Genomic DNA, 144,179 nt, shown 5'->3' with positions numbered 1-144,179 from the left:
TGAAAGATGTTTCCATAGGTTGCCTGCCTCAATAAATGGCAACCTTCCAAATGAAATAAGAATTCAAAATGCCATTTCTAGTGCTGTTTTGAGATCAGTTGATTACTCAAAACTATTTAATGAACAAACTTCTCATATGTTTGACTCAGCTAAAACTGATAACCATTTATTTGCACTGATTAAACTTATTTCAGAAAACTATGCAAAAATACATCTTTATCACCTGGGTAAAAAGCAAACTGCCAAATTAACTGGAAAAAAGCTTAGAAAGCAATTAACAAAACTTATCCTATTCAAAAACCAATCAAAAATATTTATATGATATGATATGATATATATATGATATATATATATATATATATATATATATATATATATATATATATATATATATATATATATATATATATATATAATAACTCTAGAAGGAACCTCTGAGTTGTGTGTAATCACAGTGCTCAGCTAATAGTTCATGCAGCATTTATAATTTTTTAGTGCCTATCTGATGAACTAATGCCTAAAAAACATTTTATCTTAAAAATAAAATCAGCTGCCTACCATGCTGTTGTGTTATTAACCTTCTAGCACACAGCATTGGGTAGTTAAGAACTAAAAGGTACATAAATTATATAACAAATGCTAACTATTTGAAACTTGAGATTTCTGCACAAGCAAACAAATACTTTTTCTTTACTTTTATTAAACAAACTAAATTTAAGCAAATTAAAATTAAAATTTGTACTTAGTTTTACTGAGAATTTTTATTTTATCATATTCTAAAAAACGAAAAACAGAAAGTTAATATAGAGCAACTTATTGTAAGAATATGTTTTGTTAAATAAAAAAATATTTATATTTGAAATTTATGTAAATATGTAATATTCCGTTATTTTTATGAAAAAAATCTTATGTTAAACAAAAAAACTAGATTTTTATTAGAAAATTATATATTTATCAATATTTGAACTCAAGATATAAAACTTGATTATCATCAGTTTCTTAATTTTCATATCATCATTCCTTAATTCCGCCGCCATCTTGGGAGGCCAAAACTGGCTTTAAAAAATTTTCCGTATACGCTATCCAGTTATATTTTGAGATCAGTGCTCATGACTCACAGCATAGTCACAAGAATATATAGTCTGGAAACAAACAAAAGCGCTTTGTTTATGTTACTGTTCAAGAAATTACTAGTTCTCATTCTTCCGAAAGTGCACAGTACCGCAAATAAACAAAGAACTGCATAGCTTAAGTCCTTAAATTTTCAATATTCCCCTAATTTTTGTAAAGTTTTTAGATTTTCAATTTTCCCTAAATGATGCAGATGAGTTGTGGCATAGGCTAAAGAGTTTTTTGAAAAGTTTAAGGGTGGCCCTAAGAAATATTACTTAGCATTTTTTGGACTCGTGTTGGATAATCTGCCTAAAACCTGCCTAATTATTTTGAAGAAATCACTTTTTCCAATACTCTATTGCAGGACGTAGTAAATGATATTTTGAACTACCATACCGAGAAAAACACATTCAATGGTGAGAAATGCGAAAAATCGACCATGATTATAAAGGATACAGAAATGAAGTTAGCAATATTTAGCTGCTTATATCATTCACTAACTGTTCAAAAAGTTATACTATTCAAAAAACTTATTCTTTTTATAGTATTCAATGATATTCTTTACTTCTAGCTTGTAAAGTAGAACTTGACACTATACAATACTCCTGACAGAGATGGTTTATGGAGAGTGAATTCTAAAATTATTGATATACTTGTACAATGTGAACTATTATTTAGAAAAAAAAATTTAAGATTTATCAGTGTTTTCTGTAAATGATTTTGCAAAAGAAATTCTTACAGATATAACAGTTACATTTAATTTTAACAATCTTTGTATATCAACTAATACTTCTGTTACAAACAAAATCAAAACAAAAGTGCTTGAGCAGATTATCAGTTTGTTTGTAGGAGTTCAAACATTTGCAAAAAATAATTGTGAAAAACACAAATTTGCAAGGTAAGACTCCAAAAAAAGATCACTTCAAACTGAAATAAAGAAATTTAGCTGCAGCAATAAACTTGTGTAAACTAAAATGTTTTAAAACTGCTATTAATCTAAAAAAAAAAAGTATTTTTCATTTGTTATAAAAAACTACTTATAATAAATTTCTAAGAGCATTAAATTTGAAAAAAATGTAAATTTGCTAACAAGTCAAAGATAAAGAATAAAAAAGTTACATCTATTTAATTATAGTAAAATATCTTTTATATTATCACTATATATTATCTGCAAAACAAGTTAACATCAGGAAGGGTATACGATTGTAATAAATGGCTCCAACTTTCATGTCATATTTACTTATTTAAATATGACATTAAGCTTCAATAATGTCATATTTAAACTAGAAAATAACATTATGAAAAACTGTCCATAACACATACACACATATAGTGCATATAATTATATATATATATATATATATATATATATATATATATATATATATATATATATATATATATATATATATATATATATACATATATATATATATATATATATATATATGTATATTATAAAATATATACACATTAGATAACACAAATGTATATATACAAAAAAGCTTTTTCAATATTTTTTTTTTGCTTGGCATACATATATGCCAAGCAAAAAAAAAATATTGAAAAAGCTTTTTTAAAAATAAGAAAAGATAAGAAAAGATAATTTGTAATATTTGATAACTACTGATAAATACTTGATAAATAAAATACTTTAAGTAAAAGTAAATGATATTTAATAACTTATCAGTATATATCTTTTAAAAATAAAACTTATATAAATATTATTTTGCATGGCATACCTTTTTCTTTTATATTGTTTAATACTAAATAACTAGTTATACATACATACATACATACATACATACATACATACATACATACATACATACATACATACATACATACATACATACATACATACATACATACATACATACATACATACATACATACATACATACATACATACAAAGCGTTTTGAAAAAAATGGCGAGTATTAGGGTTTTTAGTGGGATTTTTTACAACTTTGACTTTTTTAAAAAGTGAAAAAAAGTGAAGTTGTAGCTGAAACCAATTGTTTTTTACTCTAGCTGACGCAACTTCGCCAAGTGGGTGGATACGACTGGAAAGTTGCACTAAAAACATCATGAAACGTTTTCTGAGTCATGAGGAAATGGCTAGTTTGAACATGCAGGATCTTGGTAAAGGAATAAGAAGAAAAACTAAATTTGCTGGTACGATAATCTACCGCTTTATATACAGCGCTGTACTCCATAAACTTCCGAAAATAAGCAAATGAGTTTTAGAAGAAAACTCAGAACATTTTTTTAGTTCAGCATTCTTTGCTCTAGCACGCAAAGAATGCTGAACTAAAAAAATAAAATATTGAAGTAAATATTTTAGTTTTAATTAGTTTCTAATTGTATTGTACCTTCTAATATATGTGTATTACATGTTTTTGAAATATTTACTTTTCATCTTTACAATATAAAGTACTCATCTGAGATTTATTTTACATAGTACTAATTTAGTCAAAATGTTTTAATATTTTTGTAACCTTTTTACAACAAACTAACTGTCTTGAAAATTACTGGTTTGTGTCTCGAAGACATCTGATACGTAGTAGTCTCACAAATGATTAGTTTGAGATGCCTCAAATACATCTGAATTCAGACGTTTAAAAGGTGTCAACTTAGTAGCGTTTTATAATTACTAACTTGATGTGTCTCGAAGACATCTAGTATGCAGATGTCTCACAGATGATTGATGTCTAAAAGGTGTTGACATTGAGATGTCTTTTAGATGGCATTAAGACAACAGTCTGAGACGTTGCTGAGATGTTTAATAGACGTCTTGGTGCTCACTGGGGCAGTAGGCAGTCAGATCATGCAACTTTTGGTTTTTGAGGTTTGAAATTTAAAAAGATTTGTTTGAGCATGAGCTTTTGAACTTTGGCTTTTAAGTTATGACAAAGTACCTCTGTAGTGCTATTGTCGTGTGAAAAATGTGTGAAAAACATTTAACATGAAATTTTATATTTGACTTTTTTCAAAATGTTGCTTATTGAATTGGGGCTTGTTCGGGCAACTGATTTTTTTTTCTGCTTTCATATATACCTATCAATTGGAAAATGTTAAAACTACCATGGAGTCTGGTAAAATTTCTTAGTGCCTTATGATCTTAGAAATGACAAATCAAAATGCAGTGCCAGAAATATTGTTTATAGTTACCAAATGTCTTAAACATATGCTTACAAATTTAATTTTGAGCTGTTTTTACTCGTAACAACTTTAAAAGAGTGACACTAAAGTAAACATTTTGTGCGCGAGTTTCGCAATAAAAAATAAATACAATAACGTTAAAAAAAAAAAGTGCAAAAATTGATGAATTCTTAAATTTAACCAAGAAAGCAATTATTTTCAGTTTTCTGGTGGTATTAGTTACATTATAACTCAATTTATTAGTTTTGTAGGAATTGTTTTTTTGTTGTTTTTTTTGGGGGAGGGGGGGGGGGGGTTGCTAGTTTTTTTGGATTTTAACTCACTGTGAGTCATGAGGCATTATCAATTCTGAATACTTGACCGGGTATTACTTTAATCCGGAAAAAGGTCCAGTTCTCGGAACATTAAGTTTGATATTGATGACGAGAATACTTTAAACATGATTACTGAACAAGAAATAAAACAAAAGTTGTGCGACAATATTCTGCAAAGAAATCTACACCTAGATATCAGAACCAAAGATATCATAATGCATAAATCAATTTTATTAATCGAAGAAATCTTTTAATTAAGTTAGTAATTTATCATCGAAACATTTCAATTTAAGTTTTTTTCAGCTCAGGTGAGTCCATTAGGGTAGGGAGAAAAATGTTTATTTTTTATTTTTTAACACTGCTTTTAAAATTTCATAGCGACTTTGTCACATTAAAGGCTTAACTCAAATAAAGTAACATAATAACTGTAATTAATATTACATATTCCATACTAATTCTTCATAAAAAGTCATGTTTTTTTGTCTAGTATTCCGTTTAGTTTCCTCAGTTAGTGCAATGGCACTTGATTTATATCTAAAATAAAATTGCTTATTCTACTAAGTGATTGTAAAAGCAAGTCTCATTTGGTTATTGATAAAAACTGATCATCTAAAATATTTGTTGAGGCGGTAGAGGAGTGCTTATATGTACAAAGTTATCATAGATGTGTAGTATTTAACTGAAAAGTTATTTTTTTTTGGTTGAGAAAATGTTCTGACTTAAAGTCAGCCAGTCATCAAATAAAGTATAACATCCTGCTTAAGTTGATTTCAAATTATATGAGATTGTGAACTGAATTTTTGAACAGTGGTTTATAACTGTATATATGCCTGTTAAACCAACATGAATTTTTAATGCATGGGAGCAGAACTCTATTTTCTTGCACCCATAAATTAAAATCTATATTTTGATTATTGTGAAACTTTGTATATTCTGTGGCACAACTTAATAGAGAAATATCTAAGAAATAAGTTACACATCAGGTTCAATTATCACTCTGTTATAATATTGTAATGTATAAAAATAACAGAAGAAAAAAACATTTAAAAAGCATATTTTATATATTCTATATTTAAAATTTGGTGTTTTTTGCTGACATTTTTGTGTATCAAGTAAATTGTTTATGAATTAAAATTAGGGGTTTATATACAAGCTATATTTTCTAAAAAATTAAAAAAAAAAAACTATGGAGTTTTTGTTTGGAAAAAAGAAAACTCCAGAACAAATGTTGAGGCAGCATCAACGTTCTCTACAAAAAGCTATAAGGTATTTAAATTTTTGCAATTTTGTCTTAATTTATTTTGTTTTTCTTATATATAAGCTTATAACTCTTTCTCTAAGTTTTTTTATTTAGTTGGATTTTATGAAAAAAAGACTTTATGATTTATGAGTTCTAAATTAGGGACTTAGATAGAGAGCGGTTAAAAATGGAGACTCAAGAAAAAAAGGTTATTGCTGATATTAAGAAGATGGCAAAAGAAGGTCAAATGGTTAGCTTGTTAAAGTTATAATTTTACTGTTATCTATATTACTATTATTTTCTGATTGGTATTATATTTCTTTTACTAAAATACAATAGAAAGTAAATTTTTGTTTACAAACAAATAAAACTAATTTTATCTGATCTTCTAACAACAAAACTACAAGGAACTTAATAATTGCTTTGATCTTTTGTACCTATTGTACCTATTTCTAGATAAACTTGAGTTATCAAATTTTAAAAAACTCTTAGTTAAATTTAAAATAATTTATGAAGAAGTTGATAGCTTTGTAATATTCTCAAAATTCAAAACTCAAAAACTTTGGTTGAAATTGTTTTAAAAAATCAAAAACAACAGTCTCTTGAATAAATGGTTTAAAGTAAAATTCTGTTCTATTGAATTGAACAAAGTGTTTTTGATGGCTCTAAAGAATACAAAAACATAGAAATGGTTTATATTTGTAAATGGGTTTGTTTACATTGGAGTTATGTAAGGCTATGAAGTTGGCTAACATCAATTAAAATGAATTATCAACTTAATATAATTTTTTAAAAAAGAGCTTTATTCTTTTTTTATTTGACTTACATTTGGTTATGTGTAATCACTTAATTTGAATATTTCTTTTGGTTCCAGAGTTAAATCTCAAATCATCAATCAAATATTGTCCAATATTAGGATTATATTTTAACATTATACTTAGATTTTACTTTGTTTTAGGCTCTATAGTATTAAATATAGTGAACTTTGAATCTTATAAAAAGAAAAAGAAGATTATTAATTGAGGAATTTGTGTTATATAAACTCCTTTTTTTAGTTGGTATACATTTCATTTTTAAAATATTTTAAGGATGCTGTTAAAATTATGGCGAAGGATCTTGTTAGAACACGGCGATATGTGAAAAAGTTTATTCTCATGAAAGCCAATCTTCAAGCTGTTTCCTTAAAGATACAGGTACATAGATATCTTTTAATTTTTAAGCTTTACTTCTTTGTGTATAAATATGTAGTATGTCTATATGCGTGAATGTGACCTTATACAAACCCAATCAGAGGGAGAATGTTGATACATCAATACTAATAGAAGCCTAAATATGATAATATGATTTTAAGGCCATTTGAAAGTTGCAATGGGTTTCTGTTAATCATAGTTCATTTGCTTGTGGTAACTAATTAAATAGGGAACTCTAATGTTATTTATGAATCAGCACTTATTTTGTTATGATAACTGAATTTGCAAATATAAAGGAGTATAAAGAAACTTTATCTGAGAAACTTTATCTGAGAAACTTTATCTGAGAAACTTTATCTGAGAAACTTTATCTGAGAACCTTCACCCCAAAATTGAAAAAGTTGTCGAATGTTTTTGTGTGTACTATTGATATTTAGCTAGTTTTTTTTTAGAAATAGCTAATGTATAAATATGGTTTTAAACTTACTGGTATAGTTATGTATACACATCAAAAACACCAATAAAATCTGCATGATAAAGTTGATTAAGTTAATATGTTATAAAATAAACCAAACTCACTCTGGAGAGTTAGTGTTTAAGCTTAATTCAGCTTTTGTTTCTACGTTCAGCAAATCCAATCTTAATCACTCTATTTTAAATGTTTTTTTTAATTTTTGTTTTTAACAGTTTTTATTTTTAAGAGAGTAATTAGGTTAGTAAAGTAAAAGCTTCAGTGTGGATATCATTCAGAATTAAATATGAGGCAAGTTCATACTTTCCTTGAAACTTATTTTAATGATTTTTTTTTTTAAAGTCCAAAATTCATTGACTATAGAAAATATTTTCAGTGATTTTCAGTAAACAATTTTTTTCCTCACCTAAATGGTTGCTAACATGACATTCTAGGGATGATGAAAGTAGTTGTTGTTCTAAAGAATTGAATAGATAATGATTAGATTAATAAGCTTATTGAAGCATAAAGATGTACTTTGTAGCCATCCTGGCTTGTTAAATGAGAATTGAGATGAAGGTATGATGAACAAGGCGGCACTTTTTTTTTTTAATTTTACTTTTATTTCAAAAACCACCACTAAATTTAAAACTATTCAATCTCACCTCAATTTCAAAATGAGATTGAACGACTTTAAGTGGTAATTTTGAAAAAATTCCTAATTTTTTTTTACTTTTGGCTAATGTTAAACAATTCTTATTTGTTATAAGAAATAAAATGAAAATTTCTTACACATAATTGTAGAAAACTAATTGAATATTGGATTTCCAGATGAGGATGGGAAAAGTCAAAACAAAGAACATCAATCCTTTATATCATGTTAATACCAATGCCAGAAGAAAATTGTATCTACTTAAATTGCCTATTTCTGAATTGCCACCTTCTCAGCTACCTACCAATTGTAGAGTTTTAAGATATTAACAGTATCTTATCAGTTCCATATCAAATAGATTTAAAATCATAAATAAAAACTTTGTATTTGCAACAGGCAAAAATTTTGATATTTTATGCAAATTCAATAGCATATATCAGCAAAAAAATGAAAATTTTTTCTCCAAACAAATGGTAAACAGTTGGAAACTCTATGGATTCAAATGTTATTTGATTTCTGAATCAAAAATACTTGAAAAGTTTGTAAAACTTCACAAAAAATCACAGCTTATGGTATAACAAAAACTAAATTAGAAGATAGACAGCAGAGATAAGAGAATATTTGAGAGTTTTAAGTAAAGTCATAACTTTCTTTACCAATATGGAGATTATCATCTGGAAGTCCAATCTAGTTGCAAATGGGGGAAGATTGTGTATATAATCAGGTATTTATTTGCTTTTCAAACTGTTTATGTCCTAATTAAAAGTCCTTATCAAGTAACTTCTTTATAGTTTATATTTTATGTAGATCCTAAAGACTTGAGTTTAATATAGAATGAAGATAATTCCAATGGAACCCAAATATCTAAAATGAATAAAGAAAAACAAGCACATGCAACTGCTTTTCTTGATCATAAAGTTATTACCAGAGATGGGCCTTAAGTGGCCAAACAAGGTTCATTACTTGTGTAATGAACTCCTTAGAAATAGAAATGAAAGATTTGAAATTAAATAGAGACTGCAAGGCAGAAATATAATGAGACTGTAGAAAGATGCTAAAATAAGAGAAAAAAAATAGAGATGAACTAAGAGGTAAAAAATGTGTTCTCCATTTTTATGGTAAAGTAGTTAGCTATATTGAAGAAGAACTGAAACAGAAAATAACACTTGACAGAATTTCTGTTTCTGAATTTAGGCATAAAGAGGATCCTCTTCTAGGAGTAACACTAGAAAAGTACCTGATCAGGTTTTGTTACTTTGACATCATATATAGAAATTGCACATTACCCATGTCTATAAGGCAATAACTGGAATTAACCCTTTCACCACTGTCAGCTCCTAAAGGAGCTAGGAGTGGTGAAAAGGTTAATTCCAGTTATATATATATAACTGAAAATTTTTATGACCTATATATAATATAGGTCATAAAAAAATTTTCAGAATATATATATAACTGAAAATTTTTATGACCTATATATAAAAATTTTCAGTTATATATGACCTATATATAACTGAAAATTTTTTAAAATCAGATTGAAGTAATCATTTTTGATATAATTTTAAAGAGTTAAGAATTTAGTTTGCTGCATAGTTAGTCTTTTACATCAAAAGTGTGTGAATCAATATCATGTCTAAAAATATGTCTTTAATATATATATGTTTCAATAAAATCTGCTGACCAGCGGTTAAAGGGTTAAAAGAAAAGGTTCAACTGATAAATGAGTTTACTGTCCAGGTTGTGCGATGCCCATTAAAGGTGGTTTACTTTTTGTTTTTTGAGGAGTTATTGTGCCACTTTACTTGTGTGTTTGGGTTCATTGTTATGTTGAAAAAAAAAATTGTGATCTAAATCCATTTCTTTAGTGAATTGATGCAATATTTGGCAAATAAATCAATGAACTTGTTCTGTAAATTATAACTTTGATATTCACCAGCCTTCCCACACCATTATTGCTTATAATAATGTGGAAAGGCTGGTGAATATTAAAGTTGTAATTTACAGCAACCCCAAATCATAAGTGAACTGTCACCACAACCCGCAACTGGCTGCATAGGTGTAAATGTAACTTTTGTGATTTTAAATGGTGATTAGTCTTTTAATAAATTGCTTGAGGTAGTTCTAAAATCTTGTAACATTTTATAAAACTTCAATTAAATATTTTAACAAAACTTTCATAGAGAAATATTACAACTTGAGTGAAAAGTTAAAAAAAAAAAAATTTAGGTACAATTATACTTATGCCACCTGATAATGTTGTAAAATTGTTGCCTGATGAGGGTTAAGATTTCTCTCTAGGGGTGCATTACAAAGGCTACTCAAAACTTTGTCTTTTTTTTTATATCTGAAATCTATTCCCAATATGCCACAACACAGAGTTTCAAAATGCCTCTTGTTAATATGGATTTTCACAAATTCTAAACATTTTTTTTGTTTGTATCACTAAAAAGTGGTTAGCTTTTCAGGAGATAGCTTTTAAAACCACTTAAATTAAGTTGCACAGTTTGATTTTTTTGATTGATTGGAAACATTTAGATTAAGATCTTCAATGATTTGCCTTGTGGCAAATTTATAACTTTTGTTTGCTTACCATGCAATCAACATGTCAGTTGAAGTCTTAAGGAGGAGACCAAACCTTTTCTGATTTTAAACAGAACTAGTTGTTCCCTGTTTTATACACATCTTCACCAATTTTTAATAGTTTATATTTTTTTGCGCATTCTTTATAGGTTAGACCTTACTCATTTTAGCGCATTCTTTATAGGATAGACGTTTCTTTTTTTTTTTTTTATTACAAATGACCCAAAATCTGATAATGTCTGACAAATAATTTTAATTTTAAATCATTCTTTTTATTTTTATTTTTTCTAAAGTATGTTAATACAAACATAGTTAAAAATGCTTAGTCATGTTAATTGACTATTATTATATTGAATCAATAAATTTCAATGATTTTTGTTGGTTTTTACATAGTTGGATGTAACTGTGTCTGTAAGTTTCCATTCTTTTCCAAAAGTGTTGAATGAATAAAATTAAAATTTTTTTGATGAAATACTGTTATTTAAGTGTAAAAATCATCCCAAAAAATGTCTTGTAGGAAAAAAAGTGTAAAAAAAGCTTTGTTACAATATGTGAGGGATGCCTTGTTTTTGATTGTGAGTCATAATGCTACCTAATATTGCCTGTATTGCATTTCTTGAGGCATCTTTTCAAAATAATTTAATATTTCTTACAAAATAAGAAAAAAAAACTTTCAGTAACAGCTTCATGGCTTCTAACTACTCACCTTGCAGTATTTTCATCAGTTGGTGTACCAAAGCTTCCACTTCTGGGAACAATCAGTTTAAGTGCATCTTTGATCTTTCCTGAATTTGTTTTTTTATTACTTGAAATAATTCTTTCTTCTTATCTACATTTGTATAAAAACTCTACGATTATTACATCCTGGTTTTCTTCTTTGTCTTATATGCAATGACAGCCGATTAGTTTTTTCTCTTGCAACAATTTCAAAGTTATTCATGTTTTTGGGATCTTATCCACAAAAACTGCAGACTTAATGAATTTGGCCTTGCTGTAGGATGAAGGGTTGTTTGAAGCTCAGGAAGTTAATCCATTACTTTCTAAAGAAATGGATTAACTACCTGAGCTCCCCTGAAAAATAGTTTGGCAATCAGTCCTACTCATTCTACAGTTTAACATCAGAACTCTGGTTTCTCTTGATGAGTAGGTTTTTGTGCATGAAATGCTATAGGCTCCACCAACATTACTTTCAGTCAAACATTTCAGAATCTTGGGTTGTCCTTCTCTATTAAGGTTTAGAATAAGAGCATAAATTAGGCTCTTTTTTTTGGTAATTTTGCCTCTTCATGTTCAATTAAAACAAATTCTATCTGGAACCATTTCTCATAATGAATTATAAATCAGTCTTCTTGAAAAAATGGACTACTTATTGTAGTTTATTTTATCCTTAAGTCCTCTATGAATTTTTTATATTGAGAAATCAACATGGAAACTTCAGCTTTTGCCTCTTCGTTTTCTTCTTTAACAAGAAATCATATGTCTTTATTCTTTATATTGACTAAGCTTGTTAAATGGGTAATTACACAGTTAAATGATTAATTTGCACAAATACAAAGGAATGAAGCTAAATTCTTTACAAGCTTTTCTATACATATCAGTTGTTTAAAAATCTCAAGGTGTGCAAACCTATGCAAAAATTTTCCAGGGGTGTTTTAAATAACTTTTTTAAAAACTTATGAAAAAAGTTTTATCAGTCTTTTAAATTGTTACTTTTTGAAATAATTAGTTTTATGCTGTTTGTTAATCTTTTACATATCTATCTTTTACATTTTTTGCTTAAAATTCAGTAATTCTATGACAAGTGCAGTAGTCTGCATATCTAAAAATTTTCAGATTGATTTGTGTCCAAAAAATTGACATTTTCTCCCCTTTTTAATTTCAAAAAACCTTAAACAACATTTTAAAAAGTCTACAAACCTGAATTATGTTTTCCTAGAACTATTTGAAACCAATTTTTAAGATCAAACAAATTTTTGTCATTTTTTTTTTTACAACATGGTCCTTAACCACTGTGCAATAGGGTATAAATATTATTTGCATAAATCATAATCTGTTTCAAACTATCTGGACACTCTAGATAAGCATACAAGCTTTGGTTAACTAATCATTTAATGATTCCATGTAATGATTTCATGAAAAGTTGTACAATCAGAAATGTATTTATTAATTTTAGTGTATCCTCCTTGAATTTTCAGATAGACTTTCAACAAGTTCAACTGATCATTTGACCAGAACCAACATTATAAGCAAGGACTCAAAGGTTTTGGAAAACTCTATTGATACTTTTTTTTGTTGACAACTGCTGCAACCTTTTTCAATAAAATGTTATATTTCATTTTTTCATCATCTAGCAAAACAGTTTTAAAAGTATATTGGAATTAAACATGTACTTAATCAAATATATATACCAATGCTTCAAAATTTTGAATGTTTTACAAACTTATATTTTAAATCAATGTTAAATTTTAGAAACTCACTCAGCAACAATAACAAATTCTCTTAATTGATTTGCAGCCAAAAAAAGTATTTTCTTTACTAATAAGGTGAAACATCATTTTCAAAATTGATCAAAACAATTTTAATTTAACAATTTAGTTTTAATTATTTCTATGAATTGATGTTTCTCATATTCTGATCTCACCAGTCTATATAGAGTGATAGTCTTCAAAAGAATCTTACTGAATTTTTTTTTTCTATTTTTAAATTCTTTTTTATCATTTCTCATTTGCATTTTCCATATTTTCAATTTTACTGAATAAGAAATATGAAGAAAGTATTTAAAAAAACTAAGTATAAAAATCCCAAAAAGTTCAAATCCCAAATTCAAGTTAATCAACATTACCAGCCACAAATGTCATTCGTTAAATAGATCCACAAATGTCATTCATAAAATACATCCACAAATATATTTGAGATGTCTCAGTGATTGCGCTACAAGCTTGACAGTCAATTGTGGTTAAAGTTATTTTGTAGAACATCACAGTTAGTGCAAAAAATCTTTTTAATTGATTCAATTTTTCATGGTAGATACTTAATTTTTCCATTTAAACCTTTACTTCACAACATAACAATAAATTATTTCACACGTTTACCTTGATTGACTTGATTCCTAATGCATATTAAAAAGGTTCCTTAATTCAGTTAGTGCAGTTTTGGATTCTCTGGGTATCAGTCAACAATATCCACTTAAGAGAGTTCCGATAAAAAGTAGTTTATAGTAGTTATTTCCATCTTTTTTTTTATAATTGATATGCTGTCAAATTAATCTTATGTATGGATGTCATGGGACTTTCATGAAAAGTTAGTGGAATAACCAAGTTCATATTTTATGATAAGTACAAACTGCTGTGCATTCCAATTTGGAATTAGACTTGCTTGTATTTGTTTCTTCTTATAATCTGGAAAAAAACTCAGTTTTAAGCTTTAAGAACTTTTTTATTTGATAGTATGTATCTGTTATATTTTTTATTGCTTCTCATTGGCTCTTTTTAGAACCTATTATTTCTTACTGTATGTTGTATGTATATATATATATATATATATATATATATATATATATATATATATATATATATATATATATATATATATATATATATATATATATATATATATATTTATATATTTATATATATATCTGTGTGTGTTTGTGTATGTGTGTGTTTAATTAATTTGACTTTTCTTCTTTATATTCTTTTTTTTTAAGTGTAACTTTTTATTTGCTTTCAGACTTTGAGGTCAAATAATGCAATGGCACAAGCTATGAAAGGTTGTGCTAAGGTAAATATTTTAATATGAAATAAGAGTTTTTAATAATAGGTATTTCAAGGCTAATGATTGCCGCAAGGAATGAAACTTTAGGTACTATACATGGTTGAAGTTTCTTTGTTTTATATATACATATATCGCTCTATTTATACATAATATTGACCACTCTCATAAGAGCATGAGGATTTGTAATATATATATATATATATATATATATATATATATATATATATATGTATATATATATTTGGGCGGGTCATACTTTTTTTTTTTTGGGCTATAGCATAAAAAGTTGTTCTATTGGTCCAAAATCTAGGGACCATAAGTACTTGCAACTTGTAGTTGAAAATGAGTTAATAATGTGAAAACGCATATACTTTTATAAAGGCATATTCTTATTAGTGTTCACTACATTTAGTTTATATTACATCTGCTGGTATATGAAATGATATTAGATAAGTCTTAGTAGCCATAAATTAATCATACATAACCTTAACTCAACCAAAAGTAGTCCTAGCATATCGTAAATTTACCCTCATCAAACCCTGTATTACGGTAATATATGTGTTTAACATGTTCTGTTTCATATTTTAGATTGTTTATAAAAAGTGATTATTGATTTTTGCTACAACAGGGTTTATTTCAATCAGTTGTTTATAATCAATCTTTTCTAATTGTCATCTGATATTGTTTGGACAAGTTGGTTTCCATTGTATTGAGTATTAATAAATGGTGTCCGTCAGCACAAGACTTTGGAATAAACACTCAGTTCTGGGCCAGCCTGCAGTTATAAAAAAAAAATCAACTTCCTACATCTAGTGATGTTTACAGACTGTATGACTACTACTTAAAGCACAATAAATATGATTGTATGCAGAAGAGAGTGACAGCTGTAGCACATGAAGTTGAAAGTATCTACAACACTGCAAGTATCCCAGTAATTGATACAAAAAGTGTAGTCAATCGTATAAAAAAGTTGATTGATAAAGTTAAGGGTCTCGCTAAATATCCCAGTTCTAAGAAGACATCCATCATTACAAACTGTATTTGATATATGTACTTGTAATGTGTTGACAGCAGTATACAAGAGAATTCACGATGTATTTGTCCACTATTGCATAAAATACCTCTAACAGAATGGTCTTTCTAGTTGGACCAAAAAACTGAAAGGAAAATATATATAGGTGCTATAGATACAAAAGCTACAGGTATGTTGCAGAAGAAAGAAATGAGAGCAGTCAAACGTTTAAAATTTGATTGCAATCAGAAATTGAGACAAAAATAAATTATATCTACAATAATATGAGTAAAGATGCTGATGATGATGGTGGTGAGGACTTAGAACTTCAACTAAACATGGGTGATGAAGTTCTTGATCATGAAATTTCCAGTGGTGAATCTGATGATGGTGTTGCAGCACCCAGAAACATGAAACAATATCCGGAGTTGTACAAATCTTTGGACAGATGCAAGATTAGTAACAGAGATGCTTGTCTTGTAGTGAATGCAGTGCTAAAAGATATGAAGCTATTATCAGCAGAAACTGCAATAGATCCTGTAGAACTTAGACATCAGAGAGGTCTTTGGCGGCAGAAACAAGTTTCTAAGAATGCTGCTGAGATGCAAGAATTAATTTGTATAGGATTTGATGGGAAGAAAGACTTAACTTTTGTTGAGAAATCTGGTATACATAGAAGCATAAAGGAAGAATATTATGTTATTGTATCATTTCCAAACAATAACTACATTGATCATGTAATGCAAGAAACAGGTAAAGCAGCTGACGTTGCAAATGAGATATTATCGATAATTGCAAATACAAATTCAGCAAGTACGCTACAAGCAGTTGTTTGTGACAGTTCAGTAACAAGTACTGACAAAAGAAGTGATGTGATTCAAAAGAGAAAGGCATTGCAAGACCACTGCAATGGCTTGTTTGCCTGTTGCATGCTAATGAACTACCATTTCGGAAATACATTTCTGCTATTGATGGAGGATGTACAAGAGGTCCTAGTAGTTACAGTGGTGTAATTATGTGTGTGCTAGACTTTGATCCCAAAGGTTTACCAATTTCAAAGTTTAAAGCTATGTTAGAAAAAGTGGTTGAGATTAATGATGAGGTTAAGAACAATCTAAGTACAGATCAAAAGTATCTTCTTAGAGCATGCTTAGCAGTGCAGCAAGGTTATACAAATAGTGATGAAATTAGGTCTTTACAGAACGCAATGCCAGGAAATTTAAACCATGCTAGGTGGCTGACAAAAGTCAACAGAAATTTAAGATTGTCAAAAGAAGTCTGTTCCCCATCACTATACAAATTTGTACGCTTTATAGTAAATGTTTATGCTCCTTCATGGTTCAATATCAAGAGTCATCCTTCTTGCGCTGATGGTTCAAAGAACTTTTTTTACTTGCTGAAGCAGTGTCATGAGCTTGGAGCAGAAGATTGGAAAGTATTAGAGCCTGTGTTGCAGAACAACAACTACTTTGCCCACTCCAAAAACATTCTTCTTTCTGGTGTTTGTGACAATTATAATTCTGTGCGACATTTCTGTTGTGAAAAAATAATTAATTTGAGAAGTAATTCGTGTAGTTCTTCTGTGTGTGTTTTTGATAAGTCATGTATCAAGCTAAACACCAATGCTTTGACTTACATTGATATGATTGACTGGACTACAGCTAACCTCACACCACCACCATTGCTAGCAGCTATTAAGAATGAAAAACTTTAACACTGTCAGTTTGATTTCATTTTTGGTATACTCTGTCACTCTGAGGGAGCTGAGCATGCTATCCAAGATCTCTACAGCAAGCTCAATCATTTTTGAATTGCGACATGGAATAATTTTATAGTGTACTGCATCAAGAACAGAACTACCTAGTGTTAGTTGTAAATCAGACTTTTTGTAAATTACGTTTCATTATATTGTTTCGTTGAACTAATAATATCTAGAACTTTACCATTTAAGTGAATTTTATGTTTCGACATTGATAACACCCCTTATTGTTGATAGGGCCAAAATTAAGGGAGTGCATCTTTTTTTTTGTTTTTTTATAGTAAGGAAAAAATGCTTATAACACCCCAAAAAAAATACTTCTTTGCGCTTGCCATGGATATGGCCTTTGTATCATATTAAGTGCTTGATGAATTTCTTATATTTTTATCTGTAAGCCTTTAAAGCGTAAATCTTTGCGGTAAAGTTGCAAGTACAAGACACCTATTGTTTTAAATGTTTTTGGCCTTTTTATAATAAGTAGCACCTAGAGCAACTTTTTAGACCATAGCTAGATTAGCAGCTCTAAAAAAAAAGGATGACCTGCCCTAATATATATATATATATATATATATATATATATATATATATATATATATATATATATATATATATATATATATATATATACTGCAGGCCAAAAGTTTCCGGACACTTGGATTTTGTTTAATTTTTTAATTAAAACTCCCATAATTATTTCAAAAAAGTTCAAATATCATATTTACTTTATAAAAGATACGTATAGTTACTATTTAAGAAAAAAAAAAAAGACAAAAAATGAAATAAAAAAAGTACTAACAACACTATTATTATTATACTGTTTTTTCGTCAAAAAGTAACCCACGAGTTTTTATCACTTTTTTTGCGATCCGTGGCATCCAATTTATTAACTTTTTATCCGTGGCATCCAATTTATTAACCAATTTATTATTTCGGGTGTAATTGATAACCAGGATTCTTCTAATATCTGCCACAGGTGTTCTTTGGATGTTGGGCCTTTTTGTCTGACCTTTCTGGACAATTTTTCCCACAGTAACTCTATTGGGTTCAAATCTGGTGGTTGGGCCGGTCAGGTCATGTTTTTGAGGACACCATTATCCTCTTGTTCCTTTATATAGTTCTTACATAATTTTGAGGTGTGTCTAGGGTCATTGTCCTACATAAAAACAAAACCACAACCAATAGTTCTTAAGCTAGAAGGTATAGCATTGTTTTCTAGAATTGTTTTATATTGTTCTTTTTTCATAATACCCTCATTTTTAGCTAGGTCACCTATACCAGCTGAAGAAAAACATCCCCATACCATAACAGACCCACCACCATGCTTGATTGTCGGCACTAAACACTCTGGGATCATTTTTTCTTTTGTTGTTCTTCTGATGTAAATTCTACATCTTTGCCCAAACAGTTCAAATTAGTACTTAGTTACCATAGTACTTTTCCCCAGTCTTCTTTTGTCCAATTTTGGTGGTCTATAGCCCATTGTAACCTTTTCTTTCATTCTTAATCATTTTAGTCGGATATCATTATATTATAAATATTTACTTCATATTTCAACAAATAAATAACTTTAAGAAGACCAAACTCTTAAGAGTAATGTAACGCTATATATATCAAGTAAAAATAAACAATTAAAAAAACAAACTTACATAAGCACCTAAAATTAGTAAGTTTAAGTGTTATAAATTAACATTATTGATTAATTTAATGATACAGGATAGATTTTAGCTTTTTATATAAAAATATCAAGTGTCCAGAAACTTTTGGCCTGCAGTGTATGTATATATATATATATATATATATATATATATATATATATATATATATATATGTATATATATATATATATATAGAGAGAGAGAGAGAGAGAGAGAGAGAGAGAGACAGACAGACAGACAGACAGACAGACAGACAGACAGACAGACAGACAGACAGACAGACAGACAGACAGACAGACAGACAGACAGACAGACAGAGAGAGAGAGAGAGAGAGAGAGAGAGAGAGAGAGAGAGAGAGAGAGAGAGAGAGAGAGAGAGAGAGAGAGAGAGAGAGAGAGAGAGAGAGAGAGAGAGAGAGAGAGAGAGAGAGAGAGAGAGAGAGAGAGAGAGAGAGAGAGAGAGAGAGACAGACAGAGAGACAGACAGAGAGAGACAGACAGAGAGAGATTAAAATGAGTAATGTTGCAAGTACTGTAGCTAAGGTATAACAACAGCTCCACCAAATTTCAAGAATGCTGTAATAAAGATGACTTGCGGATTTGTTTTTAAAGTCCTCAGTTATGGACTAGTTAAGTTGCTAAAATATTTTGAATTTCAATCTTCCAAAATTCAAATTCAAAACTAGTTATCTCATTTCAAAATATTTTGTTTAGAACGTATAATGCAACCAATAAAATATTTGTTGTGTTACAGCTGTCAATCAAGTTTAGCATATCTGGTGATTTTAAAATAAGTAAACAGATAAATATAAAATAGTAAACAAAAACTTCAACAAGAATTACAAATATTATCAATGATAAAAAATTGCTGAAAGTTATAGTTACACCTGTTACACAAAAAAAAAGTGAAAAGAAGTATGGTGGTGGTCCATGTGAATTACTTATGTTGGAGCCACGTACTTGAAGACAAGTTATTCAGTACTACTATCGTTTTCATGTGAAGTCAGCTGCAGATATAGATGTTACTGTGCAAATTAAAAATGATTTAAAATAAGTTTGGGGTGCATTTAATCCTAATCTAATTACTGACAAATCGATTGCTAGAAAAGTAAAGGATCTTATCTTCCTAGTGAAAAATATTAATATGATGCAATAAAGCAAATTGCTCAGAAGAACATGATGTATGTATTTGCTCTTAAAACACAAAGGTACCTCTTGAAGATAGATTTTATCTTCGAGATCTGAGGCAGAAAACTGGTTCAAAGGGAGCATATCAACTTTCTTCCGTTGATAGTTTAGCTTTCAAAAGAAACAAGAAAATTGATGAGTATTCATAAAACTTAGTTGCTTAACTACATGACATTAAACATATCTTGAGAATATCTTATCTTGATTGGCAAGTGAAAATTAGATAGTGCTAAAGCACAAGAAAAGATAAAAGGTAAAGATGTAGAAAAAAATTTTTTTTTTAATTTTCCTTGTTGTAGATAGCAAACTTGATCAGACTACTCAAATTTCTAGCATAATAAATTCACCTGAAGGGGAATAGCTCAAAAAATCTATTGAACCTGAACATCATCTAAAATTTTACTTAGGAAAATCTACTGAAACCTATTTGACTCATAGAACAACTCCTGTTATTGGCACAACTGGTTTAGTACTTGCAAAAGAAATATTCAGTGTTTTACAAGAATTTAACAGTGTTAAAAGTATTCAGGCAATTCTTCTTGATAATACAACTACCAATAGTGGTACAATAAGTGGTTTAGTGGTAAAACTTGAAGAGTTATTAAAAAGAAAACTGCACCTCATTGGATGTGTGCTACATTAACTTCATTTAAGAGCTCTTTTTAAAAAACTAGATAGTATAACAACTGGACCAGGAAGCTTTAGTGACCTTCTTGGCAAAAGATGTGCTGAAAATATTCAGGATACAGATCAAGTTTTGTTTGAACCTGTCACAACTCCAACAGTTAATGGGTATATTCCAGAAGAAGTATTGAAAGACCTTAGTAGTGATCAAAGACCTTTTTTGAGTATTGCAAAGAATAGGGTTTGATAAAGTTGCTGATAAATGGGCTGCTTATAAATTTGTCCACTCAACTGTGCAAGGTGGTAAACTCTAGCTAATCACATTCTCTGTTTGTATACAAGAGAAAATCAACCAAACCAGTCTTTAAAAAAAACTAGTCAACTTTATTATTCAGGTTTATGCTACAGCATAGTTTAAAACAAAGATATCATCTAAGCAGCACAACTCTCTGCGTTTTCTTGTTTCTGTTATTGTTCAACTTAATATTATCCCATTTAATAATTTCATATGTGTTGTGGAGTAGAACATTAAAAACAACAAATTGTGCCTAAGACCTGAAAACATTTTTTATGCCATGATTAAAGATGATGAGAACAAGAGCCAAAATCATGGTTTTCAATCAATACTGACTCTTAGACAAAGGTATCTTTTTGAATTATTTAATTGACTTAAGTAACTTTATTTAAGTAACTTAAATAAAGAAAATAATTTATAATTCCTTTAAATACAATCATAATGCAGTATTGATCACAGTTTTATATTTACAGAATAAACTTGATCAGTTTGCAAAATAAATTGAAAAAAATTTCTGAAATAAATTTTAATGTCGATCACTGGTATGAGTTGATTGACCTTACTGCTCCAGACATTGCGGAACCTCCTACTACGCAACATTTTACAATTCAAGAAATTCAATTCTTCATAGACAATTCTGTTAAGCCAGATATTCCTGACTTCCCATCTCACTCCATGAATGTAGAGCAAACTGTTAAACTAGTATCATAAGCATTCCTTTACATTTACAGGTTTGAGAATCGAAACAGCCTTAACTTGACAAAATTGCTTAGTAGAAAGATGTGTCAAGCATATATATCAAAAGGATATTACTCCCATTCATATAATGATATTTTTGAATAGGTTCAAAAAGTTACTAAATTAGATAAGCAATTTTTTATAAATTTAGAATCATAGATGATAAAAATAGCGTTTACAAAACTTTTTAACATATTCTAACCATTGAAAATTTTAATTTCTGCTTAAAGTGCTTTTTATATTTTTTTTACAATTACCATAATCTTTAAAATTAAATCCACAAACCATTTTTCAACCAAAATCATTGAAATTTTTTGAGGTATATATATATATATATATATATATATATATATATATATATATATATATATATATATATATATATATATATATACACAAAAATCCTATTTGAATATAACATAGTTTCTTTTATTGTAGATTTAGGTGTTAGTATGACTCCTGAAAAATTTCAGACTCACAGGTACACTGCTAAGCCCCTCACTTTGGACTTATGAAAACCCATATCGTCAGGTTAGAATTATTTTGTTTTATCTCCAATTTTAAACGTTGGGAGAAAATGAATTGTTGATTTTACTAAGTAATGATTACTTTTAAAATACATTTTATTTTTAAAATTTTTTTTCTAAGTAGTTTCTTTAGATATAAATTATTTGAAGAATAAGTTATTATTTCTTAAAAAAGTAATAGTAAAATTTTAAGTAATTTTTACTTATAGAAAAATTCAAAAACTTTCTTTCAACGTTTAAAATGGGAGATAGATCAAAATAATTCTAACCTGATAATATATCAAAAACTAATTTTCCTAAAAATGGTTTTTCATTTTTCATTCTTCAAGGATTTTTCTATTTGAGTTTGTTTGTGTGCTTGCTTTAATAATTGCCATCTGGAACAATACCAATAAGTTGAGCATCAGGAATGCCTGGACTGGTAATGATAACAGCCACTATCTCAATTTTTTTTTCTGCCTTGACCTGCAACTTTCTGTCATTACCTTTGAATAAAAAATGTAGAGTAAGATATTTATTTTTGGTAATATTCTGCCACTCTTTAATGATTTTTTGAGCATTTTCACTAACTTTTTACTTTTTCTGTCTATAAAAAACAGTTTGAGGGAAATTAGTTTTTGATGTATGGGTTTTTTATAAGTCCAAAGTGAAGGACTTAACAGTGTACCTATGAGTCTTTTAAAATTTTCCATGTGTCTTACTAACACCAAAATTCATGATTTAAGATACCATGGTATATTTAAAATAGTTTTCGGACTTCTTTCAGGCCCCTGATCATCACAGACTCTAATAATATTAAAAAAGTGACTTTTAAACCCAAAGTGCAAAGCTTGAGTCTGAAATTTTTCAGGAGTCATACTAACACCTAAATTCATAAGTGATCATATATTTTCGAGATCCACTGTATGTATATATAAACATATATACCTAATAGTTTTAAATGTTTGTTAATTGTTTACAATCATGGAATGAGGCTCACACGAAAAGTGTGTTGTAACTGGTCTAAAAAAATGTGTTACGGAATGAGGCAAGTTTTTTCAGACAATCCAACTGCTTGGAATCACTTGTAATTTTGTGTATCATTCTGTGAAGTTGTTCAAGGTGAAATAATTGACCAGCCAAAATCTGTTTGTCTGTGTGTTGTAAAAATGCTACAAGCCATCAGGGTGACAGCCCAGAATCAACTGAAAACTGCTGCAAAAGCAGAGTATCTTGTTTTTGGAGATGAATATCTCAAGACACACCAAGCACCTACTCATGGTAGCTTTGAAGCAACAACACAAGTGAAAATGTTATAATGCTGGTATTCTGACAATACCCACAGATAAATTCTGTTTATGGATGAGAAAATTTTCACCGTAGAGAAATTGTTGAGTGTATGCTCTATCATCACTAGATGCAGCAGAGTTGAGGGAAATTACCATTTGTCTTCTGTGATGGTTTGGTTGGGAGCTGCCTATGATTAAGTCACCAAGCTTCATTTTTGTAAAAAAGGAGTAAAAGCTTTAGAAAAAGTGTATCAATCCAATGTTTTAGAAAAGGTATTGAAGCTTCTCAACACAACATTATTTCCAAACATTCCATTGACTTTTCAACAATATTGTGCTTCGACCCATAAGGTGAAGTTGACTCAAGTGGCTTAAAAACAACATTTGGAGTTTATTTCCAAGGATTAGAGTCCAATTGGTAGCCCAGACCTGGATCCAATGGACTACATTTAGTGATCCATGCTAGAGGGTATGGTTTGCTCTGCTTATCTTTAAAGACTTTAATGTACACTCTTATTCAAGCAGCGGAAAATTTCCCTATGCATGAGTTAGGTGCTGGATAGATAACTGACTGGACTGACTTTGCTTGTAATCCTAACTAATTGCTATTCATACTAGTAACACAATAAATTTGAAAATATTCAGAACTTTTTGATGAGTTTAGTAACAATGTTGTTTGAAAAACCAAAAAATATTCTATACTAACTTCAATTTTTTTAAATTTTACTTAAAGTAAGTGTATGCAAAATAAACCACCTCATTTGGATATCTTCTTCATCCCAATCAAAAAGTTTGAAGGGCAGATTCTTTTTTGTTTCATAGATACCTTCCAAGTGATAAAAAGAAACCTTCTCCAGTAATATATAGATAGGGATTTCTAGCAATATCCAGTAATACTTAAGAACCTTAATTTTTACTTTTGCATTGTTTTGTGTTTTTCTAAATGATAAATTTCCCTATACTAGACAATGGCTTCCATGAATAAGAATATGAAGTTACCACAAATACAGAAAATTATGATGGAATTTGAAAAGCAGGTTTATATATTTGCATTTATTTGTGTTTACATTTATATAGTTGTATAGAAAGATTTTGTTGCAAAGAAAGAGTCAATTAAGAATTTTACTTTCAAAGACATCAAGGTTACTTTTTAATTTAGGTCTCTATGTTGTTTCACATTATATGGTAATTTTCTAATAAATAATAAAAAATTTATAATGTAAAGACTTTATAAAAGTGTATCTACCTTGTTTATAATTAGTCAGAGATTATGGACATGAAGGAGGAAATGATGAATGATGCTATTGATGATGCACTTGGAGATGAAGAAGATGATGAAGAAAGGTAATTATGTAAACAATATTTTTATCTACTACAATGAATTTAAGAATAGTACTTAAGAATAATACTTATTCTTATGATTTAAAGTTTAATTTCACAACTAGATAAGTACAATTAGAATAATCTCAGATGCATAAATTCTAGCATTAGAGTTCTACTCAGAAATTACAGTTCTGCTCAAAATATTCAAAAAAAGTTCTTTCTTAAAAAGTTTTGAAATTTGCCATTTTTCAATTTTTAAAAATATTATAGTGACGCTATTGTATCGCAAGTACTTGATGAGCTTGGACTTGGGCTCACCGATCAGGTTATTTACTTATTTTTTCGCTTCCTTACATTTTAACATCCTAAAATTGTATAATGAAATAATTACAGGGTGCAGCAGCAATTTGCGAATTTTTAAGGCTAGGTTTCATGATGTAAATAAAAATCTTCCAGGTTTCATGATGTAAATAAAAATCTTCATGTTCAATGAACGTCTTAGATTTGAATAAAATTGTGAATAAAAAATATTTTTATTAAATGTTTTAAATTGGAAGCCAGAACTGAAGTTTTTAAATTTGATTCACCCGGGCTTGCCTACAAATGAAGTGATTCGTATTTCTGGACTGTCTAAATCTACATTTTACAAAGTGAAAAAAAATGACAATGCCGAAAGAGCCCAAATGCCCTCTCCAGTGAACAAAAAAGTTGATAAAAAGTTTACTGAAAAGCTTAAAAAGCATGAAAAGAATTCTTCCATGTTGATCAGAATGATAACAAAACTGTTCAATGTTGATGAGAGGAGAGTCAGAAGAATTCTAAAAACACTTGGAAAGGTCAGTGTGGCCTACATGCCAACTTTTGAAGAAATGGCTAAAAACATTGAGAATAGAGTGATCTGAATCAGCTGAAAAACCATGCTTTGTCAAAAGTCAAAATTTTCTCAGATAAAAAACTTTTTAGTTTTGACTGTTATCAAAAGGCAAAGTGACAGATTCATAGTGTAGAAGGGTGGCAGAGCACCACCTGTGTGTCACATCAAGCACCCTCAGTCTGTTGTGGTGCTAGGAATCATCATTTCTAATCGAGAAAAATATCCACCAATCTACATCAAAGAGAAAGAAAAAAATGAAAATGGGTCTAGAAAAACCTAACAATATCTTCAGCACAATATGGCTATTTTCTGGCCCAAACAGGTTAGGCCACCATCCAGCGCTGACCTGAATCACTTTGATGACAGTGTGTGGACCATAGTTGAGAACAAGTAGGGATGGGAGTTAAGGTTAGTTTTAGTCTAACTAAAATTAGCTGACTAACTTTTTAGTCTAACTAAAATTAGTCGGCTAAGTATTTAGTCTAGCTAAAATTGGTAGACTAACTTTTTAGTTTAACTAAATTTAGTCAGCTAACATTTTATTCTAACTAAAATTACTCGACTAACTTTTTAGTCTAACTAAAATTACTTGACTAACTTTAGTCTAGCTAAAATTACTTGACTAAAACAAGATTTAGTGCTAAAAAAGACTGAACCTATACAATGAAATTATATGAACATAATATGAATCATGGCAAATGAATCAATATAAAGACGATCATCAAAATTTATTGTTTTTAAGAAATTTGAAATACGTACTATAATTTGTGGCATTATTTGTGTAATAAAAATGTTTTGTTAGTACTTAGTATTGCCCCAAATTTTCTTTTATTGAATTAAATAAAAATTGGTTTGTAAGCAAAACAACTCCCTCAAAAACAGCTGATATTTTATACCGAAAACATAATTAGTTATTAGCATTTTAATAATAATTTTGAAAAGAACACCATATAGAAATAATAAAAAACATTAATTGCCTAACTGTTACAAACTTATTGTTGTCACTGTAAATATCTGCGTTTTTATGAGTGTAGAACAAAATAAATTACATATTATTACTTTTCAAAAAATGATTGCAGGTATTACATAAAGGACATCCGGAAATGCTTCTGCACATAACACACCTTTCAAAAATATGGCACGATTTTTTTTTTATAAATTGATTTCACATGTGTTTTATTTATTATTCACTTTAATTAGAAATTGAAAAAATCCAGATCTGAACCGCTTTTCATTGAAAGTTACAACAAGTACTTAATAATAAGGGGGAACTAATTGGATAAGTTTTATTACTATTACAAATTTCCAAGTGTATATTTCGCAAACCTTTCTCCAAAAATCTGAAAAACTCTGAAAATCGAACCTTGAAATAGATGCCCTGCAGATAAAAATTGTACTTTACAGCAATTTGTAATTAAAAACATGGCGCTCAAACCACTTTACAACTAACGCATAAGAAGATTTTAAAAAAGTATTTTTTGGCTAACACTATTTTTCGCAAAATAAAAACTCAGTCGACTAAATTTAGTTAGACTAAAAAGTTAGTCGACTAATTTTAGTTATGCTAAAATATCAGTCGACTAATTTTAGTTTGACTAAAAAGTTAGTCGACTAATTTTAGTTACGGTTTTTTTAGTTAAGTTAGTTACAATTTTTAGTTTTGGTTACAATACTAAGAATAAGGCTTGCAAAAAGGCCCACTTAAGTGTCAAGTCACTAAGATCATCTATTTACCCGTGCTTGGAACTCAATGCCCATGGACTATATAATCAGCACTTGTTAAGTCCTTCCGTCCTAAGCTTGAAGCAGTGATCAAAAAAAGAGGGGACTTAACTGAATGTTAAATTAGGAAAAGCATTTATCTTTAACTTTTCTCTTATTAACATGCCATGAATATGATTTTTAGTGGTTTAAAAATTTATATTGAAAAATGTTCTAAAAAGTTCGCGAATCGCTGCCGCACCCTGCACATTAGCAACCTCAATGTTACAACGACAATACCCTTATTTTCGGTAGTTATCGGAACTTCCATCAGCTGGTGGGAAACTTCCAAACGGTCAGAAAACACAGCAGCAGCAGCCTGTTGCAGCAGATGAAGATGCTGATCTACAAGCTCGGTTAGTTGATTTATTTGCGTGTATTTAACCATCTTTGCTATGTATTAGTTATTTGTAGTCAGTGCTAACTTTAAAAAATTAGTTGCTTTCACTGTAGCATAACATTTACTTCGTTAGGGTTTCACATATTAAAGGTTTTAATTGTGTCCACTTGAAAATTACTAATTTTTTAAATTAAAAATTAAATATTTTTTAAGTTGTAATTCTATTAATTTCTCTTGTATTGTCTATAAAAATGACTTGATTTTATAAATTGACTTTTATAAATATAAACAAAGATGTTATAGTTTGCGGGATTTGAAAAATCAAATGAACATGCAAATAAACATGTTTGTTTTTATTTATTTACTCCCTTTTAAGGCTGGATAATCTTCGTCGAGAGTAATTGACACCAATAGCAAAACGAAGTTTGTAAAATACTGCTTCATACTTTGATCATATGCCATAATTTTGCGCGTTTTCAATTTTAAAATCTCTTTTTGAATGTTTCCGTTTTCTCTGTATAAATCGCGTTTAATGAAGTTGTGAATTTATTTTAGCTCTTTGTTTGCTTTTTGCATTGATCTCCATTTTCTTCATAGGTTGTAGCTTACTTTGTAACTTAAATATAAATATTCTTTAATGTATATAAAATAAAAAAAACTGTCAGTGATTGTTTTTAGTAAAATTTTAATCGGAAAGATTAAAGATAAAATTATTTTTTTAATAGTTTTTTGGTTTACTTTTCATCCCTTTGATCATTTTCATCCATTTTTATCATTGATTGTACCTTTATCTCCCTTTTGTCATTTTTCAATAACATTTTTTATCTTTATTGTTTTTAATCATTCAATCTAAAGTTTCAATCATTCAATCTAAAGTTTTAATCATTTAATCTAAAGTTTTAAATTCGTGGTTCTGGCGGTTGCTAAGCTAGGACCGCTTAAATTTTTGTTTACCACAGCAATTACCACCTTTAAATTCTCTACACAGTCCTGATTTAATTGAGCTGTGCAAAATAAAAGAAATCCTTATAAAGCAATTCGTTTGTGAGACATAATATTAGAAATACTGACATCTAAACCCCAATGGTTGGATGTACCTTTTTTACTGTGAGCACCACAAAAATGCCACCCCTCCAAACTCTCAAATCTTCAAGCTGTTATGTAAACTCATTATTTAGATTTAGAGTAGAACGTGCTGGTTTATCTGCTTTTGGTTTACGAAAATTCAGTATGCCAAACAAAAATCCATATTTTTGATAAAAAAAGGCTATAGACAAAATATTTTCAGACAATAAATTGACAGAAGCATATAGATTCAAAGCAGTAGCAACTTGACTACCAAATATTTGTGTTGCCAACTTTACTCGCAAGGCCAATTGTATTCCTGGATCTAAATGATAATCAGTCAATTTTGGAACAAGTCGTACAGCATTAACCTTGTCTAAATTATAGAATTCCAAATTATAGAGTTCCTGCAGATGCTTTCACGAGATTATCTTACCATCAGATAAAATGTCATACCGCATTAAATCATTTCTGACATTTTTTATTAGATTCGGTGGTTCAAATATAATATACACTTTTGCTCCTGTAGTTGGATGCGTAATTTGTTGTTTTAAAAAATGAAAATCCTAGAAATTTGAGAGCTCTAATATTACTTGAGCTTTGATTACAAACAAGACATCTTGCAGTTAAACCTGTTGTATGTAGATTAATCATAGAATTATGTACTATCCTAGCTAAATTGGTTGAACACATGGAATTATTACTATAAAAATAAGCAATTGGTTGTTTCCAATTTGTTGACAACCCGCGGACCATCAATACAAGAAATTGGTTCACTGGTTTGCCATTAGATTGAATTCCAATTACCTTGTCACCATTTTTGTCAAAATCAAGTTGTTGCTTTGAAGACGTTTCATCAAAAACACGGATACAGTTCCATTCCAATTTATTCATGGTGTCTACTCTCATTTTTTATAAAGCCATAACCTTATTGGAAAATCCAGGTTCCAGGTTCCTAAAAGATTTTTTAAGAACAATTAAAATCGTGCTTCTAGGTAATGAAAAAACTCTTCTAAGGATTTTGAAAGCTTGTGGACTGCAATACATAATCCTCAAAGCTAAAAGACTTTTTTAAGACTTTTTACTTTATCTTGAGGTTCTCTAAATTTTTTTTAAGCCGACAAATCTTTACTTGAGATAACAAATACTTATTTCTAAAAGAAGTTTTAGCAGCAACGACACATTACTTGTACGAATAGTTTTAACTTAATTGCTTCCAATAAATTCAACTTTATTGTTAACTTCTTTTTTTGGTAATTTACCTTGTAAATGGAGTCTGGTTCTTGGTTTTCTCTATAATTTTAAGAAAGATTGTTGATTAGGAAAATTAAAATTTGTTGGTACAGCAGTTACCAGTGCTCTTGTCATAAATACGAATAAAATTCTTTTCTACGTTGATAAAACCCATTTAACAGTGATAATACAAATCAATTGTAATTCTTAAGATATTTTTTCTTATTATTACTCAATATCATCTTTCACTTTGTTCTATTTGTTTAAGATTTCTTTTTTAATACTATTCCAAATAAAGATGTTTATCTTTATATACAATTACATATAATTTATGTTCAATTTTCTAAATTTTTAAGGAATCAAGACCATTTTACAAAAAGTATACACACCCATAGCAGCCGAGAGAAATTTCGGGCCCCAGGGAAGTTTTCTTAAGGGGCCCTTATTTTGATCAATTATATACCCAGGACCAAAAGAAGCGTGCTCTGGGCATTGAAAATTAAAAATAAAAGTTAATTAAAGCTTTTAAAAGTCAAAACTGATTAAATCTTTTGAAAATTACTTTAAAAAATTTGTTTGTACACACACGGGGCCGGGAATCTTCCCCGTCCACCCCACCCCCTCTCGGCGGCCATGTACACACCCCTCCTTCTATTGTAAGTAGCCTGGTGACAAATATTTGTTGCAGTCATAAGGCTTTATTCTTTTAGATTTCCTCTTTTCAACTCTTTGTATGTCCTTTAAGAAAAGCATATTACTCGTATTTAGAGAAAAAAGAATTGAAATTAATGATTTCATGTGAAATTCAAATCTATTATTTAAAATGTCTTCGGTATCTAATTTGGGCTCAACCTGCTTATCAGACTCTAAAAGAAAATGCTTTTTCAACAATCAAAAACCTATAACTATAAACCTAAAACTATAAATCATAAAACCGAACTTAAAAAAAACATTTATCAGATGCACCATTTGATAATAAATGTAGAATATATTCTTATTTTGTTCTCACTTGAATGACTCTATTTTAACTGTTTTTTTGTATGAATACAAACAGTATAAAAATAGTCACACTTCAAAACAAAGTGAATTTTTATCTTAGAACCGTTAAACTGTAGAACAGCAGTGGAATTTAAAGGAAGAGATAATAATTTTCATAATTATTATTTTATGTTACATAAGCAGTAGAGAAATGGAAGTTCTGGCTCATTTTCATTTTTTTCATATATTTTGGGTGTCCGGTTCTGGCTCATATATATTTTAACCATATTGTAACCATGAATTTTTTTTGCATGTCATTGCCGGTTCTGACTCATTTTCATATTTTGGCAATGATGGGGTGCTAACTTTTCAAAATGGCGGACACTTTTTGATACCTAGTTTTGACTTACCTTTTGTTTAGAAGAATTTCCAGTAATGGATCAAGTTAAATCTGTTTCTGCAATGTCCGTGAGCCAACGTGTGAATTCCGTCTTCCAAAATGATTCTTTTATCGTCGTCTGCGCTGAGTGAGACTTTGTTGATTTCTTTGGTGTAAATGTCGTGAAGATGGAAGCGGATGGTATTCATTTTCTGAGCTGTTCTTTTTTACTTTCCAGACAGTCTTTGTAATCTTTGTGTTTTATGCTATTTTGGACGACATTTCTCTTGACCCCTTTGCATCTTTTGTGTTCTTTTTCATGGAGCTTGTAAGAGTACAGTTTAGACCGTAGTCTGACAAATTCTTCAATTTGTTTTCCTGCGGTTTCGTCTTTGAACATTCCGATGACCTTTTTGTTAACGCCGGCCTTGAAACCGACGCTTTGAATGGCAGGGTGGTTTTTATCGAAATCGCTCGCGTCAACTTTGCTTTCGACGTCATTAGCAATGTCTTTGTAAAAATCTTCTGTTTTGATTTCGTAAATGAGGGGGTCGGTATCGGTCATGAGCAGCTTTGCATTATCAGAGTACTTTTTTTTGATGTAGTCGTAATGGAATTCAAACATCAAAGTTCTAGGTACTTGTGCAAAATTTTTAAACTATTCAAATATTTAATTATTATGCATCATTGTAAAGAGCTTTAAATCAGTATTACAATGGTGAAAATTTCATAAAAAACTAATGATTCTGCTAAAAGTTATGCCTATTTAAGTGACAAAAATTCATTATAAGGAATGCTTAAGAAAACTGCAACCTACTTAAAAAATTAGCGTTCGGCTTACGGTGGTTTTATAATAGAACTTCATTGTTTAATTTTTAGCGCATTACTTTGCCTCGGTTATATTTTTATTCAACTAAATAACACACACCTATCCAAAAATGGTCCCAATCTCAGTTTTGAGGACCAAAAAAACGACCGATGGGGCATTAATCTGCAAGGTCTCAGGTATCACCAGATGTAAAAATTAAAATCTAATCTCTATAGCCAAAGGAGAAAAACACATTTAAAGTTTTATAGCACTTTGCGCTACTGATCGCACTTGGAGCCCCGTTGTAAATCCATTTTGTTTTTTTTTCACTTTTGGGTATGGAGTTTTTTAAAAAAATCAAAAACTCTTTACATACATGTATTGGCTATAACCAGACAAAAAATCAGCTCTCTAACACTTGTGGTTTTTGTACAGGGTGCTAAAGTATAGGGTATGGCACTAAAAGCCTCTTTAAAAAGAGACAACGGATGCTTTACTTTTTTATTCTTACCTTATCATCGACTAAGGAAGTTTCAAAATTTAATTGAATGAAGCCTTGACATGTATCTTTTAGGCAAAAAAAATAGAAGCAAGATATCTTTTATCTGTGCAAAGATATAGCTCTTAAAGTAGGAATCTCGCCTTTGAAAAAACAGCTAAAATATGGCAGCTTTTTGTGGTTTTTATGCTTTTTAAAGATTCAAAGTTACATCAAATAACTAATTTAGTAACAATATCATGTGACTAAAGGATATGGGATTCTAGGGTTGTTAGACTTCACATTTTTGTGTACTTTGTCTGAAAAAAGAGTGCTTTTTTTGTCCTGGTTTGTATAAAATATGGGGTTGAAAACACATAGCTAGAGGCATTTTCTCTAATTGTTCTGAATTTAAAACACATAAAAACCTCTCTATATTTTAGTTGTTAAACACACAGGTTTGCTTTGTTGTTTTTGTTTAAAATGATTGAACAAATATTGGAAATACACACCATATTGGCAACTTTTTTTAATTTAAAAAACAAATTTATCTTTGCTGAAATTAACAAGATATCAAAGGAAATCATTTCATGTTTGTATATAAAAACACATACAGACATGAAACGATTTCCTTTAAAAAAAAATTACTTTACGGTGGTGTTGAGATGTTTATTACTTTTTCTTCAAATTGCTGTTGAGTTTTTTTTATTAAGTGCTTGCAAAATAAGATATATACTTCTGATTAATTTTTTTTAAACTTATGATATTTTCTGAAACAATAAATAAATGAATATAGTTTATAATACAAACAAAAATTTTAGACAAGAATATTTCTTATCAAGTGTTATATCAAATATTCCTAGAATGAATTTCTAAAAACCATTTTGACTGTTTAAAAAAAAAAAGAATTATATAAAAAATCTAATTCAAAGATGCTTGCGTTATAGTCAGTAACACATTTCAGTAACTGGCCTTCATAACCAGGGTGATCGGGGTTTCTTTTTTACCTAGCCCATTGAGAACTGAAGATTGAATGCTAGGCTTCTGTTGATTGCTCACTAAAAATCCCCAATGCTGTACCCTTTAGAGCAATAAATTCAGGAACATGGTAGAACACTGCATTGGCTTTTTGGGTGACTGAAACTGGGAGTTGAAGATATGAGTTCTTTAAGTCTTTGATATGTTGAACATATGCAGTGTTTAATGTCCTTCCAAAACAGGAGCTAACAACACTCTTAAAATGTTGGAATGTTTTCAGAAAACTTAGCATATGGTCTGCCTTTTCTCTTTCAACAATTCTTTGCAAAACATCCATATTCTTTAAAAGCTTATGACAATCATTCCCAAGAACTCTCCACCATGATAAGGTTGTAACTTCAATTTGAGAAGTAATGGCCAATCTTTGCCTTTAGGCCATATCTTTAGCATTGATCTGTAAAGATGATTTACAATTTCAAGGAGAAGATGAAGTTCCATTGGGGGAACAGACTCAATAACTTGTTTGATTTCTTCTTGGTCAAGCAATTGGTTATGAACAACATTATGAGAATCCATTCTCTTTCTCAATGAATGCTTTATATATCATCCTCATGGATCTGAAGTTTTTGGAGCTCCCTGTTTTTTGAGGTCACTAAATTTAACATCACAGCAACAGCAAGGGTGTTTGCTTGAGTGAGACTGAATGCCACGGATGATATTGGCTAACTTCATATCACATGCAATAAAGAAAGGCGCATCAATTTTCCCAAATAAACCTAAAATCTTTTTGACATAAGTTTCATAAGTTTCTGAAACATTTTCAGAAACAGTAACAAGTAGCTGACGCTTGGCACTTGTTTCTTTCCCATGCTCTATAGTCAGTAAGCTTTTGTCATTTAAAGCTGAACTTGTTTTGGAATTTTGACATCCACCATTGGAGATAACACTCAACCTGAACTTGAGGAAAGATCCTCCACCATCAATACCTAGTTTGCAGTGGCGTACCTAGGGTAAATAGCGCCTGGGGCAAACACCGATCTCGCGCCCCTCCTCCCCCACATAAAGTGCTTAATTACAATTTTTTAATAAATGATGACACAAACTTTTAATAAAACTTTATTATTCATTATAAATAAACAATTTGTTTATGTAACATACATTACAAATTTATTTTTCTAGCTTTAATTGCTGCAAATTTCTTAATAACATTGTCAAAGTCAATTTCTTCGGTAATTTCTCGCTCTATGCTTAGTAAAGCGAGATCACAGAGACGGCTTTGGCCCATCGAAGCTCTCAAGTAAGAGTTAATCAGTTTAAGTTTACTGAATGATCTTTCACAACTAGCTACAGACACAGCTATTGTTAGCAATATTTGCAATGCTATACGCATATTAGGGAAAACGTTTTCGTCTCCATATTCAACTATAAACATAAGTAGTTGCTCGGGACTTGATATTTTTTCCTTACGGCTAGTAAGCAGCATTCTACAGCCCAAAATTTCTTCGTACAGTTCTCGTCCATCCACATCAGAACTGTAGACTTCGCCAAATTTTTTACATTGATCTTTTAAGTGATTGATTTCCGTATTGAAGCACAACCCTTCCACATCAAGAAGAAATCCAAATTTTTCATCAATTTCCATTAATCGAACGCTTCTTGTTTTCAATTCATTAAAAAGACGGTCGACAGTCCCTTTTATTACCCTTTCCATTTCTTCTTTTGCTGTTAACCCAACATCTCTAGACATTTCGCCATCCATTCTTTTTTTTCTTCTTTGACGTCTTTCAAATTCAACACCCCATTCGTTGCAAATTTGAACTCCTTCTTTTAGTGAGTCAGTAACTAAAACTTCTCTCTCACTTTGGAAATAATCTTGGAGCGATTTCAAATCTAAAGCTGCATTATGAAAGTTCATTTTAGGATCCTGCAACCTCTTTTGAACACGGTCAATTCGGCCAAGAATCTTGTTCCAAAACCCTAGCAATGTGAGAAAGTCATACGTTAAAATTCTATTATAAAGCTGCTTTGCATCGCTTTTCGTTTCATTTGACGCGCTTTCGTCTACCATTAAGTTCTGAAGAACTTCCACTATTTCATCAATGTAGGTGTCTACAGGTTTTACTGATTCTGTTTTGGCGCTCCACCTGGTATCGGAATCGGACTTTAAAGTAATAGGCACAGCATCTTTAAGTTTTTGCCATCGTTGAGTTGATCTTGAGAAAAAAACGTAAAGCTCATTGATGGTTCCAAAAAAAGTAACCATCATTACTTCTTCTTTAGCCGCATGTACGCCTACCAAATTAAAACTTGATTGTCATAATTGACAAATATGGCAAGGTTGTTTTTTTCCTTTATTATTTGATGCACACCACTCTTGTGGCCAGCCATAACAGCAGCATTGTCATAGCATTGTGACCTGCAATTTTCTACATTCACATCGTCTTTTTCTAATTGCTCCAATATTGTTTGAGCTAAGCTAGCTGCATCCTTATTGCTGAGTTGGATAAAGCCAAGGAAAGATTCTTTTATATATACTGTTTTTTTCTCGAAATCGATCTCGACATACCTAACTACCTCAGACATTTGTTCGCGATGGGCTAAATCTGGAGTTGAGTCAAACATTAGCCCATAATACTTTGCTTTATGTATCTTTTCAAGCAAGTTAGCACGAACAGTGGATGCTATGATGTGAATGAACTCGTTCTGAATGTTGGGAGAAAGATATGTTGTGGATCCAGGATGGCTCTCCGCAAATTTTAAATGATCTTTAATAACAGGATCAAAATTGGAAACTAGTTTCAGTAAACCAAGTAAATTTCCTGAGTTAGCATTTGATTGAAGTGATTCTCGGTGTCCTCGCAAAGCTAAATTTTGCATTGCAAGGTATTTGATGCAGTGCAACAGCCTTTTCAAAATATCACACCACTTTTGATTTTCTCTTTGAATTTGTTGTTGAAGTTCCGCATCAATTATTCCTCTATTGTAAAATAAATTTCTTTCCAGTTCTTTCCATTGGGTAAAGCATTGTCTGTGGTTTTTTGAATTTTCATGTACATTTATTCTCTCAGGTGCTTTCCAATTATTAAATCCGCTTTCTTGTTCCAAACTAGATTGGTTTTCGCATTTTAAAAAAAGAAGATAGCAAAAACAAAAGGCAGATTTTTTGGAAGGCGAGTAAACCAACCATGAACGCATCACTTGCTCACCGTGACCATTTCCTAATTTTTTAAAGAACCAACTTTTGTTCATAGAACGATTGTTAGTCGGCAGAAAAGGACCTTCGATGTTTTGGAAATATTTAAAACCATGTTTAATAATTTCAATTCTCAATGGATCAGTTATGATTGCTTTTCCTGTTTGTTCACTAAACATAAGAAATCCGATGTCGTGTTCTACAATAATTTTAGGTATGGGACATTTAATAATTTGGACGTTTTCGGATATCAAGTCTTTATCTTCAACGTCATCAATCTTCATTTCTTTGTCAAACTCAGGCCCAACTTCTGTTTCTTCAGAAGTAGCAAGGATTTTGGAATTATAACTAAAACTCTCTGCATCGCCATCAATAGATGCCGCAGCTAATTCTTTCTTGCTTGAACTTGACCCAGTATCTTCTAATTCTTGAGGCCTTGTGCTTGCAGAAATTTCTAGATTATCTGAAGAAGTCGTGCTCGTGCTCGTGCTCGATTTTTGAAAAAACATCTTAAAAACTTTGCTGCTTTTTTCTTTTTCTTTTGCCTCTAATGAACGTCGTTTTCGACCTGCAGCCCCACTTTCCTTCTTTTTCTCAAAAGAACGATTCATGGTTCTCAGCTAATTATTTTTAAAATTATTAAGAATTTGCTATATATAATTGACAAAAGCAATATATTTTTAAATTACCTTAACATATCTCAACAAAATATTTTAGAATATATTTGTAGAAGACGAATCCAGTGATTCAGAAGGCGCCCATGCAGGCAATACCAGGCGCCAGTGTATATTTCAGTTTTGATTTATTTAAGGTGGCTCACCCCCTTTAAATCTAACTTTTTATTTATAAATGTTAAAAGCTTGTTTTTTGTTTTTTATATAAAGAAATTATGTTAAAACTTTAACTTTTTAAAAGAAAAATGAAATTTGCTTTTTTTGATGCTGAGTCAGAATAATTTGTCTATAATCTTACCTTAGTTAAAACAATGATATCTTGACTAAAAAATAGACTAAATATACATTTTTTTTTACCCCCCTTTTTTATCGATCTTAATTTTTTTCTTCAATTTTTATTAATAACAGTCGATTTCCTTGACATATTCGTAACCGCTTTTTTTAGCACATTTTTTAGAAATATAATATTTTGAAGAACAGTTGAAAAGCATATTAGATCTAACACTGAGAAATAATTCAAAACTTAATTTATTTTATATAATATGTTATTTCTTAATTTATTTTATATATTTCTCACTTATTGTATCGCAACCAAGCCTCTTTTGCGCCCCTTTCAGGTTGGCGCCCATGGCACGTGCCCTGCCTGCCCCACCCTAGATACGCCACTGCTAGTTTGATGAGAGGCGGTGAAGTGATTGCTCTAACTCTGAGAATTGAGTTATAAAAATCCCCTAAACTCTTGCAGTGAACAACCTTTGCCAAATAATCAGTTTTTGTTGATGGCCTTGTAAGTGAGATTTTGGAAACTTTTAACAAACTTTCAATCTTTTTATTTGAACGACCAGTATTGATTTGAACTTGAACCATGTCAAAGTAGTTAGAAAAGTTCTTGATATGCACTGAGCTCTGGAGGGATTTAAACTAATAGTTAAAGCTTTACCACTTTCTCTGCTCAACCTAATTGTGCCCTGTGGAGAGGATACCTTTTGAGTTATTACAGAGGATGCAATTTTTTCAGTAATTCTGGAATCAGTTGTTACCATTTTCTTTAAGTTTTCAAATTTGACGGCTTGCGAACAATCATGTGTTATTCCTCTTTTGACTACACTGAGACAGTTTGAGCATAGTTTATCAAAGCTACTTGATGATTCTTTCAAGTCTTAATCGGTTGAAAAAGTGAGCTTTGTAGAATGTCCTTTTAGTTGGCTAACCTGGCAAATTAAACAATTACGAGAATCAAATCCTCTGGTCTGTGGTCTAATAATCACTTTGTTAAAGTCATGCAGTTTGGGAAGAGGCAAGTTTCTATCTCCTTAACCATGCTTTTGTACAATTGCTCAGGAGGAATTGTATATGCCCAATTGAACTCTACCATCCTTAAAATTAACGGAATTTCCTGAAAAAATACCTAGTTTTCTTTCCTTGATAAAATCAGAAATATGCCTAAAATATTTTGAAAAACAAAGAAGCATACAGATTGCCGACAATCTTGATGAGTTTTTCTTTTATATGGCATTTATGACAACTTCAGTACAAGCTTGTGGTGAAGCAAAAAATCTTTTTAGTTGTTTAGGCTGTTGAGTGCTTAAATGTAATTACTTTGATGTTGTGGCTTTTCCCGGAAAATACAAAAAATTTGTTTTCACATTTTTAGATAGTAGAACAAACTTGGTCAAAGCAATAAAAGATTTCAGGAGATACTTCAAGGTTAAACATATTTGATTTATATAAAAAACTTGATTCTAACATTAATTTTGTAACTATTTTATAAATTACCATTTTATTTTGAATTTACAATTCTAAAGTAATTTAACAATATGAAAAAAAGTTGTTATTATATCCAATATTTGTTCAATCATTTTAAACAAAAACAACAAAGCAAACCTGTGTGTTTAACAACTAAAATATAGAGAGGTTTTTATGTGTTTTAAATTCAGAACAATTAGAGAAAATGCCTCTAGCTATGTGTTTTCAACCCCATATTTTATACAAACCAGGACAAAAAAAGCACTCTTTTTTCAGACAAAGTACACAAAAATGTGAAGTCTAACAACCCTAGAATCCCATATCCTTTAGTCACATGATATTGTTACTAAATTAGTTATTTGATGTAACTTTGAATCTTTAAAAAGCATAAAAACCACAAAAAGCTGCCATATTTTAGCTGTTTTTTCAAAGGCGAGATTCCTACTTTAAGAGCTATATCTTTGCACAGATAAAAGATATCTTGCTTCTATTTTTTTTGCCTAAAAGATACATGTCAAGGCTTCATTCAATTAAATTTTGAAACTTCCTTAGTCGATGATAAGGTAAGAATAAAAAAGTAAAGCATCCGTTGTCTCTTTTTAAAGAGGCTTTTAGTGCCATACCCTATACTTTAGCACCCTGTACAAAAACCACAAGTGTTAGAGAGCTGATTTTTTGTCTGGTTATAGCCAATACATGTATGTAAAGAGTTTTTGATTTTTTTAAAAAACTCCATACCCAAAAGTGAAAAAAAAACAAAATGGATTTACAACGGGGCTCCAAGTGCGATCAGTAGCGCAAAGTGCTATAAAACTTTAAATGTGTTTTTCTCCTTTGGCTATAGAGATTAGATTTTAATTTTTACATCTGGTGATACCTGAGACCTTGCAGATTAATGCCCCATCGGTCGTTTTTTTGGTCCTCAAAACTGAGGTTGGGACCATTTTTGGATAGGCGTGAACAGAATATGTTGTTTTTTGTGTGTGTAAATCATGTTTTGAATACTTTTAAAAAAATCTCCAATATTTTAAATAAAGTTTTATTTTTCTAAAAAAAAACAGTTTTTTAATGAATAAAAAGTCAAATATACAAAATGCTCATAATCGTGTGTCCCCCCCCAACCTCTTCAGTAGAAGAATATTTGGTACCTTTACTGCGTGCAAAAATAGAATATGAACGTGTCATTATTTTTTAATGAAATTTGGCAGGTACATAGAAAATAGATATATAAAATTGACTCAAAAGTTAGGAAAAAAAAACCATCACCCCTCTAATGTTTTTCACTTCCAGAACAGGAATGATGTTTTCAATAGAAATGAAATCACTAAAAAAGTTAGTAAGTGCAAAAAAAACAAATTGCAATAAACTTACAACACTCTACTTTTAAAATATTATCTAAGTCAATATAAGATTCTAAAAAAAAGACGAGAAAAATCCATCCTTGCAACACCAACCTTGAGCACGCGGTGAAAAAATGGTCACAGATTTTATCTTTAAAATCGGTGCCGTAAATCGCAGATACGCACATACTACACATTCCTAAATAAATGGGCTTGTTGTAAAAGAGCTTTGTTTTTTTCATGTGCATGGCAATCAAGTTTTCATCGAAAATGGTGCGACTTTCGAAATTAGGCTTTTTAGACAACTTTGTAGCTTCGTCCTCTTTTGTAACTAGTCTGACGTCCACATGCTTTTCAACGTTTTCCATGGTTTTTCCAAAGACGGAATTGTTCATCAGTTTGAAAAAGTCCTTTTCAGAGTCGGTGGTGCCAAGAGTTCTTAAATGGGTGTTGAGGTCAATGTATTCTTTCATCCAAGCACTTTCTTCAAAATTGATGCCTCTGTGCACCTTTGTAATTTCCAGTCCCAATCGTTCATACAGTTTAAGGTTCACTTGATGGATGATGTAATTCTTTTTGTTGTTTAAATTTGGAACGTGCTTGTCTACTTTGTTGATGGTCTTTCTTTCAGGTGCTAAAGAGTAATCGTTGTGCTCGTCGTGAAGACTTTCAGGGTAATCCAAATCGACTTCTAGAATACATGGCATGGATTTCCATTGGGAAAGCTCGTCTTCAGTCATTCATTCGAAACCGCGAGTGGGAAGAGGTTTGCTCATAGCCCATCCGTACAAGTTATTGGCGTCTAAATACTGGATGAAGTTGGAGTCTTTGAAGGGGTCGAACGAATCACCCATGTATTTATTGTTTGAAGTTCCATGTTGGTTTGAAATCATGCTGATTCCACCGCGTATTCCTTTTTTGATCATTAGTAGCATGTCAGGATCGCTAAGAAGCTCCAAATTGATATTTGTCATTTTCAAGCAAGCGTCCCATGCTATTCCGGGAGAGGTGTATTAATGAGGAGGGTCAAGATTGTAGTGGGTATTGCACACCTCCCTAAAGTTTTTATAAACATCTGCTAGCATTAGCACGTCAGAAACGTTGTACAAGTCGTGGTAGTCTCTGAACGTTTTGCAATTAAATTCGTCCCAAACCGTTTTAGCGTGCAAATAGTCTTCTTCGCTTATTCCTTCACCATTGAGTTTGGAAAAGAACGACTCTTTAAGAGGCAATTGCGTTTCGGAAAACTTTTCAATCGAGTCCACCCAGTCGTAAGGGTAAACGCCTTTTCTGCGCAATAAATCAAACTGTTTTCCGGAGTAATATTTGGCAACGTTTTTGCATTGGTCTTTGGTTAGATTTTTATATAAACTGCCCAAACTAGAAGCCATGAATCTGAAGCTGTCGATAAATTGTAATTCTCGCCTCACTTCACGTAGTTCTCCATTTTCTACCCACTCATCCACTTTGATTTCTTTTGAAAAGCTGATGTACTTTTCCTCGTTGTTGGGGATGCATTTTAGTTTTCCAGCCAATTTCTTGATGAACAAGTGACTGTCGTACCCGGACAAATTGTGAAAGACAACAGGGAAGATTTTGTGAATTTGATATTTCAAGTTGTAATTGCTGTGAGCAGCTCCTCGGTACTTTCCAGTGATGTGACAGTGGTCGATCAGTTTGTCATTTTCTAGAATTTCCTCGCAAATGTGACAGACTGTCGCAGCTTTAAAATCCTTTTGATTTTCAGGGGTAATAAAAACCTTTTTTTTATTTTTTTCCCTTTGTAAATATTTCGGAGGTCTTTTCAAACATTTCCACAAATTTTTTAGCGAAGTCTTCATTTTTGCTCGTTGCTGTGAAGGTGACAAGTTTTCCTTTATAAACGGTTTCGTCAAAACATTTGATGAAGTAGCATAAGGAGCTCGGAGCGTGCTTTTGGTACTGCTTGGTGAAAGAATGGTTTGGGTCAGGAACGCAAGTGCTGATTGGTGTGATAAAACTTTCAAAGTTAGCATACACCACAAACGGAACCCTCATCGACCTTTCTTTGTTGGTAAATTTCATGAACGAATTTTTTTCGGGAAGTTCGATTCTAACCGAGCTGTGGTCTTCACAATAAGTCCAATGCTTGGAAAACGCTTATTCAGAGTTGTATCCCTGCAGGCAATTTCTGCAATAATTTTTTTTTTCCATGATATGCTGATGTATGTGAGGAAGCAAATCGGCTGAAATTTTTAATGAGACAATAATGGTTGGTGTCTTCGTTTGAAATGAGCAGCAAATCGATGATATGCTTTCGATCCCAATATATTGATGTTCTCAGAGGATAAGGGGATTTGTTTTCGAATCCAAATATAGACGCTAATGTCTGGATTGTTTTTCTCAAACTTTCCAATTTGATCAAGCTTTACTGGAAATTCAATTCCTTCCCAACTCAACTCTTTCGACTTTTCTTTGAGCTCTTCGTCAATCCTTTCGTTATTTTTATCCTTCATGTTTAGCGCCCTGGTGACGCACCATTTAAAGCATTCATTGTCAGTTTCGTTTTTCATATTTACAATTGCCTTTTTGCTCTTCTGAAAATTGTCCAGCTCGATGTATGACGAAGCGCTGAGGGGATTGTAATTGATCATGTTAATGTCCATTTTCAAAATGGCGGACACTTTCTTATTCGATCCCTCCTTGCTGTACTTGGCTATGTTTTCTAGGATTTTTTCTTTTGCTGTGTCATACAGCTCTCCCAAATCCGTAGCCTCTAGCACAATTTCATACTTGGATGGAAATGGTTTCTTCACCAGTGGCAATGCTCACACGCGACATTTCACACGTCAAAACAATATTCATTTTTTTATTTCTGTTTTCGCTCATGACTTTTATCGCTGCCTCTCTAGCCAAGTCTAAAAAGGCGGAGGCGTCTTGATAATTTCTTTCGACTTGATGTGAAAATTGCTTGGTGACATATCTCAGAGCTGAGTTAGATAGTTTAAAATGAATGAGGGGTTTGTAAACTGCTGCACGCGCAATCGATTTGAGAGTCATTGATTTGAGAGAGTCCACTTTTTTTAGCACTTCGTTCCCCACATTGCTCAATGTTTTCTTCACCGTCTCAGGGACGTATGGATCAATCGATGCAAGTACGCGGTTAAAACTGTTAGCGACTACATTTCTGACAGCCATCGTCAGCCTTGAAAATAAACCAAGAACAAGCACAGGCGTTGAATCTACAACAGGCTCGTCAAGGTTATGTTGTGGAGCAACGGCAGCTCTCGGAGGACGTGGAGCAGGCACCGGTCTCGTAACAACAGGACGCGGAGCAGGCACCGGTCTTTGAGATTTAATTCTTCAAGAAGATCGGCCTTTTTCATCTTGTAATAATATTTTATTTTTGGGTTTTTGGCGATTTCTCGCAATTCTTTTAACGTTTTACCTTCCATTTTTTAATAAAGAGAAAAAATTTATTTAAGCCATTTTCAATTTTCTTAAAGAATTGAAAATTACATTGATTTTTCCTGTTTTAAATTTTTCAGAATTTCAACTTTATATCCATTGCCCACTTTTCAGCTGCGCCCCGTCTCTTTTCTCATTTTGTAAGTGGATTTGTATTCAATCACCTCACCCGTTTCAACATGGGTCAGCCTCATAGCCAAAGGATTATTTCTGATGTGTCTCAACCTTTCATATTTAGGGTCAACTGGCTTTTCCTGCTTTGGTTTCACTTTTTTTCACCTTTTTTAGGTCTTCCAACAGGTCTTACATCCTTCACATTTTCCAAAATCATATCTTTGCTGATCAGATTAAATTGTTCGACGTTTTTGAAATTCCATTTTCTTTTAGCAATTTTTTAAAAAACGTTGCCGTCGATGCCATTTTTAAATTGTGCTGAAATTTATTTAGCTCAATTCAATTTTTTAATTCTCCCGTGAAAAGAATTAAAAATTAATTTTAGTCATATTACCAGCTGCTTTAATAAATTCAGTGATTTGACGGTAATTATTGCACCCTCTAGGATTTAATTTCCATTTTACGACTTCGAAAGCATTATGAAGCTCAATAAAAATTTTTAAATTCCTCAACACTTCTTCAAATGGCATTTTTTGAAGCATTTTTTTGAAAACAATTCGATGTTCTTTTGGAAGTTTTCTAACGTTTTTTAGAAATTTAATAAAACTGTTAGATTTTACTTTATTTGAATCAGGGTTACCATCAAGGGCAGCCAAAAGATCATTCTTTAAAATCCATACTAATTTACCCTCGCTATTAGCATAAATCTCATACAGATTTCCACCTTGGTCAACCAGAAACCGAGTGCCAGTTTCATCCATCAGACACTGACAGCCCAATTCATCACGATGAGTCGAATACCGTTTGCCATCGACCACAGCGAACGATCCGTCAAAATTCATCAAATACCGATCTTCCTCAACATCTTCCCACTCGCTTTCGGAGTCCTCAACAAATTCATTAAATGCAACCTGTTCGTTTCCCATCTTTTTAATTTGTGTAGAAATTTATTTAACTCAAATTCAATTTTTTTAAATTCAGCACATTTTCTGCTCATTTTCGGAGATTTTTACAATTTCAAAATTTGCGTACGCGACGTCGAGCGTGTTGAGCAGCATTGCCATTTTTAGTTGGCTGGACATTCTTTTCTTCTCCTCGAAATCGCAGTCCAAACAAAGCACGAACCTGTCGATCGCTCTCAGCTTTTCTCCCTTGTTCAGGTTTTTCCATTCTTTGTCGTAGTCTTTGATTTTTTTCTCCATTCGCGAAAATTCATCCTCGTCGCCTCCCCACAAAAGTTTGTAAAGCTTGTCACTTTCCTCCTCGCTGAACAACTTCGGAATTTTAAAATTTCCGTTTCCGATGACAAAAACGGAACCGCAAAATACTCCAAAAACAAGAAGCTCGAGGTGCTTTTTCTTGACCCCATCGGTCTCTTTTGCGTTGCACTCCAGAAAAAACGGATAAAAGTCATTCATTTTTTTATTGCTGAAACAGACTTTTAAACCGTTTGAAACAGCGTAGACCGTTTTAAATCTTTTTCGGCCGCCCCACAGGTCTTTCTTCCTTCATGTCCTCCATTAATTCGCTTTTGTCGATCAGATTGTTTTCAACCGCAAGCATCAACAGCGACATTTTGCTTTTCGACGTTTTGGAAATGCCGTTTTCTCTCAGCAACTTTTTCAAATCGTTTTTCGTATACCTCATTTTTTAATGCGCAAATATTATTTCCGAAAAGAATCAATTTAGCTCATGTGGATCCGAAGGATCTAATGAACTCATGTGCGAAACACTTAATAAACGACGTTCATTTTTTTCCCGTCTGATTTAATCCTGAGCATTTTGTCAGAGACCACGACGCCAAAGGCTTAAGTGCCTGCAGGAACGTTCACATTAAAGGTGGCCTTGATTTGCACGTCCAGCACTGTAAATTTTAACCTCTCGGCCTGCTTGCTCACATTAAAAACAAAAAGGGGACAAATGTACCTGTAATTTAAGCCGGTCAAATTTGGCTGTGCAACAATGTCGCCAATTCCGTAAAGCCTATTGTCAAACTTGGAGGCCTCTCTGTAAGCCCTTAAGAATTTGTTGTATTTAAAGTCCAAGTCGTAATCGACCGCAGGGTACCTTTCGCTGTTTAAAGTGACGTACATATTTTTCAAGTTGCAGTAGTCAAATACGAAAGGGTTTCGGTCTTGACTGCCATCTCTATTGGTCTGGAATCCAACAATGACGTACCTCGGCCTTTCTATGGCAGATCTGGCGCTCAGCCTCCAACTAAATGTATTTGACACGGGCACAGAAATGGTGTCGCACTGTCTGGATCTGAACGATAGCAGAACGGCGGGTTGCTTAATGATGTAAGCATGTCTGTTTATAAATCCGGTGTTAGTGGTAAGATCTGCATCCACTGTCGTGTCTCGCTGCCACAACTGATTCATGCCCTTGGATATTTGGAATTCCACCGGATATTTGAGATAGCCAAACATGGTGGTGGATTGCCCTGGACTGTATATGACACAGACATTTCCATTTTTCCAATATGCATTTTGTTTCCAATATTGCTCATTTCGAAAGGTCTTATTTTTCTGCTGTTATAACGCGCATCGTATATGTTCAAATAGTGGGACGAAATATCGCCCAATCCCTGCGATTTGTCCATAGTGGACTCAGGCACTTCTTCCTTGGCAACTTTGTCTGACAGGCATTTTATCATCTTTTGATTGCTTTTGATTAGAGGCTTGTACAGCTTGCTCAAATCAGTCTGAAAATAAGCATCCAAAATGTTGTCATTGAGACTGCTCTGATAAATTTTCTTTCTGCTCTAAATCACTTCTCTCACAATTTCATCCCTTTTACTCGGGTCTTGTATTTTAAAAAAAGACATGGTTTTTAAATACGCGGAAAAAAAGTATCACAAACTCAATCCCATTGCGATATAATTGCAAAAAAAATTAATTTTGTTAAATTATTTTTTTAATATCTTTTTTTGAATATGTTGTTAAACGCTTTAATGGCGTCATCTCTTACTTCTTGGATCAGCGACTCTTTGGTCAATTCGTTTATTCCTATTTTAGCATTTGTCCTTATCTCTTTCGTCATTGATTTAAATTTTTGACGCTCGCTCATAATCAGCTCGTACGCTGAATTGCTTGTTTTTCCATCCATAAGAGCTTTTGAAATCAGGCTGCTGATGGTGTTTAATTTTGACTCTGCAAGAACTTTCAATTTCTCGTGCTTTTCCGCTTTTGATGCCAGCTTTTTGTTCACTTGACCTCCGACAATTGATAAAAACCTTACTCCAATGGCAACACCCTCGCACGCAATCGCCAATGGCCTGGCAATAATGGTGCTCAAAAGACCAATTCCCACAGTCCTCAGAGCAATGCACAAGACCTGCAGCGAATTGTCCACATTCGAAATGATTCTGAAAATGTGATGGTACTTTATGCTGAGAGTCATTCTCTTTGCTTTTTTATCCTCCATTTCTTTTTGGATTTCGCTTATTTTTTGAAGGCGGTAAACGTGCCCTTCGTCCACCGGAGCCGATGGAAGAGTCGGATACACACATTTAAATTCCATTTTTATTAAGCAAAAAAAAAAAAGTTTTTAAAGACAATCAATTGGATCCGAAGGATTTAAACAAAATTCAAAAGGCATAAACTTTCGCCTTTTTTAACGATGACGTCCTTATCGCTGTTGTTATGAATTTCCATAATGACGTTATCCACCGGCTCTGAAATTGCCAGGTTGTGATTAAAATAATTCAGTTTTAAATTGATGCTCTGCCTCAAATTCACCAAAGCCATTCCGCTTTCAATTCCAAACATAAAAGTAATTTTCTGATGAGACAATCGATTCAATTTAATGTCTCTTTGTGCAAATATTTCGTATCTGCAGCCCACTTTCTTTGAAGGGTGCGCTAAATGCTTATCGAAAAACAGGGTGCATTTATTCCATCTTTTGCTTTTATCGAAATGAATCTTTCTCACACGATGCGATTCCATCTTTTTATTTTAAAAAAATTATTTTTTTTCGATCATTTTTTGTGAAGGTATTTAACATTTCTTGCATTTTGTCTAGCAATGTATTCTTCTTCTTCTTTTTGTATTTCGAGAATCGATCTATAAATTTCTCTCTCTCTCCATCTTAGCTGTCTTAATATTTTACCTTTTTTTGTTCTGAAGACGAGAATTACATTTCTTCCGATTTCAGGATCAAACTTTTCAATGTAAAATGTTTCTCGAATGGGAGATCGCATTTTTCATTTGTGCTGAAATTTATTTATGTAACTTTGCAGAAAATTTTTCTTGCTTGAGCTGAACCTTTGGCGTACGCTTTAGCGCCGAGCATAATTTTTATGCGTAATAATACACCTGTCCGAGGAGAAGGTAAATGCTTCCGCATTGGCCGACTTGCGCGTCGCCAGAGTTGAGTGTTACGACGAGCCTTCTGCCAGTGGAAACGTTGGGCATAGAGTCCGCTTCTGCAAAATTTCTGTAAAACGAAATAATGGTGGTGGAGACGATGGAAGAAACGGATTGGTACAGCAGTCCAGTCGATTTGTTGTTAAAAGAGGATACGTTTGATCCGTTCCACAAAGACAAATAAAAGTCTTCCAACCCAGACGAGGAAAAGATGCACTTGCTGTCGCCGTCATACCCAGGAAAGTGGTGTAATTGTTTGCACTGTAAGTGGTCCATGGACTGAGCACACTGCCATTGCCTGGAGGCAAATTTCTATCGTACATTCTGACTCTGGACTCCCACCAGTTTCCAGAGGCGCCAACTACATGCACCCTGATGTGTTTCAGAAAAACGTCGTTTCCTTTTCCTGCAGAGTTGAGAAGCACATTTCGTTTCCGTAAGTGGTGTTGAAATACCTGAACGTCCTCGAGTACAATTTAACGGAGGAAACGAGGGGTGGGATGGTGGTGAATGTGGTGATAAAGGGTTGAACCCAGTAGGTTATTGCGGAAGCATTCTTGTTGAACAGTTGTATTTCCAAACTTGTTCTGAGCGGCATGTCAAGCGTAAAATATCCTCCAAGGAAGTGGTGTTGAAATCCGTAAAGACACATGTGAACACAGTAAGACGTGTCACCAAACTGAACCCTTTCGCTGTTATAAAAGACGGGGCTTTTTAAATATTCGACGAGCTCGACAAGAGGGAGCTGAGCATAAGAGTCAAAACTGTATTTTTTTGCCACGGTCTTTGTACCAGCACACCCAATGAAAACCATTTGTGCTCGAGTCCCCTGTGTTGACAATACCGCATTCTTTTTTCCTTGGATTTTTAGGCAATTTGTCTCAAACAAAAACACCCCTAAAGTTTTTTATTTTTAGCTTTTTCGCAGTCTTCATCAATTGAAAGTTGGTGAGAGCTAAATTGGGCAAATTAATTCCTTCGACATTGATCATTTTTAAATTCGCGTAAAAATTTAAAAAAGAATTTTCCACTTGTCTGAGAGATCACTAGTCATCGTCAGATTCAACTTCTCCCAAATCCAAATCGTCACTCATGATGCTTTAAAAAGAAGGAAGAGTTTTAATGATAACAACTTCTGGAAGTTTGACCTGAATGGACTCGATCTGCGCACCAATAAAAATGCCTTTAATTTTCAAAGAGGCGATGGCATAGCACTTTTTTCGAACGTATTCCAAAGAATTTGTTTTTACGAGCATTTTATTCTCCCTGATGCACTTTTCCTCTTTTGTCTTCTTCTTGTAAAACATAGAAGTCACTTCCATATTTTTTCCATTTTTCTTTGTAAACAACTTTCCGAAAAAAATGGGAGCTCCAGATCCTTTGTGCTTGAAAATGGACAAGTCCTCCGTGATCATTTTTTTCGTTCTTCCTCCCTTTTTCAACAAAGGCGTCATTTTAACGACTTGCTCGCGAAGAAATTTCGATATTTTTTCAGTCACCTCGATGAATTTTCTTTCTTCTTTGCTTATTTCTTCGTTGAAACAGAGAAAGGACATGGAATATCCCGTCAGTTTTTTCGTTTCCAAACTGAAAGGCTCAGTTAAAACCATCATTTTGACATTCGCCATTTTTTATATAAAAAAGAAACTATTTAAATCTTTTACCGCGGACTCGAAGACCTAATTTTGCTTTGGCTTTGATGATGGGAGTGATGATTTTTCTCTCGTTGATTTCTTTCGGAGTGGGGTTGGGTATAGAATTCATTTCTTAGAGCATCATTTCATCCGCCACATTCCTGTTTTGTCTGTCGTTGAAATATTTGTAAGCAAGGTTGTGGTGATATGCTGCATTGTCCACTCTGTCCACGGGTTTGCTCCACTCCTGATACATATTGGTAGAAGTCAGTCTCTTGTCCAAATTTGTGCCAGGCTCTGCAAAGTTCATGCCGGGAATATGCATTTCTCCTGAGAATTTAGCCCACGGAAGCTTGATTTTGCTAGACAGTTTATTGAGCGATTCGACCAAGTCGCCCCCTTTTGTCGAAGGAACAAATTTGTTCTTGGTTGTTCCGCAAACGTCGCAAGCCCCTTTGAGCATATTTCTGTTGTTTCTGGAGTCTTCGTTCCTCAAATGAATCGTCTCGGTTTTTCTTTTGCATTTGACGGAGTACATTTTACATATATAAAATATTTTTTAAAATAAAAATGGAAGTCATTGATTTGTCATGGAATATGGGTAAGAGCAAAAGGAACAACAACAAGCTTTTTCCGAGAAGTATAAGAGGAACCATCGTCGGAAAGTCAGGCTGTGGAAAAACAACGTTATTGCTGAATTTGCTGCTAAGACCGGGATGGCTGGATTATAACCAATTTCAAGTGTTTGGAAAGTCTCTTTTCCAGTGAATACAAAATACTGAAAAGAAACTCCTTCGAGAAGAAACTATCAAAAGAAATTATCCTCGAATTGTTCAACATTCAAAACAAAATGGAAAAATTAAACGTGAGCCCTGAATGTGTCATTGAAGAAATTTCTAAAAATTGGGACGGAAAAACAGACATGGAATGTCAATTTTTTGAAACAGCTGACGATGTGCCTTAACCTGAAGATCTTGACGCATCAAAAAACAATTTAATGATCTTTGACGATCTGCAACCAAACAAAACAAATGCGAAAAATACATCCGAGGAAGGCATTCCAACGTGGACTGTTTATACCTGACTCAAAACTATTTCATGCTCCCAAGACAGACGATTAGAGAAAATGCCAATTCTATTTGCCTCTTTCCGCAGGATTCAAAAAACGTTGACCACATTTATCTAGACCACGTTGCTGTAGACATTAAAAAAGAATTTAAAATGTTCTGCAAGCACTGTTGGTCCCAACCCCACGGATTTGCCGTCAAAGACTTGTCCTCCAAAAAGGATCACCGAAAATACAGAAGCGGATTTGACGATTTTTATTTTCCAAGCGTATAAAAAACATGTCTGGATTTTATTTCATTGTGAAATCGAAAAAAGAAACTCCGACGGTAGAAAGCAGCGTCATCAGAACATACTTTGACATGCCAATCGATTTGGGTTTTGACAAAAAGTATGAAACGGCCTTTGTGGGGCTGGAGACATATCACAGTTACACCAACATCAGCTCTAAAAATATTGTTTTTAGGTACAGTCCAAACGCTGGCTCAAACAGTTACACCATTTACATTAAAGAAGGGGCTTATGATGTGAATGAAATTAACGATTACCTGCTAAAAGAAATGAAAAGGCAAGTTGGAAATTTATACAGATCAGACGGAGTGGTTCTTGGAACAAACGATTCTACGTCAAGACCCACTTTGACCTTTGGAAAGCCGGGAGCGACTACAAAATATGGGGTGGATTTTAACGTGAATAACAGTTTAGCGACACTCCTTGGAATTGACAAAAAGGAATATACCAATGTCGAGGAAAAAGAAGACCCGGCAAATCCTGATAAAGTGACGAGTGCTATCGACTACTACGAGTCTGAAAATATTGTAAAGATTGAAGAATTGGGAGTCATCAGAGTGACAAACGCATTATCGGCTCCTCTTATTCAGATGGAAAAACTACAAACGATATTTACTCTTTTTATCCAGAAACTCCTCCAGGATATAAAATCAGTGAAAAGCCTTTCCACTTGATCTACTTGCCCATCGTGGTGAACAAAATTTCAAGAATGGAAACGCAAATTGTAGATCAATATGGACATTTAATCGATTTTAGAGGCGAAGATATCATCGTCAGATTTCACATCAGAGAACGAATATCCTCAGTGCTGCAAGACCTTTTCACTAGCAGTGCTGTCGATCGGTGATTCGAATAATTTTTTTCTTTTGTAAAAAAAAAAGAGCAATTATCAAAAGTATAAATTAAATATTTCACCGGGTCAAGTTGATATAATAAAAAAAGCCATTCTAGAAGAAAAAGACGTCAGTATAAGGCTCTCTCATCAAGACTTGGACGGATATCACGTCCTGGCAGTGACAAAGTCTCAACTGAACAAAATTAAAAAAGCGTACAGCGTTGGAAAAGGCATCACACTTAAACTAAGCAAAAAACAGCTCATACACAACGCAAAAATAGAAGGAGGATTTATTGGTGTATTACTTCCCTTATAAGAAATGCTCGGAAGCACTCTCGCTACAAGAGTCGTTCCAGCTCTTACCACTGGTCTGCTTGCGGAGTCGGTTCGTCCGCCGGTTCTGCCATGGTGGATAAAATTGCTGGAAGAGGCGTTCTTTACACGAACAAAAATGGAAAAGGAATGAAATTGACCGCAGCAGGTTCTGGCTTGTTCCGAAGACCTTGGCTGAAAAATACCTCTGTCCATGGAGATGGACTGTTCCTAAAAAGCGGAAAAGGATACGAATCTGTTGGATCCAGTTTATTGCTCGGAGCCAAATCACCCTTTTCCAGTATCCCCTTTTTAAACTTAATTCTTTAAGTCTTATCTGAATTTTAAAAAAAATTTTATTTGGCTAGAATAAAAAATTCAAAGAAAATACACTTTCACCATTCCAATTTTCCCAGTGGATGAAATCATCAGCGGCTTATCCTTCTCCACAAACACGTCAATCACGCTCGAAAATGAAACCATCTTTGTAATTCGATACAGCTCCTCTGACCGATGCACGCAATGGACTTTCATTTTGTCCGACAAATCTTCTTCACCAAACTTGAAACTTTTTGAAAAAATACCTTAAGTCTCCATTGAAAATGTCAACAGTCCTTTTTCCCTGGTCACGCTAAATTCAGAAATAGGCTTAATCATCTTGTACATGTCGCTGAATTTTGAAACCATAATTTTCCTCTGAGACTCTGAACAATAGGAATAATGATCAAACAAAGTCACCTTTTGAACGCTCTCCGTCACCACTTTAATACTATAATCAAAATCTTCTGAAGATCTCACGTCGATCACTAAAGTGCCAAATTTGACAATCGAAAGCGTCACCGTGCTGTCATTCTTCATCGCTTTAAACGCCTTGCTAATATAACTCTCAATGCAGATATACAACGGCTCTTCAAAATCAAACACATACTCCTTAACTGATAAGCTAAAAGATCCATTTCAAACATCAAATTAATGGTGGTTTTTGCCTTCAAATGAATACCCGCTTTGTCAATTCTCAAACTCACCGTTCTAATATTTTTAAACAAAAGATCAAACAGCGCTTTCAATTCACCTGCATGCTTTGTTCTCGCAAGAAACATTTTTAACTAAAGAAAAAAATTATTTAATTCAATTACAGATTAAAAACAATAATGTAAACAAAAGGTAAGTCAAAACTAGGTATCAAAAAGTGTCCGCCATTTTGAAAAGTTAGCACCCCATCATTGCCAAAATATGAAAATGAGTCAGAACCGGCAATGACATGCAAAAAAAATTCATGGTTACAATATGGTTAAAATATATATGAGCCAGAACCGGACACCCAAAATATCTGAAAAAAATGAAAATGAGCCAGAACTCCCATCTTCTACTACTTACATAAAGCACTAGAAACTTTTGTTTAAAAGAAACTTTAAGTAAAATTATGTCTGACATATCTTAAAACGACAAATAGCACATAATAAATGTAATAGTGTTTTCAAACAAGAAATCATTGATGAATTGTAAAGCTAGAACACCACAAAGTGAATTAAGTAAAAAGTAGAAAATGTGAAAAGCATTTATAATTTGTTTACTTAATAAATATAAAACCAAAGGAACTTTTGAAACAGAGCACTTAGATGAACAATCTCATACTAGTAATAATATTATTAGATACGTGAAAACGAATGGATTTGCTAGTGCCAGAGATACAGTTTACGAATCGGAACTTGATATTTCAAAACCTGATGCAGGTTTGTATTGCTGTCGTGCTGGGAAAAACTATTCATATTGCCTAAGAAATGAAATTGCACGTTTGGAGTTCATAAAAACTTACAGAAATTGGACGGTAGAATCACGTGAATACGAATACTACAGTCGAATGAGTAAAAGTTTAACATGAAAGGTCGAAATGTTAGAATATCACTTGACAAACGATTAAAACCAATGTACAATATTGGAACTGTGAAACATTTCGGGATTTTCTGGATTACGACCACTCTATCGCATAGAAGGTGTAACCAACAAATACACGTATAATGAAGTTCTTGAGAATTAAATGATACGAAAAGGTATCATTTGATTCTCAAAGGTTTATTTATATATGTATTTTATTCTTAAGAGGTTCTCAATGAGGATGTTTCAAAAAGAACCGACACGAGTTATAATCACTCGAAGTAATGAAAAGTTTGAAGCTGATGGAACTGTTCGTTATGTCTCCAAAAAGCATTCAGGGAGACCCCATACATTAATAAGTCTTACAAAAGAAGAAAGAGTACTTGAAACGTTTCAGCAAATTCCAAAAAAGTCTGTGAGGCAAGCCATTCGTAAGTTAAGAACTTCAAAAACATCTGTTCATCGCATCATAAAGCGTTGTAAACGGTAAAGTTACATTCCAAGATTAGTGCATGCTCTAAATGATGATGATCCAATGCGCTATTCCATTTCTTCGCGCATGGACCTATAAGAGATGGACGTGCAACCTATGGTTTTTTTTCGAACCATGCTCGTTACGCATTGATACAAATCTTTTATTTTAAACAATAGAAATTAAATTATAAAAAAGTCTGTCGGATTCGTCGAAAGTTTTTGGTTTCGTCTAACCAGTCACATCAACTTCCTTTTAGCTATTCAAGATAACAGCAATAGAATCATGTTTTAAGTTTAATTTTATTGAGCTAGATATTCTTAATACTTTTAGAAAGAACGCTGATGATGATATAGAAATTGAGATCATTTACTTAACTACTTTAGCACTAACTAGAGATATAATAAGTAATACAAAATATCAGCAAGTTTTGTAGCTACCTAAAGCATATTGGTTTCATGTCCAAGATATTACTCTATCTACTATATTGCTGTAGACTTGTAGTTGATGAATAATATAGAATTTTCTATTTTTATGTTTAACAACAGAAATATATAAAGTTAAGGATAAATAACTTATACAAAAAATGAATATAAATACAATAAAGAAAAAATTTATCACAGTTATAAAGAATTTAGCAAAGCCAGTTTATAGCAAACCGCAAGAATAAGTATTTAATATCAGCATAACATGATTTATCAGATTACATCTACTAGATTTATTTATGCTTTTTTTATAAATATTATTTTCGGAATCAAAGATAATTAATAAAAAGATTTTTCCTATATTAAGGAAAAAAAATTTATCCACTTGTATTTGATTTATTTCATCATTACATCACCAACCAAAAGTAAGCAAGAATTTCTCATTCAGTTTGTTCAATTTGGAAGCCATACAAGTAGTATTAAGCTATGATAACTTATTTTATGTAGAGTTCTGAGTCATTTTGAAGATTAAGTAGCCTAGGGGCAAGATGAATGGGGCAAGATGACTCGTTTTTCGTTTCGCCAAAAAACATGTTTTTCCATAAACCTGTATTGTAATAACTTTTGTGTAACTTAGTCATTATTATATTGCTTTATTATGCATTAAAATATTTTGTTTGACATTTGCTTTATTTTTTTGTGTTGGAATTTGCTATGAACTGATTAGTAGGTTTTTTTTGTATAGCCCTATATAAATATATAGTTGAATTGTTTAAAAACTTACATAACCATTATTTATTTTATTAACTAGAATTACATATTTTATTAACAAGATAAAGTATTACATATTTTATTAACTAGAATTTATGAGTTATTTTATTCTGAACAGTCTTATTAAGCAAATGCTATAAAAGTTTAAACTAATACCACGTGATCAGAGTTTCTGTTTTAAAACTGTGGGCAGCCATTTCGATAGGTTTTTTTTTGACGGGTGAAAATTTAGAAGTTGTCGAAAACTCGCATGGCTCGCTGATTTTTGCGGCCTCTTTGATGTAAAACAATAGGTTGCACGTCCATCTCTTATAGGTCCATGCTTCTCGTTACCAAATAGTGACAAACAATAGAATGTCTGCAAATCATTTTATATGTTAAAAGATTAACAAAGAAAAAATTAGATAAGTATTATATATATATATATATATATATATATATATATATATATATATATATATATATATAGTAACCTTAGATCGTAACTAACAAAATTATTGTTAATAACCTATTTTTGTTCATTAAGCAATCAAACTATGTGGAGTTTTCTTTGTTGTCTACTTAAAAGCCATTCTTTTTTGTTAGGCGTTTCAAAGAATGACAAACTAGTTAAAAACTCATGCATGAGTATTAAACATTATGGTTTCCAACTTTTCTTAAATTTGGTTTATCAATAAATTTTTCATTTGCATTAACATACCATATGTCATATAGGGGAGAGGGGAGCAGTTTAGGACAGGGGTAGTTTAGGACAATGCGAATAGTCCAAAAAATACTAACTCTTCAACAAAGTTAAATATATTCGTCGACTGAAAATACTTTCACACGTAAGCGTCATAGGATTTCTTTCACAAAGGCAGTCAGGTAGCTTTTCTACAAACGTTTTGTGGTTTTTGATATTTTTTCTAATTTTTTTAATTCTTAAGTGTAAGGATTTACAAAGAAATTTACTCCACCCAAGGAATTATTTTTTGCATTTTCTGTGAAAGGTATATGTTCTGCGACGTAGATAAAAAAATTCAACGATAAAACATAAATTCTTCACAAAAAAATTGTGGAATGTTTCCTGAGATCAGGGTTGAGGCAGCATTGGACGATTTTCACGGGGCACATTTGGACGTGTTGCGCGGATCATAACAAACTTATCTTCAAATAAAATTATCCAAAGTTTAAAAATGGTGCGTAATTATAAAAAAAAAATGTGAAAGATTTATAAACGAGGAAAATTTAAAAACTGCAGTTAAACATGTTTTTGATAAAACAATGAAGTTAAGAGAAGCTGCAGGTGTATTTGGGTTCTCTAAAAGTACGTTAGCTTACAGAATAAAAATGCTCAGAAATAATTGAAAATCGAAAAGTGATAACTTTTCAACCAAATATTCTGTGAATCAAGTATTTACTAATGCAGAAGAAGCTATGTTAGAGAATTATATGTTGAAATCATCAAAAATAAATTATGGTTTAACTTATTACCAAGCTAGAATTTTAGCATATGAATATAGTAATGCTTTGAAAAAATGTCCTGAACTATGGAGCCAAAATAAAATTGCTGGCATTGAATGGATGAAAGGATTTATGATAAGACACAAAAAGCTTTCTCTGCGCAAACCAGAAAATACAAGTCTATCAAAAGCAACAAGTTTTAACCAACAAAATGTGAATGAATTTCAACTCAACTTAGAGAAAGTACTCTGTAAGTCAAAATATTCTCCAGAACGCATATTTAACATAGATGAAACAAGTATCATGACTGTTGTGCAGGCACCAAATGTCATAGCTCAGCGTGGTCAAAAGCAAGTTGGTCAAAACGTCTCAGCTGAAAGAGGGCAGCTTGTAACTATGTGTGCTGTTATTAATGCAGTCGGAAACACTGTACCACCAGTTTTTATTTATCCTAGAGCAAGATTTCAAGAGCGTATGCTAACAGGAGGACCTAATGGTTGTGTTGGATTTGCTAACAACCCTAGTAGTGGATGGATGACAGGAGAACTTTTTATACGAGTGCTCAAACATTTAAAGTTCCATTCAAAGTGCAATAAAGAAAACAAGATTTTGTTATTACTAGATAACCACGAAAGCCATTGTACTATTAATGCAATCAACTTTTGCAGAGAAAATGGAATTGTTTTACTTACATTCCCACCACATTGTACATATAGACTTCAACCTCTTGATGTTTCAGTATTGGGTCCTTTTAAACTAAAACTTTCTGTATCTCAAAATGACTGGTTGTTAAATCACCCAGGAAGAACTATAACAATTCATGATTTAGCCAGTATAGTAACCCCTGCATATAATAGCTCATTTACACCAAATAATATTACTGCAGGGTTCAAAAAATGTGGTATTTTTCCTTTTTCAAGAAATGCATTCACAAATGAAGGTTTCGACTGTTCAGAGGTAACAAATCAAAGCCTTAATGACATATCTTATCAATCTAGTAATAATGACAATAATAAAAAAAAGCTACATAGATTTTAAAATTTTAAATGTTAATGATCATTCTATAGTAAAAACTTTTGAAACTACTGTGCCAAATAATGAGCCACTTAATGCATATAATAACTCAACTGATGAACCGTCACAGCCATCTGCACCAGTTTTATCTCCTGAAATTATTAGACAATACCCAAAGCACCTCCAAGAAAGAAAACATCAAGAGGCAGAAAAAAAGAAAGATCAAGAATTTTAACAGGCACACCAGAAAGACCACCAAAAACAGAATCTATAACTTACACAAAACAGAAAATATTTAACAAGCAAAAAACCCCCCAAAAAATTAATTAATGCAACAGTCTCTAGCTCTACCTGTATGCACAATAAAAGTAATTCTTGTTTGCAAAATAAAACAAGTTTAAATTTTAAAGACAAGCCTGTTGTATACACAGAAAAATTGAAAACAGAAGCATTAAATCATGGAGATTTTTGTTTAGTCCAATGTGCTTCAACAGTTAACAATGCAACGTTAGCTTTTGTTTGCAGAATTGAAGTGTAATATTCCGAGGATAATATTAGGAAAATAACAGAATATAACACAAAGTTTGAAATATGTTGACCGCCATGTTTTATTTTTAATCATGCTCTTAATAATACAAGTCGTGTGTGTATTCCGCCGAACACGGATATTAGATCTTCCTTCTACCATTTTTTTTTTTTTTTTTTTTTTTAAAGATCTGTGTATATACCTATAGTTAATAAATTCTTTATAATATACACAGTTAAATGAAGTCCTTCAAGTAGGCAGGTCTGTTTTTAGTCCTTGATGATCTTCGCACGTCAGGCTGCGGTTCAGTCGGTAGAGTTTCTGGAATACTTGTAGCTTCTTCTATTTCATTATTTGCTGTTTCATCATTTGATGTAGGAGGTGTGATAACTGCTGGTAAATCGTATGGTAAATCAAGTTGCTCATGCTGATATGCTAGTGGTTGCTCATTGGTTTTAATCAGATGTTTACGATTGCGTCGATATACTCTTCCGTACTTATCTACCACGTTGTATGATCTGGGTAGTGTTAGTTTTTCTTTAACTGTCACTTTCTTCCATGTTCCATCTTTTCTCATCCGGGCGGTGTCGTTTGCTACGAGATTTGGGAGTTCAGATGCGTTCCGATCATAGTATTGTTTTTGACGATTTCTGGACTTGATGATCTGGCTATAAGCATTTAATGGAACTGCTGGTATAAGTAAGTCATGGTGGACAGGTAGGGTTGTTCGCGTTCTTCTGTTCATGAGAAGTTGGGATGGAGAGTATTCCATACCTGTAAGAGGCGTGTTGAGGTATTCTAGAAGATCAAGTTCAGGGTTATCGCATTTTTTTAGTATTTTCTTCATAATTTTCACGCCCATTTCGCTGAGACCATTTGATTGGGGGTAGTTAGGACTTGATGGAGTGAAGTTGAACCCATATTCTTTTGAGAAGTTAAGGAACTCTGCACTGTTGTAGGGGTTGTTGTCGGCAATGAGATTTGAGGGTATTCCGTGACGAGTAAAAATGGTTTTCATGAACTTGATAACAGAGAATGCCGTTTTGTCTGGAATGACACTGTTTTCTATAAATTTAGAAAAATAGTCGATAACAATCACATAGATTTTTCCATGCAGCTCATATATATCTGATCCTACTTTACTCCACGGTAGGTCAGGAATGTCGTGTTGAATGATTTTTTCCTTTTTGTTGTTATTACGGTACTTAAGGCATTTTTGGCAGTTGAGTATTAGTTTATCAATGTCGCTTGTAAGTCCTGGCCAGTAAACAACGTTTCGAGCTCTAGCTTTCGTCTTCTCGGTGCCAAGGTGTGATAAGTGAAGCTGTCTTAATATGAGGGGTCTCATAGCAGTTGGTATGACTATTTTATTTTCTTTTAAAATTATTCCCTCTGCTAGGTGTAGGTTATTTCTGATGGTCCAATATTTCTTTTCTTCACCGCAAAGCAATTGTCGGTGTAGGGGCCAACCATGAGTTATATAGTTTGTTATTTGAGAGAGCGCAGGGTCAAGTTTAGTGTTGTGTTGCAATTGCTTTAGTCTATCTGTTGATATTGGCAAATTTTGAACTAAAGTGTGAATCATAATGTTGCAGTCCTCATTTAGGCTATCATCCTCATCAAAAGTGTTGAGGTGGGCACGTGATAGAGAGTCAGCAATGTGTAGATCTTTTCCTGGAACATATTTTACTGTAACTTGATATTTTTGAAGTCTTATCAGAAGTCTTTGTATGCGAGGTGGTGCTTCTGACAGAGGCTTGTGCAGGATATATTCAAGAGGTTTGTGATCACTTTCTATGGAGACCTGTCGCCCATAGGTATATTGGTTGAAACGTTCACAAGCAAAAACTATTGCTAAAAGTTCTTTCTCTATCTGGGCATATCTCTGTTCTGCTATGGTTAAACTACGTGAAGTATAGCTGATCGGGTGACCTTCTTGCATAATACAGGCTCCTAATCCATGTGAAGATGCGTCTACCTGAATCTGGACATCTTTTGAAGTGTCGAAGAATGAGAGTACAGGAGAAGATGAAAGTACTTGTTTAATTTTTTCCATAGCACTGTTATGTTCATGGTTCCATGACCAGAGTATGTCTTTTTTAAGCAGCTGGCGGAGGGGAGCTGTTATCTCTGACATATTTGGAATGAATTGTCGCAGATAGTTGACCATTCCTAAAAGCCGTTGCAAATCTGCTTGACATGTAGGCAATGGGTATGCAGATATGGCTTTAGTTTTTTCAGGATCAATTCTTATGCCTTCATGGCTAATTATGTTGCCAAGATACTTGACCTCAGATACTCGAAATTGTATTTTTTTTTAGGTTGAATCTGATGTTTCTCTCACGAGCTCGTTGTAGGATTTGTTGAAAAATGATATCATGCTCGGCATTTGTTTTAGCTGCAATAATCAAGTCATCATGGATAGCCAAAACATTGGAGATATCGCCAAAATTAAGTTCAATCATCTCCTGTGCAGCATCCGATGCGCATGATATGCCGAATGGCATGCGGTTGAATTTGTATCGACCATATGGAGTGTTAAATGTACATAGCTCTGAAGAAGGTTCATCTAGTTTTATATGCCAATAGCAATCAACCATGTCTATAACAGTGAAAACTTTGTTGCCGCAAAGTTTGCTAGAGATTTCTTCTGTAGATGGAGTGGTTTTGTATTGTCTTAAAACAGACTTGTTTAGTTCTTTCGGATCAATACATAGTCTTAAGGACCCATCTTTTTTTTCTATGATGACCAATGAGTGTACCCAAGGTGTTGGTTTAGAAATTTTTGAGATAACATTGGCTTTTACTAAACGGTCAAGTGTGCTTTTAAGTTTTGGTAGGATAGTAATTGGTACTTTCCTTGGTGAATGAACAACTGGGGTTGCATTTTTAGCAACTGCAATATGATAGTTTCCTTTAACTAAACCAAGGCCGGTAAAAACATCACCATAATGTTTTAAAATGTTAGCTTTATCAATTTCAACATCATTAATGTTTAGTATTTCAAGAGATTTGCAGGAGCTTAGACCAAGAAGGGGTTTTGCATCAGACAGAGATACAACAAAAAATTGGCACACTTGTAAAATGTTATTATTTTTAACAGTTAGATTGCAAGTTCCTAGTACAGGAATATTGTTTCCTCCATATGATTTTAGTCTAGTTATTGTTTTTTTGAGAGGAGGTCTTCCAGGAATAGAGTTGTAGATATTGTATGGAATGACATTATATTGGGTTCCAGTGTCTAGCTTAAATGTTATATTTTTGTTGTTGACTGTAAAATTTGCTGTTAAATCGTCAGCACATTCCATCGATGCTGCAACATGATGAATATATAACTCTGCAACATTGAGGTTGGTTTCCTTTTGATCAACTTGGTCTACACGATTAGTATTAAAGCGGTTAGTTTTGGATCTGCATACTTTAGCAAAATGGTTTAGTTTTCCACATATTGTGCACTTTAGGCCATATGCTGGGCAAAACGAGGTAGTATGTTTCGATCCACAGTAATAGCAAGGTTTTTGTAAGGGTCTATCAATCTTTAGGGAGTTAAAATTAGTTCTGTTTCCATGTTTGTTTATAGAATCTGCCTGGATTGTATTTTCGAGGGCTTTTAATTGTATTTTTGATGTTTCATATGCTCTCATAAAATTGATTGTTTTTTTTTGGGTTGAAATAACATTCAAACTTTTGAACTAAAGGTGCTAATTTATCGTTTTCTTCGCTTGTGAAGATGAAAGTATCATATACTCTTAAGGCGTCTTCGCCAATCATATGAAGGAAGATGGCACATTGAATATCTTCATTTTTGTCATTGACTCCTGAAGCTATTTTATAAAGATCTCTGCTTCCATTTTCGCCAGTTTTCTGAAACATTGCCATTTAAATTCAATGCCTCTAATGGTCTAAGTTGTTCCATTTTATTTTAAACACAGGTTTACTTCTGGTACCATGTAATATTCCGAGGATAATATTAGAAAAATAACAGAATATAACACAAAGTTTGAAATATGTTGACCGCCATGTTTTATTTTAATAATGCTCTTAATAATACAAGTCGTGTGTGTATTCCGCCGAACACGGATATTACAGAAGAAATAAATGGAAACATTTTGGTTGTTAATTTGTTGAATAAAAAAGTAGGATTTAATATATTTTACTTTCCTGATATACAAAATAAGTGGTCAGTGCCAATTGCAGAAGTCTTAGCTAAACTTCCTATGCCAAACAATGCAGGAAGCATTTCAAGAGGTTCTGGTATAATATTCAAATTTGATTTTTCTTCATTTAAACTTGGTTGAATGTTATGAATTCTCTCAATTCGAACAAAAAGAAAAATTTTATGTTTATCTACATCCATTTTATATTCACACTCTTTGTTTTTGTTATTAATATCCTTTTGTTAATAAGAGTGATATGTGATTGAAAAGCATTTTCATTTTAGTTTATTTGAATATTCAAGAAAACTCATTAATGGTTTGAGATCTTTATAATTATGTTACTCCTAATAATTCTGTTGATTCTGTTATTGTTAATAATTACTGCTAAACAAAAAAATTATATATATATATATATATATATATATATATATATATATATATATATATATATATATATATATATGTAATTATTTAAGAAATATTTCTTGTCTTTTTACTATATTTCCTAAACTGCCCCCTCTTGTGGGGTAATTTTGGACAATAGGTAGCTTCAATTTTAAGAGAAAAAAAATAACCATAATTTATTTGAACTAGCTCGACTTAGCTTTTTTTTGAAGAACGAATGCCTAAATTACCTTTTTCAGCAAAAAATTTAATTTTTTTGTCAAACAGTACGAAATCTGTTATATCTTTTTAAAAAAGTGTCCTAATGTGCCCCCCTCTCCCCTAACTATTTAAAATAATTACTTATAAACAAAATCAAATGTGGCAAGTGAAACTTTGTGTTAAAACTTAAACAGATTTATATCTCAGGAATAGATGGAAAATAATGCAATTACTGTCTTCTTATTAACAACTTTTATCATCAGATCTGCCATTTGTTGTGAAATCACTTTTTGACAAGGCGCATAATTTCATGCAATAAAAACTTTGTACGTCCGGAGAATGCAGATAGTTCAAAAATAAAGCTGGCGGAAAATGCAGATAGTCCAATTTTGTTTTACGCGGAGATTGCAGATAGATCAATTTTGTTTTAGGCGGAGATAGCAGATAGTCCGATTTTGCGCGGAGCCATCGACTTATCTTTTTGGGACACCCTGTATACATTTGACTATACAACCACTTCACTTGACTCTTTCATGGCTAAAATCATTTTCAATAATCCCAGAGTAACACGCATAATTTAAATCATTATAAATGCATCCGCTCTTATATGTTCTTCATCATTTAAAAACAACCGACTTGTCCGATAACAACAGTTTCTTTCATCAAAAGCGATAAAAACTACAAAAAAATACGTAAATTCAGAAAGACCCCGATTATGCGAGATGCACATTACTGAGCTGGATAACGTCTGCAAGAAGTCCATATTCGTCTCCTACTTAGACTTTGTCTTATCAAAGAGGTTTTGAAGGTTTTTTAAAAGCTACACCCGACGCTCACGCAAATTGTTTACATTTTATATATATATATATATATATATATATATATATATATATATATATATATATATATATATATATATATATATATATATATATTTCAAGTTGTATTGTTTTCAAATACAAAGTCTCAAGCTCATATGAGTGCTCAATATTTTGTTTAAATAGAGAATTAGAGCAATATATATATAAATATAAAACAAAGAAACATTCTTCATTTTAAATATATATATATATATATAATTATAATTAAAAACGGTAAAGAAAAAACTTTTACTATGGAACTTTAAGTTTCATGCCAAACGGCAATCATCAGATTTTGTAATATATGGCTGATGATTGCCGTTAGGCATGAAACTTAAAGTTACATAATAAAAGTTTTTTCTTGATCGTTTTTAATTATAATTATAAATCGCTGTGTTTTGAAATTTATATATAATCAAAATAAATTTTCTAAACATCGAGCACTTTTCAACGAACAAGAGCTTTGTATTATCTTAATACAACACTACATCAAACGATATATATATATATATATATATATATATATATATATATATATATATATACACTGCAGGCCAAAAGTTTCCGGACACTTGATATTTTTATATAAAAAGCTAAAATCTATCCTGTATCATTAAATTAATCAATAATGTTAATTTATAACACTTAAACTTACTAATTTTAGGTGCTTATGTAAGTTTGTTTTTTTAATTGTTTATTTTTACTTGATATATATAGCGTTACATTACTCTTAAGAGTTTGGTCTTCTTAAAGTTATTTATTTGTTGAAATATGAAGTAAATATTTATAATATAATGATATCCGACTAAAATGATTAAGAATATTTAGTTTTGTTTAATTTTCATTTGGTATTAATGACAGTTGCATTAAAAAAATCTTGAAAAAAATTTTGAAATTTTATAATTGGACTGTTTAATTAAAAATATGGGTAAAAAACCTTCTTTAACGGTTGAAAAACGTTTTGAAATAATTACATTACATAAAGAAAGTTATTCAGTTCATAAAATTTGCAAAAAATTAAAAGTTGCCAGAAGTAATGTACAAGATACCATCAAACGATGGAAAGAAACATGTATTTTTGAAGACAAAAAAAGATCTGGTAGACCATGGAAGACACTACTAGGAAATGCGGATTCTGAGCCATTGATACTTTTCCTATACTTAAGGAATTGTAGATGTGGTTGTGTAAATTGTAATTAGTGTGAGGTATTGATATTTCCATTTTTTGTATAAAAGTGTAATTTCTGTGCGAAAGTGTTTAGTCGTAAGCTATTCCAAAGAGTTAAAAACAAGGTTTTAGTTTGTAGTGTCCGAGGGCTAGCGTGTGAATACCGTCTTGCAAGATGTGTCTTTTGTCGTCGTTAGCGCTGAGTGCTACTTTGTTGATTTCTTCGGTGTAGACATTGTGAAGATGAGATCGGATAACATTCATGGTTGCGAGCTTTTCTGTCTTGTTCATTAAGCAGTCTTTATAGTCTTGATGCTCTATTTTATTTTTAACAACGTTCTTCTTGACTCCTTTGCATTTTTTCTCTTCTTTTTCATGGGTTTTGTAGGAGTAGAGTTTCGGTCGAAGCCCAACAAACTCTTCAATTTGTTTACCAGCAGCCTCGTCCTTGAACATGCCAATAATCTTTTTATTTTCACCTACCTTAAATCCAACGTTTTTAATGGCGGGATGATCTTTAGGAAAGTCGCTCGTGTCAAATTTTTCAAGTACGTCATCAGCAATGTCTTGATAAAAATCATCCGTTTCGATTTCATAGATGAGCGAGTCAGTGTCAGTCATGAGTAATTTAGCGCGATCTCCGTATTTAGGCTTCATGTAATCATAGTGGTGTTCAAACATGAGTGTTTTGCTTATGTCCAGGACGCACATTCCCAAGTAAACAGGCTTGTCGTAAAAGAGTTTTGTTCTCTTCATGTGAACCGCGATCAGGTTTTCATCAAAAATGGTATTTCGCTCATAATTAGGTTTTCTTGATAATTTTAAGAATTCTTTTCTCGTGGAAATAAGCCTAACATCAACATGTTTTTGAATATTCTCCATGGTTTTTCCAAACATGGAGTTGTTCATGAGTTTAAAAAATTCTTTTTCAAATTCATTTTTAGCCTCGGTTCTTAATCTAGTGTTGAGATCAATGTATGATTTCATGAAAGGTTCTTCTTCAAATCGAATACCTCGATGAAATTTAGTAATAACCAACCCCAGCCGTTCATATAGTTTTAGGTTTTCGTGATAGATGATGTATTTTTCTTTGTTGTTTAAATTGGGAACAAGCTTGTCGACTTTATTAATTTTCAATCTTTCAGGCGCTAAAGGGTAGTCGTTGTGTAAATCGTGAAGCTCTTCAGGATAAGTTAAATCAACTTCGAGAATGCAAGGTATGGATTTCCAATTTAAAAGTTCATCTTCAGTCATCCATCTGAATCCTCTAACAAGAAGAGGTTTACACATAGCCCACCCATACAAATTGTTGGCATCTAAGTATTGGATGAACGTGGATGGTTGTGAAGGATCATAGGAATCGCTCATGTATTTGTTATTAGCAGTTCCATGTCGATTAGAGATCATGCAGATTCCACCACGTATCCCTCTTTGAAACATGAGAAGCATGTCAGGGTCAAATAGAAGTTCTAACTGAATTCCAGTTAGTTTTAACATTGCATCCCAAGCCAAACCGGGTGAGGTGTAATACCAGGCAGGGTCGAGCTTGTAATAGGTACGACACACGTCTCTGAAATTTTCAAAGATATCAGCAAGTATCAAGACGTCGGACACGTTGTACAGCTCGTGGTAATCATTAAACGTTTCACATCCAAATACCTTCCAAACGTTTTGAGCATGTGCATAGTCTTCAGAGCTTATTTCCTCATCATTCAGTTTGGAATGGAATTCTTCGATAGGAGGTAATTGCGTTTCAGAGAATTTTTTAATGGAGTCCACCCATTCGTAAGGGTAAACGCCTTTTCTTCGCAATAATTCAAACTGCTTTCCAGAATAATATTGAGCAACGTTTTTGCATAGATCATCAGTCAGATTTTTAGCTAAATTATCTAATCTACTAGCCATGAATCTGAAGCTGTCAATAAACCTCAATTCTTTCCATACTTCTCGAAGTTTTCCAGTTTTCTTATCAGTGAATTCTCTCACTTTGATGCTTTTTGTGAAGCTGATATATTTTTCTTCATTGTTAGGTATGCATTTTAATTTCCCACCTAATTTCTTGATGAACAAATGGCTGTCATAGCCGGACAAATTATGGAAAATAATGGGAATGAATTTTGGAATTTTATAATCCAAGTTGCATTTGTTATGAGCAGCTCCACGATACTTTCCAGTCAAATGACAGTGGTCTAAGACTTTATCGCCGTTAAGATCTTTATTGCAAATATGACATAGAGTTGCAGCCTCAAAATTCTTTTTATCTGCCTTAAGCATCACTCTCTTTTTTATTAAATCAATCTTGTCGAAAATCTTTATAAGGTCTGTTTCAAGACTGGTTACAAACTTTTCAGCCACGTCATCCTCATCGCTTTCTGCTGTGTACATGGCTGGTTCACCTTTGTAAAGGTTGTCGTCAAAGCATTTGATATAATAGCAGAAGGAGCTTGGAACATGCTTTTGATATTGTTTGGTGTATGACTCTTTAGAATTCGGTGTGCAAGTGTTAACAGGTTTGATGTAACTTTCAAAGTCTGCGTATACGACGTATGGAACCCTCATAGACTTGTTATAGTTTTTAAACTGGACGGTTGTTCCTTCTTTAGGAAGTTCGATTCTTACTGGAGCGTTGTCATAACAATAAGATTGATGATTGTGGAGCTTTTCTTCCTGGTCATAACCTTGCAAGCAATTTCTGCAATAATGTTGTTTTCTTTTACCTTTTGATGTTTGTGTAGACAGCAATCGACTCAAACTTTTAATGAGACAGTAATGGTTAGTGTCTTCGTTTGTAATATACAACAAATCAACACAGTGATTTCGATCTGTAAATTCAGATACTCGCAAAGGGTAAGGTTTTTTATTTTCATATCCAAAGACGTTGATGCTAATGTTTGGATTATTTTTTTCAAACTTGTCGATTTTATCAAGCTTGACAGGAAACTCCATTCCATCCCAATTCAACTCTTCTGATTTTAGAACCAAGTCTTCATCAATTCTTCCGTTATGCATATTTTTCAGAGTCAAAGCTCGAGTGACCGACCATTTAAAGCATTGACTGTCGTCGTTTTCCATGTTGATGATCGCCTTTTTGTCTTTCAGCTCTTTAGACAGCTCAATATAGGAAGAACCACTGAGAGGTTCGTAATCAGTAAAGTTAATGTCCATTCTTAAAATCTTAGATATAGTGCAATTAGATCCTAAAGCATTGTATTTGACACTACTTTCCAAGACTTTTTCTTCCATTTCACCCATGAGCGTTCTTAAATCTGTAGTCGCTAGAATAATCTCTGATCTTGATGAAAAGGTTGCTTCCCGAGTCACTTCTTCACCAGTCATGGTGCTTACAGATTTCATTTTACACGTTAAAATAATTCTTACCTTTGTATTCCTTTCCCCTTCCATGGTTTGAATGGCAGACTCTCTTACCAAATTAAAAAAGGCTGCAAGGTCTTGATATCGAGAAGAAGGTCTATAAGAAAATTGTCTCACAGCTCGCTCCGCTGAATGTTCAGTCATATTAAACTTTACTGTAAACGACCTTGAAGCTGGAACAGGAGCATCAAATATGATGCCTTCGAGAGACTTTATTCTTTTTTCAACTCCGCTTTTTACGCTGCTTACTGTTTTCTTCACCGCAGTTGGAACGTATGGGTCAACGAGAGCATTTATTTTGTTGAAACCGTTGTAAACAGTCGTTGCAATTCTTGAAAGCCAACCAGGTTTAGGAGCAGGAACAGGTTTTGGAGTAATGACGTTTGTTGAATCGGCAACAGGTGTGTCAAGTATGGACGTCACTCGATTTTGCAAATGGGCTGGTTTAGGAGCAATAGGAGGCTTTTGCACGACAGGTCTCGGTGGAATGATCGACGGCCTAGGAGCGATGACAGGCTTTTGACGACTTGGAGCAATCGCAGGACGTGGAGCAAGCAACGGTCTTGCCTCAGTCGTTCGTCTACGAGCAGGACCAGATCCAACGGTGTGATTTTTAATAGCTTCAATGAGCTCGGCTTTTTTCATTCTTGAGACACCTTTGATATCATCACGACCTTTAGCCATCTCTCTTAATTCTTTTACAGTCATTTTATTTCGATCTTTTCGATCATTAACAGACTTTTGACCAATGACAGGTTTTGTTGTTCTTATTGCTTCAACGAGCTGTTCCCCTGTCATTTTGGTATAGCCTTTGATGTACCTTTCTTTAGCATCTCTTCGCAATGATGCCATTGAGACTTTTGATTTATTTTCCATTTTTATTAACGGAAGAAAAAATTTTTCTGAAGATTGGCGGCTCATTTTATTTCCGCCGTTACTTTCCTTAAGTCAATTCAATTTTTTTAAAAAAATCTCGGCAAACTGTCGGCTTCTTCGAAAAGTCTCCCGTGAAAAAATATATGATGGTAACCATGACAACCGTTTTCAATTCTTAAAAAGAATTAAAAGCGTGGAAAATCTTCGAATTTATTTAAGCAGCAGGAGCGCAAAATCTTCCAATCCACTCTTCTAACGAATCATCTTCTTCAAACTGTTGATCGTATTCCCATTCTTAAAAACCAGAATCAAAATCAACCAAAAGAATATTTCCATCTTTATCAAAGCCGAGTGTATAAGAAGCTCCATATTCATCAATCACATCATAATGGTCAACAAACACATATCGATTTCCAAGAACGTCAATGAGATAACCTGATTCATCAATACTAAGCATCTTTTTAAATACCAATAAATTTCTTAACCTGAATTCAATTTTTTTCAATCTCGGCAAACTTTCCACTTGAAAATGGTTTCAAAGAAACTAAGCAGCAGGAGCGCAATCAGATTCTTCCCACTCTTCTGCAGTCAACTCTCTTTCCAACATTCTTCCCATTTCTTCAGCCTCATCTGACGAATCATCATCTTCAAACTGTCTGTCCATCGCTGCAAATCTCGAGCTCACTTTTTAATTCTTCGAAAAGAATCAAAAAAGTCATTTTCCATGATCTAATTAAGCCTTATTTCATCCATTTCGAATAATAAAATGGTGAAGTCGATTTGATTTTTCATCTCTTTTAGATGCTCATAGTCTTCCATTAGCAATTCCTCTTCACCAAAGAGTTGAATCATTCGGTAATGTTCTCCTTCAAAGGCACCGACAATATCACCTGCATCAACCAAATCATCAAACACTCCACTTTCTTTACCTAAGATATATTTTAGTTGATAAATATCGTGATTAAAAAGCCTTTTAATTCTGTATATGTCTTTTTTACTCAAATGACTTTTTCCGATTTCCATAAGCAGCTGATTTCGGAGAGGGATGAGGTCTTGAATCATTTTGTGAATTGGCATGTAGTTCATTTCAAACGCATCTTTCATCAATGGTCTTTCCAGTTTCAAATAAACCTTAAGTTCAAGTTTGCGAATTTTTTCAAGCATTTTTCCAGACTGTCTGAGCTTGTCAATGAGCTGATCCACTTTCATCTTTTTCAATCCCTCAACAAACTTATCATACCTGCCGCCATATTTAACATCTGTTATTTCCTCAATTAATTTATCAATATTTTCGCTTTGCATATTCTCCATCTTTTCTTGCTGCGTTTTTTCTTTCACTCGAATTCAATTTTTTTCAATCTCGGAAAACTTTTTTTTCTTCATGTTCATCAAATGAAAAGTCATTTTTCAACTCTTTTTTGAAGAATTGAAAAAATCAACGAGGGTAAAGAATTTCAAACTTGATTCCATTATCCACCTTTCCATTTCGATTAGCAAAATATTCGCATTTATGTCCAGTTCCTTTCACTGCCTTGTAAATAGACTTGTATTCAGTCACCTCACCTGTTTCAACGTTGGTCAATCTCACAGTGATTGGATTTTTTCTTGCTGAACGAAGCCATTCCCATTTTTGACTACCAACTGGTCTGCACTCTTTCACACCTTCCAAAAGATCATCTTTACTAATCAAGTTATTTTCAACTGCAAGCATCATCAGACCTAATAATTTGTTTGAGGTTTTGGTGACTCCTAAGCAAATTTTTCAAATACGACGTTGTATATCTCATTTTATTTACGGAAGAAAAAAAATTTTTTTAGATCCTTTCTGAAGGGTGTAAATATTCAAACTTGATTCCATTTTCAACCTTTCCATCTCGAAGCTTAAAATATCTCCAACCATGACCAGCTTCTTTCTCCGCTTTGTAAATAGACTTGTATTCAGTCACCTCGCCTGTTTCAACGTTGGTCAATCTCACAATGATTTTCTTAACAGGATCAGCAAGCTTCTTTTCTTTCGGTTCATGTATTCTTGGTCGACGTTTTCTCTTTTCTGTGGCTCTCTCCAAAATATCTTCTTTACTGATCAAGTTATTTTCAATCGCAAGCATTAACAACGTTGGCATATTTTTAGCTGTTTTAGTAACACCGTTTTTATTCAGCAACTCTTTTAAAAACTTTTTTGTGTAATACATTTTATTTACGCCGTGATTTTTTTAAGTCAATTCAATTTTTTAGATCATTTGGATCACTGGAAATTCTTCGAATTTTTAACACGGTAAAAGTTTCCATGGATCTTGCTCAATAAACAGCAGTCATGTGAGTTCCATTTGAAACAAAATTAAGCATTTTATCAGAGATCACCACAGCAAAGATAACGGTATTTGCAACAGTTGAAGTTCGAAATTTAAGGTTGATCACCAATTCAGCTGTTTCTGAAGCCACTCTTTCTTTTTGCTTGCTGATATCAACGAAGAACAAGGGATACAATTTTAAATAATGAAACAAGGTCAACCCAGATAGACAAACAAGTTCGTTTGTGCCGTAATATTTTTCATCAAAAGAAAACGTATCTGCATAAGCCATGGTCACTTTCTTTTCTCCAAAATTCAAGTCGTAATTAAAATTTGGATACTTTATTCCATTGACGGTCACGTAAAAATTGCTAATATCGCAATGGTCAAATAGTGACGGATTAACAGTTTGACTGGATGGTCTGTTCGTCTGAAGTCCAAACAAAACAAACATCGGAACGCTTTTGTCGGTGATTCTTCCAAGCGACCAGGTAAATTCTGTTTGACCGGCAGGAATAAGCTGTCTTTCACATTTTTTTGATTTATAAGCTACTTCGATAGGTATCTTTTGAGCTATTAAACTCATGAATTCAGCATTTTTAGAAACACTCAATTCAACGCGTGGCATATAAAGCCTGAATTTTTTAAGATCGATCATTCCTGCACTAACGCTCTCCGCTCTGTAAATGGCATCATCGCATTCTTTCTTTGTAAAGGTGATGGTATGTCTAAACCCATAAACAACTTTATCATAGGTTTCACAAAAACCAAAAATGTTTCTTAAAGGTATCCTAAACGAAAAAGCGCCAACGGATGTAGTGTCTGCAAACAAATGGTCTCGTCTAACTTTAAATCCGTCATTTTCAACAAGATTTGATGTGTCCATAAACCACATTTGCTTCATACCATCTGTCATCTGAAAACCGAAAGGATATTTCAACAATCCAAGAATGGTGGTGGCATGACCTGGATAAATAACTCTTTCCACTTGCTCTCCAGACAAGTCATAAGTCACGTCGTTGAACAAATACATCAAAGCATTATTCACCAAGGCGATCTTGTCTGTGGCTTCATAAAAGGTTCCATCACTCTTTTTTAACACTCCTTCAATAAGAATGTAAGCCTCTGATGGTAATGTTTTAATGGATTGACAGTCAATTCCAAAAGTGATCGTGCCTGAAGAATTTAAATCAAGATTGGTTGGAAGGTACTCAAAAAAATCCACTTTTTCAATACCAATATCATTCTCTGGTTTATCACTCACTCTTAATCGATCAGTAGTTATCATTTTATAGAAAGAAAAATTTTTTTGTATCATTTCACACTCATCCTTCAGATCCAAAGGATCCGTGGAAATTCTTTGAATTTTTAAGCGATCTTCATGCCTCTTCCCATCTTCACTAAGTCTTGGATTCGAATCGCATTCTGTTTCGACATTTTACTTATGGATGAACCAGTCTTTAATTTCTCAATGGTCTTTTTACCTTTATCAACAGCCGCATCTTTAGCAGCAGAAATGGCAGAAAGGGCTAACTCAGTACCAGCAGATTTTGCAGCTGTAATCGCTTCTTGACCAATTTTGCTTGATGCAGCATTTTTAAGCATATTCATTGTTGCTTTTGACATACTTGAAGAAGCTGCTCTTTTGATGAAATTTTTAATCAAGTCTACAATGCCACCTCCTCCAACAACGTTCTTTTTGACATATCTTCTTTTGTTTACAATGAGCATTTTTCGTTAAGATCCTTTCATGTTAAATCCATTTGGATTATTAAATTTTATCAATCGTCTTCATTATAGCTTTGTATTCACTTTTATTAATTTCCTTTTGTCTCAACAACTCATCGCAAATGCTCACAGCTACATTTCTCGATTCTGTATTCCCAGCATGCCAAGCAGCAATACTCAATTCAAGCTTTTTCACTAACGGATCGCTCGGAAGAATAATCACTCCACGACCTTTTTTCCCTTTTTCAATACGCACCATTTTTTCCCAAATAGGAGCAATAAGTTTCTGATACTTTGATCTTCTTGAAGCTTTCGGTTTGTGAGGTTGCGTATCAGATCATATAGCATCACTGTCCATTAAAATTTTTTCATAATTCTCCAAATCTTCATTTGTATACTCGCTTGGTATTTCAAACTTTGTCATGAGCTCCCAAAGACCTTTTGTTCTTTCATACCTTTCATCACCGACAATAATGTCATCTCCATCCATTTCAACCTCCATTTTACCGATGAACATTTTATCTCCAACTTTATTCACTTCAAAAGGCATTTTGGATACAAATTTTCCTTTAAGCATCTTTTCGTTGCTTTCGATGAGCGGCTTGAACAGCTTGCTCGCATTAGCTTGAAAATCAGCATCTAAAATGTTGTCGTTGATGCTATTCTGATAAATCCCCTTTCTTCTCTCATTCACTTCCTTCACAATCTCATCTCTCTTGTTCGGGTCTTGTATTTTAAAGAAAAACATCTTTTTAAAATACGTGAGAAAAAAATCATAAGTTGGTTTCTTCATTAATGTTTCTTAAGATCTGTTCCATGGAAAAAATCAAGATTTCTTAGATCCTTTGGATCCGTGGAAAAAATCTTTAATTTTTTTAAAATTCTTCGAATCCTGGGAAATCTACGATTTTTTAAACATATTGTTGAACGCTTGAATCGCGTCTTCTCGGCCTTTTTGGATCAAGTTTTCTTTCATCACTTCATCCATACCCTTTTTGGTTTTGGTTCGTATTTCCTCCATCATTTCTTTAAACTTTTGAAGCTCACCCAGAATCAACTGAAAGTCTGAATCGCTTATTCTTCCATCCACCAATGCTTTGTAAATGTGCTCGCTGATCGTGTTCAATTTTGACTCTGCCAGCACTTTTATCTTTTCATGCTTTTCCGCTTTCAAAGCCATTCTTTTGTTCACTTGACCTCCGACAATCGATAAAAAACCCATTCCAATAGCTACACCTTCAAACGCAATCGCTACAGGACTTGCAATAATCGTTGACAAAAGATCTATTCCAGTCGCACCCAATGCTATGCATAAACCTTGCATCGTATTGTCCACATTCGAAATGATCCTGAAAACGCGATGGTACTTTTTGCTCAAAGCCATTCTTTTCACTTTTTCAGTTTCTATTTCTTTCTGAATCTCACCGATCTTCTGAAGACGATGCCCTTCATCTACAGGAGCTGATGGAAGAACTGGATAAATTTTTTCATTCAATATCTCCATTTTTTCATTAAGAAAGATTATTTTAAATCAATGTGCGTAATCGTGCAGAGCTTTTCGCCTTTTTTAACAATCACGTCCTCTTTGCTGTTGCTGTTCACGTCCATAATAACGTTCTCTACAGACTCTGAAATAATGACTTCGTTCTTTCTATAATTCAACTGCTCAGTGATCTTATTCATTAATGTCACCACTGCAATACCTTTCTCAAACTTCAACCCAATGGATAAAGCTATCGTTGTATGTGAGAGAGCAGCAAATTTAATATCTTTCTGAGCAAAAATCTCATACTGTTCTTTGTCGTTATAATAGGGTGGATGATCCAACGTTTTCGTATAAAAAATAATATTACTTGGTTTTCTCTCTTCCAACTCTCTAATCCTCTCTTCTAAAAATTTTAGTTGCAATTCCAAACTGTGAACTTCAGCTGAGGCAACATTTCTAAAAAACTTGTGAGGAGCATTCATTTTCAAGATGAAGAAAATAATTTTAAATCCTTTTTGGATCTTGCAAACTAACCAATTCTTTATTGTCCACCCACGAATTAAACGAGTCTGGATATCCCAACTATTTAACCAATGATTTTTTATTCGTCTTTCGAAAAATTTTTTCAATTCTGAATATGCTCTCATGCGTCTTTTGCATCTCCTGCTCGTAAAAAGTACCTTGAATTTCTTCACCGTTAGCATCAGCGATTTTATATGTGGGTGGATTCGTATGCTGAACATTTGACACGGTAAAAACCTCTTCAGTCCATCTCGGTGTATACCCTTTTTCAAAATGAGACTTCTTTTTTACAATCCTCACTTGATCACCCATAGAAAATTTCGGTTTTGCTGGTAATGTTTGATCCTTTCCATACAGATTCCACCATACCCTACCTTTTTTCTTTTCATCGCTGGCTTCCACTGGTGTCATCTTGATGGAAGAGTGCTTTGTGTTGTTGTAATTTTTTACCATCTCATCCAAAACGTCAACGTATTTATTGGTATTGTTGGCTGAAAAATATTTAAACATTCTCTCTTTCATCGTTCTGTTCCATCGCTCGACAACAGAACTTTTTTCCTCGTTTTCAGTGGAGTATAATTGCACACCCAACGTTCTCACGTGCTTGTTGTAAAACTCTTTTCCTTTATCTACCCACAATTTGACGCATTTTCTTTCACCAAAAATCTTTTTCAACGCTTCAGCCACTTCAAGACCTGTTTTACTTTTTAACGGAACGATCCATCCATACTTTGAAAACACGTCAATCACCATGAGCAAATATTTCACGCCGTTATTGAATTTTGAAAAAGACTGCATATCAACCAAATCTGCAGCCCATATCTCATCCATGTCGTTCACAATCACCCTTCTTCTTTTAAAATGGTGAATGACAGGTTTATGAAGCTCCTCTGCAAGCTGGTCTGTCCATTTCAAATCACTTACACCCAATCCAAATTTAGCTTTGGCTTTGATGATGGGAGCAATAAGCTTTCTCTCATTCGTCTCTCTTTGAGTAGGGTTTGGAATGGAGTTCATCTCCTCAAGCATCATTTGATCTGCTAAATTTCTGCTTTGAACGTCGTTTAAATATTTATAAGCCAAATCATGGTGATACGCCGCATTGTCCACTCTGTCTACCGGCTTGCTCCACTCTTGATACATGTCCGTAGAAGTCAATCTCTTATCCAAATTAGTTCCAGGCCCTGCAAAATTCATCCCAGGAATATGCATTTCTCCTGGAAATTTTGCCCACGGAAGCTTCACTTTGCTCGACAGCTTGTTGATCGATTCTACCAAGTCACCTCCTTTTGTTTCTTTAGCAATAAATTGGCATTTGATCGTTCCGCAAGAGTCGCAAGTCCCTTTCAACATAGGTCTATTGTTTTTTGTCATCTCCTTTCTCAAGTGAATGGTTTCAGTTTCTCTTTTGCATTTAACGCAGTACATTTTAACATATATAAATAAGTTTTTTTAACATAAAAATGGACATTGTTGATTTGTCATATGATAAAGAAAGCACAAGAAATCATAACAAATTCTTTCCAAGAGACATTCGAGGACTCATCGTTGGAAAGTCTGGTTGTGGAAAAACAACATTGATGTTAAACCTGTTATTAAGGCCTGGATGGTTGGATTATAACCACTTGCAAGTCTTTGGCAAATCCCTTTTCCAACCCGAATATCAAATACTCAAAAAAGGCTTTGAGAAGAAACAACCAAAAGAACTCATTCTACAATTGCTTAATAAAAACAAGATGAAAAAATTGAATTTAAACCCTAAAGATGCGATTGATGAACTTTCAAAAAATTCTTTCCAAGGATCTGATAACATAGAGTGTCATTTTTTCGAAAATGAAGAAGACGTTCCTAACCCTTCCGAACTTGATCGAACCAAAAACAATCTGATGATCTTTGACGATTTAAGAGGAGAAAAATAAAGCATGTGTGAAAAATACTACACGCACGGAAGACACTCTAACGCAGACTGCTTTTATCTCGCTCAAAATTTTTTCGATCTTGACGGACATGCCATTAGAACCAATGCCAATTTTATTTGTCTATTCCCTCAAGACGATGGAACTGTTGGTGAAATTTATAAAAGACACGCCTCATGTGATATGGACATAAAAGAATTTAGAAAGTTTTGTAGAAATTGCTGGTCTAAACCTCGTGGATTTGCCGTCATTGATCTATCCTCTGAAAAAGATAATGGAAAATACAGAAGAGGTCTGGATGAATTTGCCTTTTTCTAACTTAAAAATTCGAAGAATTTCCAGTGATCCAAAAGGATCTAAAAAAATTTCGTCCATTTTTAAAAAATGTCAGGTACTATAATCGATGTAGATGATAAATCAAGTGTTATCACAACTAATTTTTTAGACAAAATCGTCTTTGAAAAAGGAAAAAGCTACGAAATGGCTTTTCTCGGACTTGAGACCTATAACAGCATTCCAAACATAAACAGCAAAAATAATTCAATCAAATACAGCATGAACAATGGTGCTCATTGGGAAACCGTTATCATCCCTGACGGAAGCTACGAAATTAAAGACATCAATGAGTTTATGCAAAGGTCAATTTCATCCACCATACAAAAGGCTCAACGTGGAAGTTATATTATTGCGAATAAAATTAGCTACTCATCAAGCAACCTTCAAATTGCAGTGAATGTCAACACCTTAAAATCAACCATTAAACTTGGAGCGAATTATCTGATTGACTTTAACGTGGAGAACAGCATCGCCTCAGTTTTAGGGTTTACTAAAAGAAAATTAAACTCCAATTCAGAACACGAGTCAGATCATATCGCTAAAATTTTAAGCATCAATACCATTAGAATTGTTAATAACGTCATCGGATCATCCTACGTTAATGGTAAGCAATTAAACTGCATCTACTCCTTTTACCCGCAAGTTGACCCTGGTTACAAAATCATCGAAAGACCTATGCATTTAATTTATCTTCCTGTTCAAGTTCCTGAAATTTCAACCATGGTTACCCGCATCATTGATAACAATGGAGATTTGGTTGATTTTCGTGGAGAGGATGTTACAATCCGTTATCACATTCGAGAAGTGAAATAAATAAATTTCTTTACTCTATAAAATGTATCAAAACATTAAACTCAACATCTCGCTAGGTCAAGCTGATAAAATTAAAAAAGCGATGCATGATAAAACTGCTACCAGCATAAAACTCACTCATCAAGACTTGAACGGTGAACATGTTCTTGCTGTCACTAACGCGCAACTCAACCAAATTAGAAAGGCCTACGAAGCTGGAAAAGGTGTCACGCTCAAACTCAGCAAAACTCAACTCATGCACAACGCAAAAGTAGAAGGTGGATTCATCGGAGCTCTTTTACCTTTACTAGGAACTCTTGCCTCTCGTGCAGCTCCAGTACTTGCAAAAGGTTTATTAGGTGGACTTGCTTCATCTGCCGGTTCAGCTATGGTTGATTCTATCGCTGGACGAGGTGTCAATCATAAAAAACCCAAAACATTTTACTTGAGCAAAGATGGAAAAGGCATAAAAATAACCAAATTTGGCTCTGGCTTATTCTTTAAAACCTTGGACTGGAAATACTCAAGGCGATGGGCTCTTTGTTAAAACTGGAAAAGGACTCTTTGCTAAAACTGAAAAAGGACATGAAATAACAGGAGGTTTCATCGGTGCTCTACTCCCCTTGCTCGGTACGCTTGCAACCACTCTTATTTCCGGTTCTGGTTTACTGCTCGGTCCCAATTCACCCTTCAATAGCATACCCATTTTAGGCTCCATTTTGTAATTTAAACTTTTTAAGAAATTAAATAAATGATCGACTTTCAATGGATTGACGCAGAAGGAATTGTTTTACCTAATGAAGCTTTAACTAACTTTCAATTGATAAAGGCTGCTAAACAGTTAGAATTGAAAAACTTTCAAGGCGTGTTTGTCAGGAATGAGTTACCAAAAAAGCCAAGAAGAAAAGAATGCGGTATTGTCAACACAGGAGATTCAAGCACTGTTGGGTTTCATTGGGTGTGCTGGTATAAAGACGCTGAAAAAAAATACAGCTTCGACTCTTATGCTCAACCTCCTCTTGTAGAGCTCGCTCATTATTTAAAAAGTCCGGTTTATTATAACAGCGAGAGAGTTCAGTTTGGTGATACGTCTTATTGTGGTCATTTGTGTCTTTACGTTTTAAAAAAATTGAATGAAGGTCTTGACTTTCAAGAAGTTATCAATACCTTGTGGTGAAATTTTTAAAGAATAAAGTTTTTTAAAAATAACAAACCATGGAGAATATTCAAAAGCATGTTGATGTTAGGCTTATCACTCATCAAGACTATAAAGACTGCTTAATGAACAAGACAGAAAAGCTCGCAACCATGAATGTTATCCGATCTCATCTTCACAATGTCTACACCGAAGAAATCAACAAAGTAGCACTCAGCGCTAACGACGACAAAAGACACATCTTGCAAGACGGTATTCACACGCTAGCCCTCGGACACTACAAACTAAAACCTTGTTTTTAACTCTTTGGAATAGCTTACGACTAAACACTTTCGCACAGAAATTACACTTTTATACAAAAAATGGAAATATCAATACCTCACACTAATTACAATTTACACAACCACATCTACAATTCCTTAAGTATAGGAAAAGTATCAATGGCTCAGAATCCGCATTTCCTGAAGACAACAAAAGCAGAAGATAGTAGTATAATATTGATGAGTAAAAGAAATCGAAGACTTACGGCCCCGGAAATAACTTCAGGCTTTAATAGGAGTCATTCAAAATCTATTTCATTTACCACTACGAAACGACGTCTTAGACAAGCAGGACTTTCTGGCCGTATAGCGGTCAGGAAACCGTTGCTACGGATTGGAAATAAAAAGAAAAGGTTACAATGGGCTATAGACCACCAAAATTGGACAAAAGAAGACTGGGGAAAAGTACTATGGTAACTAAGTACTAATTTGAACTGTTTGGGCAAAGACGTAGAATTTACATCAGAAGAACAACAAAAGAAAAAATGATCCCAGAGTGTTTAGTGCCGACAATCAAGCATGGTGGTGGGTCTGTTATGGTATGGGGATGTTTTTCTTCAGCTGGTATAGGTGACCTAGCTAAAAATGAGGGTATTATGAAAAAAGAACAATATAAAACAATTCTAGAAAACAATGCTATACCTTCTAGCTTAAGAACTATTGGTTGTGGTTTTGTTTTTATGTAGGACAATGACCCTAGACACACCTCAAAATTATGTAAGAACTATATAAAGGAACAAGAGGATAATGGTGTCCTCAAAAACATGACCTGACCGGCCCAACCACCAGATTTGAACCCAATAGAGTTACTGTGGGAAAAATTGTCCAGAAAGGTCAGACAAAAAGGCCCAACATCCAAAGAACACCTGTGGCAGATATTAGAAGAATCCTGGTTATCAATTACACCCGAAATAATAAATTGGTTAATAAATTGGATGCCACGGATAAAAAGTTAATAAATTGGATGCCACGGATCGCAAAAAAAGTGATAAAAACTCGTGGGTTACTTTTTGACGAAAAAACAGTATAATAATAATAGTGTTGTTAGTACTTTTTTTATTTCATTTTTTGTCTTTTTTTTTTTTCTTAAATAGTAACTATACGTATCTTTTATAAAGTAAATATGATATTTGAACTTTTTTGAAATAATTATGGGAGTTTTAATTAAAAAATTAAACAAAATCCAAGTGTCCGGAAACTTTTGGCCTGCAGTATATATATATATATATATATATATATATATATATATATATATATATATATATATATATATATATATATAATGAGTATTAAAATATTAATAATGAATAGGTCCACATTTATTTTTAATTACTTCAGCCAACCGGGCTGGCATAGTGTCAACAAGCTTCTTGCAATCAACAGCAGTAATACTAGTCCAAGCGGCAGAAATAAAGTCCCAAAGTTCGTGTTTATTACTAGCACGTTTGCCTACACAGCGGCGATCACTTTCATCCCAAAAATTTTCTATGAGGTTCAAATCCGGTGACCGGGAAGGCCAGTGCAAGACTTGAACACCATTAGAAAATCACCACTAGAAAATCTTTAGCCACTTTGGACGTTTGCTTAGGATCATTGTCTTGCTGAAAGATCCATGGAAAAGTTGCAGGAAACAATGCTTTTGCTGAAGGTAGCAAATGCTTTCGCAAAATATCTCTATACATGGCGCCATTCATATTCCTTCCACCTGATGCAACTGGCCCGGCCCAAAAGATGACATACAACCCCACACCATGATGCTACCACCACCATGTTTTGCAGTTCCCTGCAAACATTCCGGTTTATATGATTCATTTTGACGAAGCCAAACGAAAATACGTCGAGAATCATTACCAACTAAATTAAATTTGGACTCATCAGACCACAACACCGTTTGCCAATCAGTAACACTAAAATGCAAAAATTCGTGTGCAAATTTGAGACGCTTCTGCTGGTTAATTTTGGAGATAAAAGGCTTTTTAATAGCAACACGACCATTCAAACCTTGTTTATTCAAACGACGACGAACAGATTTTGGAGATATTAAAGGTCCACCAACATCATGCCACTGTCGAGACAAAATTTTGGAAGAAAGGCGACGATTTGTTAAGGCCAGGCATTTTTAAGGTTCTATCTTGACGTAAAGTTGACATTCTAGGACGGCCACATCTGGGTTTGTCCGTGAATGTATTTGATTCCAAATGTTTCTTATATGCATTTTGTACAGCATGGCGACTTTTTTTCAATATTTTGGCTATATCATTTAAGCTTAAGCCACTAATTTCCTTCAAAGCCACCAGTTGGGCCCGAACAGTTGAATCAAGGCTTTTAGCTTTGCCCATTTCAGAAAATATTTTCACTTAAACTCTAAAATAAAAACGAAAATAACATTAAATACATTGTCTAACTTGTGTACACATTCCAAAAAGTAGCACAAATAACAACTGAATTAACCAAAACATTGATACCAACACATCATAAAGTTACCAAAATATGTTAAAATGTTCAAAAATTGGCTATAATATTAAAGAACTCATGAAAATCAATATTTATATTTGGTTTAATACACAATTATTCATGAATATCAATAGATTCGTACCTTGTCAAATTACTATATGCATTGTTATGCTTATAATGTTAACCTCACCATACTTATGCCGCAAAATGATGAAAAAAACAGGTGGCTCTAAACTTATGACCAATACTATATATATATATAGTTAACGTTTACCGATAACAACTTCACCTCACCAGTGGTGAAAAGCAGGTTATTCTGTCGACTTCAGAATTAATCGAAATTAATCGATTAATTTCGATTAATTCTGAAGTCGACAGAATAACCTGCTTTTCACCACTGGTGAGGTGAAGTTGTTATCGGTAAACGTTAACTAACTACAGTATTCACAAACGTTAACAAACAAGACACTTAATGCCTGCTATACTGTATTCAGTTTAATTGAAAAGTACAAGTAGGCATCACTTTATCCACTCACGTAAACAAACGAGGACGTTAACGTTTTCTGGAAGTAGACAAGATCGCAGTTTGTTCACAATGTACCCTGACGAACTAAACAGTCTTTCACAAGGAACAGAAGTGGCAGGTACACACAGAATTGTCTGCACAAAACTGCTCAGGTTAGGGTAACGATGCCTATTCAGTTGCCACCACATGAGGGGATTCTCAGTTTCTGGAATTACACCTTCTTCTTGATATCGTGTAAGCTCAGCCAGTGAGCCATGTACTGTTTGTGATTCATCTGATGAGGATTGCGATTCTGAGTCGCTGACCAACAGAGTAAGTTTCAGTTTCTTACTCACAGGTTCTGATGCCTCGCCAGTGCTGGTAGTAGTTTCACGTTCAGCTCTCTGTCTTTGGTTACAGTACACCCGAAATGAATTAGAAAGTATTGTCCAAACTGCTTCACGTTTCTCTCTTGAGAGACAGCCGAGTTTCTTGTAACGTGGGTCTAATGCCACAGCCATTTGCAACGTTGGCAATGCATCGATGTTTTCAATGCGACCTGAGAAGTCATTTAGTGTTGCAGATTTGAAACGTGCTATATACCCTGGATCGTCATCATTAACCCGCAGAAGTCTGCGCAAAAATGCTTCAAACGGAAGTACAGCCGAACATGTAGCATACTGTTCACTACCAATATACTCAGTAGCATCTGCAAGTGGACCCAATACCGAGACAAATTTTGACATTTTCTCCCAGTCCAACTCCCTTAGTTTATCTCTAGTGTAATTCTCGGGATGGTCAATATGATACATCTTAATGGCATCTTTCACTTCCAGCAATCTGGCTAACATTAGGTAGGTACTGTTCCACCGCGTAGCTACATCCTGCTGCAATTTGTGAAATTTCACATCGTCAGACCTGTTAGAGGTACTGGCTTGGCTGGCCTTTAGCTCTGATGTATTCCTTGAACTGCGCTTAAAATGTCCAACTAGCTGTCGACATTTAGCCAGAATAGGAGATGAATTAGCTGCTTTCAAACCTGCTAGTATGCTCAGTTGAAGACAGTGAGCAATACACGGTATATGGCTGTAATCCGTCCGTCCTATAGCAGCAACCATATTTCGTGCACTGTCCGTTACGATACAGCTAATTTTTTCAGCAATGTTCCACGTTGCGGCAAACTCTTCATAGAAACTGGCAACATTATCAGCAGTGTGCCTTTCTTCAACATTTATGCAAGCTAAAGCGACAGACGTCAGTTTCCACTCAGAATCAATCCAATGACCTGTTATCCCACAGTACGATTCATTGTTGGTGGAGGTCCAAAAGTCAGTAGTTAGAGCAATACTATGAATGCATTCTAGAGCTTTCTTGTGCTCATTCAACTTCTCATTGTACATCTCTCCAATGACAGTGTCGATTGTACGGCGACTGGGCAAAGTATAAGTCTGGTTTTGAACGGCAATACGAAGCACCGCCTCTAGTCCAGCATCTTCTACAATTGCTGTTGGACGTTCAGAACTGGCAATCCAATGAGCTATTGCCACCTTCAGGTCGGCTGAGACCTTTTCACTGACAGGCTTGTTTGACTGACACGTAAATAAATTGGTGAATGATTTTATCTGAGGGGTCATCTTACGTTCACTGTCGACAACCTGTTGATATTTCAGAGGATGCTTGTGCTGAAGGTGATAAGTCAGCAATATGTTTGAGCCACGGAAAGCAAACTGTTTATTGCAGTGAACGCAGTATATTTTATCACCTTCGTCTACTTTACCATCAGCATTCAACTTGAAAACAAAATGCTTGCTTAACTTTCCAGTTAAATGTTTGACAGAAACGTTGTTTTCATTAGTTGCCGCAGCCATATTTGCAAAACAAACTTTGTTTACTTTAAAAACGGATATAGAAATGTAAGATAATGTTCCTAGGTCAGTAAGTATTTTAAAATATGACAAAATTTTTAGTCGAGATTTTCAAGATACGCGCTTTCAAAATTTATTTTATATTTATCGAATTCTATTGAAAAATTCTAAATTTAATACTCTCTTCGTCATGGCTAATGACTTTGAAACAATTGATTTTGAAAAGTTGCGTTTGGACGATTTTAAAACTTTTAAAACTGAAAATAACTTCTTTGCGAATAATTTATATGAAAACGATATATTTTTTTTTTATAAATTTTTATGCTTAACATTTATCAAATTAACAGATATCAAAATATATTGTTCATGCTAAAATTTAAATTAGGCCAAGTACCATACCACTTCACAAATAATTTCTTACAGACCTTCCAACTCTCACGGTTTTACCGTGAGACTCACGGTTTTATAACGAACCTCACGGTCTCACGGTTGATCCAAAATTCTCACGGTAAATTTTAAAAATTTTCCGAAGAACTTTTTTTTTCAATTTACTCTTAATATTTTAGCTTAAAATAATAACAATATATATTCTGAAAAAGATTGTGATTACATCAAAAACTAATTAATATTAAGTGAACAAAACAGATCATAAAACCGGCTCCGACTTATAAATAGCTTTAAACATGAGTTTTTTTATATTATAAATCAAATCCGAATTTTTAAAAATGGCGTCAAAGCAAACATATAAATGCAAATTTAACTCAACATGGTGCCAAGATTACCCTGTTAGGGCTGTTAAAGGTAATATTTACCAATTTTACTGTGTTCCGTGTGTTAAAAAACTAACTTGTCATCATCAAGGAGTTAAAGATGTATCTGATCATTGCAAAAAAAACAGTCACAAAGCAAATGTAATTGCATTAAAAAAGCAAACTTCTTTAAATAACTTTTTAAAAACTGACACAACATTAGATAATCAAGTAATTAATGCTGAGGTCATGGTAACAAATTTTTTGGTTCAGCACAACATTTCTTTAGCCACTTCCGATCATCTTACATCTCTTTTTAAAGAGGTTTTTCCAGACAGTAAAATTGCCAAGAGGTATGCAGCAAGTCGAACTAAAACAATGGCTATTATAAACGAATCATTTGCTCCACATTGTCGAAATTACATTGTGGAACATTGTAAAGTTCATCCATATTCCTTAGGCACAGATGGATCGAATGACTCTGGCATTGATAAGATGAATCCTATATGTATCAAAATATTTGATGCTAACTGCTCAAAAACAATAACATGTCATTTCTTTGATATGTGCTTAACATCTGGAGTTGATTGTGCAAAGGCTGCTGTTATCTTTTCTTCTATAGAAAAAAAATTTGAAGTATATGAAATTCCTTGGGAAAATTGCATAAGTTTAAGTGTTGATAATACAAACTCTATGATTGGAAAAAGAAATTCAGTTGCATCAAGATTTTTAGAAAAAAATAATAATATCTTTATTGGTGGCTGCCCTTGTCATTTTCTTGCACACTTAGCTGCTAGTAAAGCACATGATGTTTTTTGTGATTATATTGCATTAAATGTCGAAAATGTTATGATTGACTTGTACTATTGGTTTGATAAGAGTGCAAAACGAAAAGGCAAATTGAGAGAGTACTTTGAATTTTGTAATCAAGAATATCAAGGCATTCTAAAGCATCTATCAGTTAGATGGCTATCTTTAGAGAAATGTATTTCAAGAGCTATCGTCAAGTATACAAGCCTGAAAGCTTATTTTTCAAGTGAAAGTTTTGCTGATGAAAGGTTTAAGCGTTTATATGACAAATTTCATAATCCAATTTTGGAACCAGCAATGCTTTTTCTAACTTCAGCATTACCTTTGTTTTTACATTTCAATCTACTATTGCAGCGAGAAGAGCCAACAATTCATTGGCTAAAATCAGCAATGGAAAGTCTAGGCAAAAAGCTGGCTAAGCGCATTATTCTACCAAACAAACTGAAAAACATTTCATCAGTTTTAGAAATAGACTTAGAAGATTCAAAAAATTATATTGATACTCAAGATATTTATCTTGGAGTCCTAATAAAACAAAAACTCAGGCAACTCTTTGAAACAGGAGATATTTCACAAAAACAATATAAAGAATTTCATGATGCTGCTCACTATTTTTTTAAGTCGTCTCTTAAATATATTAAGCACAAATTTCCTCTTAATGACGATTTAATTGTTAATTCTGGTTGGGTGGATGTTTTAGACCGTGAAAACTCGAAGTGGGAGCAAGTTCAGTATTTTTATGACCGGTTCCCACACTTGATGAATGGTATCAAACCTGATGAATTGTATGAGGAGTTTAGCGATTATCAGATTTTAAAGAACAATGATTTTGATGATGTTTTTGAGGAAGCTAAGATACCTGAAAAGATTCTTGATGATATTGGAGGTGAACCTTTGTTTCACTACAGAATTGACGTTTTATGGTACCATATTTCAAAAATGGTTATTCCCAACACTTTAGTTAAACGTTTTAAACTGCTACCAAAATTAGCTGAAATTGTTCTCATTATTCCCCACAGTAACGCTGAGTTAGAACGATTGTTTAGTATTGTAAAAAAAAACAAATGTCTTGAGAGATCAGCATTAAAGTTGGATGGGACATTATCAAGTATTTTAGCTATGAAAACAATGTTTCCCGAGGCTACTATACCGTGTTTTCAATGGAAACCATCTGAACAGCTGTTAAAAACATCAAAAAAAGCAACAAAAATGTACAAACATAAATGTACATAATGAATAAATATTATTTATTTATAAAATGTAACTTTTCATTCTATTTTAATTTTTCTTGTTTCAAAAAAAGCCCTTTTTTTTTTTAATTTTACGCTTCCCAAGGTTTTTGTGTAAATCTCAAGGTTTTTTTTAATGAATCTCAAGGTTTTAAAAAAAAAAGGTTGGAAGGTCTGCCTTTATGGTTTTGATACCGAAAATGCTCCAAGTGGAGCAACATGGTGTGTGTCTGAAAAGGGCTGGACAAAACAAGGTATTGCAAAGTTATGGTTTGAGAAAACATTTCTTCCAAATATTGGCTCAGCAAGATCACAGGTTTTAATCCTAAATGGGCATGACTTACACAACTTTGTTGAATTGATTTGTGATTGAATGTTGTTGAATTGATTTGTGAATTGAATTTTTAAGTCACTGAAAACTGCCTATTCTGAGGTCTACCAAACAATGATGAATGACTACCCAGCTGTAGTAGTGTCATGTTCTAACTTTTGTGGTTTATTTTCAAAAGCTTGGAAACATGCTATGACTGATACAAATATATGCTCAGGATTTCAAGCTTGTGGAATTTATCCGTTTAATCCAGATGCTATTCCTAATGAGGCATACATTCCAAATATTTTATATAGTCATTTTCAGATAAGTCCCAGTTCAATATGTATGTGATATGTCAGTTGTAAACAACCTTCCATTTTTACCTGATCTATCAGAGAACAGCTATACAATCAACTCACTATCTTTAACCAAACTAGTAGAAGAAAATGAGTTAATTGATTTTTTCATTCAAGGCAATACTGTGCAATATTCAAATTAGAAAAAATCAAAAAATACGACTTCTCTCAATATAAATAATAATTTATCATAAGAAATTTTTGCTGGTTTGTGATTACCAGCATCATCATTCAGAAAAAAGTCTTGAAGAAGCAGAAGTAATTGAATCAACATTTGATTCAAATGATGAAAAAATAGTTTTCTGCAAAACATATTAACAGATCTTCCATTTCCATTTACTAATTCATCTTGTCCATTAGACAAAGATTCAGATGTTCTTGCATATCCTTCTCCACAAGTTAAACATAACAAAAAAAACTAATTTAAAGTTTTTTGTTCTGACCTCAGAGGAGGCTTATAATGCAAAGCTTGAAGATAGGGCTGCAAAGGTAGCTAGTGAAAAGAGAAAAATTGAAAAACAAAAGATTTTTAAAGAAAAAAAAGAAATATCTGCTAAAAAGAAGCTAAATCTTGTGTCAAACTTAAAGAAATTTACCAAGATGAAAGGAAAAAAAAGATATTTTTAGCAATAGTTTTTCTTAGTTTTTTGTTGAGGTTGTTAATTCACTTTAATGATTGTATGATTAATTTAATTAAACAATTTATCTTGATTTTGTGCTATTTTTTTTTGGTTTGGTTTGGTTTTTTTTTTTAAATGATAATAAATCAATTTACAGTGCCCCTATTCATCTGTTCAATGTGTTTCCTAATTTCTGGCCAACAGCCAATAAATGGTTAAGATGGCCAGTATTTGGTAAAATTGTTTACCTTTATTATCTGCTTTATACATATTTTTGTGTTATTATAATAACAAAGTTTTTTACTTAGAATGGCAGAGCTTTTAATTCTCTAACAATTGATATATGATATGTAACATATGCTTGAGTATTTTTGTGTAACGGGCGTTTCTTGTAAAAGTGTGGCCAGTAATTGGCGTAATTACCCTACTTGATTTTTGTTTTGCTTCTATTTATAATTGCGTCATTTCAAGCAAAAAGCTTGCTTCACTGCGGAGGTGCGAGTTAGATATCTAATTAATATATATCATTGGGGAAAACCGACCAATATCTAGCCACATCATACTTACTGTTTAAATATTTAGTGTTACATGAATAAATAAATTAGCACGTAAATAGGATATTTAGGGATGGATATAATTCAGAAAAATTTTAAACAAACTAAACTTGATGTATCAAAATAAAAACAAATAAAAGAATAGTAAATTGTTCACATTTATTTTATTATTATTTTGCAAAAAGCTTGGAGCTGTTTTAACTTTTTTTTTTTTTTTTCTCTGATTAACTTTTGCTTTTTTACAATCCAGTGCTTCTTGATGAACCTGTTATTTCTATTTTGTTCATGCATCATTTTGAGTATTAACTATCACCAGTGGCAGACTGTCCATTAGGCTAACTAGGCTGCAGCCTAAGGGTCCGTGATTTTAGGAGGCCCGTGCACGGGCTCCTTGGCCCCATGACAAATCCATGCGTCTTTCATCTATAATCTGTCAGTCAGATTCAGACTACTAGGGTATGCGGGTTCTGGCGCATTGATACCTTTCCTATACTTAAGGGTTCAAGGTTTTTTTTAAATCTTTAAAATTTTCCAAGATGACGTCTCTTTTTAATCCTAAGCTTGAGAATGTAGGTTCTGGCGCATTGATACATTTTTTATACTTAAGCGCAAAATCTTGTAAAATGTTAAAGATTGTAATAATTTAGCTAAGTAAATCATATTTTTTTAAATAATTAAATAATAACAATTAAAAAGTGGGAGTAAAAGTCCATCCAAGTTTTTGAAAAAGGTAAGAGCAAATTTCATCATGCATTTTTTTTTTATCAATAGCTTTAGGAAATGAGAAGTTTTCAATTTTGTAAGGATGATTTCTGTTTCGTAAAAGTTGAAACAAAATATATTGTACGCTAATGAAGCTTTTTCTATTAATTTCTTTCGACTTTGTCTTTTCCGTAATAAGCGTCATAGAGAGAAGAGAATTTTATATAGTCTTTGATGAGCTGCTCCTCCAAGAATTCAATGTCATCTATTCTTTTTCCATTCGGCACAAAATAAATGTAGTTAGCATTTTCACAGTGATTGGTAAACCCAAGTTGCTTTAAGAAGATGAGTATATGCTTTTTAGTAACTTTGGAATATTTGATGCTTTTTTTCTTGGAGTTGACGAGAAGGTTTAAAGCTTGAAATTTGCTTTTCAGTTTCTCAAACACATCCTTTTGAACTTTGCATTTTTGCTTTCCGTTGTATTGTTTGATGCATTCTTGGAAATGAGAAATTCTTGACCAACTTAGTCTATTTATATTGGAGCGATAGTACTCTATTTTAATGGCTGGAGTATCCTGTTGCGATGAATTTTGGTAATGACCAAACCCATTCGCTCATATAGTTTCATGTTTTCATGATAGACGACATATTTCTCTTTGTTGTTTAAATTGGGAACCAGTATGTCCACTTTGCCTATTTTTAATCTTTCAGGAGCCAAAGGGTAATCGTTGTGATCGTCGTGAAGATGGTCAGGGTAGTCCAAGTCGACTTCAAGAATGCATGGCATGGATTTCCAATTTGAGAGTTCGTCTTCAGTCATCCATCTAATTCCTCCGACGGGAAGATTTTTGCTAATTGCCCATCCGTACAAGTTGTTAGCGTCTAAATATTGGATAAATTTTGATGGTTCTGAAGGATCGTACGAGTCGCCCAAGTATTTGTTATTAGCAGTTCCATGTCGTTTTGAGATCATGCTGATTCCACCGCGTATTCCTCTTTGAAACATGAGAAGCATGTCAGGGTCAAATAGAAGCTCTAATTCGACTCCAGTTATCTTTAACATAGCATCCCAAGCCAAACCAGAGGAGGTGTAATACCAAGGAGGGTCAAGACCGTAATAGGTACGACACACCTCTCTGAAATTTTCAAAGACATCTGCAAGCATCAAGACATCAGAGACGTTGTACAGCTCATCAAGGACTATATAAAATTCTCTTCTCTCTATGACGCTTATTACGGAAAAGACAAAGTCGAAAGAAATTAATAGAAAAAGCTTCATTAGCGTATAATATATTTTGTTTCAACTTTTACGAAACAGAAATCATCCTTACAAAATTGAAAACTTCTCATTTCCTAAAGCTATTGATAAAAAAAAAATGCATGATGAAATTTGCTCTTACCTTTTTCAAAAACTTGGATGGACTTTTACTCCCACTTTTTAATTGTTATTATTTAATTATTTAAAAAAATATGATTTACTTAGCTAAATTATTACAATCTTTAACATTTTACAAGATTTTGCGCTTAAGTATAAAAAAGGTATCAATGCGCCAGAACCTACATTCTCAAACTTAGGATTAAAAAGAGACGTCACCTTGGAAAATTTTAAAGATTTAAAAAAAACCTTGAACCCTTAAGTATAGGAAAGGTATCAATGCGTCAGAACTCGCATACCCTAGTAGTATTCAGGCTTTGATCATATGCAATAATCATGGAAACATTATCTTGTTCCTAAGTAAATAAAGTTTGATATACAGTATATACCAATCTTTTGTGAAGTCGCTAAAATGTCATATCATTATATATCAATAGCTCTAAGACGTCGTGAAAAAAAACTTGCAATAGAAGCACACACAGGAGTAATGCCAAAAACTGTTAAGCTCACGGAGATGTTTGGGAAGCAATGTTCAGTAACAGTTACAGAACAAATGCCTCTTGATGATCCTTCAGCTCAAAGTGCTGCTGTGCCCGAGGCAACATCTCATTCTCAAGATGTTCGAAATGAAGAAAATGATGATGACAACAAAAGAGAAAGTAAGTTTGGCAATGACGATAATGGGCCAAAGTTTTTTCTGTGTTGAAAGTAACTTTCAACGCAGTTACTTTCAACACAGAAAAATGCTTTTTGTGGTGATGAGTTTAATGACTGGAAGAATGGCTTAGCCGTTATCTGTGCGCATGAAAAGTCTTTAGCCCAAATAGCTGCAGTTCAGAGCACCAGAAACCTTTAAGTGGCTGCAGCTCGTATCGATGAAAACATTGTCAAATAATTCAATGCGGAATGCCAATACTTCAGATCGGTGCTCGAAAGTGTCGTTGAAATAATCAAGTTTTTGGGCCAGCAACTAATGGACACTTATGTTCACCGAATTAAGCGTGCTAAGTACTATTCGGTATCTATGATAGCACACCAGATGCATGCAAGGTTGATTGATTAACTTGTATCATTAGATATCTACCTGAAGACAGTTGAGTACTCGTTGAGCGTTTCCTCAAGTTTCTTGACATGAGTGGACATACTGCGAGTGAGATCTCAACAAGCCTTTTGGCATTTTTAGAAAAAGTGGGTATCGACATTACAAACAGTCGTGGTCAATCATATGATAATACTAGTAACATGTCTGGAACTTACCATGGTGTTCAAGCAATAATAAAGGCACGAAATTCATATGCTGAATACATCCCGTGCTTTGCACACTCAATGAACTTAGCAGGACATGAAGCAGCAAACTGCAAATCACAAGCATCATTGTTCTTTGACATTATTGAGAAACTTCAATCGTTTATGACTGCTTCAGTGTATCGCTGGTCTGTGCTTAAGAATAACCTGGACTCAACAACCGTTTTGAAGAGTCTTAGTGAAACCAGATGGTCAGCCAGAGCAGGGGCAGCAAAGGCTTTGTAGTTGGTTTACCATGAAATAAAAAATGCTTTGGAGAATATTAGAGACGATATCTGTGAAATAACAGACACAAGACGCGAAGCAGACGGTTTAGTTAAGAAGCTGAATTAGCTTGGTTTTAAAATTTTGACTGAACTCTGGTCGAACATTATGGATCGCTTCAAGGATACGTCTACAAGCCACAGATTTGGACCTTAACACAGCTGTCAATTTGATGCAATCACTAAATGACTACATGAGCAGTTTAAGAAAAGAGTTTGAGTTGTTTGAACGTAAAGGTCAGGAGCTTACTGGCAATAATGTATACAACGAGCTAAGTGCACATAAGCGTGTTAGAAGTACTCAAACCACTTTTCATGAAGGCAACAAAGAGGAAGTTAGCTTGTTACCAAGGGAAGATTTTAGAATAAGAGTTTTCCTACAAATCACAGACAGCATCTTGGCTGCTATGCAGAAGCGTCTTATTGGGTATTCAGGTGTTTGAGATAAGTTCTCCTTCCTACAGAATTTAGTTGATCTCCCTGACTCCTGTCTGCGTGAAGCCTCATCAACATATTACTATATTTTCTGTCAGATTGGTAACTTTTGCACAAGAGCCCCATAATATGTCATTAGCCTAGGGGTCCAAGATTTCTCACCACAGCTGCATCTAACAACTCTAAATAGTGTTGTTAGTCATGGCCATCTAAAATAAGTAATTTTGGTCTATGAGAATAAATTCTTGGAAGAAATGATTTAGTAAATTAGTGTAATACAATTCCTTGCTTAGTCCAACCACTGTCAGAAACACTCCATGTGCTTCCTTATGGTGCATTTTCAATTTGAAAGCTGTAAAGTGACATTTATTTTTCAATTAACTATAAAATGTAGCAGAAAAGAGTCAATTATTGTACTTATACAAGTTATAACAGTGATTGTTTCCTGATTGCCTAATGTACAACTATACAGATACTTTACTCCTTTTTTGGCAATTATTTCCCCAGGGCAATAATCAAACCACATTCCAGTCTCATCCATATTCCATTTGTTTTTCAATTTATTAATTTGTTTTCCATTAATACATTTTTAAGAATAGAAAAGTATGTTGAAACTTTAAAAGCATTTACACACTAATGTTGAACAGCAGCTGTACCTTCTGGTTGATGTAAAGCTATTTTTTTTATACCTTTTGCACATCCCACACCACCATTTTTTCTGAAGGTGTTCCATTTTTGAATGATTTTTTATGCTTTGCAACAAAGTTTTAAGCATATTTTAGAAATGGTCAAATCCTATTTTAAATGCTGCACGATTGTATTAAAATTAACTATTTTATTTTCTTCTTCATCATTTAGAGGGGTGGGATGTCCAGGCTTGGCTCCAAATTCTATTTTTCAAGAAAGTTGAACATGCAGAGAACACCAATAGCTGATATCATAGCTGCATGATTGTATAAACAATATTTTCCGTGTTTACTTCCACTCAGTTCTTCAATTTTTTTAGAATTTTGTAATTTTTCTCATTCTAATAAAAAGTTTCCTAGTTCTATAAAAAAAACAACAGGAGTAGTGGCATAAGATAAAGAGTGTTTTTGAAAAGTTTAAGGGTGACCCTGAGAAATTCGAGAAATTAGCAATGGCTATAAAGCATGCAGAAATGAAAAGTTTGCAATATTTAGCTGGTTATATTACACCCAAACTATTACACTATTCAAAAAAGTAATTCTTTTTATAGCATTAAATGCTGTTCTTTACTTCTAGCATGCAAAGTAAAATTTGACACTATTCAAACACTCATCAATGCTTGTGATAGAGGTGGTTTATGGAGAGTGAATTATAAAATTATTGATATATTTGTACAATGTGAACTATTATATGAAGAAAAAAAAAACTTCAACAAATTTTTGAGAGTATTAAATTTAAAAAAAATGTAAATTTGCTAACAAGTCAATGGTAAAGAATACAACAGTATTACTTTATAATAGTAAAATATCTTTTACATTATCACTCTGTATTTCAGACAACAAATGTTACTTTACAAAAGTAAAATATCTTGTATATTATCACTCTATATTTTCTTAGCTTTATTAGGTCAGTGTAAAATACTTTCCTTATTTACTTTTTTTTCTTTACCTGTCGATGTAAACTTAGATCTACAAGCATAAATCAGTAGATTATGTATATATTACATGACGTTAAACTGATCAAATAATAGTTGTACGTACCTCTAAGCAAGAAAGGACCTCACAAAGGTCTTTAAAAAATCAATATCAAACCTGCTTAGGTTGATAAAACTCTAAGATTTTCTTTCATACCTGAAGACAAAAAATCTTTTTTTTTCTTCAATAAATATCTCCTTAGGCTGTGCGTGTTTATCCAGTTTTACAAGACAAACGTTCCACGGAGTTTTAAGAAAGAAGAAAAAAAAAAGATTTTCTCACAAAGACGCCACTAAAAAAATTGTTTTTTCTTGTCGCTTGCTATTGTGTTTGTGATGTTGCAGCTTTTCGCAGAAATTATGTTCAAAGAAAAAAACGTTTGTTACGAGACAAAAGACCTGAAGGTAAAATATCTGTCATCTAATAACTCCCCATTTTTTCAATAGATTTTAGTTCCATAATTTTACCAAGAAATATCCACGAAAAATTGCAGTGACATACCAGTTCATGAATCTTTCTATGGCAAGTTTAGTATTCTCATTTGCAAATCATTATTAACATTGTTTTTATAAAGAATATCATCTTTTTAAGATAAAGCCCGTAATTCTTACACAAATAAAAATCAAAAAATAACTTGATGCATGTATTACTTTGTGTTTCGTTCTTTCTATACATTAATAAAAAAAACCTATAACAGCTTTCACTACAAAGGTTTCATCAACGAAACTTATGACAGTGATTTATAATGTAAAAATTAGAATTTCGTCGTAAAATTAAATTGTGAAAAGTTAAGCCAGACTCCGGCCAGCAAAATCTTATTGAGATCCTGGCTATAAACTACCAGTTAAATATTATACATTATATTGCTGCTGTTAAATAATAAAAAGTTTCACTTTAAACTAATATTTTTGTAACAGGTCTAAAAATAAATGTTCAATAATAAAAGTTAAAAACTATTTACAAAAAAAAAAAAAAAAAAAAAAAAAATCAAGTTAAATTTTTTAAAAAGAGCTACTGATGAATGTAGTTCTTTTTAAAAAACACAATCAACTACGCGAAAGTTAAAGGATTAAAAAAAATCAGTTTCGAAGAGATTAACTCTAAGAAAACGTTCGAAGCAAATTGCGCTTCAAAAAACTGAGCGACAACCTTAGGTTAAATTAGAATGTTTAGTTTACTCAGTTCAAAGAGTAAACTTGAATGTAAAAAAGATTGTTTCGGCACCAATCCAATTTCAAAGTCATCAGCGGCATTTCTTCTGTTTGAAGTTGCTGAATAGTTTTTGTAGGTTTTACAATGGTCTAACATTCGAAAAAATAAGAAAGACGAACAGCAAAGAAAACTATTTATCATCGGCGTGGATTTCTTTTAACGGAACACCCCTAAATGATTATGAAATTATCAGTTTCATTAAAAGCATTTTTAACGAGGATCAATAGTAACTTAATATAAATAGTAAATTAATAGTAAATCAATATAAATCATTAGTGCAAAACTTCCTGTAAAAGCCATGAGCTTGTTTAAACAAATCATTAAATTCCTTGACGAGAATACATTAAAATGTGCTATTTTTACAATGCTTGGCCGAGACACCAGATTAAATTTTAGAATTCTCATAAAAATACCTTGCATTTTCATCTAAATAGTCAGGCATTTCAACAGAATACGTATCGTCAAGAAGCAGACAGAGCAAACCACTGGTTAATGCTAAAAATCCGTTTACTGTAAAAGGTAAATGTGGAGATATTTGGCTTAAATTTCTATTTTGTGGGGCAACTATACCACCAATACGACCGAATACAGAGGCAAAGCCATAAACAGTTGTTCTGGAAAAAAAAAAAAAAAATTAAATTTAAATAAATACAAAAAACCCCCCCAAAAAACTTAATTAATCTCATGCAATTATGAACTGACATGAAATTAAAATGATGAAATATAAGAGAGTTCCAAAAACAACTTTATTTAGATACCAACAAAATATACATGTAAAAGGATACATACTCCCCAAACCACCACCCTAATAGATTTCAATATAGATACACTTAAACACTTACTTAAATTATGCTAAATTATTATTCTAAAAAATATTGATGAACAATTATTAAAAAATGCTTCAGCTATAAAAGATTTAAAAATCATAACAAATTTTGAATAACAAAATTTAAATAACAAGTTTGTCACACCAAAAATGCGGTTTTAAATACATAAAAATTTCTATTTTAGTTAACTTTAGAAAACTTAATTCATCTTTGAAGACTTACATAGAACTTTATTTGTTACATGTTAAAAACTAAAAAATCAAACACTAACGCTTAGAATTACCTGACCACAGTTGGAAATGTTTCAGCAGTAAACACAATAGTGGATGTCCATGCTGCAGTGAGAAAAAGACGAGAAATTAAAGCAAGAACACTCATAATCAATTTGAAACGAGCAGGAGTAGTTCTTGAAAAATATGCGACAGTGATTCCAAATGAAAACATCGAGGTTAAAGTCATCAAGATTAAAGTACTGTTTTTACGACCAAAACTAAAGCAGTAATATAAGTGTATTAAAGTATTGTTTTAAAAAAATTTATGTATCTTACTTTTTGAATTATTATTTATTATATTTTTTCAGAACAATAATCTTTCAACTATTTTTAAAGACAATCGGTGGAAGAATACTACAGTTTCCTTTTTTATTTTTTCAGAAAAAAAATCTTTCAATAGTCTTTTACATTAATTAAAAAAAAGATCCTTTTAAAGCTCCCACTCCCAGTAAAATATTTCAAAAAAAATTATAAAATAAATTTTTAGCCAGCAAATGTATCAACTTTTATTGTATTTTCAAATATAGCAACTGTTTAAACAGACAGTTCTTTGTTTAATATGTCAAGAAAAAACTTTATATAAAATAATACAATTTGCAAACTTTATATAAAACTTTATATTACAATTTACAAACTTTATATAAAATAATAAAAGATGCTCAAATAAAACAGTTTTGCTAAGGATATAATAAAATAGGTAACTATATTATTCTTCTACCAATTCTTCTACCTTTTGTTTAAATAAATTCACTATGTACAGAATATAATATACCATTTTGCTAGAAGCCAAACTATAATACCCTGGACCATTTCTGCTACACCCATTAAAAACATGTTAACAGTTAAGTCTCCAGAGAGTTGTCCAACACCAAGTGCCATTGCATAATACATAAATGTACAAGTAAACCTAGAATGAAAAGGAAAAAAAAAAAAAAAAAAAAAATCGACATATTATCAGGCAACCAAAAAAGTTTGTGCGGTTTTGCAGATCCATAAATAAATACACATAAAAATAGTTTTAATAAAGTTATGAAACACACTGATTGATTCTCCTTAAAACAAGCTTTAATTTGTATGCAAAATCATTCCCCCACCACAACCGGTTTTCTTAATACATTTCTTAGAAATAGGCAATTAGGATAAACCGCACAAATTTTTTTGGTTGCCTGATAAAAGTAAAAAATCAACCATTCATATGAAACATGCTTAAAAGAAAAAAACTTTTGTTATTAGAACTTTAATTTTTTTGATCAAGAAAATCAGTTATATTATATAACATTCTTTTTCTTTTATATCCTTGTTAACTAAAAAACTATTCCTAAGTAAAGTTGGTTTTTTTTTATTTTTAAAAAGGCCAAACAAGTTATTGACATGGGTAAGAAAATTTTTTTCTCCTGATAAAAAAGATCTATCAAATTCTAAAACCATTAGAGAATTTAATTTTAGCATATTTTGTTTTTAAGTAATAACTGCGTAATGATCTTAACTTAAAACACAAAAAAATAATTTTCTTTTACCATAAAAATCCAAACAGGGGAGCTCTCCATCTTGTCTGTCTGTAACAAAACAATGAAATATATGTATAATTAACTTTCCTTTGCTTTAAAGATTCTTCTTCTAAAACAATTTTATGAATATCTGAAAAATCTCTTTCTGGCATATTGTTTCTTCTAGCTAACACCCTGAGTGCTTTTTCACCTTCATCAAAACGTTTTTGTGTAAATAACCAACGAACACTTTCTGGTAGGTAAAACCTACAGTAAAAGTTTGGTAATTGCAGGTTAAAAAATAGACTTTAAAAACAATAACTGACAATAACTTAAAAAATTATTTGTTAAAAACCAAATGACTAACTTTGTAATACAGCCTCATGGAAATTAATGCAAAGCTGAATTAAAAATGTTAAATTATTACACACCACATTAATACAAATACAGGAATTCCTACTGCAGATGTAGTGTAACATATGTGTTTCCAATATGGCAGAGCTTTGAACAATAAACCAAATAGTGAAACCCCTAACCCCCACCATGGTAAAACTGTAGCAATAGTTCTATATTCTGTTCCAACAAACTCTAAGAATGCAACCTTGATCAAAACCATTAAACCTAAGTTAAAAAAATATTTGCATTTTGAAAGAATTTTGAACAAAAATTTGTAATGCTTTTTGTTTTCTTTTTTTTTTTCTACAAGGTGCTATATAAAATACTTAGTTTGATTTCAAATGATAAAAAAAGATTCTTTTTTCTTGTTTATTTTACCTCCTAATGAAATTCCAACAAAAAATACACATACAGCCATCATCACCCAATTGATTGAAAAAGCTTCCAGCATAAAGAAAAACAAATTCATTGAAAACACTATCAACAAAGTCTTTCTGCGTCCAATTAGATCTCCTACAAATTTGAAGAGCTTAATTTAAAATCAAAAAAATTAAATCAAAAACTTGCATTTTAAAATTTACACTGCACAGTAGGGTGGAGCGATTCTATATGCAAAAATACTCTTTTTATTTGTACTGGGGGTGGAAAGTATGCCTTTTCTATTCATTTAGCTAAAAGAAATTTAAATTCAATAGAATAATGTCTTGAGGCTTCTCTTATAGTAAATTGGGATAAGTATAGAATTAATAAAAAAATATTGCCAACAAACACAAAAACATTAAAAAATACTTTATGCATTTTTACATAGTACAAGGGTTACTTCAATACATTTATAAACTATTCTCTTGTTTCAAACTTTGGTAAATCACATCAAGAAGCAAGTTTCACAAACTAAAGAAGCTTCTGTCACCAGCCTAACGCATCTTTCAACTGAAAACTTTAAAATATCAATCTTATCAGGAACATTAATAATCATATTTTCTAAATCCACAGTAGAAATGTTTACTTAAGGGAGGCACTGCTGTATCAACAAACTGCCAATCAATTATATCAATCTAGTCTACAATGTTGAAGATCGTTTTTGGAACTTTGAATACTCAAATAGAGTCCTGACTGTTATTTGCTCTACATTTGAGAACCCATCATAAATCTGATTCCCAAATATATTTCCATTCATAGCATTTACAGACATTGTTACTAAAAAATAGTGTTATTAAACAACTAGAAATATTAATCCACCCCCCTCCAACTAATGAGTTACCTCTGGCATTTAATATAACAATTAGGTAGAAAAGCAAATGATCCTTGAGGATTCTCTAGTGCAATTAGGAAAATGCACTAGAGAATCCCCTAGGATCATTTGTACAAGTAAACCTAGAATGAAACCTTGAAATTATCCATTGTCACATTTAAACCAATTGAAGTGGAATTGCCAATTATTGATCTCAATAAATTGTACATGATTACATAATTGTCTTTACAGGTTCCAAGGAAGATATTTTATTCATGCTGGTTAACAACTGTCAACAGATTCTCCAGGTTATAGAGCTATAACAGAACCATCGATGGAGCTGAAAACTTGAGCTAAACATGTGATCAAAGTATACTCTTTTAGCTAGTTTGATATAAAAATGAAATCTACTTGTAAGGATGGATGAAAAGATTATCAAGAGAAAAGGCATTATCAAGAAGTCCTATTGTCTGACAAACATAAAAATATTGTGGATGAAGAATTACAAATATATTATTTAAGATATAGACTTCATAATGGCTGCTCCAAGAAAAAATTATTATGATTAAAATAATTGATAGATATACATTTTAAACCACTATCTTGCTCATAATGATCTAATGATAGTGGTTTATGGTAATATTGCCTTGTGAATCAGACCAATCACTAAGCAGCCTCAAACCAAAAGGTTTTCTCCACTATGCTTAACAGTTGAAATATACTTCCAGGATGTTGGTTTTTTTTTTGAGACAAGATCTTGTATGAGAAAAAATAAAGAATTCTTAACTGAGAAATTTTCTTAGAATAATTCAATACTTCTTAGAATATGTAAAACTTTTTGAGTTAAATTTTAGCTAACTTTTCCAAATGATTTTCTAATACCTGCCAGAGCTTTTATACTCAGCAGTGGTTCATTTTTATAACCTTAATGTTCTATTTCTTTGTCAGATATTGCAACATTTGAACCATCAATACTCTCAGAATCTGAGCAGTGAGAGCTGATAAACTTTGACTATCATTAATTATTGATTCAGAACCTCCCTAGTATTTTGATATTAAACACTTAGCCTAAATCAAACCAAGATTCTGATTGTGACCATAAGGGCTATTTTAGATTTAAATTATTAATGTTTCATTAACTAAGTATCTTTTCTAATGCTATCTTTCACAAATCCTGCAGCTCAGTGAACAGTCTTTCAAATTTTCATATCGTTTTTTAATGCCTTCTGTTTAGTGTAACTTTCTATCAATATTAACATCTGAAACCAGTTTTTCAATTTAAAGTGAAGTATTCTTTGAGATATATGTTAGTATCTTTTGACTGGGCTATTTTTGCAGCAGAATCATTTGGCTTCCCTGGTGGAACATGTTGATATTGATGAAACTTCCCTAAAGGAGAACTAACATATCTTGTAACTTGTTTCACCTGACAAGGTTGTCTTTTATACCATCAAGAAAAATATTGCAATTCACAAAAAGTTTGTTATTCTTCAAAGCTTTATAATAATTTTGCCATTTTGTCTAAGTTCCTCTAGCAAGTTTTTCCATATTCACCAAGGGGTCATTGTCTGCACCAAAGCAAGCAATTTACAGAAGGTGAGTATGAATACAAAAAAGTAACACAGTTAACAAAAAGCAAATGTTCAAATGTTTTTACTTGCATAGTTATTTTATTTTTTAATATTTTTCAATAATGTACTCGACACATCAACTTTACTCATTTAATGTTCAAATATAGCATTTTCAAACTCAATTAAAATTCTTGTAAGAAACGATTTCTTGGCAAGGTACCTTCCAAATAATTCTGATGTACTTAACATTATTTCAGTTTGGATACTACAATTGATTTAGTATTTTTCATGCAATTCTGAGACAAACTAAGTAGCTGATTTTCTCATGTCTTTTGAAAATGAAAACAAACAATTTCTGTATATTCTAAAGTTCTGAAATACCATAATAATGATGATGATGATAATGATGATGATGATGATGATGATGATGATGATGATGATGATGATGATGATGATGATGTTGATGATGATAATAATAAAAATTAAATAAACTAACAACTTCCCAACCTAAAATTTAAATCAATTTCTAACAGTTGCTTTCAAAATTACAAATTATGTAAAAAGAGGTGCGTGGTATAAAGACCACCGAGAGGTGCACTGTATATAAATGTTTGTATCATTTTAAAATATATCAAAAACTGAATATTGTTATTTGAGTTGACTTAACAATGGAAATCCATACCAAGAGAGCCACCAACAGCAGCACCAACCATCACACCCACCATTTGTATAGTAGATATTGTTGTAACTACCCATGACTTCCCACAGATCAAATTCCACTAAAATATATTTTGACATTTAAGTTTAAAATAATGACTAAGCTGCAATAAAGTATTATTTTGACTGAAAATAAAGATATAAAATCAATATCAATATATTTTAAAACTTAAGAATGCCACAAAATACAGCTAATTGCAAATTACTAACTAGCAAAATACAACAAAATATACAGGAATTAAAACTTTTTTTTTAAAGCAAAAGGTTTAAATACTATTAACAATGAATGAGAAAAACTTTCAAAGTACAAAAAATGTTTGAAAGCACAACATTTCAAAGCTTTGTTTAGACTAACCTCAGTAACTATGGTGTCAATTCCTTTCCTAAAGATAACAGTTTCATTTGCATACTTAGGACATACTTTGTACAGCAGTTGAGTAGTTGTAGAATTAGCTACGAGAAATTTAAAAAACTTAATCTTTAGTTACAACTGAAAAATTGAATTGCAGTAAATGTCTTAGCAATTGCTAAAATTTACTGATAATATTCCAATAATATTTTTGTAGTAGAAAAAAAAAAAAAAAACATTAATAATAATTTTATTTTATTTCATAATAGCTATATTTTTGATGACAATTTTTAGCCATCAAACTCATTACTTAACTCTAGATTAGAAAATATTTTTATAACTGTTTAACAAATATATTGATGACTTATGTGAGCTTTTATATACCTTCCACCCAACATAAGATGTCTTTAAAATGTCTAGACGTCTTAAGTTGAGTGGGCTATGTACAACATCTCTCTTTAAGTTAAATTTTAAATCTTGTGGGTGGTGTGCATTAGGCTAGTTTTGTTGATTGCAACCAAAAATTTAATAAGGATATGGCATGCACATGTAGTTTAGTATCTAACCTAACATAGTAATTAATTGAGCCATTTTTTTGAAGAGAATGGATTTGGAAAATTTAGTTAAAAGATTGAGATCTTAAAAACCAATGAAATGTTTCCTAGATAGTTTTTTGATCCAACTTGTAATATTGGAAGGTAGGAGACTTAACAAACTTATGGATATCTTACAGCTGACAGGTTAATGCTACTGAATATAACAAATTATCATTGAGTGAAAAACATCTAAGTCTTTATAAAATACTTGATTCTAACATTTCATAAATTTATGGGGTCCCAAGAAAGAAATTATTATTTGGTAATTTTGCTTTATTTTTAATCTGTGTATTTTTAGCTATAGTAATATAAGTGCTCTATTGCTTATGAAAAGATTTGATTGTCAAGGACACAACTGTCAGTATGCTTAGAAACAGCACAGTAATTGTACTCATTCTCTACTTGTCTAGTTTGCACAACTTATTTTATGATTGAAAATGAGATGTCTCAATAACTTTGATACTCACAGAAAAGTCTTAAACATGGGCATAACAGCTACTGAACTTATATGGAAATAACAGACTTCCATTTTATAATAAACCATGTTTGTGGTTTATTACCAGCATCTTATGATCTGTAGTAAGTATTTTTGTACAAATGGTACTAAAAGATATTTTAAAAATCATGATGATTGTTCTTATGAGCTAAAAAAGCTATGCAAAATGGCAAAACTATTTTATTAAAAATTGTGGCAAGATATATTGCACACATAGTAATTGTTAAAACAATATCAAAAAAGCTTAAAAACTGGGAATTCAGCAACACAGATAAAACTAAGGTTATATATAGAGAAACTTCCAGCATTTAACAAGAGATTAATTTTAACAATGATCTAATGTTCTTAGTGACTAAAATGAAATTCTTTTATACATCAAATTAGTTTGTGGTGAGTACAAAAAAACTGACTGGTAAAAAATATCATTTCAACAAAACTTAAGTTTACCCTTTTATTTGCTTAAATGATTTTTTTTAAAAAACAAAGGTAATTAGATTTTTAATAGCAATTAAGAGATATGTAAAAAGCTTTTTGTGTATTAATAAATACTAAAGATTGCTTTACTTTTATGTAACTCCTTGTTATGTGATTTTCAAGAGAAGATTTTAACTGAACACATGAAGGATTACTGTGGCTTTAAAAAGTTTTAAGGGATACAATTTTTAAATAGGTATATTTACTAGATTTCAATGTCTTTTGTTTGCAAATACAATAAATATATTCAACTTTATTTGTGTCATTAATTATAGGATTATTATACTGTCTTTGAAAAGTCTACACTTTCTCTAAGCCAATTAGTTTGAAATCATATTTAAAGTTAAATTGTTTCCTGTGTCAACATAATAACATAACTATTTTATAAATTAATTTACAATTATTTCATAAACGAAAAGCATAATTCTTACACGAACTGTTGAAATTCGTATTGCTTAACCACCAGTCTGGTTCTATACCAGCAAACCCGAACATTATCATAGACCACGATGCTATAACTTGAGGTAATCCAGTTACAATTAAAATAATGAACTGGGAGCGCCCAAATTGTCCAATCGAAGTTTCAATAACTTCTTGATAATTTAACATTTCTTACCTTAAAAATATTACAATAGACATTATAAAGAATAGAACGTAGTAAGTTGACTCATTAAAACAAAAACAAAAAAAAAACATATTTTAATAGTTTAAAACTATTCCCGCTTTTTTCATTCATGATTTGAAACAACCCACGTGCGTACATTTCACATTTCACAATGCCCACAATGTGACTAAATTTAGAGATTCAACTGACCATTGATAAAAAGAAAGTTGTGAAATAATTTTGTTCAAAGAATAGCTACCTGCAGTGAAATTTTAACATTAAAAAAAAGTTGTCCAATTAATTTGCTTTGGTTCAATAAATGTTAGATTACTTATATATATCTGCCATTAGTTGATAAATATAAGTAATCTTACATTTTTATATTCATTACTTCACTTGTCTGCCATAAATCGCAAGTCGAGCCTATTAGACCATCAACACTTGCATCACAAACTATAAACATTTAATTGAAAGCGTTGAACTATATATTCATTACCAAATTCTCACATCTATAGTTCGAATTTGAAAAAAAAAATAACAATAAAAAAAAACGCTCTTAACAGAAAATGTGCTAATAAAACTAAATTTGGCTTTTTCGTACATCTGTATTCACCCCCATAACCAACAACCAGCATCAAAAACAATCGTGAACATTATTCAAAATAAAAATCCCTAAAAATCCTTTTTAATCTTATACTAAATTTATAAGACTCCTTATTGTATTTTCTTTAGACATAGCCTAATAAGATATCTCATTACTCAGTGTTATCTTCCAAATTCAACCGGCGATTATTTGTATTTAAACTTCGCTTTTTATTGCGCATAAAAAAAGTTTTTACCTCTTTCCTAATTATATTCCAATAAATACGAAAAGAGGTTGCTTGCAGAACTAAAAAATGCAAAGTCAAAAAAAAAAAAAAAAAAGGCTTAAGTATATGTTCTAAAGCAAATAATGAAATAGGAAGCTCCTTTAATGCAATCTTTGACAGTTATTATTTGCTCTATACTTGGGTTCAGAATAATTGTTATTCTGAAAATTATGGAAACACAAAGCAATTTCATACTATCTTTATGGATAAAGTTCAATTAAGAACCTGGTTTTAATTTACCTTTTTTTTCTAGTATGTTTTAAGAGTAATTATCAAAATTTCTTGCATTTAGGAATATTTAAAACCTTTTACTTTAATAAATAAAAAAACAGTTATTTGATATTTTTTAAAAAGCTATTTGAAAAAGACTGATGAAACATTTCAACTAAAGAAAATATATCAACAAACAGGGACGGTGTGACTGAAAAGCTTAACACGAGAATTGCTTTCTGAAGGTTGATCAACATGTTTAGATGACAAATACATCCGGAAAAAAAGCGCGATATTTACTTTAAGTATTAATACATATGGTTGGTATTTTTCAAAATATTAGGGTTCCAACGTTTTGAAGAAACCACATATAAGTTCTTGCTGCTTAGTGTAGGCTAAAACATAGTCTATAAAAACTGTCGAACAGTTCTGGTTAGCTTATAAGCGCGTACTTGAATATTTTGTAATTCAAATCAATAAAATATCTCTTTCGTTTTGAAAAACTCTAGACATAAATAAAGAACAAAAGAAAATATCAAACTGACCTAAATCAATTACTAGGTTATTTTTCTTATTTTGATAAATATTAATACCTGATCAAGAGATTTGCAGAAAAGATTTTGTGAAGAACCCAAATTATAGATTTGTTGTGTTGTTTTTAACTATAAAACTGCTCTAAAATAAAAGGCATTTTTCTATGACGCAGGTAAGGATTTCTTTTATGGAAATAAGAGGGAACACAATTTATTCATGCATTTATATTTTGGTCTGAACAAAGCCCTACAATTTATTCAGGAACTTTGAACAAACAAAAAGCGACAGGGAATCAAAAGAGATAAAGAGGATTTATGGACATAAACTGGAAGTTATATCTTTTCGACAAATAAAAACTCAGCAGCAACAAAAAAGGTAGTATGAAAAAAGAAAGCATTTGAATAAAATTTTTTTTAGAGAACTAAAAGACCCATTTTAGAGAGATTAACTTAAGATTAAAGTTATCAAACCATTAGAAAAACGTGGCTAAAAAAAAAAAACTCTATATTTAATATGCTGCGAACTTTTTTAACTCAAATCTTGTCGCAAGTTTAGTTTGAAGCTTTAGGGCGTTGTCTTCCTGAAATAAAATTGAGCTGTATTTTCCAGTTTGTCTCTGTTTTTGAAACTCATTTATAGTGTACAAATAAAATCTCATAGATGCCAAAAAACTGGTCAAATTTAATTTGGCACAAGTACTTTGATTAAAAAATTTAATCTACTTATGTCAGATTATTAAGTTGTTAAAGTAATTTAATAAAAAAAATGATCTAATTAAACACAAAAACGAACGAACAGCTTTTATTAGCTTAGCGAATCTGAAATGGTTGAATCTGCTATTTTTAAAGAGACGGTTGTTTAGCGTGGATTTTATTTTGGGAATGCAATTTACCTTAGGAAATCGCTTAAATTTTAGTGCAATGCGTAATGATTTAGCCTGCTTAGTTTCCCTAATATAAATTGATGTCGGAACATTATTGAACTCAGCAGTCTTTCTTTAGACTACAAATTCATGTTAAAAAGTATCCTTGTAATTATAAGTAATACTTTAATCATTTTAATCTAGCAATAAAATTTTTTGAAAGCTTCAAAAAAGTTAAAAAAACAAGCTAAAAATGAAACAAATCTCCTAAAATTATTTTAGGTGTGCTTCTAACATTTTAAGCATTTCCAGAAGAAGTTGGCAATAATATTGCAATACCGGACGCAGATGTAATTGAAACGCTAATTAACCAAATACTGAAACTTTTATTTCTGATTTCAAAACTTAAAAAAAAAATTTATATTGTTTATCAATCAATAGAATTAACTACAATCAAAATACTAAAAGTAAAATTACAAAGTAAGTTGAAAGAAATTACACAATCACTGAAAAATTTGAACTTTAAAAAGATTCCTTTACATTTAAAAAGATACTTTCTTTAGAGCAGGAATGTAAAAAAGTTCAGTGTCTCCATACTTTTTAAGTCATCTCCAGAGTTGCTGGCTGTCAACGTGAAAAACTTGAAGAAAATGCGAACTTTAATGTATTATTAACGTTCTTTAGCTTTTTTTGCTAAAAACCTTATGTAAAGTACTTTTACATATGCAGCTATTAAAACATAAGATTGATCTTGAATTAATTACTTCAATTTTTGATTAAAGAAATTATAAATAACATCTTTAATAAATGTAATTAATCCGTATTCGTTAATTAATCTTCTTTAATTGTTCAATAAGAGATTTTATTACTGTGGTGTCTCTTACTCAACGAGCGCCATTTTAAAAGTTGTTAATATTCATCCAATTAAAAAGATCCGGATCAAATTTATGTTAGGTCACAATCAAATAAAACAAGACAGGCTATATTGAATGTAAAAAATAATGTAGTAAGTATGTAAGTCGGTAAGAAAACTCCTTATTGTATTTCCACATTGAACTTCGGCAGACATTTTATAGCGCTCATGAGTAACATCAATCATATATATATTAATTAGATATCTAACTCGCGTTTCCGCAGTGAAGAAAGATTTTTGCCAACCAGGTTTGTTTTTCCAGCCAGAGATGACGCAATGATAAAAACAAAGCAAACAAAAATAATTATTATCAGTTTAAATAAAACGACTACCGGCTTCAAAAACTTTAAAAACTTGCTTCACTTTTTCTTATGGAATTTCTGTTAAATTAGACATCTAGCTAATATATATCATTAGTAACTATAGATTTTTATTTGCTGCTGTTTGTATTTTCTAAAATGCCGAGTTCCGATGTCATTAAACCCATAAAAATAGGCACACATTCTAAAACTAATTTCTTCTTCCTGTGTTGTATTACCTTAAATACAAAGTATTTAAAGAAAATCATTTGGCTTTAGATGATTACAAAATAAAAAAAATGGCTTTTTAACAAACTTTTAACAGCTGTAAAAGAGTATATATTTTTAAAATTTCTTGTATTTCAAACCTCTTTTATTTATTTAATTCAATTTTTTACAGCAAAAACTAAACTATTTCTTAAATAAAAAAATTACCAAATTTTTTTACCTGCCATTTTTTAAAGTTAACTAAATATGAAATTAAAAAAGAAACAATATCGCGCCTAAATCCGTAAAATGGCGACTATTGCTGGTACTGACCTGTTATTTAAAAATGTCTGGCAGCAAAAAAAGAAAGAAGATGTGGGAGACCACCATCAGGAAAAAAGGTAATTTGGATGAGAGAGTCAATTAAATCTCGGACAGTTTTTCGGACTGTCTCGTCAACGCTATGAGTCTATCAACGTAGTTAATAACCCATACAAATATTTTTGTCTGAAAAATTTTTAAAAGAGTGATACACAGACCTGTTAGTAGTAAGGAAATGCGGGTTCTGCCCCATTGATAATTTTCCATATATAATTTTGATGTGCGTGAAAACTTTTTTGAGTACTTACCTTTTTTGTTGGTTACGTTTTTTAAAATGGCAATCTGTTATGTCCTATAGCGAAACGTGTGAATTCCGTCTTGTAAAATGATTCTTTTATCGTCATCGGCGCTGAATGCGACTTTGTTAATTTCTTCGGTGTTAATTTGGTGCAGATGTGACCGAATGACGTTCATGGTTTCGAGCTGTTCTATTCTAGTTTCGAGGCATTCTTTGTAATGGTTATGTATGATTTTTTTTGGATAATATTTTTCTTGACCCCTTTGCATCTTTTGTGTTCTTTTTCATGGATCTTGTAAGAGTACAGTTTAGACCGTAGTCCGACAAATTCTTCAATTTGTTTTCCTGCGGTTTCGTCTTTGAACATTCCGATGACCTTTTTGTTAACGCCGGCCTTGAAACCGACGCTTTGAATGGCAGGGTGGTTTTCATCGAAATCGCTCGTGTCAAATCTGCTTACTACGTCATCAGCAATGTCTTTGTAAAAATCTTCCGTTTAGATTTCGTAAATGAGGGAGTCTGTATCAGCCATGAGGAGCTTTGCGCGATCAGAGGACTTTGGCTTGATGTAGTCGTAATGGAATTCAAACATTAAAGTCTTGCTTATATCCAAGATGCACATTCCCAAATAAATGGGCTTGTTGTTAAAGAGCTTTGTTTTTTTCATGTGCACGGCGATCAATTTTTCATCAAAAATGGTGCGACTTTCGAAATAAGCCTTTTTAGACAATTTTGTAGCTTATTTTTCTTTAGTAACCAGTCTGACGTCTACATGATTTTCAATGTTTTCCATGGTTTTTCCAAAGACTGAATTGTTCATCAGTTTGAAGAAATCTTTTTCAAAGTCGTTGGTGGCTTTTGTTCTTAGATCGGTGCTTCGGTCAATATATTCTTTCATCCATGGACTTTCCTCAAATTTAATGCCTCTATGCACCTTTGTAATTTTAAGTCCCAATCGTTCATACAGTTTAAGGTTCGTGTGATGGATGACGTATTTCTCTTTGTTGTTTAAATTTGAAACGAGCTAGTCTACTTTATTGATGGGCTTTCTTTCAGGAGCCAAAGGGTAATCCTTGTGCTCGTCGTGAAGATTTTCAGGGTAATCCAAATCGACTTCTAAAATACCTGGCATGGATTTCCAATTAAAAAGCTTGTCTTCAGTCATCCATTCGAAACCGCAAGTGGGAAGAGGTCATCGCCCATCCGTATAAATTGTTGGCGTCCAAGTACTGTATGAATTTAGACTTTTTGCTAGGGTCGTACGAATCGCCCATGTATTTATTATTCAAAGTTCAATGTCGGTTTGAAATCATGCTGATACCACAGCGTATTCCTTTTTGAAATATGAGCAGCATGTCTGGATCGCTTAGAAGCTCCAACTTTATTTCTGTTATTTTCAAACAAGCATCCCATGCTAGTCCGAAAGAGTTGTAGTACCAAGCGGGGTCGAGCTTGCAGTGTTTCATGCACACATCCCTGAATTTTACATTGATATCTGCTAATATCAGCACGTCAGAGACGTTGTAAAGGTCATGGTAATTTTTGAACGTTTTGCAGCCAAATTTAGCCCACACCGTTTTAGCGTGTGCATACTCTTCATCGCTTATTCCTTTGTCGTTGATCTTGGAGAAAAACGCTTCTTTTGGAGGCAGTTTTGTTTCTGAAAACTTTTCAATCGAGTCCACCAAATCGTAAGGGTAAATGCCTTTTCTTCGCAATAAATCAAACTGCTTTCCGGAGTAATATTTGGCAACGTTTAACATTGATCATTAATCAGATTTTTAGCCAAACTGTCTAAACTGTAAGCCATGAATATGAAGCTGTCGATAAATCGTAATTTTCGCCATATTTCATGTGTTTCGCCTTTTTCATCTTTCCACTCATCCACTTTGATTTCTTTCGAAAAGCTGATTTTTCTTCATTGTTAGGAATGCATTTTAGTTTTCCAGCCAATTTCTTGATGAAGAAGTGGCTGTCGTAACCGGACAAATTGTGAGACACGACCGGTATGAATTTTGGAATTTTATAATCCAAGTTGCAATTTTTGTGAGCAGCTCCTCGGTACTTTCCAGTCAAATGACAGTGGTCTAGTACTTTGTTATTTTCGAGTCTTTTCTCGCAAATATGGCAGACGGTTGCAGCTTTAAAATGCTTTTGTTTTTCGTAGGTCATGATAGCTTTTCTTTTATATTTGTATTTATTGTAAATTTTTTGGACGTCTTATTCGAGACTGTTTATAAATTTTTGTGCGACGTCGTCATTATCGCTTTCTGCTGTGTACGTGACAGTCTTTTCTTTATAAACGTTTTCGTCAGGGTCTTTAACAATGTTGCGGAAGGAGCTCGGAGCGTGCTTTTGAAATTGTTTGGTGTAAGACTTTTTATCATCATACTTAACATCTGTATTAACAGGCTTGATGAAACTTTCAAAGGAACCCTCATCGACCTGTTTTTGTTTTGAAACTGAATGGTTGTACTTTTTTTAGGAAGTTCGATTCGAACCGAACTGTGGTCATTACAGTAAGGCTGATGCTTGCGAAGCGCCTCTTCAGAGTCGTAACATTGTAGACAATTTCTACAAAAATATTTCTTTCTTTTACTTTTTAATGCTGAAGAGGATGCATATCGGCTGAAACTTTTAATGAGGCAATAATGGTTGGTGTCTTCGTTTGAAATGAGCAACAAATCGATTTCTTTTATTCTGCCGTAATGTTTTATATTCGTAAAGGGTAATGTGAGGAGGGAAGATGAGGAAAATTGTAAAAATTATCTTTAAGTTTTCACCAGACTCAAGCATATAACATTCAAACGAGGAAAAGAGTAAGTCAACCAAAAAAACACCAGGTGGACACACATGTCTAATAACATGAAAAATGAATGAGTCCCACCATTAATCATTAAAACTGTTTTCGCAAACACGATTAGAAATACAATGATGTTAATCTAATTAGTAAAGTTCTCGAAAGTTCTGTAGCCTTGCTGAGACAAAGACTAATAAAAAAAAAAAAGAAAACTTGTAAAACCTCTCATATAAATAAATGATTAAGCGAAAAAGAAGAAGAGTTAAAAATAACGATTAAAAGGCGTACTCATGGAGACTTATTCAACCGGTCATGATAAATAAATGATGAATGAGTAAGGCAACGAAAAACAACCAAAAACTATAAAAGGTGGGGAGACAGAGAGGGAGACAAGAGGGAGACGAGGAGGACGAGAAGGAGAAGAAGGAGAAGAAGATTTTAAGAGAAAAGAGCTTAAAGAGATTTTGTGAAATTCTCCTTATAAGAGAATCTGATGAGAAAATAATTTTAAGAGATATTAAAGAGGATTTTAAGAGAAAAAGAGTTTTTGAGGATTTAATGAGAAACTTATGAAAAGAATTTATGGAAAATTTAATGAGAAACTTATGAAAAGAATTTATGGATAATTTAATGAGAAACTTATGAGAAGAATTAATGGAGAATTTAAAAGAGAACTTTATGAGAAGAGTTGGTAAGAAAATGTTTGAGTAACTTTCAATTTACGTTATTATAAGTACAAATGTATTATTATTTGTATGAGTTAATATTAAGAGAATATATATGTTGATGAGAAATAATTGAGAATATTTATTAAGAAAAATAAGTAAGAGAAGAAAAATCAGTCGTAAGTATTTTTACTTTTGCTTTCATTTTAAGTAAGGCAATATTATCATTATAAATATTTTTATTATTGCTTTATTTGAGTAATTAATTTTTATTAAAAAGTCTGATGCTCCACTGACAGTCCTACCTCACATTCTATCACTCTCTATATTTGCGCTACCATTACACTTACATAGAACCACCTCAGTCACATTTAATAATCATCAACCTTAACATAATTAACATAAATAAAATAAAATAAATTAATAAAATCCGCCGCCCTCACAGTAAGGTTTTTTGTTTTCGTATCCAAAAACGTTGACACTAATGTATGGATTGTTTTCCTCAAACTTTTCGATTTTAGGTAACTTGACTGGAAAATCAATTCCTTTCAAATCAAACTCTTCAGACTTTTCAATCAAGTCTTCATCAATTCTTCCGTTATTTTTATTCTTCAGATTCAGCTTCCTGGTGACGCACCATTTAAAGCATTCATCGTCTTCGTTTTCCATATTGATAATTGCCTTTTAGTTTTTCAGGTTACTGTCCAGCTGAGGGGATTGTAATTGATCATGTTAATGTCCATTCTCAAAATGGCGGACACTCTCCAATTTGATCCCTCCTTGTTGTAATTAGCCATGTTTTCTAGAATTCTTTCTTTCGCTGTTTCATAACTTTCTCCCAAATCCGTAGCCTCCAGCACAACTTCATACTTGGATAAATGGAAACAGTGCGAGTGGTTTCTTGTCCAGTGGAAATGCTCAAACGCGTCATTTCACACGTCAAAACAAGGTTTAATTTTTTATTTCTGTTTCCTCCCATGACTTTTATCTCTGGCTCTTTTGCCATGTCTAAAAAGGTAGAAGCGTCTTCATAATTTCCAACGACTTGATGTGAAAATTGCTTGGTGACATAATTCAGCGCATGATTAGACAGTGTAAAATGAATGAGAGGTTTGTAAACTGCTGTGCGCGCAATGGATTTAAGAGCCATTGATTTGAGAGAGTCTACTTTTTTTCGCACTTCGTTCCCCACATGGCTTACTGTACCAGGAGCAAGTACAGGCGTTGAATCTGTAACATTCTTGTCAAGGATGTGACGCAGAGTAGGAACCGGTCTTTGAGCAGCAGGTGCAATAACGACAGGATCGTCAATAGTCATTAGATCTTTAGGAGCAGGACGAGGAGCAGGAATCGGTCTGACAACAGCAGGACGCGTGACAGGTCGCGTGTTTTTTATTGCTTTCACAAGCTTGTCCTTTTTCATTTTTGTATAACCTTTTATCGCCCGGTCTTAGGCGTCTTTTCGCAATTCTTTTAATGTTTTGTTTTCCATTTTTAATAAAGAAAAAAATTTATTTAAGCTGTTTCAATTTTTAAAAAAATTTTCAGCAAGATAATTTAAATTTCCAAAAAATAGAATTTAAATTTCATACCGTTTTTTCAGGTCTCTTAATAATTTCTAATTTATATCCGTCTCGATTTTCAAAGTATTGCCAGTTTTTTCCAGTCACTTTTCTCAATTTATAAGCGGATTTGTATTCAGCCACTTCACCCGTTTCAATGTGGGTCAGTTTTAAAATATAAGGATTATTCCTGATGTTTTCTAACCTTTTCCATTTAGGGTCAATGGGCTTTCTTTCCTTTGGTGGTTTTACTTTTTTTTTCAAGTACTTTCGGTCTCCCCACAGGCTTTTTTTCTCTCGTTTTTTCCATTGGCACATTTTTATCGATTAGATTATTTTCAATTGCAATCAGTGTCAGCGCCACCAAAGTGCCTGACGTTTTTGAAATATTGTTTTCTTTCAACAACCTTTTCAAAACCTTTCTCGTGTATATCATCTTTTTCATTTGTGCTGAAATTTATTTAAGTCAATTCAATTTTTTTAATTCTACCGTGGAAAGAATTAAAAATTATTTCAAAGTGGGTCCGCTGGTCAAAAATAATCCATGGTCTTAACTTGAAGCAACAGGTCCATACCCTTTCCTCTATCGTTAAAACTGACATCCTAACACTAATATCTCCTTTTACATATAATAATTGCTCAAAGAAATTTTTAGTTTTATATACTTCATGAGCAATTTTATGTAGTTCAGAGTGTCTTTCCCAATTGTTAGACAAAAATACAGAATCGCGACATGTTTCATGTTTCGAATAGTGCAAATTTCTTTTATTGACATATCTATGATCATTCTACAAAAGGCTCGCTGGTAATCCTTTGGAAGATTTCTGGCGTTGTGCAAGAATTCAATTAAACTTTTCGAATTAGTCGGAGGAGGCACCGGTATGACAGCAACAGGTGACTCGTCTGAATAAACAAATTCAATCATATACTTATCACCTAATTCATCAAAACAATGGTTTCATCAATTACATTCATGTCGTTTTTCATCTTTTTTATTTGTGCTGAAATTTATTTAGCTCAAATTCAATTTTTTTAAATTCTGCACATTTCAGCCCGTTTTTTTAAATTCTTTTTGGAGAATTAAAAATTTTTAAGCAGCAGGACTACACATTCTCATTTCTTCTGATATAAAAATTTCAAACATTGTTTTAACCCTTAATCTTTGTCTTTTTTCCTCTTCATCTTCTTCCTCCTCTTCCCAGTCATCTGAGACCAATTCCATCGTCTGCACCCTACCGAATTCATTTAATGTAAATTTATATATATTACCAGATTTATTAATCAGAATTATCTCATGACCATCTTCCGAATCATCTTCCAACCTATTCACAAAGACCAATTCCAACGTCTGTGCAACACCTAATTCATTAAAGGTAATTTTGTATATATTTCCCCATTCATCAAACATCATCTGATCGTTTTCCATCTTTTTCATTTGTGCTGAAATTTACTTAACTCAAATTCAATTTTTTTCATTTCAACACATTTTCTTCACATTTTAGCAATTTCAAAATTTTCTTCATTTCAGCACATTTTTTGACTTAGCTGTTTTTCAAAATTCGGAGATTTACGCAATTTCACGCTATTTCAAAATTTACACAATTTTCACAATTTCAAAATTTTCGTACACGACATCGAGCGCGTTAAACATGACCATTTTTAGTTTTCCAACATTTCTTTTTTTCTCCTCAAAATCGCAGTCCAAACGAAGCACGTATCTGTCAATCGCTCTCATTTTTTCTCCCTTGTTCAGGTTTTTCCATTCTTTGTTGTGCTCTTTTTCCATTCGCGAAAATTAGTCCTCGTCGCTTTCCCTCAAAAGTGTGTAGAGCTAATTTCCTTTTTCGGTGACAAAAACGGAACCTCGAAAAGTTCCAAATGCAAGAAGCTCAAGATGCTTTTTCTTGACCCTATCGGTCTCTTTTGCGCTGCACTCCAGAAAAAACGGATAAAAGTCATTTATTTTTTTATTGCTGAAATATCATTTTAGGTCGTCCCACAGGTCTTTTCTCCTTCATGTCTTCCAATAATTCGCTTTTGTCGATCAGATTGTTTTCAACCGCAAGCATCAACAGCGACATTTTGCTTTTCGACGTTTTGGAAATGCCGTTTTCTCTCAGCAACTTTTTCAAATCCATTTTCGTATACCTCATTTTTTAATGAACAAATGTTATTTCCAAATAGAATCAATAAACAACGTTCATTTTTTTCCCGTCTGATTTAATCCTGAGCATTTTGTCAGAGACCACGACGGCAAAGGCTTGAGTGCCTGCATGAACGTTTGCATTAAAGGTGGCCTTGATTTGCACGTCCAGCACTGTCGATTTTAACCTCTCGGCCTGCTTGCTCACATCAAAAACAAAAAGGGGACAAATGTACCTGTAATTTAAGTCGGTCATATTTGGCTGTGCCACAATGTCGCCGATTCCATAAAAATTATTGTCAAACTTGGAGGCCTCTCTGTAAGCCCTCGAGAATTTGTTGTATTTAAAGTCCAAGTCGTAATCGACCGCAGGGTACCTCTCGATGTTTAAAGTGACGTACATGTTTGCCGTCCCTATTTGTCTGGAATCTAACGATGACGTACCTCAGTCTTTCGCTGGCAGATCTGGCGCTCAGCCTCCAACTAAATGTATTGGACACGGGCACAGAAATGGTGTCGCTCTGTCTGGACCTAAACGATAGTGGCACATCCACTTTTGATTCGATGATTTTGTAAAAGATTGTTGCTCTCCAAAAGAGAGAGAGTGACATGAGGCAAAAACAAGGCCGATTTGGTCAGGTCTACTTTTCCTGCGCCTGTTGCATTTGCTTTAAAAATCGCATCAGTGTCGCTCTTTCTCGCAAAAGTGATCGTGTGCTTAAATCCCTAAAGCACTTTGTTATAATCGTCGCAAAATCCAAAAATGTGCTTCAACGGATGCAGAACGAAAATGTTCTTTTATCGGCGGGCTGCTTAATGATGTAAGCATGTCTGTTTATAAACCCGGTTTTGGTGGTAAGATCTGAGTCCACTGTCGTGTCTCGCTGCCACAGCTGATTCATGCCCTCGGATATTTGGAATTTCACCAGATATTTAAGATAGCCAAACATGGTGGTGGATTGACCTGGACTGTATATGGTTTCCACTTCTTGATTCGACAATTGGTAGGAAATCTGGCTAAACAGGTGCATGATGCCATTGTTTGCAAAAGTAACGACATCCGTATCCGCGTAGGCCGTTCCATCCGCTTTTAAAAGCCTTCCTTCGACCATAAGATATGCCTCAGAGGGATGCGTGAACAAGTCCTGCTGCTCAATGTTGATTCTTATTTCTCCAATATTATTTAAGTTGGTAATGACCGGTTCGTATTAGTGAAATTCAAATCTCTCGATTCCTTCATCGATCATTGTTTTTTCTGTAAAATTTAAAACTTCGGAATTTGCCATTTTTATATAAAAAAAAGAAAAAAAATTTTAGACCATTTTCATGCCGTTCCAATTTTGACGAGGTCTTGTATTCTGACGGCGTTTTTATTTTTCAAAGAGCCTCCAAGCATGAAATATTCGTCTATGAAGCTTGGCGCTGCTGTCGCAAGTTTGTTGTTCACCATTCCCGAAATAATGTTTTTGCTTTTTTGAGTAATGGGAGGAGGGAATACTAAAATAAAAACGACGATCGATAGAAAAACATACACAAGATGATTCACAAACTCTTCACATAAATAAGTGATAAAGCGTTAGAAGTAAAGTTAAATACAACTGTGGAAAAACGTAAACACGAAGAAGCGTAAATGATAAAGCGATAATAAGAAAAGCTAAAAACAACGATCGGAAAAGACAAAATGACTCGTCCACTATTCACATAAATAAATGATAAAGCAAAAAGAATTAAGTTAAAAACAACAACTGAGAAAAGACGTAAACGTGGAGACTCGTAAACGATAAAACGACAATTAGAAAAGTTAAAAACAACGATCAGAAAAGACTTATACACGATGATTCACCGATCTATCACGTAAGTATACGATAAAACGGAAAGAAGAAAAGTTAAATACAACTGAGAAAAGACGTAAACACGAAGACTCATAAACCTGCCATATAAATAAATGGAAAGATATCGCAACAGGAAAACAAGCAAAAACTATAAAAGCTCAAAAAAGAAAGAATCTGACAGTTAAGAGGAGAAGAATTAGAGTTTTTAAGTGAAGTTTTTTGGGAGAAGAGAAAGAGTTTTTGAAGAAGAGATTTAAAAGAGAATTTTAAGAGAAAGAGTTTTAAAGAGATTTAAAAGAAGATTTTTATGAGAAAAAAGTTATAAGAGATTTAAAGAGGATTTTAAAGAAGAAAAAGAATTTTGTGGTAAGAAGAGTATTTTGATAAATAAACAGTTTAATAAGCAGTTGAATAAAAGAAGAAAAGAAGGAGATTTTAATATTGATTGTTGGAGAATAACCAGAAGATTTAATTAAAGAAGAGATATTTGTAATAAAAGAAAGAGGAGTATTTGAAATAAACAGTATTGAACACTGCAAGAAGCGTAAGAGAATATTATTTGTATTATATAAAAGTTATAAGAGTAAGAGTGCTAACCATTACACATTAATAGAACATTTGTTAATTTTTATTATATTAAAGAATATACTGAGGACGGCGATTATAAGTTTAGCCCTTTTAGATTAAACCTTGCCCATTCCTAACCAAACTATACCTAACCAAGTACTCCCCAGACCACTAACCTCGTTCCCAACCTCCATACACCTAATCCTAAACCCAAACCTTCCCCTTCCCCTTCCCCTTTACTGCAAAAGAAAACATAATAATAATAATAATTAAAAACGCCACCCTCACAGTAAGAACCTTCTGCTCTTTCGGATTTGGCGTTCCGGTCTTGGCATACAATATCTCAATGGTCCTTTTACCTTTATCGATGGCAACGTCTTTAGCGGTGGTTATGGCGGAAGAAGCCAGCTATTTTTCTGCAGATTTTGTAGCCATGACTGCTTCTCTTCCAAGCTCGCTTTTTGTGATTTTATTGGCCAAAGTGGACGCTGCTCTCAATGCTCACAGCCTCATTTCTCGACCCCGTATTTCCAGCATGCCAAGCAGCCACGCTCAAATTAAGCCTTTGCACCAGCGCATTCGGATTGCTCGGAAGCACGTTGACTCCAGGCCCTTTTTTGCCTTTAGTTTCATTCTTAAATTTAGCCCATATGGGCGCAATGATTTCTTTATATTTTTTGCTCCCTGTGGATCCATGAAAAACGGCGTCGTGTCTACAAGTATTTTTCCGTAATTTTGACTATCTTCCTCAGTGACTTGACTATATTTTTCTGGAGGTTTAGATTTCATCACAAGCTCCCAAAGACCTTCTGTCCCTTCGTACCTTTCTCCGCCAACAAGGATATCGTTTCCATCCACAGTCATTTCCGATTTTCCAATGTACATTTTATTTCTAATTTTGTTCGCCTCGAAATGTCTTTTTATTCTTCGATCGGAAGACTCCTTGCTGTACATGCTCAAGTAGTGGGACGAAATATTGCCCAAATACATGGTGGGCTCTAGATCTTCCTGCAATTCATCCATAGTGGACTCTTCTTCCTTGACAATTTTGTCCGCCAGGCTTTTTATCATCTTTTCATTGCTTTCGATGAGAGGCTTGTACAGCTTGCTCAAATTAGTCTGAAAATAATCATCCAAAATGTTATCATTGAGACTGCTCTGATAAATTTTCTTTCTGCTCTCAATCACTTCTCTCACAATTTCATCCCTTTTACTCGGGTCTTGTATTTTAAAAAAAGACATGGTTTTTAAATACGCGGAAAAAAAGTATCACAAACTCAATCCCATTGCGATATAATTGCAAAAAAAATTAATTTTGTTAAATTATTTTTTTAATATCTTTTTTTGAATATGTTGTTAAACGCTTTAATGGCGTCATCTCTTACTTCTTGGATCAGCGACTCTTTGGTCAATTCGTTTATTCCTATTTTAGCATTTGTCCTTATCTCTTTCGTCATTGATTTAAATTTTTGACGCTCGCTCATAATCAGCTCGTACGCTGAATTGCTTGTTTTTCCATCCATAAGAGCTTTTGAAATCAGGCTGCTGATGGTGTTTAATTTTGACTCTGCAAGAACTTTCAATTTCTCGTGCTTTTCCGCTTTTGATGCCAGCTTTTTGTTCACTTGACCTCCGACAATTGATAAAAACCCCACTCCAATGGCAACACCCATGCACGCAATCGCCGCTGGACTAGCAATAATGGTAGACAAAAGACTAATTCCAGCAGCCCCCAGAGCAATTCACAAGACCTGCAGCGAATTGTCCATATTCGAAATGATTCTAAAAGCGCGATGATACTTTTTGATTAGAGTCATTCTCTTTGCTTTTTCATCCTCCATTTCTTATTGGATCTCGCTTATTTTTTGATGGCGGTAAGCGTGCCCTTCGTCCGCCGGAGCCGATGGAAGAACCGGATGCACACATTTATATTCCATTTTTATTAAGCGAAAAAAAAAAAATTTTTTTTAAACAAAATTCACAAAGCATAAACTTTCGCCTTTTTTAACGATGACGTCCTTATCGCTGTTGTTGTGAATTTCCATAATGACGTTATCCACCGGCTCTGAAATAGTCAGGCTGTGATTAAAATGATCCAGCTTTAAATTGATGCCTCAAATTCACCAAAGCCATTCCGCTCTCAATTCCAAACATAAAAGCAACTTTCTGATGAGACAATTGAGTCAATTTAATGTCTTTTTGCGCAAATATTTCCTATCTGCAGCCCACTTTCTTCAAAGGCTTATCGAAAAACAGGGTGCATTTATTCCATATTTTGCTTTTATCGAAATGAATTTTTCTCACATGCAACATCTTTTTGTTTAAAAAAAAGTTTTTTTTTTCGATCAATTTGTCTGGCGATGTATTCTTCTTCTTCTTTTCGTTTTTCGAGAATCGATCTATATAACATTCTTTCTCTAGTTCTCAGTGCTCTTGAAACTTTACCTTCCTTTGTTCTGAAGACGTGAACAACATTTCTTCCAATTTCAGGATGAAATTTTTCAATGGAAAAAGTTTCTCGAATGGGAGAAGGCATTTTTTCATTTGCGCTGAAATTTATTTATGCAGTTTTGCAGAATATTTTTCTTGCTTGAGCTGAACCATTTAATTCATGTAGATCCGAAGGATCTATGCATAATAATACAGCTAGCCGAGGAGAAGGTAAAAGCTTCCGGATTGGCCGACTTGCGCGTCGCCAGAGTTAAGCGTGACGACGAGCCTTCTGCCAGTGAAAACGCTGGGCATAGAGTCCGCTTCTGCAAAATTTCTATAAAACGAAACGGATTGGTACAGCAGTCCAGCCAATTTGTTGTTAAACGAGATCACGTTTGAACTGTTCCACGAGGACAAGTAAAAATCTTCCAGTCCAGACGAGGAAAAGATGCACTTGCTGTCGCCGTCATACCCAGGGAAAGTAGTGTAATTGTTTGCACTGTAAGTAGTCCATGGACTGAGCACACTGCTGTTGCCAGGAGGCAAATTTCCGTCGTACATTCTGACTCTAGACTCCCACCAGTTTCCAGAGGCGCCAATGAGGTGCATCCTGATGTATTTCAGAAAAACGCCATTTCCTTTTCCTGCTGAATTGAGAAGCACATAAGACATGTACCAGAAAAAATCTGCGCGGACATTATAAAGGATATTTATCTAACTATTGTATTTCGATATTGAATGTTATGCATATTTTGAAAGTACATATATTAATATTTTTAAATTTCACTTGAGAAAGTTTGTGAAGCTTTTACACAGTCTTCGGCTGGACTTTCTTGGTAGCTCTCATTCATTTATTTTTGAACTCTTTAATGTTTTTGGCTTCTTTTACATCGAACCTTAGTTTTCTTTTGACAAGAGCTCAATATCTTTCGATAGGACGTAGTTCGGGACAATTTGTTGGATTGCAGTGTTTTTCAACGAAATTTACTTTATGTTCTCGAAACCAGTTTAAAGTTGTCCCAGAGTAGTGACATGATGCTAAATCGGGCCAAAATAACGGGTTAACTGTGTGTGTTCTTAAAAACGGCAAAAGACTTTCTTGAGGCATTCTTTTATGTATATTTTGGTGTTGATTGTTCCCGTAGTCACAAAACAAGAGCTTCTTTCACCACATTTACAAATTGCTTTCCAAACTAAGAATTTTTTTAGCGAATTTTTGCATTCCAATGCATTTATATTTGGAATTCAGTTTCTTGCGATTAATTGCTGAATAAAATTGGTGTCCTGGAAGAGATCGGAAATATGCAGCACAATAAATTTCATCGTCAATAATCAAACAAGATTTTTTTCAAGCAGCTTTGAACATTGAATTGCGACATTTTTTTGCTTTTCTTCACGACGAGGAACTTTTTTCTTTTTATAAGATTTATAACCACAATTTCTCTTTACTCTTTCTATAGTGGAAGCACTTGTCTTAAATTTATTCGCTGATGTTCGAACAGAAATCTACGGTTTTCTGCCTAAGGCATCTTTCACTTTTTTACCAAGATCTCGTCTAACAAAACATTTTTTTCTTCCTGATTTTCTTATGATTGTACCAGTGTCCTTAAATCGTTTCACAACGCTCTGCACTGTTCTCAAAGCAATCTGCAGCTCTTTAGAAATTGTTTTGTTTGATACACCAGGATTTTCAACGAGAAAATGCAAAATTTTTTCTCGCTTCTTATCTTGATTTGATGACATTTCAATTAAAGCTAATTGCTTTAATAACAGAGTTGTTTAAATTTTGAACAACATTAATACAATCACATTTTAAAACAATTAGCTATTTTAAATGATGCACGGTTTCCGTAAACACTACATCAGAACACGCGCAGATTTTTTCTGGTACATGTCTTATTCGTTTCCGTAAGTGGTGTTGAAATACCTGAACGTTCTCGAGTACAATTTAACTGAGGAAAGGAGGGGCGGGATGGTGGTGAATGTGGAAATGAAGGGTTGAATCCAGTAGGTTATTGCGGAAGCATTCTTGTTGAACAGTTGTATTTCCAAACTTGTTCTGAACGGCATGTCAAGCGTAAAATATCCTCCAAGGAAGTGGTGTTGAAATCCTTGCATCCTTGCAAAGAGTTGGCGTAAAACAGTTTGCCGAGAGGGGAAAAGATCAAGTCGCAAGCAAGGGCTTCACTGTCCGGTCCAACAGCTACAGTAGTTTCTGAATAATTCCCCACACCAATTTCTCCATCTGCAAATATTCTAATGTAGACTTGTCCAGGAACGTTTGTTCCAGTTTCACTCATGGCTAATGATAACCTTCTCAGAACTCCAGGACCGTCAGAGTATGTGAAAACTGTAGTTGCACTGGTCAATCCTCCTGTTACAATTTGCGACTTTTTTCCCAAGGATGAAAAGCTCGAATTTGGAACAAGTCCTAAAAAGTTGGATTTTTGCGACAAAGTGTCCACGTAACTTTTTGTCGCAGCGTCTTGCAAGTTTGAACGGTCGAGCACATTAATCAATTTATGGGAATTTAAATCCCAGTCCGCCGTTCCCACTGAAGTTCCGCTTGAATGCGTGTCCACGTATTTTTTCGTGGCAGAGTCTGAGGCTAATGTGGGTTCGGCCAGATTGGTCAATTTGTTTGACGTCATATTATTGCCTGAATAAAAGATGTTGGCCTAAGCCACTTTAGTGTGGACGTACCCTTTTGTCGCAGCGTCTTTTAAACTGGTTGGATCAGAGACGTTGAGCAATTTATGAGAATTTAAATCAAAGTCTCCAGTAATGGTGCTCGATCCGTCTCTTTTGATGCGCATGCTCGAGCTGACGTCCACGTAATTTTTTGTGGCGGCGTCATGAAGATTCTACGGCTCATTCAAATTAATCGCTTTGTGGAAATTTAAATCCAAGTCTGAAATCACCGTGCCACCGCCTGACGCATGCGTATCCACATAATTTTTCGTAGCGGCGTCATGCGAGCTTGTCGGCTCTGCCGGGTTGATGATTTTTTGAGAGTTGAAATCAATGTCTGCAGTGATGGTGCTATTTCCATTTGTTCTGACATACAGCTCACTTGATGCAGCGATTGAATATGGGTTATATAAATGCTTTTCCAATTCATCAAATTTTTTTAAAACGTAAAGGCACAAGTGATCACAGTAAAAAGTGTCACCAAACTGCACCTTTTCGCTGTTGTAAAAGACGGGACTTTTTAAATATTCAACCAGCTCGACAAGGCCCTGCAAAGTTCATGCAGGGAATATGTATTTCTCTTGGGAATTTAGCCCAAGGAATCTTAATTTTGCTAGACACTTTATTAAGCGATTCCACCAAATCTCCCCCTTTTGTCGAAGGAACAAATTTGCATTTTGGCGTTCCAAAAGCATCGAAAGTCCCTTTCAGCATATTTCTGTTGTTTCTAGAAACTTCGTTTTTCAAGTGAATCGTCTCGGTTTTTCTTTTACATTTGACGCAGTACATTTTACATATATAAAAAAAATTTTTAAATAAAAAAATGGAAGTCATTGATTTGTCATGGAATATCGGTAAATGCAAAAGGAACAACGACAAGCTTTTGCCGAGAAATATAAGAGGAATCATCGTCGGAAAGTGCGGCTGTGAAAAAACAACGTTGCTGATGAATTTGCTGGTAAGGCCTGGATGGTTGGATTATAACCACTTGCAGGTCTTTGGAAAGTCCCTTTTCCAGCCTGAATACAAAATACTAAAAAGCTCCTTCGAATAGAAATTGCCAAAAGAAATTATCCTCGAATTGTTCAACATTCAAAACAAAATAGAAAAATTAAACGCGAGCCCTAATGTGTCATTGAGGAAATCTCTAAAAATTGGGACGGAAAAACAGACATGGAATGTCAATTTTTTGAAACAGCTGACGATGTGCCTGAGCCTGAAGACCTTGACGCATCAAAAAACAATTTAATGATCTTTGACGATTTGTAATTGACCAAACAAAACAAATGCAAAAAATATTACATCCGAGGAAGGCATTTCAACGTGGACTGCTTATACCTGGCTCAAAACTATTTCATGCTCCCCAGACAGACGATTAGAGAAAATGGCAATTTTATTTGTCTCTTTCCGCAGGATTCAAAAAATGTTGACCACATTTATCTAGACCACGTTGCTGTAGACATGAAAAAAGAAGAATTTAAAATGTTCTGCAAGCACTGTTGGTCCCAACCCCACGGATTTGCCGTCATCGACTTGTCCTCCAAAAAAGATCATGGAAAATACAGAAGCGGATTTGACGATTTTTATTTTCCAAGCGTATAAAAAACATGTCTGGATTTTATTTCATTGTGAAATCGAAAAAAGAAACTCCGACGGTAGAAAGCAGCGTCATCAGAACATACTTTGACACGCCAATCGATTTGGGTTTTGACAAAAAGTATGAAATGGCCTTAGTGGGGCTAGAGACTTACCACAGCTACACCAACATCAGCTCTAAAAATGTTTTTAGGTACAGTCCAAACGCTGGCTCAAACAGTTACACCATTTACATTGAAGAAGGGCCTTATGATGTGAATGAAATTAACGATTACCTGCTAAAAGAAATGAAAAAGCAAGTTGGAAATTTATACAGATCAGACGGAGTGGTTCTTGGAACAAACGATTTTACGTCAAGATCCACTTTGACCTTTGGAAAGCCAGGAGCGACAACGAAATATTGGGTGGATTTTAACGTGAATAACAGTTTGGCACCACTCCTTGGAATTGACAAAAAAGAATACACCTACGTCGAGAAAAAAGAAGATCCTGCAAATCCTGATAAAGTGACTAGTGTTATCGACTACTACGCGTCTGAAAATATTTTAAAGATTGAAGAATTGGGAGTCATCAGAGTGACAAACGACATTATCGGCTCGTCTTATTCAGATGGAAAAACTACAAACGATATTTACTCTTTTTATCCAGAAACTCCTCCAGGATATAAAATCAGTGAAAAGCCTTTCCACTTGATCTACTTGCCCATCGTGGTGAACAAAATTTCAAGAATGGAAACGCAAATTGTAGATCAATATGGACATTTTATCGATTTTAGAGGTGAAGATTTCATCGTCAGATTTCAAATCAGAGAACAAATATCCTCCGTGCTGCAAGACCTTTTCACAAGCAGTGCTGTCAATCGGTAAAAAAATTTTTCTTTTGTAAAATAAAGGAGCAATTATCAAAAGATTAAATTAAATATTTCATAGGGTAAAGCTGATAAAATAAAAAAAACCATTCAAGAAGAAAAAGACGTCAGCATAAGGCTCTCTCATCAAGACTTGGACGGATATCACGTCCTGGCAGTGACAAAGTCTCAACTGAACAAAATTAAAAAAGCGTACAGCGTTGGAAAAGGCATTACACTTAAACTAAGCAAAAGACAGCTCATGCACAACGCAAAAATAGAAGGAAGATTTATCGGTGCATTACTTCCCTTATAAGGAATGCTCGGAAGCACTCTCTCCACAAGAGTCGTTCCAGCTATTGCTACCGATCTGCTTGCAGGTGTAGGCTCCTCTGCCGGTTCAGCCATGTGGATAAAATTGCTGGACGTGGTGTTTTCTAATTTGGGAACAGAAACAAAATGCACAATTTTTTGCTGTAATATATCTCCGGTTAGTATCTCAAAAACAACAAAATATCTTTGAGCATATAGTTCTAAAGTCCTGTAATAGAATATGCGATTGTCATTTTAGAGAAAAGAATTTGCGTATGTTTGGTGATTTGGTACATTTCTATGAATTGTCTGTAGCATCTCAGAAGCAAACGGTGAGATCATAATTTTAGTATTTACTTAGCTTAACCATTAAAAATAAATCCTTTTTTTATAAGAACGTTTACAAATAAGATATTAAATATTTAACAGTTCGTCATTACTACTTATCTTGAAAAATCACAAAAAGTGTAACTCAATTGAAAAAAAGAAAAATTGATATTGACCAATCCATTTGAAAACGCTTGAATCTTTGAAATCTGATTGTAAGTGATTTACAAAAAATGAAGGCAATAAAAAATGCGCAAAGAACTTCATTATGTAATTGACCAATTGAACAGATGTATATTGTTGCCAAATCATTAATGCCGGAATTCTTGCAGCAAATGATAAGCACCTTATAATATGACAAACATGTTGAGAAGCAGGTAGATGTATACTTTTTGAACATGCCATCTGAGACAAAAACAACAAATTTCTTCTAATGCAACTGTAATCGAAGTGTTTTGTGACCCTGAAAAAGCAGATAACTTAAAATTAATGTTAAATTAGAGAATTGGACTGTAAGAATTAAAGAGAACAGAAAAGGTATATTTATATCGCGAGGGCGGTGGATTTTATTTATTTTTATTGTTTTAAAGATGGGATGATTAAATGTGAAAAAGGTGGTTGGTTCTATGTAAGTGTAATGGTAGCTCAAATATAGAGAGTGATAGAATGTGAGGTAGGACTGTCAGTGTGTAACGCAGTTATGATAAAAGCGCGATAGGAGCATCAGACTTTTTTAATAACAATAGTTAACGCATAAAGCAATAATCAAATTTCTAATAATGATATTGCCTTAATCAATATACAAACTAAATTATTTACGAATAATCTCAATTATTTGTCATCAATATATATTCTCTTAATATTAACTCATACATATAACAATACATTAATACTCATAACAACTCAAATATTTTCTTACCAACTCTTCTCATAAAGTTCTCTTTTAAATTCTCCATTAATTCTTCTCATAAGTTTCTCGTTAAATTTTCCATAAATTCTTTTCATAAGTTTCTCATTAAATCTTCAAAACTCTTTTTCTCTTAAAATCCTTTTTAATATCTCTTAAAATTTTTTTCTCATCAGACTCTCTTATAAGGAGAAATTCACAAAATCTCTTTAAACTCTTTTCTCTTAAAATCTTCTTCTCCTCCTTCTCCTTCTCCTTCTCGTCTCTTCTTCTTCTCTCGTATTGTTCTCTTCTGTCTCCCTTCTTTTTATAGTTTTTGGTTGTTTATCGTTGCCTTACTCATTCATCATTTATTTATCATGACAGGTTGAATTAGTCTTTTTTTAGTCTTTTTTAATCATTTTTTTATTTGATAGGTTTTACGAGTTTTCTTTTTATTAGTCTTTGTCTCACAAAGGCTAGAGAACTTTCGAGAACTAATCAAATTAATATCATTGTATTTCTAACAGTTTTAAACACTAATGATATGATTCACTCATTGAACATGTGTATCCACTTGGTATTTTTGTTTACTCATTCTTTTCTTCGTTCGAATGTTATATGCTTGAGTCGGGTGAAAACTTAAGAATAATTTTTACAGTTTTCTCATTTTTCTTCCTCACAATATATATCTCAATAGTATTAGAATTAATTATTCATTTAAGGACACTATCTAGACCATTAGTACATCAATAATTGTATTCAACTTTTAAGGAGCCATTATTAGGAAAATGTTTTAAATATGACCTGATAGTAAACAGAATTGAATCTTTTTTGTGTGGAGTGCAAAATCAAACTTATAATAGTCATTCATTGATTATATTAACAAAATATTATGCGTACGCTTTTTTACAAATATATTTATTCTTACAGGCATTATTAACAAACCTTTTTTTGCATGTTGCGTAAGTTTTTGTAATCTTGTCATTTGATATTTTTATTATCATTCCCAATTGCCATATCTGATTACATCTCATATAATACTAATGTGGTAAAAAAACAACATACTAAAGTTATGCAACTTAATTCCCCAAACAGTTTTCAGTGACATAAAGCTTCAAAAACATCCAGCTACTTACAAATGCTGCCGAACTAGATCGTTCATATTGTCTTTCGATAAGTCGGTCATATTGGCTTCTGAGTATTAAAAAAATAGCGAGATATTACTCAATTTTGATTCAATCGTAGTTGTTATATCAGCAAAGACTTTAGAATTTACGAAGCCCCAAAGAAAAAAGTCTAAAGCTGTGATACCACATAACCTTGGTGGCCAACTCACCTGTCCGAGATGAAAAACGCGATAATGTATTCAATTCAAAGTTATATTGGCGCCGGCCTCATTGTTGAAGAAATATGGACCAGTAATTCCGCTGGCCCATAAGCCACACCAAACGGCTGTTTTCAATGGATGTAATGGCAGTTCATGAACTGAATTGGGTTTTATATATTAGGGTATTTTTACCTATTAATCATTTATTACATATTAGCGTATTTTTACTTATTATTATTTTAGTTATTAACGTAACCAATAGCCAAAAACGAGCCTTATTGCTGAACAAAAGTTGGAAACAGTGGTAATCTTTAGTAATCAGATTGCAAGTACTGAAATTTTATCGCTTCGGAGGGTCCGCTAAAATAATGTAAAATAATTCATAAGTTTCATTCCCAGAACTTTTTGATTATTATCAGAAAAAATTTCTCATTCCAAAATGTAAAAAACAGCTATTTTAACTGGGGGTCTATGAAAGTAATCACGTATTTTAGGGTAGTGCCCAGGACTTTTATTACTCAACATACGTAATTTTAGTATGGTATTAGTATCCAATCTCCTGATTGGACACTAACACCATACTAGTAAAAAATCAGAGCTAACCCAATTCAGCCACGACCCCTAAATGCTCACTTTCCTAGGACTGCGTCTGTTAAAGTCATAACTTTTTTTTTTTATACTATCATTAACAAGACCAAAAATAGTTCTATAAATATTTGAGCACAAATGAATCTGGGAAGACTTTAGCTTTGAAAAATTTTGGTCAAAAGCTGTTTAAAAAACCTTTCTTTTCTTTGAATAAATTTCATTTAAAATTATATAACAGATGAAGCTTTACTACTTAAATATTTTTAAAAATAATTTTCTTATGAGTTTAAAGTCTGTTTTTGTAATCTGTTACCAACAGTTTTTTTGGATAACTAGATTGCAATCAGTATCATTCTTTTGGATTTTTATGTTGTTAGAAAAAGATAGGAATTATCGTGTATATCAAGCACATCGAAGAGCTTGTAGCAATTGTACTTCATCACAAAAATCTAGAGAGAAACAATATCAGTATATGTGTATATTGAGGACAGGGTTTTTCTTTTAAATTTCTCTGTCATTTACTTAAATCAGTTAAAAAATGACAAAATCCAAGAAAAACTGAGTGAGACATGTGCGTGAAAGAAATTTTAAATATTAAAGCCCTCACAAAATTTATTGTCGGCCATTTTGCCTTCATTGAACGAAAAATACATAATCTACAGATTATGTATTTTTCGTACAAACAAGGTAAAATATTCTTTCTTTTTTTTAAAAATTTCTTTCTTCGATTACCCAATGATTATGAAGATCTAAAGATTTTACTTCAAATGATTAGAAAACTGCATTATGTGGAAGGAAATGCTTAAAATAAACTGCTTATAAACATTGATATCTTTAAACTATTTTTTCAGGAGTCTTGTTTCGGAGTTCCCACAACAAAATATATTAAAATATTCAGAGATTTTGAAAAAGTAGCCCATACCTGTTTTAGAAAATCATTTAGCTCCACGCATGTCAAACTTTTGAACATTTCTTAAGAGCTATAAAAATTTAAGGACTAATATTCTTTTGAAGGCACACATAATTGAGCAAGATATCGAATTCATTGACAAAAAGCTTGAAGTCTTTGATATTATAAACAATTCTTAAACTTGGTAAAAAATACACCATAACACTAGTAATTAAATACTTAGCTTTTTTTTTTAACAGTTGAATTGTAAAACTTGCATAAAATATGACAACTATTCATTAAATAAACTTCTGTAGTTTTAGGTTACCAAACAAACTCTCATATTAATTCTTCAGGACTTTAATCAGTTTTGGAGAATAAGAAAAGTTGGAGTGCACAGTCTATAAATATATTGAAGCGCTAAAAAAATGCAGCTATTGCATACAGCTACATGCATTTTTAATGTAGCTAACAGTTTTCAGGAATATAGCTTGTATAAAATACAATACTAAACCTCCTTTGAAACTACTAGGAATTGAGAGTTCTGGGACAAAATCATTTCTTTCTTTCTCGCGGTAAAATTTTTCTGGTACAAAACATTTTTTCGAATAAATTGAGTATAATTTTTTTCTTAACGTGAGAACGCGTAATGATTGATTTCTTTCGATGATTCTCTCGCCATTTGACTCCTTTATTTTTTAAAATTTTAATGGGATCTTGAGGCAGTATTTTTCCGTTTTCATCTTGTAACACATTAATTCTCGGAGTTTCAATGGAATTCATTTTTAATGTACCAAGAGTTTCTTTAAGTCAAAATTTTCACAAAATTAAATTTAAAAAGGTTTAGAATTAGGCGTAATAATACGCTTGTCCGAGAAGAAGGTAAAAGCTTCCGGATTGACCGACTTGCGCGTCGCCAGAGTTGAGCGTGACGACGAACCTTCTGCCAGCTGCGACGCTGGGGATGGAGTCTGATTCTGCAAAATTTCTGTAAAAGGAAATGGTGGTGGTGGAGCCAATGGAGGCGGTGGATTGGTACAACAGCCCTGAGAATTTGTTGTTAAAAGAGGTTAAGCTTATCCCATTCCAACAAGACAAGTAAAAATCTTCCAGTCCAGATGAGGAAAAGATACATTTGCTGTTGCCGTCGTACCCAGGGAAAGTGTTGCAATTGTTTGCATTGTAAGGTGTCCAGGGGCTGAGGACAGTGCCGTTGCCTGGAGGTAAATTTCCGTCATACATTCTGACTCTGGATTCCCACCAATTTCCGGAGGAGCCGATGATGTGCATCCGGATGTATTTCAGAAAAACGCCATTTCCTTTTCCTGTGGTGTTAAGCAAAATATATTCGTTTCCGTAAGTTGTGTTTAGATATCTGAACGTCCTCGAGTACAATTTAACGGAGGAGAGAAGAGGAGGAATGGAGATGAATGTGGAAATGAAGAGTTGAATCCAGTAAGTGATGGCTGTAGTATTATTATTAACCAATTGGATGGTCAAGTTTGTTGTAAACGGTAAGTCGAGCGTAAAATATCCTCCCAAGGAAGTGGCGCTGGCAACGTTACATCCTTGCAAAGAGTTGGCGTAAGCTGGTCCTCCTCCGAGAGGAGCAAATAGCATGTCGCAAGCAAGGGCAGTGGTGTCCGTGCCAATACCTTCTGTAGTTGTTGAATTATTCCCCACTCTAATTTCTCCGTCTGCCAATATCCGAAGAAAGACTTGTCCAATGGTTCCATTAAGAGCCAGCCATAATCTCCTCAGAACTCCAGGACCGTCTACGTAGCTAAAGACTGGTGCAGTGGTCGATCCTGCTACAATTTTCAACTTTTACCCCAAGGATGAAAAGTTTGAATTTGGAACAAGTCCTAAAAAGTTGGATTTTTGTGACAAAACGTCTGCGTAACTTTTTGTCGCAGCGTCTTGCGCGTTTGACGGATCAAGCACATTGATTAATTTATGGGAATTTAAATCCAAGTCTGAGGTTCCCACTGTGGCTCCGCCTGAAACATGCGTGTCCACATAATTTTTTGTGGCGGCGTCAGAGGCTGAAGTGGGCTCGGCCAAATTGGTCAACTTGTGAGATGTCATGTTAATGTCTGAGTAATTGATGCTCGAATAAACCTCTCGAGTGTCCACGTACCCTTTTGTGGCTGCGTCGTGAGAAGTGGTTGGATCAGAGACGTTGAGCAATTTGTGGGAATTTAAATCCAAGTCCCCAGTGATCGTGCTCGATCCGGCCGTTTTGATGCGCATGCTCGAGCTGACGTCGACGTAATTTTTTGTAGCGGCATCATGAAGATTTGTTGGTTCGTTCAAATTGATTGCTTTGTGAAAACTTAAATCCAAGTCCGCAATTCCAATCACCGCGCCAGTTCCTCCCGACGAATGCGTGTCCACATAATATTTAATGGCGGCGTCGTGTGAGTTGGTTGGTTCTGCCAGGTTTATGATATTGTTTGAATTGAAATCAATGTCTGCAGTGATGGTGCTGGATCCGTCCGTTTTAATAAAAACATTGCTTGCTGAGTCTGTTGAAAGATTGTCGAAATAAACGCTGAATTCGCTTCTGTTGAATTTATCAATCATTTTTAAATGGAAAAAATTTTTAAAATTCGATTTCGATCACCAAAGGGTGTTGACGACGTCTTGAAAGCTGTTTCCCTCTTCACATTTTTTCAAGACGTAAAGACACAAGTGACCACAGTAAGACGTGTTTCCAAATTGAACCCTTTCGCTGTTGTAAAAGACGGGACTTTTTAAATATTTGACGAGTTCGACGAGAGGGGGTTGGGTGTAAGTTAAAGCTTCAATTTTCATCGCCGTCTTTGTACAAGCACACCCAATGAAATCCTTCTGTGCTTGAATCCCCCGTGTTGACAATCCCGCTTTTTTTTTTTCAATGTCTTTTTTGGCAATTCGTCTCTGACAAAAACTCCTCTAAAGTTTTTTAACTTCAGTTTTTTTGCTGCCTTTATCAATTGAAAATTTGTCAAATCCTCGTTTGGCAAAACAACTCCTTCCATATTGATCCTTTTGTGACTCATTTTTTTATTTTGTTAAATTTTTTAAAATCCTTTGTTCTCTGCGATTATCTCTCTGCAATCCATGAACAGCCATTTTGAATTCTTTGAAATTTCTTTGTTCTCTGCGAATAACCTTCTGCACTCTGCGATCAACCTTTTTGCCTCTGCCTCTGGCTCCGGCTCTGCCTCTTGCTCTGCCTCTTGCTCTGATTCTGGGGTTTTCTCTTGGGTTTTTAAATCCGCTTGCGGATCCATGTCTTCTGAACCGAAAAACTTCCAGTAATTGATCAAGTTAAATCTGCTTTTGTAATACCCATAAGCCATCGTATAAATTCCATTTTCCAAAATGACTCTTTTATCGTCGTCAGCGCTGAGCGAGACTTTGTTTATTTCTTCTGTGTAGATTTCAAGCTGATGGGATCGGATGACGCTCATTTTGCTTGCCTTTTCTTTTTTGCTTTTCAAGCAGTCTTTGTAATTGTTGTGAGTGATGTATTTTTGGACGACATTTCTTTTGACTCCTTTGCATCTTTTGTGCTCTTCTTCTTTATGGGCTTTGTAAGAGTACGGTTTTGACCGCAGACCGACAAACTCTTCAATCTGTTTTCCTCCGGTTTCGTCTTTGAAAATCCCAATGACCTTTTTGTTTGCGCCGACTTTGAACCCAACGCTTTGAATGGCAGGATAGTTTTTGTCAAATTCACTCGTGTCGAATTTGCTTTCCACATCCTCAGCAATGTCTTTGTAAAAATCGTCCGTTTTTATTTCATAAATCAACAAGTCCGTGTCCGTCATCAACAACTTTGCTTTGTCGGAGTATTTTTTTCTGATGTAGTCGTAGTGGAATTCAAACATCAAAGTCTTGCTGAAATCCAAGATGGACATTCCCAAATAAATTGGTTTGTTGTAAACAAGTTTTGTTCTTTTCATGTGAACAGCGATCAAGTTTTCATCGAAAATCGTGTGTCGGTCGTAATTTGGTTTGGACGACAATTTCGAGGCTTCTTCCCTTTTTGTCACCAGTCTCACGTCCACTCGCTTTTCAATGTTTTCCATGGTTTTTCCAAAGACAGAATTGTTCATCAGCTTTAAAAAATCTTTCTCAAAGTCGTTTGTGGCTTTTGTTCTTAAATTGGTGTTGAGATCAATGTATTCTTTCAGCCAATTCTTTTCCTCAAATTTGATTCCTCTGTGCACCTTTGAAATTTTTAGTCCCAATTGTTCATACAATTTCAGGTTTTCTTTGTGAATAACGTAATTCTTTTTATCGTTCAAATTTGGAACGAGTTTTTCTACTTTTTTAATGGTTATTCTTTCCGGCGCCAAAGAGTAATCGTTGTGTTCGTCGTGAAGACTTTCTGGATAATCCAAATCGACTTCTAAAATGCATGGTATGGATTTCCAATTTAAAAGTTCGTCTTCAGTCCTCCATTCAAAGCCGTGAATGGGAAGAGGTTTGCTCATGGCCTATCTGTACAAGTTGTTTGCGTCCAAGTACTGGATGAAAGTTGACTCTTTGCTCACATCGAACGAATCTCCTATGTATTTGTTGTTTGATTTTCTAAGTCGGTTTGAAATCATGCTGATTCCTCCTCGGATTCCTTCTTTGATCATCAACACTTTGTCAAAATCGCTTAACAACTCAAATTTTATTTTTGTCATTTTCAAATAAGCGTCCCAAGCCAATCCTGGAGAAGTGTAATGCCAAGCAGGGTCGAGTTAGTAATATTCAATGCACACATCTCTGAATTTTTCAAAGACATCCGCCAGAATTAGCACATCAGAGACGTTATACAAATCGTGATAATCTCTGAACGTTTTGCAACCAAATTCGGTGTAGACCGTTTGACCATGCGCATAGTCTTCAACTCCTATACCTTTGTCGTTGAGTTTGGAGAAAAATGCTTCTATTGGAGGCAATTGTGTTTCAGAAAACTTTTCGATTGAGTCCATCCAATCGTAAGGGTAAACTCCTTTTCTGAGCAATAAATCAAACTTTTTTCCGGAATAATGTTTGGCGATGTTTTTGAACTGGTCTTTATTCAGATTTTATGACAAGCTGTCCAAACTGGAAGCCATGAATTTGGAACTGTCAATAAATCTGAATTTTTTTTTAATTTCAACAATCTTTCCCTCTTTTTCAAATTCTCCCACTTTGATTTCTTTTGTGAAGCTGATGTACTTTTCCTCGTTGTTTGGAATGCAGCTTAATTTTCCGTTAGATAGTTTTTTGATAAACAAGTGGCTGTCGTAACCTGACAAATTCTGAAACACAACGGGGAAGAATTTTGGAAATTTGTATTTTGCGTTGAAAGTGTTGTGTGCAGCTCCTCGGTACTTTCCAGTCAAATGGCAGTGGTCGCGCACTTTGTCATCTCCAAGACTTTCCTCGCAAATGTGATACACGGTTGCAGAATTGAAATTTTCTTTATCTTCGAAGGTCATGATCATCTCTTTTTTGAGTTTTGTCATTTCGCAAACTTCCTTGATGTCTTTTTCGAGCATCTCCACATATATTTGAGCAACGTCGTCCGTTTCGCTCGTCGCGGTAAAAGTCACCGGATTTTTTTTATAAACGGTTTCGTCGAAGCATTTTATAAAATAACAGAACGAAATCGGAGAGTGTTTTTTTGTTACTGTTTTGTATAAGACTGTTTTGGGTCGGGGACGCAAGTGTTGATTGGCGTGATGAAACTTTCAAAGTCTGCGTAAACGATAAAAGGAACTCTCATCGATCTTTCTTTGTGTTCAAATTTCATGGACGAATTTTTTTTGGGAAGTTCGATTCGAACTGAGCTATGCTCTTTGCAATAAGTTAAATGTTTGGAAAGATCTTCCTTGCTGTTCATCCCCTGCAAACAATTTCTGAAAAAATATTTTTTGCGGTTATGTTTGGATGATTGTGAGAAAATCAATCGACTTTGACTTTTTATCAGACAATAATGATTTGTTTTTTCGTCTGAAATGAGCAGCAAATCTATTTCATGTTGTCTGTTCAAACATTTGGATATTTTCAAAGGGTAAATGGACTTATTTTCACACCCAGAAACATTTATGCTGATTTCTGGATTTTTTCAATTTTTTTAATTTGATCGAGTTTGACTGGAAATTCAATCTCTTCCCAACTTAACCCTTTCGATTTTTCAATCAAGTCTTTGTCAATTCTTTCACCGTGTTTTTCCGTCATTTTCAAATCCCTTGAGACGCACCATTTGAAACATTCGTTGTCTTCGTTGACCATGTTGATGATTGCTTTTTTGCTCGCCAGAAAATCATCGAGAGGAATGTATGACCTAGCACTGATTGGATTGTAATCAATCAAGTTGATGTCCATTTTTAAGAAGGCAGACACTCTGCAATTTGAACCCATTTTGTTATATTTGGTCATGTTTTCCAGGATTTCATCTTTTGCTGTGTTGTAAAATTCTCCCAAATCCGTCGACTCCAAAACATTTCCAGAGTGTAACGAAAAAGGAACATTTTGAAACACTTCCTCTCCAGTCGTAATGCTAACACTCGTCACCTCGCAAGTCAAAACAATGTACTTTTTTTTATTTTCATTTTCTTGAAGAATTTTCTTCGCAACGTCTTCTGCCGAATCTAAAAAGGTAAAAATGTCATGATGATTTCCTTTGACTTGATGCGAAAATTGTTTGGCAACATGTCTCAACGCGTGTTGAACAATTGAAAATGAACGCGAGGTTCTGACAGGACGCGGCGCGGGAACCGGTCTTTGAACAACATTTCTTACAGCTGTTGCCAACCGTGAAAATAATCCAGGACCCGAGGCAGGAGCCGGTTTTCGGACAATCGGATAAGGAACTGGTCTGTTTAATATAATCAACTTTATTCTTTTTTCGACTCCGTCTCTTGCATCTCTCACTTTTTTCTTCACCGCCTCTGGGACGTATTGATCAATTGATTCAAGCACACTGGTCTCGAAACGGGACTTTAAACAATTGGTCGCGGCGCGGGAACCGGTTTTTGAACAATTGGTCGCGGTGCAGGAACCGGTTTTTAAACAATTGGTCGCGGTGCAGGAACCGGTTTTTGGACAACCCATGAAATTATGTTCCTTTGAGATGATGTTGTGTTAAATTTTTTCACGAGATAATCCTTTCGCATCTTTGAATAATTTTTTAATTTTTTGGACTTCGGCGATTTCTCGCAATTTTTTTAACGTTTCGTTTTCCATTTTTATTATGCCAAGAAAATTATCTAACTCAAAATCAATTTTTTCATTTTATTATATTAATAAATTTTTTAACTTTTTCATGTAAAAAAATTTTTTTGGACTTTTTGGTCGTTTTTTTCAATTCTCCGAAAAGAATTAAATTTTTTTTTTAAGCAGCAGGAGCGCACGTTCTCTTTTTTTCCGAATTATAAATTTCAAGCAATGTTTTAACCCTTAATATTTGTCTTTGTTCCTCCTCGTCTTCCGAATCATCTTCTTCTGATGAATATTCTCCTGTTGCCAATTCAAATCTTTCTTCTCCTCCTCTCACTCCAAATTCAATTACTGCATTAATTTCTTCACCATATTCATTAAATACATGCATTTGGCCTGATTCATCAAATTCAATCACATAAGTACTCTCCGTTTCGTCTTCCATTTTTATTATGTCAAGAAATTTATTTAACTCAAAATCAATTTTTTTCGTCGTTTTTACGGTTTTCAAGTTTTTCATAATTTAAAATTTTAATCTTGATTCCATTGTCCACTTTTCCATCTCGACGCTCCAAATATCTCCATCCATGCACCGTTTTTTTCATCGCTTTGTAAAGGGATTCGTATTCAACAACCTCCCCAGTGTCAATGTTGGTTGTTTTCACTGTCACAGGATTTTTTCGAATTAAACCAAGTCTCTCGTACTTTGGGTCGATCGGTTCTTTCACATTTTCTTGTTTTACTATTTCCGTTTTCACTTTTTCCGTTTTTACTTCTTTTTTTGGTCTACCTACAGGCCTGTCTTCTTTTGCACCTTCCAAAAGCAAATCTTTGCTGATCAGATTGTTCTCAACCGCAATCATCATCAAAGTCAACAAATTGTTTGAAGTTTTTGTGACTCCTATTTCTCTCAGAAATTTTTTCAGATAATTTTTTCTGAATCTCATGTTTTTATTTTTAAAAAGAAAAAAATTTTGTTTAATTCATTTTTGTCAAGATTTATTCTTAAATAATCTAATAAACAGCATTCATGTTTGTTCCGTCTGAAAAAAATTTAATCATTTTGTCGGAAATGATTACGGCGAATATAGCGGTGTTATCTGGCGTTGCTGTTCGAAGTTTAAGGTTCACAACCAATTCAGCCGTTTCAGAAACAACTCTTTCTTTTTGCTTGCTGATATCGATAAAGAACAATGGAAACAAAATTTTATATTCAAGCAGAGACAAACCAGATTGACAAACAATTTCGTTTTTGCCGAAATATTTTTCATCAAAAGAGAACGCGTCAGAATGAGCCATGACAATTTTCTTTTCTCCAAGACTCAAGTCGTTATTGTAAATTGTATACTTTATTCCATTGACTGTGACGTAAAAATTGTTGACATCGCAATGATCGAATACGGCTGGATTTGCTGTTTGACTGGAAGGTCTGTTTGTCTGAAGTCCGAATACTATATATCTAGGAACGCTTTTGTCTGTGATTCTTCCGAGAGTCCATGTAAATTCTGTAAGACCAGCGGGAATGATTTGCCTTTCTACTTTGTTTGCCTTATATGCTACTGGAACAGAAATTTTCTTCGCCATGAAATCCATAAATTCGGCTTTCTTCAAAATATCTAATTCAATTCTTGGCATAAAAAGTCTGAATTTTTTAAGGTTGACCATTCCTGCAGCAACAGTTCCAGCTCTATAAATGGCGCCGTCATATTCTTTCTTTGTAAAGGTGATGGTGTGTCTGAATCCATAAAAAACTTTGTCATAAGTTTCACAAAAACCAAAAATGTGTTTTAAAGGTATCCTGAACAAAAAAGATCCAATGGATGTGGTGTCTTTAAACAAGTGGTCTCGTCTGACGTTGAATCCTGTGGCTCCAGTGGCGTTTGAAGTGTCTTTGTACCACATTTGCTTCAAACCATCTGTAAGCTGAAAACCATAAAGGTATTTCAACTATCCAATCATGGTTGTTCCTTGATCTGGATAGATGACTCTTTCCACTTGTTGTCATGGTAAGTCATAATTGACGTCGCTGAACAAATACATTATGGCGTTGTTCACCAAGGCAATGTTGTCTGCTGCTGTGTAAGCAGTTCCGTCAGCTTTTTTCAGAACTCCTTCGATGAGGATGTAAGCTTCTGACGGAAGTGTCTGCACAGACTGGCAATCAATCTCAAAAGTGATCGATCCTGAAGTATTTAAATCGAGATTTGTAGAAAGGTACTCGAAATAATCAATTTTTTCAATGCCAGTGTCATACTCTGGCATTTCATCAACTCTTAATCTGTCAGTGTTTATTTTTTTTTTAAATACTGGAAATAAAATTTATATCATTTTGATCCGTAAAAAATTCACACAATCAAAAGTCCACTCCGCATTTTTACGAGATTTTGAATTCTGGATGCATTTCTTTTCGTCATTTTCCTTTTTCCTTTAATGGACGAACAAAATATTTTTTTATGCAGCTCTTCCATCGGATTAATATAAACATACTGATCTACCTTTGCCGCTTCGTTTACAATCGTGTTTACCAATTGGTTTGGATTCACCATCCCTGTCTTGGCGTTAACTCTTTCAATCGCTTTCTTACCTTTGTCGATGGCGACGTCTTTGGCTGTCAATATGGCGGAAGAGGCCAATTCTTTTCCGGCAGGCTTCCGATTGCTTCTCTTCCAATTTCGCTTGCTGCCGCCTTTCTCAATAAATGAAGAGAAGATCTCGATGCGTTTGAAGCTGCCATTCTCCTCATAAAATTCTTCGCCGCTTCCATTATTCCTCCACCTCCAATGACGTTCTTTTTTATATTTTTTCTTTTGTTAACAATGAGCATTTTTTTTAAAATGAGAAAATTTTTTTAAATCCATTGTGTTTTTACGACTCGATGTATTTTTGAATCGACTTGTATTCTTCATCATTAATTTCTCGTTGTCTCAGCAGTTCATCACAAATAGCCACAGCCTCGTTTCTCGACCCTGTATTTCCAGCATGACCTGCGGCGATGCTGAAGTTGATTCTTTCCACCAGCGCATTCGGATCGCATGGAACTATGATCACTCCGTGACCTTTTTTTTTCCCTCGTTTTAATTTTATTTCTATCCCAAATGGGTGCGATTAAGGTAACATATTTTTCACTTCTCGAAGCTTTTGGTCTTTTCAGATTTACATCAGATTCAATCGCATGAGTGCTAATAAGTATTTTTTAATAATTTTCTAACACCCCTTTTGTGTAAATGTTTTTATCAGGTTTGGATCTTGAAATAAGCTCCCAAAGGCGTTTTGTTCCCGAATACCTTTCTCCACCAACAATGATATCGTTATTATCGATGATAATTTGTTCTTTTCCAATGTACATTTTACCACCTGCATGAATTCCAAATACTCTGTCTGAAACAAATTTATTTAAAGCGTATTTGGCCAAATAATTCAAAGCAGTATTTCAAATATTCATTCCTTCAGGAGACTTTTCAACATTCATTATTTCAGGAGTCTCCAAACTTTTAAAAGACGTCTCGCTTTCTGGATAAGTTAAAGCCAGTGGATTGTTGTCAACCGCTCTGTAAGCAATTCTCTTCAGCTCGTTTTTCACCTTTTCATTGCTTTCAATCAGAGGCTTAAAAAACTTGCTCAAATCAGCCTTATAATTTGTATATAAAATGTTGTTGTTGATGCTCTCATTATAAAGCTTTTCTTTGTTAGCCATATAATTTTTAACAATCTCGTCCCTCTTTTTCGGGTCTTGTATTTTAAAAAAAGACATTTTTAAAATACGTAGAAAAAAATCTTAAACAAAAGCACGAACGAGTTTGCGTTTTTGTTTATTTTCCCTTTTCAAACATGTTGTTAAACGCTTGAATGGCGTCTTCTCTTCCTTTTTGGATCAGCGACTCTGGTCAATTCGACAATGCTGCTTTTGGTTTTTGTTCGTATCTCCTCTGTCATGGTCTTAAATTTTTGAAGCTTGCTAAGAATTATTTGAATCGCTCAAAAAGCCATCCACGAGCGCTTTTGAAATGTGGTTACTAGTGGTGTTCAATATGGACTCTGCAAGAACTTTTAATTTCTCGTGCTTTTCAGCCTTCAGCATCAGTTTTTTGTTCTGTTGATTTCGGAAAATGGATAAAACCCACATTCCATTAGCAATACCCTCGCACGCAATCGATACTGGAGCGGCTACGATGGTTGACAAAAGTGCAATTCCTGTAATTCCCAAAGCAATGCACACCGTTTGAAATCCATCATCTGTAAATCGAATAATCTTTGCAGCTCGATTTTACTTTTTGCTGAGAGCCATCCTCTTCGTCTTTTCATCCTCCATTTCTTTTTGGATCTCACTGATTTTTTGAAGTAGATAAATGTGACCTTCATCCGACGGTGCTGTTGGAAGAGTTGGATAAGTTTTATCTTTGTTTTTTAATATTTCCATCTTTTCAACAAATTCATAATTTTTTTTAATTCGAATTGATGTGATTGATTTTACAAAGTTTCTCTCCTTTTTTGACTGTGACTTCCTGGTTGCTGTAATTGTGTATGTTCATGACGATGTCATCCAAAGACTCTGAAAGAATAACATCGTTTTTGTAACAATTCAATTGATCACTGATTTTGTTCATTGAAGTGACGACAGCAATTCCCTTTCCCAAAATCAGTCCGACTGACAACGATATCTGCTTGTGAGATACAGGAAGAAATTTAAT

At 33.1% G+C, this 144,179-nt stretch overlaps 9 protein-coding genes across 13 annotated transcripts; 3 read left to right on the top strand and 6 right to left on the bottom strand.

Moving 5' to 3' along the window:
- The first annotated feature begins 5,702 nt into the window (after nucleotides 1-5,702).
- Nucleotides 5,703-28,559, top strand: LOC145185409 (charged multivesicular body protein 2a-like). Its single transcript, XM_090098096.1, has 9 exons — nucleotides 5,703-5,857; nucleotides 5,994-6,081; nucleotides 6,920-7,024; nucleotides 14,431-14,481; nucleotides 24,507-24,578; nucleotides 24,803-24,885; nucleotides 25,135-25,189; nucleotides 27,755-27,855; nucleotides 28,216-28,559. The coding sequence occupies exons 1-9, from the start codon at nucleotides 5,778-5,780 to the stop codon at nucleotides 28,238-28,240; spliced, it is 660 nt and encodes a 219-aa protein (XP_089954222.1). The 5' UTR covers nucleotides 5,703-5,777; the 3' UTR covers nucleotides 28,241-28,559.
- A 5,808-nt stretch (nucleotides 28,560-34,367) lies between these two features.
- Nucleotides 34,368-36,021, bottom strand: LOC149883887 (uncharacterized). The gene is made up of 2 exons (XM_090098654.1): nucleotides 35,082-36,021; nucleotides 34,368-34,630 (listed from the first exon to the last, which is right to left on the bottom strand). The coding sequence occupies exons 1-2, from the start codon at nucleotides 36,019-36,021 to the stop codon at nucleotides 34,368-34,370; spliced, it is 1,203 nt and encodes a 400-aa protein (XP_089954780.1).
- A 47,840-nt stretch (nucleotides 36,022-83,861) lies between these two features.
- On the bottom strand, nucleotides 83,862-84,618 carry LOC149883886 (E3 SUMO-protein ligase ZBED1-like). The gene has a single exon (XM_090099294.1). The coding sequence runs from the start codon at nucleotides 84,591-84,593 to the stop codon at nucleotides 83,862-83,864; it is 732 nt and encodes a 243-aa protein (XP_089955420.1). The 5' UTR covers nucleotides 84,594-84,618.
- A 42-nt stretch (nucleotides 84,619-84,660) lies between these two features.
- Nucleotides 84,661-85,715, bottom strand: LOC145195465 (E3 SUMO-protein ligase ZBED1-like). Its single transcript, XM_090098653.1, has 2 exons — nucleotides 84,779-85,715; nucleotides 84,661-84,731 (listed from the first exon to the last, which is right to left on the bottom strand). The coding sequence occupies exons 1-2, from the start codon at nucleotides 85,713-85,715 to the stop codon at nucleotides 84,661-84,663; spliced, it is 1,008 nt and encodes a 335-aa protein (XP_089954779.1).
- A 483-nt stretch (nucleotides 85,716-86,198) lies between these two features.
- On the top strand, nucleotides 86,199-89,876 carry LOC145192839 (uncharacterized). The gene has a single exon (XM_090097758.1). The coding sequence runs from the start codon at nucleotides 86,438-86,440 to the stop codon at nucleotides 88,502-88,504; it is 2,067 nt and encodes a 688-aa protein (XP_089953884.1). The 5' UTR covers nucleotides 86,199-86,437; the 3' UTR covers nucleotides 88,505-89,876.
- Nucleotides 89,877-96,717: 6,841 nt separating this feature from the next.
- Nucleotides 96,718-109,555, bottom strand: LOC145185431 (solute carrier family 22 member 15-like). Of its 5 annotated transcripts, none has more exons than XM_090097757.1 (11): nucleotides 109,392-109,555; nucleotides 106,147-106,331; nucleotides 104,156-104,253; nucleotides 103,766-103,862; nucleotides 100,660-100,794; nucleotides 100,317-100,506; nucleotides 99,916-100,152; nucleotides 99,171-99,305; nucleotides 98,410-98,616; nucleotides 97,713-97,913; nucleotides 96,718-97,469 (listed from the first exon to the last, which is right to left on the bottom strand). In XM_090097757.1, exons 2-11 carry the CDS (start codon nucleotides 106,322-106,324, stop codon nucleotides 97,430-97,432), a joined length of 1,518 nt encoding a protein of 505 aa, XP_089953883.1. In that variant the 5' UTR covers nucleotides 106,325-106,331; nucleotides 109,392-109,555; the 3' UTR covers nucleotides 96,718-97,429. The 5 variants fall into 5 exon arrangements, with proteins under 5 accessions (XP_089953883.1, XP_089953882.1, XP_089953879.1 ...); XM_090097756.1 differs by lacking the exon at nucleotides 109,392-109,555 and adding an exon at nucleotides 109,335-109,358; XM_090097753.1 differs by lacking the exon at nucleotides 109,392-109,555 and adding an exon at nucleotides 107,992-108,142.
- A 5,056-nt stretch (nucleotides 109,556-114,611) lies between these two features.
- LOC149883885 (uncharacterized) lies at nucleotides 114,612-119,512 on the bottom strand. The gene is made up of 2 exons (XM_090098327.1): nucleotides 119,322-119,512; nucleotides 114,612-116,762 (listed from the first exon to the last, which is right to left on the bottom strand). Exon 2 carries the CDS (start codon nucleotides 115,718-115,720, stop codon nucleotides 115,100-115,102), a length of 621 nt encoding a protein of 206 aa, XP_089954453.1. The 5' UTR covers nucleotides 115,721-116,762; nucleotides 119,322-119,512; the 3' UTR covers nucleotides 114,612-115,099.
- Nucleotides 119,513-126,082: 6,570 nt separating this feature from the next.
- Nucleotides 126,083-128,772, top strand: LOC149883884 (uncharacterized). The gene is made up of 2 exons (XM_090098469.1): nucleotides 126,083-128,458; nucleotides 128,540-128,772. Exon 1 carries the CDS (start codon nucleotides 127,133-127,135, stop codon nucleotides 127,985-127,987), a length of 855 nt encoding a protein of 284 aa, XP_089954595.1. The 5' UTR covers nucleotides 126,083-127,132; the 3' UTR covers nucleotides 127,988-128,458; nucleotides 128,540-128,772.
- An 11,733-nt stretch (nucleotides 128,773-140,505) lies between these two features.
- On the bottom strand, nucleotides 140,506-142,837 carry LOC149883883 (uncharacterized). The gene is made up of 4 exons (XM_090098652.1): nucleotides 142,776-142,837; nucleotides 141,547-141,769; nucleotides 140,721-141,414; nucleotides 140,506-140,534 (listed from the first exon to the last, which is right to left on the bottom strand). The coding sequence occupies exons 1-4, from the start codon at nucleotides 142,835-142,837 to the stop codon at nucleotides 140,506-140,508; spliced, it is 1,008 nt and encodes a 335-aa protein (XP_089954778.1).
- Nucleotides 142,838-144,179: the final 1,342 nt, after the last annotated feature.

This window comes from Hydra viridissima, unplaced genomic scaffold (assembly GCF_058129835.1).
Source record: "Hydra viridissima isolate aposymbiotic clone 2 unplaced genomic scaffold, HvirCarnegie_v1 scaffold_9, whole genome shotgun sequence".
Classification (NCBI taxonomy): domain Eukaryota; kingdom Metazoa; phylum Cnidaria; class Hydrozoa; order Anthoathecata; family Hydridae; genus Hydra; species Hydra viridissima.
This window is presented reverse-complemented; position numbering and strand designations above follow the sequence as displayed.

Coding starts and splice junctions, on each gene's coding strand:
- LOC149883886 (XM_090099294.1), bottom strand. CDS start 84,593: ATGTCAAAATTTGTCTCGGTATTGGGTCCACTTGCAGATGCTACTGAG.
- LOC145185409 (XM_090098096.1), top strand. CDS start 5,778: ATGGAGTTTTTGTTTGGAAAAAAGAAAACTCCAGAACAAATGTTGAGG. Junction 14,482..24,506: donor CTATGAAAGGTTGTGCTAAG/GTAAATATTTTA, acceptor TCCCTATACTAG/ACAATGGCTTCCATGAATAA. Junction 27,856..28,215: donor GATGCTGATCTACAAGCTCG/GTTAGTTGATTT, acceptor CTCCCTTTTAAG/GCTGGATAATCTTCGTCGAG.
- LOC145185431 (XM_090097757.1), bottom strand. CDS start 106,324: ATGTTAAATTATCAAGAAGTTATTGAAACTTCGATTGGACAATTTGGG. Junction 104,254..106,146: donor TACGAATTTCAACAGTTCGT/GTAAGAATTATG, acceptor AATTTCTCGTAG/CTAATTCTACAACTACTCAA. Junction 98,617..99,170: donor GTTTGGCTTCTAGCAAAATG/GTATATTATATT, acceptor TTACTGCTTTAG/TTTTGGTCGTAAAAACAGTA.
- LOC149883885 (XM_090098327.1), bottom strand. CDS start 115,720: ATGAAAAAGGACAAGCTTGTGAAAGCAATAAAAAACACGCGACCTGTC.
- LOC145192839 (XM_090097758.1), top strand. CDS start 86,438: ATGGCGTCAAAGCAAACATATAAATGCAAATTTAACTCAACATGGTGC.
- LOC145195465 (XM_090098653.1), bottom strand. CDS start 85,715: ATGGCTGCGGCAACTAATGAAAACAACGTTTCTGTCAAACATTTAACT. Junction 84,732..84,778: donor GCTAAAGGCCAGCCAAGCCA/GTACCTCTAACA, acceptor AAATTGCAGCAG/GATGTAGCTACGCGGTGGAA.
- LOC149883884 (XM_090098469.1), top strand. CDS start 127,133: ATGTCTGGATTTTATTTCATTGTGAAATCGAAAAAAGAAACTCCGACG.
- LOC149883883 (XM_090098652.1), bottom strand. CDS start 142,837: ATGTACATTGGAAAAGAACAAATTATCATCGATAATAACGATATCATT. Junction 141,415..141,546: donor CAGCAGACAACATTGCCTTG/GTGAACAACGCC, acceptor TATGGTTTTCAG/CTTACAGATGGTTTGAAGCA. Junction 140,535..140,720: donor CGAAATTGTTTGTCAATCTG/GTTTGTCTCTGC, acceptor AATTTTTTTCAG/ACGGAACAAACATGAATGCT.
- LOC149883887 (XM_090098654.1), bottom strand. CDS start 36,021: ATGGTTACTTTTTTTGGAACCATCAATGAGCTTTACGTTTTTTTCTCA. Junction 34,631..35,081: donor TAGTTGTGAAAGATCATTCA/GTAAACTTAAAC, acceptor TACTGACTATAG/AGCATGGGAAAGAAACAAGT.